Here is a 124,268-nt window from a genome sequence, read left to right as displayed (position 1 = left end):
TCTTTTTCTTAAAGATTTTATTTATGTATTTGTCAGAGAGAGAGAGAGAGAGAGCGTGCGCACAAGCAGGGGGAGTGGCAGGCACAGAGAGAAGCAGGCTCCTCACTGAGCCAGGAGCCTGATGGGGCACTTGATCCCAGGACCTCAAGATCATGACCCGAGCCGAAGGCAGACGCTTAAACGACTGAGCCACCCAAGCATCCCAAATAAATAAATCTTAAAAAAAAAAAAAAAAAAAAAAGAGCCAAGGGGCACCTGGGTGGCTCAGTTGTTAAGCATCTGCCTTTGGCTCGGGTCATGATCCCGGGGTCCTGGGATCGAGCCCCGCATCAGGCTCTCTGCTCAGCAGGAAGCCTGTTTCTCCCTCTCCCACTCTCCCTGCTTGTGTTCCCTCTCTCACTGTGTCTCTCTCTGCCAAATAAATAAATAAAATCTTCAAAAATAAATTAAATTAAAAAAAAAAAGCCAAGAGGTCAAGTTTTGGCAGACATGGCACTCCCTCCACTATGAGTCTGAGGACCCTGCTGAAGCCAAGCAAGCCCTCTCCACCCCACCAAGTTCCTGTACTTTAGGGGCCTCTCCCTTGCTGCCCAGGGGCAGCCTCAGGACCCAGAAGTTCCCATTTCTCAGCAGGTTCTCCATGTTCTCCAGCCACCTCTACAGCAGCCTGTACTCCTGCAGCAGGGTCCCCAGCACGGCCCACTTGCCCTCCAGCTGGTTCTTGAACTCCACAGCTGTCTTCTCGCAGTTGGGCGACTTCTCAGCTGTTTTTGTCCGCCTCTCCTAGCTCTGAGGTTGGCTGTCCTGGGACTCCATCATCTCCACAATCTGAATGGCGTCCAAGATGGCCAGAAGAGAGACCTCTGCAGACTGGATCTGAGCCTCTCATGGGAGGCCAGTCCCCATATGCCATTCCTGCAACTAGACACAAGGAGGTGAGTCAACCACCATGAAAGAGGTACAGAGCCATTCCCAGCTACAGGGTCTTTTAGAATGGGGGAAACTTGTTCTGCATGCCAGAAGACCTTACTGGTCAGACCCCCAAACAGACCCTTGCTGGCAGACTTTCAAAGACAGTGGACACTGGACACCACAGAGCCCCCAAGGGAAGAATCTTGAACCAAGACCCAGGGGCAATGGAAAATGAATAACAAAGCATTACCATCATGAATGGACAGAGTGTAATGGATTCAAATCATAGTTCTACCACATAATAGCGATATTAGCTTAGGCAATTACTTAACCAAACTTTTTTTCTGCATCTGGGAACATAGCCCAGCAGAAGTGAGGAAGTGAGTGGTCCAGAAAACTTCCCAGGAGACAAATGCACACTCAGAATGCCATTTCAGTTGTCGAGTATTCTAGAGCAAACCCACCCCATTACTCAGGACTCAGAGGTAAGGTTCTGTTGTTCTGGCTTTGGTATCTCTAAGGCCCTTCCACCCCAACATTCACTGGCATGTGACCTTCTGACCTATTAGGGCCTTGTGACCCAGGTGCCTTGTTTACCAGCCCCAGGGTGCCCTTCACACTAGGAGGCTAGGTCCTAGCTGCCAGGAAATGGAGCCAGAGAAAGTTGAAAGCCAGCACTTAAGAGTAGTCAGAACAAAGAAATATTTCAAAAAATATCCTGCCCCAGGACATGGAAAATTTATCATATATTACTAGAAGTAATAAAATAAGAAATTCAGGAATGCCTCCCCGGGGACAGCCGAGATATAATGGAAACATTGCTGGAAATGGAACTTAACTAGAACTTGACTCAATACCTCCCCTGCCATTTGAATCTTGCATGTTTTGGGGGTAGTTGTGAGGATGAAGTGAACTGAAGGTGTGGAAAAGCACTCAGTGTGTATTGCTGCCCTTGGCACATGTTATTATTACTAAAACAAACATAAAAGCTGAGGGCCAATAATCAGAATGTGTTATGAACCGAAGACCAATAGCCCAATTCTGTGCAACCGAGGTTCCCTCAATACCTCCTCCAAAAAGCGCTTCGCAAAATGTCCAACACATACTGGGTACTGGTCATCAAACACCTGTCCCTTCCTTTCTTCTCTTACAGGGCAATTGTTCCATCTCTGAGTCTGGCCTCTTATCAGTACGAGGTGTAGCCTGGAGGAGGAAGATCTGGTCTGCACAGATTAAGGATGAACATCTTCTAGTCCTGTAATGCCCTGTCACAAATCTGGCACTCAGGGATGTATCTAAAAGCATTTCAAAGCTATTTCTAGGGGCACCTGGGTGGCTCAATTCATTAAGCGACTGCCTTCGGTTCAGGTCATGATCCCAGGGTCCTGGGATCGAGCCCCGCATCAGGCTCCCTGCTCAAAGGGGAGCCTGCTTCTCCCTCTCCCTCTGCCTGCCTGTCTGCCTACTTGTGATCTCTCTCTGTCAAATAAATAAAATCTTAAAAAATAATAAAAATAAACTAAAAAAAAAAAGCTATTTCTACCAGTAGATGACACCTCTTCCCTTCGGAGATGTGGAAAAATCTCGTCTTGACAGTTCTTGTCATGCAGGCCAGGGACAGACTAAGTCAAATCTGAGCCTGAAGCACACATAACCGAAGGCCCTCTGTAACACAGACGCCCCCCTCCCAGCAGCAGTAGGGAGGACTTCTTGGGGAACTTGGGAAAAGAGCAAGCAGGCCCTCAAATGCATCCTGACTGAAATCAGAGTTCGTGCCTAGAAGAGTTTTAGGGGATCCTCACAGCCAGGTGCAAGACTGCTCCACAGGAGGAAGGCGAGGGCCTAGGTTGGCGGGAAAATAACCTCCCAAGACAACAGCAACTGGTCTCAGTATGGAAAAGGGGGTGACAATGGGATGATGGTCTCCTTAACTTGTCAGGGCAGGGGGCGGAGTGGGTGGGCTGAAGGACAGGTCCAAAAAAGGAAAGCCCTGAAGGGTCTCTGGAGTGAACACGCTGGCAGTCCATCCTCCCCCTCCCCCCGACCTCCCGCCCCCTCCCCCGCCCCCTCCCCCGCCCCCCAGAGCTGGCTCGGCCAATCGTCAGGGCTGGCGGGAACCTCGGAAATCTTTGGCTAAGTCCGCAGACTAGCAAACTGCAGCCAAGAAAGGAGAAGGTACTTTATCGTTGACTTCGGACAGCTCCCGGTGGCCGCTGTGGCCTCGAGCGTCCCGGTGGTCATCATCCCCCCAGCTCTAAAGCAGCCGTCGGCCTCGGCCGGCTTTAGCAGCGCTGGGCGGCGGAGACGCCGCAGGCGAACGTGGCGTCGGCGTCGCGGCAACCCCGGCAGGCGGCAGCCCTGCCCCGATGGGACCCGCCCCGCGCCCTGGAGCAGGCTCCTCATTGGCCAGCCCTGGAAGCTCCGCCCCCGGCCCGCGCGCGGCGCGTCCCGGCCGCCCGGAGCCGATTTCCCACTGGTCTGGCGAGGGGCCCCGCCCCGCAGCGGACGCCCAGAGGGGGCGGGGCCGGCGACTGAGGGCGCCTGGCGTGGGGGCTGCTCTCGCGCGCCGCCGCAGCCCGGGATCCCCGGCTTGTGCGGGGCCGCGGGCCCGCCTGCTGGACGGGCTCCCCTAGCGGACTGACTCCCGGAGAGCAGGAAGGTCATGCGCACACTCCTTCAGTTCAACATATTTATTGAGCACCGATGAAGGCAAAGGGCCGCCACCGTCACAGTTCTTAAGAGCCTTTAGCACCAGGACCCCACCCTTCCTTGTTTACAAATGAGGAAGCCAAGACGCAGAGCTAGGAGCCAGTCGAAGGCCAAACCAGGTTCTAGCCTCCAGGGTTCTGGAGCACCGCTCTGCTCCGGCACCACGATGCATGTGTGCCAGGTAGACTGACAAGGCCTAACCAGGAACCCGGTACACTGAGTGCTTTGGAAGAAATGGGAGGGCCTGTGTCCAGCGATCACTCCTGGCTTGTGCTATTGCTGGAGTACCTGTGTTTACACAGGACATTAAGCATTAGAAAGGTCTAGGAACTTTGAGCCTTGAGGCATCCCCAGGAAACACCTGAAACTAGCTCTTAAAGTGAAGGGGTAAGCTCAGAGCAGCTCCATTTGCACCATATCCTGTCTGAACACTTGCTGACAGCCCAGCTCTGACTGGTGGGGCCCCTGGTGAGGGTTGGGGATGCCGGAGCAGACAAGCAGAATGCACAGCAGGGGAAGGTGGTAGCTCTTCTTCCCAAGCCCAGGGGAACTTGGCTGGGCTCTCAACCGACTTGCATACTCACTCTTGCCCCAGAGATGATGGCAACGTTCCCATCTGCCCCTTTGGGATGTGGGGTGAGGGTCAGAGGGGCAACAAGAAGTGGCAGAGCCAGGGACCCAGGCACCTGGAAGCAGGTCTGAATGCTTGCCACTTCACATAGTGCCAAGGCAAATAAGACAACAATCAAAATAGCCGAGGACCCAGTTTTAAATCTCCCAAACCAAGGGTTGGTCTATAGGCAGTACCCAAAGTGGTGTGATTTAAGAGGCACAAGATGCTAGCTGCCATCAAGACTTCTCCAGGAGGCCTGATGCTATTGCCCGAACTTCTACGGTTTGAACCTCACTGCTTTGGTAAGAATTTGTTCCACTGAAATACAAAGGGCTCCTTGGGGATGTAGCCCAATGGGAAAGTCTCTCCTAACTCTGTACCCAAGGGACCTTCCACTCACTCTAGAAAAGAAAGGTCCTTCCTGAGGGATTCTGACTGGGGCAAAGGGCTGGAGATGAACATGGAAGAGAAAGGGGGGGGGGGGGCTGAACTAGAAAAGAAGGACAAAACCAGGCTTCCTGTTTGGCCCACTGCCTCTAAATCTTTTATGACCCTGAAAACCCTAAGGTGAGGTAGGATGTACTGGGGTCATTACCCCCTTTGACAGATGAGGAACATGAGGCTGGAGGTGGTTAAAAAAATCCTGGCCTAGCTCTGCTACCAGCCCCAAATTCTTGGAAACCAACTGCTCCTTTAATGTGACAATTCAGGCCTGGTAGCCCAGGAATCCAGCTTGGCTGACCAGCCTCACCCACATCAGGATCTTCCTCTCTGGGAGGAGCTTCCGGGGCTGGATCTGCATCTCCCCCATCCCTAAAGTGTTGTGCGGGGTCCAGTCCATGGAGTGTGCATACCCATAATACTGAGACCTTGGGGGAAGGGTCAGCCACTCCAGGCCTCAGTTTCCCCCTCTCAACTAATAACCAAAATCAGTCACGGATGTTGGGATATTGGAAATCATTCTGGGCCAAAGAACGCATACCCGGGAAGGCACCAGATGTCCAGGGCAGCAGCCAAGCATCCTCCCACACCCGGGCTGATCTGGACAGCCCCTCTACCATCCCCACACACAAGGAGGTGGCAGAATAATTCCTGACCCTCAGGGCTCCTGGTCCCCTTTGCAACCACACTTAACACTTACAAAAGCACTAGAAAAACTCCGTATGGAGGAAAAGAAAAAAAAAAAAGGTTTCAAAATAACACAGTAGGAAACTCAAATTTCCAGTGCCTACCCTTCAAACTGTCTGTCCATCTGCTGTGACCTCTGTGGGCAGTATCAAAACTGCAGGCCCTCCATGTCTCTATCGCCCCCTACTGGAAAGGCCTCTATCTCCACTCCTCTTGCTTTCGCCGAAGGTTGGCATCCTCTAAGCCTTAAGGGATCCTTTCTAAGTCAGGAATGTAGAAAAGGCGGCAAAAAGTGACAAACTTAGGAAACAGGAAATTGAGGCATCTGGTCACACACACACAGTCACCAAAAAGGCCGCTGCTTCCCATCTGAATGAAAAAAAGTTTTCTCCAAAGTTATTCTGGAACGAGGAACCAGCGTCAGGCACAAGGGGAAAGGCCTGAAGGTGGACAGAAGTCCTGCGGGGGGTGCCCCAGGAGAGCCGGAGGGTACCCCTGCAGGCTCCTGCCGACTCAGCCCTCCTGGCTGTGGCTGGGCCGGGGCAGCGGGGGGCTCCCAGGGAGGGCAGAGGAAGCAGGGAAGTGCGGGCCGGCCTGGCCTCGGGCGTGAGTCTGCATGTGCACAGCCAGGTGGTGGTTCCGATTGAAGGCCCGGCCGCACTGCGGGCACTGGTAGGGCCGCTCGCCAGTGTGGATGCGCTGGTGCCGGAAGAGGTCGGAGGGCCGGCGGAAGGCCTTGCCGCAGTAGGGACAGGCCGGCCAGCCCTGGCTGGTGCCGGTGTGCAGGCGCTGGTGCAGCAGCAGGCTCTTCCGCTGCTGGAAGAAGCGCAGGCACTCGCTGCAGTGGTACATCTTGTTGGTCGCCGGCCGCCGCCCCAGGCACGGCCTGCCTGCCAGGGAGCGGTGGCCTCCGGGCTCCTCGGGGAGCCAGCGGATGACAGGGCCCGGCACCACCACCTCCCCCGGCTCCAGAGCCGGGTGGGCCTCCCCCCAGCCCGGGGGCGGGCTCCCCGGCGTCTCCCTGTGCTCCTCCTCCACGTGGGTCCGCTGGTGAATGGTCAGGTTAATCTTCAAGCGGAAACTCTGCCCGCAGTCGGGGCAGGGGAAGGTCCGCTCTCGCCGGCGAGGAAGGATGCGGGGCGGCTCCCCCACGGCCCCTGGCGGCCGCGGGTCCCCCGCCCGCACCCGTGGCACTCCTGCGGCATGAAGCCGGCCAGGGCCCGGGGTCCTGCTCCTGGGCCCCTTGGGCATTCTACACACGGGCTGGCTACGGGACTCCCCCAGGAAGAGCTGCTCGGGCATCATCTCGTCCTCAGATTGTGCTTCTGTCTTAATGACCACACCACCACCACCTGGAGAAAGGACTCTCCATTGATTTCAAGTGGGCCACACTAGCCCTCACCCAGGCCACTCCCCCAGCCCTGGCCCCCAGGCACATCCCTAGCCACCTCTGCACCCATCCTGCTCCTCCTGCTTTCCTGGAGTCCTTTCTCCTGCACGTGCTCAGAGCACACATCAGGGAGCCTGTGCACTTGGCCCTACCGAGCAGGCACGGCCTCCCAACATCATCCAGTCTGTTTATGGTCGCGTGGCCCAGATGTTCCAGTGGCCCATTCCTGGGGGCCAAGCTTGGAGAGAGGAGACAAAGCCGCAAAACCAGGAGCCAGGGACCCGAGGAGGGGGAGGTCAGAGGCCAGATGGAGTGAAAGACAACAGGTGGAGGATGCAGTGGAGCCCCTGGACCCCGAGATACACTGGCCACACGGGATCCCCAAGAATTCTGATAACATTAGTTCCCACCGACGAAGGACAGTGAGCCCTGGGGCCACTGGACTAGGTAAGCAGCCTCAGGCCTGGAGGTGGCGGGTGTCTTAGCCATACTCCGAGCTACTCATCCACATAACAAATCAACACTGAGCATCCACTACCTGTCTGGCACCTGCTCTCAAGGGACAGGCCGGAGGCACGAGGACCTAGGCTTCCTGGCTGAACCTCAGTGTGAGTCACACTTGACTCTGAGGTGGGACTGAGGCGTAGGAGCTGCCAGGACATTGGAGGGGGGCTCTGAGGCAACACAGGGGTCCCTGATGCTGGGAAGGAAGGTCCCGGCCACAGACCCTACCTGGAACACTGTGCACTCTTCAAGATCCTTCAACTGTTATTCCCCTCTGGGCTTTCTGGAATCAGCCCCGACTACTGGCTTCTCTGACCTCCCCCAGTACCCAGCGGCTCAGCTGCTGCAGCCCAAGGTCTGCTCAAACGCTGACCGCGAACCTTACCCTCTATTAAAACAAAATCTTTAGTGCCTTACCAGCAATTTCCAAGGTCTAGGGCAAGAGCAATTTCTATTCTTGCCGAAGCATGAACTGAAATCCCACCCCAGGAGACTCTTGCTAACTGCTGAACCTTCTGGACCAGCACCTGGTGTCAAGACCTTGGGGTTCTTACTCAGTGCAGCTTCCCAGCAACCCTCACAAATAACTCCTGACAGAACTTTTATTCCTACGTTGGAAATGACCCAGTGGTTTGTAATTTAGTCCTCCAGCTACAGAATCGGTAAAGAGTCTGTAAGAATCATCTAAACTTTGCATCTAAACTGTTGCATTCAATGGGCTACGGTGGTATTCCTAAACTTAGGGATTAGTGTGGGTCTCAGGCCCTATTCCATGTGAAGGCCAAGGTTCCCAGACCTCTTCATTTGAAGCCCATCTCCAGCTTGGATTCCCACCATGCCACAACCCCAAGGTGGGCCCACATCTCACCTCTACCTCCCACCAAAGCTGGTACCAGGATGGAACCAGGTGAGAACTGGATCCCTTTCTATTAGGAGAGAAAACCACCCCAAAGTGAGAATGGGCAATAATTGCTTTCTTTTTTCCTGCTCATCAGGGTGTAAGCCCAGTTTTGTGGCCTCTAGGCGGGGGACCTAAATTTAAATTGTAGGCCACCATGTACAAACTGCAAGACACTGGAGGTTGTGCGCCTGAACCACTTCACAGGGTTGCCATGAGGCCTGTCACCAGACCACAAACCCGGTGCGTGCAGCTTGTGTTCACGCAGCATGCACCTTCCCACCAGGCCAAACATGATGGGGGAAAACCAGGACCTAGATGGTCTGGGTCGCCAAGAGCCCCAGGGCAACAGTACCTGGGGATGAGGAAGGGACCCCTCTGGAAGAAGCCCCTCACCAGGGCCCACTGTGCCACCTCCTACCCCACTCCCAAGGGCCCCCTCCCATCACTCACCTGGCCCTATGCCGGGCAGGCTGTCCCCAGGAGGGGAGGTTGGAGACTCCCCACCTGAAGATTCTTCCTCCCGTTTAACAGAGGCTGGAGGCCCTGTGAGAGAGACACTGTGAGGGCCTTTCCCGACACCGGGCTCGTGCAGGACGGCACGGGCATCTCTAAGCAGACCCCGGACATGCTCAAATGCCAGCCAGGAAGAGGGGGCCCCAGGGCTCTGTCCGGAGGACTGCCCACTCCACGGCGTCCACTTCAGAGGCGAGAGGACAGCGGTGAAGGCCACGCCTCCCGTTCCCATCTGGGCCAGTGCTGACAGCTCCATCACCCTGATGGGCCTCCGAAGGACAGCGGGTTTGGGGAGGCCCCTTGGGGCACAGTGCCAGGCTGCAGTGGAACAGGGACAATGAGAAGGTCCTCTCTCCTTACACACTGGCTGGGCAACAGGGATACCAGGGAGGGAGGGAGGATCACCTCCAGCCCCAGGGAGCTCATAGTCATTGGGGGAGAGTCACAGAAATAACTGGAGAGAAAGCAACCCAGACTGAAAAGTCAAGCCTGCCGGAAGGAGGAGGAAGGAGGGGGCATGGGAACAGGAGAAGCCAAGCTAGCAAGGTGCAGTCTGGAGACAGACAACAAGGCTCTGGATTATATGCCACGCGTTATGCCAAATGCCCTCTGAGTTATACTTCATTTTTGTAAAACGATGGACAGGAACTTCCTTTACACACAGGCAGAGATCCCTGGAAGGGGGGACTGAAGCCACAGAGCCCCTCACAGACAGAGGACATTTACTGAAGAAGGCACATGCCAGCACCATGCTAGGCATATAACATAGACTGTCAACGTGACCATGGAAGGAAGGCTGAGGAGGCCCAGGACCCACCTTTGTGTGTCCCTCCCCTCACTCCAGCCAGGCCAGAGGGCCTGGCCCCCAGCAGACCTCAGGGACCCACACTTTGGCTCAGACCATTTTCTCCTGCGGAAAATGCCCTTCGTTCCCAGCCCAAATCTACCCTTCCTCTAAGACCTGTCTCAGGGGTCCCCTTCCCAGGAAGCCTGTCCAGCTCAGCCAAGCCTGGTGCCCACCATCTGTCCCACCCTCACGCTTTAGCACTCGTTCTCAGTTGCACCTGTCTGGTCCTGTTGCTGAGATGCTGTTCACATGGCTGCCCGGCGGCCCTCACTCACCCGTGCTCACTCCAGGTACAGTTGCTCTTGCCTCTGAGTCTTGCTGGTGCTTGGGGACCTGCCCTTCTTTTGGCTCCTCCCGGGTAGGGCTGACGGGGCTGAGGATGTGCTCTGGGTGTGGAGGGAGGCCTGGAAAATGCAACTCAGTGACATCAAGGATAACACAGAGATCCCCCCCGGGGGCAGGAGCCTCTGAGGAAGGGCTGACTGTAGTCACTGGGACTGATGGAGGGCATCAGGCCAAACACAGGCTAGTGGACTTCACTGATCCTTAGAGGCTAAAAGAGAAGGAAAAGGTACAGCACAGGAACATCTGATCGTACCAGATAAGTCATGACACAGCAGAGCCAAGGGTGTGGCTTGTTAGGGCCTCCCAGCTCAGAACAACAACAGTGCCATCCAGTCCCAAGTCCTGTACCAGGCTGATGTATAAGGATCCCCTTGGAAGCACCCCAAGATTCTCATTAGTAGTTCTGGGTAGGCCTAGGAAGTATGCATTTTTTGAAAAAGATTTTATTGTATTTATTTATCTTTAGAGATTTTATTTATTTGAGAGAGAGAGCATGCACGCACACGTGCACACAGAAGCAAGAGGAAAGGCAGAGAAGGAGAAACACACTCCCTGCAGAGCAGGGAGCCTGACACAGGGCTCGATCCCAGGGCCCCGGGACCATGACCTGAGCTGAAGGCAGATGCTTAACTGACTGAGCCACCCAGGCGCCCCTGCAGTTTTTGGGTTTTTTTTTAAAGATTTTATTTATTTATTTATTTATTTGAGAGAATGAGAGAGAGAGAGAGAGCACAAGAGGGGAGAGGGCCAGAGGGAGAAGCAGACTCCCCGCTGAGCAGGGAGCCCGATGCGGGACTCGATCCCGGGACTCCGGGATCATGACCCAAGCCGAAGGCAGCCACCCAACCAACTGAGCCACCCAGGCGCCCTGCAGGTTTTTTTTTTTTTTTAAGATTTAATTTATTTGAGAGAGAGAGTGTGCAAGTGCAGGCACAAGTCAGGGGTTAGAGGGGCAGAGGAAGAGAGGGAGAGAGAAGCAGACTCCCTGCTGAGCACGGAGCCTGACACAGGACTCAATCCCAGGACCCTGAGATCACGACCTGAGCCAAAGTCAGACACTTAACCGACTGAGGCACCTGGGCATCCATTAGTATGCATTTTAAAAAAGCTCCCTAGGGCAAAAGAGATGAACAAAGAGTTCACAGAGTAAGAAATTTAAATGGCCCATAAACAAATAAAAAGATACTCAACCACACTCATATAAGAGAGGTACCATTAAAAATATACTCTTGGGGCACGTGGGTGGCTCAGTCGGTTGGGAGTCTGCCTTTGGCTCAGGTCATGATCCCGGAGTCCCAGGATCAAGTCCCACATCAGGCTCCCTGCTCAGCAGGGAGTGTGCTTCTCCCTCTGACCCTCCTCCCTCTCCTCCCCACTCTCTCTCAAATAAAAAAAAAAAGAAGGAAAAAAAAGAAAAGAAAAAAACCCCTGTTCCCAGGGTACCTGAGTGGCTCAGTCATTTAAGCCTCTGCCTTCAGCTCAGGTCATGATTCCAGGGATTGAGCCCCACTTGGGGCTCCTTGCTCAGTGGGGAGTCTGCTCCTCCCTATCCCTCTGCCACCCCACCCCCTCACGCTCTCTCTCTCTAATAAATAAAATCCTGAAGAAAAAAAAAAAAAGGATTAAACACCATGACCAAGTGGAGTGTATTCCTGGAATGCAAGGTTGGTTCAACATACGAAACTAGATCAATGGAATACACCATACTAACAGAATGAAGGGAGAACACCCCCATGATCATCTCAATTGATACAGAAAAAGCATCTGAGAAAATTCAACACCCTTTCACAATAAAACCATCCAACAGACTAGACATAGAAACTCTAAGATACCACTTCACACTCATTATGATGGCTAATATTAAAAAGAAACACCAGAAAATAGTGTTGACAAGAATGTGGAGAAACTGGAACCCCTGCACACTGTTGGTAAAAATATAAAATGGTACAGTCACTGTAGAAAACAGTTAACAGTCCTCAAAAAATTAAAAATAGAGGGTGCCTGGGTGGCTCAGTCAGTGAAGCGTCTGTCTTCAGCTCAGGTCATGATCCCAGGGTCCTGGGCTGGAGTCCTGCATTGGCTCTCCTGCTTCCCCCCTCTGCCCCCTGCTCTTGCTCTCTATCTCAAATAAATAAATAAAATCTTTTAAAAAAATTAAAAATAGAATTACCATATGACCCAGAAATTCCACTTCTAAGTATATACTGAAAAGAACTGAAGACAGAGTCTCCAAGAGGTATTTGTATATCCATGACCATAACAGCATTATTCACAATAGCTAAAACGTGGAAACCCAAGTGTCTGTCAACAGATGAATGGATAAGCAAAATGTGGTAGGCACAGACAACACGTTATTTAGACCAAAAATAGGAAAGAAATTCTGATACCTGCTACAATACAGATGAACCTTAAGGACATCATGCTACGTGAAATAAAACCAGTCATGAAACGACAAATGCTGTGTGATTCCACTTCTATGAGGTCCTTGGAGTAGACAAAGTCATAGAGACTGAAAGTAGTACTGTGGTTGCCAGGGGCTGGGGCAGGGGGCACAATGAGGGATTACTGTTCAATGAGTATGGAGTTTCAGCTTTACAGGGTGGAAAGAGTTCTGATGGGATTGTGTCACATTATAATGTATTTAATACCACCAAACAGTGCACCTAAAAATGGCTAAGATGGTAAATTTTATGTTATGTGTATTTGACCAGGATAAAAAAAAAAAAAACAGAAATGAAATATTGATACACAGTTCAACATGGATGAACCCTGAAAACACTATGCTAAGAAGCCAGAGTCGAAAGACCACGTATTGTAGGATTCCATTCATACGAGATGTCCAGGCTAGACAAATGTATATGGATAGCCAGGGAAACCTGTCATTGCTTAAGGCTGGGGGAGCTGGGAAGGGGCCTCTTTCACAACACTGAGGGAGACGCAAATGATAAAAACTCCATGGAGGGGTATTTGGTGAATAAATTCTTGAAAACTTATGTATTCATTTACCTCTGACCCAGCAGTGCAGCTTCTAGGAATCTGTGCCAAGGATACACTGGCAAAAATATGAGCTGCCTTATGCACAAAGTAGCCTCTACAGCATTATTTATATCAGCAAAATACTGGAAATACCTTAAGTGTCCGCCAGCAGGGATTGGTTAAACAAACTAGGCGATCTCATACCTTGGACCATTCCGCATCCACAAAAGTAAAGGAGGAAGGTCTGTATATATACATATGAAGTGATATCCAGGACAAATTGCGTAAGACAGGGATGGGGGAAAGCAAATACATGTTACTGATCTTTCTGAAAGGAAACACTGGAAGTATAAACAAGACACTAATAAAAATGGTTATCTGTAGGGACAAGGAGGGGACAAGAATGGAAATAAGATTTCCCTGAATGTATCCTGTTAAATCATTTTGACTTTGCAAACGTAACATGCCTTACGTATTCAAAACGTTAAATGAAAAGGTAAAAAGAACCATTTCTAAACATCTAAAAATAGGGGCGCCTGGGTGGCTAAGTCATTAAGCGTCTGCCTTCGGCTCAGTCATGATCCTGGGGTCCTGGGACTGAGCCCGATGTCGGGCTCCTTGCTCAGTGGGGAGTCTGCTTCTCCCTCCGCCTGCCCCTCTCCCTGTTTGTGCTCGCTCGCGCTCTCTCTCTGATATAAATAAAATCTTAAAAAAAAAAAAAGATAAATGATGTTAGAATGTCAACAAAGAAATGATACTAAAGAGGGGCAGGTGAGGATGGTCCATCAACTGAGGAGCGGAGCAACAGAATGTGGTAACACGGGTATCCACAGAGGTACCGACAGAGGCCACGAGGTGGGTAAGGCTGGAGCGCACACTCAGCGAAAGAAGGCAGTCACTAAAGGTCCCACACGGCACTCTATTTACGTGAAATGTCCAGAAGCAGCAAATCTAAGACACAGAGAGGAGACGAGAAGTTGCCTAGGGCTGGGGAGCAGGGGGAGGGAAACAGGAAATTAACGTCCACAAGTACAGGTTTCTCTTTGGTGGGCAAGGGAAGTTCAGATTGTGGTGATGGTCACAAAACCGTGAAGAGAGTGAAAACACCGAGCTGTATACTCTAATCCAGGAACTGGCTGGTAGTTAACTCTATCACAGTAAGGCTGTTAAATGCGGGGCGGGGGGAGGCTTTCACAGGATTTTTAACAGACTTTTTATAAATCAAATGCAACAGGTAGACATCAGTGTCCCAGCATTAGGGGACCCAACACCTATAGAAAACAGTTTTGAGATAATCGGGGAGGGGGGGAGAGAACATGGACTCGGGATGAGATGTTAATCTGCTGGGTGTGACACTGGTATTTCGGTTACGTTCAGAGAAAAGGAACAGACAGAGGAAGCCAACGTGGCAACTCCTGATCACTGTTCCATGTGTGTGACGGTCACTTGGAGGTTTGCTGGACTCTTCTCCCTACTTCCGCTTATTTTCTTAAATTTTATTTTTTAAAAAAGCCTCCCAGACGACTCTGATGTGCTGTCAACTCTGGAACCACTGTCCCTTACCACACCAGCTCCGGGGATGAAATCGGGGCCGCTCCTCCCAGACGGCCGTTTCCACAAAGGGAAGCCAGTTCACGACAGGCCCTATAGCCGCGGGTTCATGTCAGGGAGCAGAGGTGGGAGGGGCAAGCGAGAGAGGCAGCAATATGCTGCTGTGAGCAGGGTCACCCGCTTACACAACACTCAGCAAGTCCACGCTTGACGTCTGCTGTGTCCGGGAGTCCACACAACACCCAACCACACGACGCCAGTACCGCTGGCCCCCTCATTCAGAAGCAGAAACTGAGCAGCTCTAAGACAAAAGCTCTGCACCCGTCCCTGACTAGGCTGGCCTAGGACACAGTGGGCCCCACTTCGGGTTCAGGGCATGTGCCCCTTCCTGGCCTCACAGCACGTCTGGAAAGCCCAGGAGAGGAGTGTGCCCCACTCATTCCCCGTCTCGCTCCCACTCACCAGGACTTGGCCTCCTTGGGCGTGCTGCCTCCCTCTTACTTCCCTCCTCCTGGCCCCACGGGCCTTCAGGACAAGGCTCCTCTCCCCTCTCCATCCGGGTCAGGATGTCTGGTTTGGAGATGGCATAATCTGCACACAGAATGGAAGGAGAGCTGGGTCAAGACTGGACACCCGCCACCCAGCTGCCCACAGAGCTGGAGAGACACCGAGAAGAACAGAAGTCAAAGCAAAGACACAGACTGCTGAAGGCCAATCTGCGACACAGACCCAGATCCCCACCTAGGCAGCCTTACCCAGGGACACCAGCGTCTCGTAGTTGCCCCGCATCACGTGCTTGTAGAGCTCCTTCTGCCACTCGTCCAGCTTGCCCCACTCCGGCTCAGAGAAATACACGGCCACGTCATCAAAGGTCACGGGCACCTGGAACAGTGTCGCGCGCGCTCACCCACACACTCACAGGCACAGTCCCTCGGGCTGTCCCACCCCAGGTGCCCGAGGGATACCTTGGGGACCTCCCCCTTGCTGCCCGGGGGCAGGCGCAGGATCCAGAAATTTCGGTTCCTCAGCAGGTTCTCCATGTTCTCCAGCCGCCTCTGCAGCAGCCCGTACTCCTGCAGCAGGGTCCCCAGCACGGCCCACTTGCCCTCCAGCTGGTTCCCGAACTCCACGGCCGTCTTCTCGCAGTCCGCCAGCTTCTTCTCGGCCATCCCCGTCCGCCCTTCTAGCGAAAGCAGGCGGGCCAGGCAGGAGTCCACCTTCTTCTCCAAGGCCTGGATGGCGGCCACCACCGTCCACAGTGTAATCTCCGTGGAGTACAGGTAGGAGTTCTTCTCAGCAGCTGGTGGGGGTGACAAAGAAGGTGTCGAAGGGCTTTCGTCCTCTGTCTGCTTGTCCCTCTCTGGAGCCTGTCCACAAGAAGAAAAGGGGAGATGGTACCAGAATGACACCATCAAAATGCGTACTTCACAAAGCCTCACGGTGACACCTGCCCAGGGCAAGCCCCAGCCAGGATCCTACGGGCCAGTCAGGCAGGTGTGGGAGGGAGGCAGGGACATCAGTGAGGGACAGGAAACACTGGCTGGACCAAGGAATTAGCAAGTGGAAAACGGGAGGAAACACATGGCCAAAGACAGAAAGCATCTGTGCTTCTCAGGTGGCTTCCATCTTGGATCTTAGTCTCCTCCTCCTCTGCAAATGAAGGGACAGGCTTGAAAGCACAGAGAACGTGAGATCTGCTGCCAGAGAGCCCGGGTCCAAGCAGCAACCCCGCCACTCCCAAGCTGGCTGACTTTGGGCAAGGTTTTTCACACAGCTTTCAACTTCACTTCCACATCTAGAAAATGGTACTCACATGAGAAGATTGTGAGAATGAATGACACAATCTTTGTTGAAAGCACTGAGCACAATGTCTAGCATGTGGTAAATACTCAATGCACACAAGCCCCACGTTGATTCAGCTAAGATGATAATGATAAGGAAGTTGACGATGCTGCTGCTGATGGTTCAGGCTCAGGGACGCAGCAAGAAGTTTTTCTTCCCTTGGGTTCCCATGGGTTTTTCTCCACCTTTTTCATTCCATTGTCCTTTGGCACCTTGGAAAGAGCTTCTAGAGTGCCTCAACTCACCCTGGTGCCTGATGCATGAGCCGGAGCATGTGCACCCAGTACCTCGTGCTAAAAGCCTTGCTGGAGGGCGCCTGGGTGCCTCAGTTGGTTAAGCGTCTCCTTTGGCTCAGGTCATGATCCCAGAGTCCCGGGATGAAGCCCCGTGTCAGGCTCCCTACTCAGCTGGGGAGTCTGCTTTTCCCTCTCCTCCCTGCTTGTGCTCTTTCTTGCTATTTCTCTCTCTCTCTCTCAAAAAAATAAATAAAATCTTAAAATAAAAAAAAAAAAGAAGAAAAGAATCCAGGATGATTCCATGCATCTGCCTGGGTTTTGGTTTGTTTCCCCCAGAACGTAAGTTCCCCGAGGGTGTGTGTGATTCGCTGTTGTATTCCCAGCTTCTAAACCAGTGCCTCTCTCACTGCAGATGCTCAATGAATACCTACTGAATGAATGAATGACCACACAATTAAACAACATTCATTCAGTAACAACTACTGACCACCTGCCATTGTAAAGGTGCAATGGGGGAATGCAAAAAAAATTATGTGGTTCTTCCTTCTCCAGGAGAAAAATTCTGTATAGAAAGAGTTGGGGGCAAATCTGTCCTGTTTGACTCTCCGGTACTGTAAGATGGCAGAGGGAAAGGAGTGAGGGGATGGAAATGGTCAGAAAATGTTCTAAGGGAGTGGCCCCGGGTTCCGTGGGAGCTGGTGATTTCACCACTGCAGTTACAGAGATGCCTTGGAGGGTATTCCCCAGGGGACAGGGCCACAAACCACAGTATTCCCACCTCTTTTCTCTCTCTTGCACTCAGGGACTCCTGAGGGAAGCACCAAACTCATTAATGAAAGGAGAGGGAGGGGAAGCTCCTACTTTAAAAGGATCCACAAAAATCAAGGTTTCAGAAAACTTCATTAAGAGGTATTAATAATAGGAGAAGCCACTTACTGCGTTCTGTTTGCAAGAGATTTTCTGGTGTGTCAAAAATAGCCAAAGGATTCTTTTCTGCCAACTGGGCATACTGCACATTACCGGCCAACATTCCAAAATAATCCAAATAATCGAATCCAACATGCTAAACTAATCTTTAAAAAAAAAAAAATCTACCTACAATTCCTCTGGTAAACAGCATTCCATACCTTTCTCTTAGGTCAAAGTAGAACCCTGGGTACCTTCATGGGGGTGTAATTACAAAATTTTGGCCTAGACGTCGGACTAAGGCCTCGACTAGGTGAGTGACCTTGGGCCGGTCCCTTCCCTGAGCCTCAGACTCGGGTTGTCAGAACCGCACGGGCCTGGCGACCCTGTCCTCCCTGCGTGCCTCCAACCAGACAATGGACGGGGTGGAAACAGCCACTCCGTTTCAAGGCAAGGCCTGTCATCTGAAGTGTTGCTAGGAAGCCCGGCCTGTCCCCCGCCGTCGGGGCCGCCCCGCCGCCCCCGCCGCCCAGCCTGCCGTTTGGGCCGCCCGGTCTGCCGGCCCGAAAGCCCGGCCCAGACACGAGCCGGGGTGGCGGGGCGGACCGAGCTGGCACGACGCGGCAGGCGCCAGCCTGGGCGGAGGCGGCGGGCCGGGAGGCCGCTCCACGCCGGCGGGGAGGAGACCCTCGCGGGCCCTGGCGGCGGCGGCGGCGGCGGCGGCAGCGGCCCCGGCCCGTCTGGGCGTCCGCGGGCCGGGGCGCTTACCCGGGCGGGCGCCGCTTCGGCCATGGCTGCTCGCGTCCCTCTCTCGGCGGCTCTCCTCGGCCTGGCCTGTCGGGCCTGGCGCGGCGCGCAGGCGGCGGCGGAGGCGGAGCGGAGCCGCCCAGCCTCGGAGCTCCTGCCGGGCGGCCGCGAGCTGCGTCCGAGCCACGTGCCCCGTCGGCCCTTTAAACAAGAGCTGCGCTCGCGGCCGGGCCCGAGGGTGCGCACAGCGCCCCCTGCAGCCCGAAGGACCGCACGCCCGCGGCCCGCGGCCTTCCGCGCGCGCCCGCCCTCCCTGGCGGCCTCGGGGTCACCCGTGGGGAGGCCGGCCGCCCCCTCTGGCCTGGGCCGCGGGAGTGGACGCCAGCGGCGGGCTCCCCGCGGGCCCCGTGCAGTAGCAGGTTGCTGGGCCCAGCCCTGGCCCCTACCCCCGCCCCCCGACCCCGGGACGTTGGAGCCCCAGCGTCCCACTTGGGAGAATCGAGTCCGGGAGCTAATGAAGCAGTCGCGCAGGACACTAAGAAAATGTGGGAGTCCCCCTCCGTATGAGAGAAGCAAGGGCAGTCCTTGCCGGGGAATCTAAAGTATATGTAGATTTACCGGTTTAACGCCTCTAAAGGACCCAAAATGACAGTTTGGGCATACACGTTATGCCTGGCGGTGGGGTAGGATGGGACAGATAAAAGTTTTAAAACTACTTGTTGGGGCGCCTGGGTGGCTCAGTCGGTTAAGCGGCTGCCTTCGGCTCAGGTCATGATCTTAGGGTCCTGGTACCGAGCCCCACATGGGACTCCCTGTCTGCTTCTCCCTCTCCTCCCTGCTTGTGCTCTCTCGCTCGCTCTCTCTCAAATAAATAAAACCTTTTTTTTTTTAAAGATTTTATTTATTTACTTGAGAGAGAGAGCGCACATGAGAGGGGATAGGGTCAGAGGGAGAAGCAGACTCCCTGCCGAGCAGGGAGCCCGATGCGGGACTCGATCCCGGGACTCCAGGATCATGATCTGAGCCAAAGGCAGTCGCTTAACCAACTGAGCCACCCAGGCGCCCTAAATAAAAAATCTTCAAAAAGTAAATAAAACTACTTGTTTAGTTTTCCAGAACAAATACACCTCAGGAAAAATTTATTTCACTAAAAACAAAACAAAACAAAACAAAAAAACCCTCTCTCTCCCTTCCCCAAATCCTCTTTGGGAATCCTGGGTCTCCTCCTCCTTCCCCGGGGGATCTACTTCCCCAGCAGACACTCTGCTCAGGGATGCTTCGCAGAGTCCTCTGGAGCCTTCTATGCCACACCCAGTCTCCACTCGCCCACCAGCCACCAGGCAGGGACCTTCTGTAGCTTTGGCTCCAGGCTGGGAGTGCCTCAAGAGTAAATCCAACACTTAAAAATTCAGACCCTCACACATCTTGAATAAACCACTCAAGCTGGGACCCATCTTCCTCATCTGTAACCCAAGAGCCTTACTTAGGAAAACCAGAGTTAACCACTGAATATAAAGTAAAACGTGCTGAGTTTTATCTTCTATCTTTTCTGCATTTCCGTTCATCCTAGTCTTAAAGAGCCTAGAGCCTACAAACTCTTCCCAGGAGAAATTATTCTGCGGTTTCTCTTTTTTAGTATTTTCTCTTTTTGGAGGAAGGGAAGAAAATTATTAGCCCATATATTTGATGCAAGCAAAAGCGTGGTCAACTGACATATAATAAAGAAACTGATACCTTCTCCAAGTAAGGTGCACCCTAGTCTTTAGGGCAAGCTTAGGAAGTTTACTTTAAGAAATACAATCAATATATAGCATCATTCATTGTGGAGATCTTTGTTGAAAATAACCCAACCTAATAACTTGCAAATGTGTGCTGAAAGCATTAAGAGCATCCTTAGGATCTCGGGGGGGGGGGGGTCGATCAGGCCAAAATATTAAGGATGATAAAATACTGGTTAAGTTGTGAGCTTATAAGATTTAATGCCCAATGCAAAGAGTCTGGAAAATGGATTGGAGAGGAAGAAAACATTAGTATTTAACAAGCTCTATTCAGGGGAGCGTGCTCTAATTTTTGACAGCTGTCTTAGATTTTTTAGACAGTTTTTGTTAAGTCATTGGTACTCAGACTTCAGTGTGGTACTCAGACTTCATGCTCCCCTGGTGTGCTGGTTACAAGACTGCAGAGCACCTGTATCAGAGTGTCCAGGTCTGAGACTGGAGGGGGTGGCAGTGGCCAGAATTTGCATTTCTAACTAGTTCCCAGGTGATGCTGATTCTACCGGCATGGTTATCACACTGAGAAACACTGTGTTCATCAGCTTCCTACAGCTGCCTCCCATTCCCATGCTCTGATTTTCTATTTTAAACAAAAAGCACAAAACCTTTACACCACAATGTGGTTTGCTGAGCAGACCAGCCTGGTATATAAATATACTGCTCGAATATAAACTACCATTACCCGCATCCTTATGTATTAATGTTTCCTGTGTTTGCTCTTTTTCAGATAAGACCTCCTGAGCCTGAATACCTCCCGGTGAGCTGACACTGGATTTCCAAAGTGGAGGCGCAGACCCTGGAGGAACAGGAGTGACCCCACCAAGGTGCAGGTCACTGAAACAGCCCATCATCAAGCCTCTCCTGCAGAAGGTGGTATCATGAGAAGTTCAGGGCCAAAACACCACCTAGGGTCACTCAAGTGGGATCCAAATACTAAAGCACTAGTGTCCCCACCAGCACATTCTCAGCCAAGAGATAGGGGCAGCTCAGAGAAAGAATGCCTAGGACAAACCTCCAACCAATTTCCAGGCATGTAATTTAGATTAGAAAGTGGACCCACCGAGAATTATAAAGCATTAGGAAGGAAAGTCTTAGCAGAGGAAGACCAGAAGTATAACCAAGTCCCTCTTCCTCCATGGAGCTTTTCCTAGTTCAGACAATCCTGAGCTCCCTATTCTGTGAATACCCATTATATGTGTTCATTCAACAAATAAGGTGAGCATCTATGTGCAAAGCCCCAGTGCGCAGAGCTGTGGAGTCCGGTCCCTGTTGATTGCGCCTTGGCGGTCTCGTCCATCCATCCTTGTCTGTGGCTCTCTTCCCACTGCAGCTGCACACAATCCAGTACTCATTGGCTCTTGTTGGTCTCACCCAGAAACCTCCTAACATCCCCCATCCCAACCAAAAACAAACCAAAAAACCCACATGATCGAACACTCATTAGGTTACTATTCCCAAATCACAGCTAGAATCAGGTCACCCTTTCGCTCAAACTCTCAGCTCCCCATTACTAACTCAATAAAACCCAAACTCCTTGGCCTGATCCCAATCTATCTTTCCAACCACATCCCCCACTACTCCCCTTCTCGCATCCTATCCTCCAGCCAGATCACTTATTTATTTTTGCCCCATAATGTCTCCTCTCTTGCTCTTGTTGCTCCAACTACAATGTCCTTCTTCCCATCCTTCCCATCCTTAAAGGTCCAGTTCAGTCACCTCTCATAGTCTTCCCCAACACCTCACAATTAAATTTAATTGTTCTCTGAATTTCGACCTGTTTAGTCTCACTTGGGACATGTAATTTTCTAATTGTATTAGATTCCCTTAACAGCCTATACCCAAGAGCAAGATCTCGGATTTAACCATGTACTTGTCCGCTGACCTTGCACGTGGGGGCTACTCAAGATACTTGTGAGTGCACACACAAAAAGAATGGAATCTTGCGCTAGTCTGGGAAAGGGTTATGCAAACCTGCAGCACAGGGAAGAGACAGATTTTGGTAGAATATAAATTCAACTAGGGCAAAGATCTGTTTGTACACTTATGTATCCCAAGTATTTAAAACAGGGGCGCCTGGGTGGCTCAGTCGGTTAAGCGACTGCCTTCGGCTCAGGTCATGATCCTGGAGTCCCAGGATCGAGTCCCGTATCGGGCTCCCTGCTCAGCGGGGAGTCTGCTTCTCCCTCTGATCCTCCCCGCTCTCATGCTCTCTCTCTCATTCTCTCTCTCAAATAAATAAAATCTTAAAAAAAAAAAAGATAAACCTACAATTCCCACATTAAGTTCTTGCACAAACCATCTATCTATTCCTTAGCTCCAAACGAAGGTAAACATACAAAAAGAAATCAAATTCTAGCATTACAACCTGGAAACAAGAAACTATAATAAATAATCCCCTCACATGAACCCCATCTGGAGGTTCCAGATTTCCCCTCTAGATTTTGCCAGTAGCTATAACTGCTCCTGTTTTGGTGGGTTTTGTCATAAGGATTCCTCCCACACAAACAAGACACCCAAAAGTTAATACCCAGTTCTACATTTGAAATGCAGATTAGTATGTGACAACTTTTTCTACAGTTAACTTACAATATTTTATAAGAATAATGAAATAAGGGGCGCCTAGGTGGGTCAGTCGGTTAAGGGTCTGCCTTCAGCTCAGGTTATGATCCTAGGGTCCTAGGATTGAGTCCCACATCAAGCTCCTTGCTCATCAGCGAGTCTGCTTCTCGTTCTGTCTGCTGCTCTCCCTGCTTGTGCTCTCTCTCTCTCTCTGACAAATAAAATCTTAAAAAAAAAAGGCAAAGGGCAAGCTACATGACATACTAAAGTACTTTCTACCATGTATGCTTGGCAGGCATTACTGCTGAATAACATGCTGTTATTCTTGACAAAGGGAGAAAAATATCCAACATGAGTTTTTTTTTGCTAGTAGCAAGTTTTATTCTAAGCAACTGTAAATCATCAAAGGGGACCATTGACATAGGACCCGGAAGCCCACTCCCATCTCCCCAAACAACAGTGGGGCAGGCATTCAACACTCCTGAGAAGCAAAGCATTTTTGTGCTTTTTCTCCATCCCCTCTGGAACAGTCAATCCCAGAACTCATTTGAAAAATGTGTTATCTACACAATCTCAAGAAACCGGTGTAGTAAGAACAAACTCCAACACCCACTGAACAAGTCAGACAACCAGAAGTAACGAAGCAGTCTTCTACCCTGGGCAGCGGCGACACCCAGCGAGGACCACGTTGTAAGAGGGAGAGGATGGTGGTGAGAAACCTGGGTTCCCGAGCAGCAGCAACACGCTCTCGACTCCCACACAGCAGTCTTCGTTCTCAGCAGGGGTTCTGAGGTCTTCCCACTCTCCTCCTCTTGCTCCTCTGGACTCAGTTAGCCCCGTGTGAGCAAGAACCCCCACGAGCAGCTCATCAGCACTCTGCCCCCCCATCTCTGACCTAACTGTGGATGGGCTAAAAGAGCCCCATAAACAAATCCCTCGTAGAGGGTAGGCCCAGTCCCCATGTTAGGAACAACTTCTACAATGCTGGAAATTAAAAAAAACACAAGTGTCAGACTGTATTTTTTTAAGTCAACTAAAATCTAATTCCAAAAAAGTTTCCTCAGAACAGGGTAAGCAATCATTTAAATTATTTCTTCGACTTGTTTTTAACAGAGACTACAAAAGAGGAAAGAGCAGGTTATGAGTCCCAGAACTCCTCCACAGACCTGCTCACTCCCCTGGCCGGCCCAACCTCATGGGAAGACCTAAAATGCTGGGACAGGACCTGGAACCAGCCACCAGTCCCTGCAGGCTCAGAGAGCCAACCCCAGCCCATGAATATCAGCCCTGAGGGGAAAACCAGAGACTTGAAGGTGCCAGAAACAACAAGCTCCACAGCAGGGAGAGGAGTGGCCCCGGACTCCTCCTCTTCCATGGTTTTCACGGCCTCTGGGCTTGGCCCGGTGCTTGGCCAAGGGAAGGCAAATCAAAGCGACTCTCCTCAGGAAGAAGTCAGTCCCTGACTCTGCACAGTGTCTGTTCGGGGGGACCAATGCCAGCCCCTACTGCCCCCCCCAGACGGACAAGGGGCTGGCACCCTTAAAGCAGGCCATTGGGCCTTCCAGGCTCCAGGGCCAGGCCCCGCTCCCGCTGATGGATCTTCTGGTGCTGCAGAAGGTGCTGCTTCTGGACAAAGCTCTTCTCACACTCTGAGCAGCTGTAGGGCCGTTCGCCCGTGTGGATGCGCTGGTGCCGCACCAGATCAGATGGATGGCTGAAGCTCTTGCCACAGTAACCACAGATGAGGGAACTCCGGCTTTTCCTCCAAGGGATGTGGCCAGGCAGGGCAACCAGGCTGTTGGGCGAGAACCTCTCCTGGACACAGTGGCCAGCACTGGGCCCCTCCTGCAAGTGGCAGCGCTGGTGGGTTACCAGGCTCACCCTGCAGCTGAAGCTCCTCATGCACACATCACACTGATGCATCTTTGCCCTCTTGGACTGGGGCTTAAGTTGTGGCCTGGGTCTAAGGCTCTCCTCTGGCTCCGAGGCTGTGTAAGTCCCCCACCCTGAGTGGGTCTGCAGATGTGTAGCTAGCTGCTGCTTATAGTGGAAGCTGATCTCGCACTCGGAACATCCATAGGGGCCAGAAGAGTCCCTTTTCAGCTTTAGGCCCTGCCCGCATTCCTGACCCAGCTGCACCTGCCTACTAGGTTTCTGCTTTGGGGGGCAGCTCAGAGTTCTGCCGCTGCTAGGGTCTCTACTGCCCTCAATGGGATCCTCCAGATTAGTGTCCCCGGGGCCTGAATCCAAGAGGACAGCACCACCCTGACCATCCCAGAGTTCAGTATGCTCTGGGCTCAGGAAAGCCTGCTCTTCGGCAATGCCTGAGAACTCTCCAGGAAGATCTGCAGAGCCTTCCTGAGCGTACTGGATCTCCTGCTTGATCATAACCCCTTCTGCTGCCAAGAAAGAGAAGACCAAAAAAGATCACATTCTAGCACTTTTGGTTTCTTCAGAGCTAAACAAACATCTGTGAATTTCAGAAGAACTCAAATCAAAGCACCCCAGGATAAGGGCATTAGGACACTTTGGAGAAGGAGTCTGGGTTCTAAGACCTGAAAAACTAAACGCATATTCAGGCAGAGAAATCTATTATTTTTCTAGAACAATGTTATAAATGATAGTTCTCTAAGCTTGTCCATAAATTTGTATTCAATTCCTGTATAAAGTGGCAAATTGGAGCACCCGGGTGGCTCAGATGGTTGGGTGTCTGCCTTCGGCTCAGGTCATGATCCCAGGGTCCTGGGATCGAGCCCCGCATCGGCCTCCCTGCTCAGCGGGGAACCTGCTTCTCCCCCTCCCTCTGCTTCTCCCCCTGCTCATGCTCTCTCTCTGTATCTCTTTGTCTCGGATGAATAAATAAAAAAATCTTTAAAAAAATGGCAAATTATACTGTAACTAAAGAGTTTAAAATAATAAATGTGAACAATTAAAATAAGAAAAACCCAACCACCCTTAAGGCTAAAGCTTAAATATTCACGTATCCAGCCCCAGTCTTCCTGCACATTCCCCCCAAATACCTGGCTTATAAATGCTCTGCCTGCCTCTCACCCAGACAACTTCATTCCTAAGATGTGACCAAGCCTATCCTCAATCTCCAGCAGGTTTTCACTTGAGCTATTCTCCTCTGTACAGTAGCATAGACATGAAGTAGGATATGTCACAATACTTAAGGACTCCACAGTGGTAATAAATGAAGACACATATATGTTAGGTGAACTAATGAAAATCACAAAGAAATCTAAAATAAATAATACCAGATGAGGTTGCTGATAATCAATGTTTGGCAGTTTAGCAGTGGGAAAACTCACTATAGGCTGCAAGGAGTGGAGAGAGGGATGGAATATTCTGGATCCACTCACCTGGGTGGACATCACCAGGGCCTTCCTCCTCCAAGTCACCCAGCATCCCTGCACCCAATTCCGCTTCTCCTTCTGTCTGGCCAAGGACCTCTGGGTTGGAATACGCACAGTGTGAGCCCAGGAGATAGTAAAAGCTCACTGCGCACTGGTCAGTTGCCAATGAACAACGTGACCAATGTCAGAGGGTTGATATTAAAAGTTCCAAAGATTAAAAGGCTACTGTTCTTCCCATTTTCCCGCCAGTGGCAGCTTGGGACTAGACAATTAGAGCCAATTTGAAAAATCTACTCAGTCAGCTGCTGCCTTCAACGCTCCTTCATTAGTCACTGTGGCTCCAGCAGTCAGGCTCCTCAGCCCACTCCCCTTCCCCCACCACCCTGCCCTCACTTGTACATGGTCTCAAGTGCTGCTTCCTTTCAGCGTATCGAATTTAATCCACACTGACATGCTGCAAGGTGAGGAGGGCACCATTATCCCCAGCTGGGACAGAGAAGGAAACAGCCACTAGCAGAACACAGAACTCGGCTCAGGTCACACAACCCACCGACCCTTCTGCTATTTCCCTCTCTGCCCTAGTCACACTGGCCTTTTGGATACTTCTCCATGGACCTCAGTTTTAAAAGACTTTGTCAGGGGGCACCTGGGTGGCTCAGTCGTTAAGTGTCTGCCTTCGGCTCAGGTCATGGTCCCAGGGTCCTGGGATCGAGCCCCGCATCGGGCTCCCTGCTCAGTGGGGAGTCTGCTTCTCCCTCTCCCGCTCCCCCTGCTTGTGTTCCTTCTCTCACTGTGTCTCTCTCTGTCAAATAAATGAAATCTTTAAAAAAATAAAATAAAATAAATAAAAGACTTTGCCGGAGGCACCTGGGTGGCTCAGTCGGTTGAATGTCTGACTCTTGATTTTGGCTCAGGTCATGGTCTCAGGGTCGTGGGGTCAGGCCCCACGTCAGGCTCTGCGCAGTCTGCTTGTCCCTCTCCTCCTGTTCCTCCCCACGATCACTCTCTCCAATAAATAAATGAATAAAATCTTAAAAAAAATTTTGTCTACCAAAATCTACTTACTAATAGCTAATATTTTATATATAAAAATGTATATCTATTAAGCAGCACTTCTAATTAACACAAAATAGACACTGAGCTCAAAGGGACTGAATGTAACTCCAGCCAAGGCCAAGAAAAATTTTTTGGTTAACCTGTGCTACCTGCCCCATCTCAGGTAACCAAGAATTTCTTGTCAGTTTTTTTTTGTTGTTTTTTAAAGATTTTATTTATTTATTTGACAGAGTGAGAGACAGCGAGAGAGGGAACACAAGCAGGGGCAGTGGGGGAGGGAGAAGCAGGCTTCCCGCCGAGCAGGGAACCCGCTGTGGGGCTCGATCCCAGGGCCCTGAGATCATGACCTGAGCTGAAGGCAGTTGCTTAACGACTGAGCCACCCAGGCGCCCCTCTTGTCAAACAGTTTTAAGTATTAAAGACAGCATAAGGAACCCTGGTCACATTACACTACAATATACATTACACTACAATATACATTACACTATAATGATAACATCTTTTCTATTAGTAAATATTATCAAGAACTATGTGACCACAGAGAAAAAATACAAAACACACAACACCAAGACCTTTCCAAAAGTCTTCATGAATTGAGGACCTAAAGACTCCCATTTCTCTTATTTTTCAAATTTTTATTTAAATTCTAGTTAGTTCACATATACGGTAATATTTTCAGGAGTAGAATTTAGTGATTCATCACTTACATGTAACACCCACTGCTCATCCCAACAAGGGCCCTCCTTAATGCCCATCACACATCCAGCCCATACTCCCCACCCACCTCCCCCCATCAACCCTCAGTGTGTTCTCTATCATTAAGAGTCTCTTACGTTTTGTTTCCCTCTCTCTCTCTTTTTTTTGGAGACTCCCATTTCTCAACCCAGCCCAGACCAACAGAGGAGCCAAAGCCAAGTGTAGTCTGAGTCACATGCTACTTGGCCAGGGATGTAAAAATGTCTGAAAGAGAATTCTCGAGGGAAAAGTGCTACTTACTCAGAGAGACCAGAGTCTCATAGTTGCTCTTCATCACATTTCTGTAGAGCTCCTTTTGCCAGTCCTCCAGATTTTCCCACTCCTGCTCAGAGAAACAGACTCCATCATTTTCAAGTGACCTGGATACCTGAAATCACAAATATCATACAATGAGTGCCTCCCGTTATAGCCACAAAAGAAAAGCAACTTACAATTTTAAATAATAAAGGGAAGGGCTCCCCATTTAGGCTTTTTTTTTTCCTAAAGAGGTTGCTCACAGGTGACTTTTTTTTTTTTTTTAAAGATTTTATTTATTTATTGGACAGATAGAGAGACAGCACAAGCAGGCAGAGTGGCAGGCAGAGGGAGAGGGAGAAGCAGGCTCTCCGCCGAGCAGGGAGCCGGACGTGGGGCTCGATCCCAGGACCCTGGGATCATGACCTGAGCCGAAGGCAGCCGCTTAACCGAATGAGCCACCCAGGCGCCCTTAAAGACTTTTATTTTTTTGAGAGAGAGTGAGCAAGCGAGAGACAGCACAAGCAGGGTGAAGGGCAGAGAGAGAAGCAGACTCCCTGCTGAGCAGGGAGCCCAACGTGGGACTCAATCCCGGGATTCCGGGATCATAACCTGAGCTGAAGGCAAATGCTTAAATCAACTGAGCCACCCAGGCGCAGTAGGCTAACTCTTAATCCCCAAGGGGACTACCTTGGGAACCTCTCCATTGCTGCCTGGGGGCAGCCTCAGGACCCAGAAGTTGCTGTTTCTCAGCAGGTTCTCCATGTTCTCCAGTCGCCTCTGCAGCAGCCCGTACTCCTGCAGCAGGGTCCCCAGCACAGCCCACTTGCCCTCCAGCTGGTTCCCGAACTCCACGGCCGTCTTCTCATAGTCAGCCAGCTTCTTCTCGGCCGTCCCCGTCCGCCCCTCCAAGCTCTGTAGCCGGGCGGCCTGGGACTCCATCTTTTTCTCCACTGCCTGAATGGCAGCCACCACGGTCCAGAGTGAGAGCTCTGTGGTCTGCAAGTAAGAGCTTTTCTCTGTTGCTTGTGGGGGTGGTGTGGAGGAAGTCAAAGGTGTGGAGCGGCGTTTCCTCCTGTGCTGAATGAAGAATCAGACACAGGGTCAGTCGGTGTCATTTCCAAACATCAAGTAAAGAAAACAATGGGTCCAGGGGGTCCAAGTGTGCTTAGAACTACCTAGTTTCTACCTTTTTTTTTTTTTTAAAGCATGCTCTTTTATATTGATACTGCAAATTATACATACGTTGTAGTAAGAATGTACTGAAAAGTAGGAAGAAAAAGTTATGTAAAATACCACCATTCAGAAATAAGCTGTCAGAATTTTGATGTATTTATCTTAAGCTTTTTTTTTTGTCTTTTATCTGGTTTCCACAAAGTTGAAATCGTATTGTACATAATGTCTTATTACCTGCACTTCACACTTGACATATTCTCTAAGACGAACAAAGACACAATTCCTCAGCAGGACCTATAGGGTTCAACTCATTTATCTTTGCACCCAAGCAGCTAGTACAGTGATTAACACCAACTAAATCCTTTTTTTTTTTTTTTAAAGATTTTGTATTTGTCAGAGAGAGAAAGAGAGAGCACAAGCAGGGGGAGGGGCAGGCAGAGAGAGAAGCAGGCTCCCCACCAAGCAGGGAGCCTACACAGGACTCGATCCCAGAGCCCTGGGATCATGACCTGAGCTGAAGGCAGACACCTAAGCGACTGAGCCACTCAGGCGTCCCCAACTAAATCCTTCATAAATGTTTATTGACGTGATTTGACGAAGCCTGCTGACATTGTCCTTACACAGTTCATTTTTATGATCTGTGCCTAAGGAGGAAAATCACTACAGCTGAAGCACATTACTAAAGCCAACATGTGGGGAGTCTCCCCACCACTCCCTCTGGCCCCAATGTACCACTGTATGTTCATTTCAGTCCTCAAGCCCCAAAGCTTCATGTTCTTTTCTATGGCATACACTTTCTTCAAGGCTGCTTCTCTACCCACATGAACAGACACTGAGAGGAAACAGCTTTGAAAGAACCGCTAGGGCCAGGACTTAGTGTCTGGAGAAACAGGGGACAAAACGAACCCAACTGGCACAGAAATGAACACGTAAGCTTGGCCATGACCTACTCCAGTGACTCAACTCAGTTCATTATCGAACATGTGGTAAGTTTAAAGCTTACCTGTCCCCCCTAAGAAAGATTTAAATAAAAGTTTAATGTAAACTTAGCTTTTACATTAAAAATAAATACAAATGAAACAAAACAGAACGTCAGACTGTTGGACAGGCTCCTTTCATCCCATGTTCTGCTTTTCACTTTCAGTTGCTCATCTCTAGCTTTCTGGAGCCTCCTCCTGCCTTTCTGTGGCCCAGCATTTTGTTGCCTGCTTAGCAAAGGAAGGTGGGTCAGGATCTGAGCACTAAGCAAAAAGCAGAAAAGAGGTGTTAAATAAAGCTGCTTCTTCTGTTTTGAACTACCTAGTGAGATGGAAACAATTCAAATGTCCATCGACTGGTAAATCAATAAACAAACCATGGTCCAACCATCTGTTATGGGTTGAATTTTATTTCCCCAAAAAGATATGTTGAAGTCCCAAGTCCCAGTACCTCGGAATGTGATCTTATCTTGAGAGAAGAATCTTTACAGAGGTGATCAAGTTAAATGAGGTCATCAGATGGGCTCTAATCAAATATGATTTGATGTCCTTATAAAATAGGGGAGAGATCTGGACACAGACAGACGTGCACTTAGGGAAGATGATGTGAAGACACACACAGGGAGAAGACAACTACATGACAACAGGGGCAGAGGTCGGGGTTTTGTTGCCACAAGCCAAGAAAATGTGTGGGGCCATCAGAAGCTTTAAGAGAAGCCTGGAACAGATTCTCCGTCGTGGCCCTAAGAAGGCATCAAGTCTGTGGACACCTTGATTTCAGACTTCCAGCCTCTAGAACTGTAAGACAGTACACTTCTGGTGTGTAAGCCCCTCAATTTGCAGTATTTCGTTACAGCAGCCTTAGAGTACTAACACACGATACGATAATATACTGTTACATTATTAACGTATTAATAATTAATGTGTTAAGCACACATTAGCAATAAAAAGGGAACAAATTACTGATACACCTAACAATATAGATCTCAAAATGACTATGCTACATGAAAGAAGCCAGACAAAATGTCACCTACTCTATTCCATTTACATGACATTCAGGAAAGGCAAAACTATAGGGACAGCAAACAGATCAGGGGGGCGCCCGGGCAGCTCAGATGGTTAAGCGTCTGCCTTGGGCTCAGGTCATGATCCCAGGGTCCTGGGATCGAGCCCCATGTCGGGCTCCCAGCTCGGCTGGGAGTCTGTTTCTGCCTCTCCCCGTTTGTGCTCTCTCTCCCTCAAATGAATAAATAAAATCTTTAAAAAAAAAAAAAAACCAAACAGATCAGTGGTTACCAGGGGCTGGGGCTGGGGGAAGGAGAGTGAATGCAAAGGAACACTTACTGGGATGATGGAAATATTCTTTATTTTGGCATTCTGATGATGGCTGCACATTTATCAAAACTCACTCAACTGTATGCCTGAAGAGTGAATTTTACTGTATGTAAATTATCTCAGTAAGCACGACTTGGGAGTATCAAGATAGAAGAAAATGTTAGCTGCCATGAAAAATGCCATAAACTAAATGTATAAAAACAAACGGGGAGTGGATATTTATAAACAAAGTATGAAATGGAAAGAAAAAAATAACCCTAAAAAGAACTGCAAACTGTAAGTAATTATGAGAGCAGAAATGCAAGCGGTCAAGAAGCAGTTAGGAGTGCAAATACAACCCAGGAAAACCACTTCTCACCCACGAGGCTGACACACTTGAACAAGAGGGATTAGGAACTACATTCAGAGGTGAGGAGGATATAGAACTGGCACTTTCATTAACATTCCCAGAAGGAATGAAAAATATTACAAACTTTATGGAAGGAAATCTCATAAAAGTCACTAAAAATCCTTTCACCTAGCAATCCCACTTCCGGGAATCTATCTTATAAAAACAAATGGCATTGGGGGTGCCTGGGTGGCTCAGTCTTTGGGCATCTATCTGCCTTCGGCTTGGGTCATGGTACTGAGGTCCTAGGATCGAGCCCCGCACTGGGCTCCCCCCTGCTCAGTGGGGAGCCTGCTTCTCCCTCTCCTACTCCCCCTGCTTGTGTTCCCTCTCTCGCGATCTCTCTCTGTCAAATAAATAAATAAAATCTTTAAAAAAAAAATGGCATTGGGCGCCTGGGTGGCTCAGATGGTTAAGCGTCTGCCTTTGGCTCAGGTCATGATCCCTGGGTCCTGGGATCGAGTACCGCATCGGGCTCCCTGCTCCTTGGGACCCTGCTTCTCCCTCTGCCTGTCTCTCATGAATAAATAAATAAAATCTTAAAAAAAAATGACATTAGGGGCGCCTGGGTGGCTCAGCTGGTTAAGCCACTGCCTTCGGCTCAGGTCATGATCCCGGAGTTCCGGGATCGAGTCCCGCATCAGGCTCCCCCTTCTCTGTGGGGAGCCTGCTTCTCCCTCTGCCTCTGCCTGCCACTCCCCCTGCTTGTGCTCACTCTATGTCAAATAAATAAATAAAATATTTTTTAAAAATGACATTATTTACTGACATTCATACAAACATGATTACTGGTAATATTTTTTGGAAAAGTCAAAGCTTGGAAATAATCTCGAGGTCTACTCATAAAGGAATAAATTATGGCACAACCAAGAATGACACTATACTACCTTTAAAAATAACAACCTGTATGTATGGTTTGGAAGAGTTTCATCATACCATGTTGGTTAAAAATCCAACTTTTAGGGAAATATATTTATTATGATCCCACTTTCCTGAAGAAGAGAAAACATATGAGTATATGTTTGTTTCAGCCCACAGAAAGGTCTGGAAAGATATTCACCAAACTAAATTGTTAACATGACTTGCCTCAGGAAGATGAGAGAGAGAGATTTTAATCTTTCCTTGTAAACTATTGCTTGTTTGACTTCTTCAATAAACATGTATTTTTTTGTAATTTTTTTACATAAATCCCATATTTAAGAGTATCCCTGATGGCAGTGAGAAATACAAAAAGTACACTTACATTCCCCATACGTCTGGATTTTCTGGGGCAGTCCCGCTTGGATATTCTATCATACTGTCAGATCAAGTATCATACAATGGGCCTGTCACTATAGTCTGAAACCTGTCACCGTTAAGTATAAGGCATGGTCCCTGTTGCTAAGAAACCTTCAATCTGCTGAAGTAAAATACAAAATAAATAACATTATAAAGTGGTATCTAAGGTGGACTAGATAATATTTAAGGTCACTTCCAACTCTGAGATACCATGACTTTCTAATATTGAATAGTTAAAAAAAAACAAACTTAAACAATACATAAGATGTGTAAGGTAATGGCAACAAATCTCCCTTAACTACCACTCAGTTATACAAATATTGCCTCTGAAGTCCTCTGTACAACTCCCTAAAGTAACTACTATCCTGAATTTGATTTTTCACTAGTAACTGTCTTTTTCACATTTTCACCAAATGCTTTTTTCCCAAAACAATACGTGTTCTTCAGTTTTGCCTATCTTAGGACTTTATATAAATACAATCCTTATTACACAACTCCTGAGAATATCCTGCTGTTGCAGATGGCTATAATTAATTTTCGCTTCTGCATAATATTCTGCTGTGACAATACCACAATTTCCTTTTCCATTCCATTATTGCTGTCCCCATCTTTGTCATTACAAGTACTGCTACAACGAACAGGACTGGGCACAGCTCCTAGTACACATGGGCAAGTTTCCTGAGGGTACAGTCCTAGGAAGGAATTGTTGGCTAACGGTATATACACAACTTGAACTTCAGTAAATAATGCCAAATGTTTTCTCAGTGGTTGTACGAATTTCACTCCTATCAGAAGTATGTAAATATTCTGGATGTTTCCCAACTATGTCAATACTTGCTACTGTTAAGACTAAAATTTGGTCCCTCCAGGAGGTCTGAAATATGTCATCATGGTTTCCATCTACACTTTCCTTGATTACTGGTAAGGGTAAGCATCTTTTAAATATTTACTGGCCATTCAAATACCTTCAGTGAACTACCTGCTCAAGTCTTTTACCCGTTTATCTTTTGGGTTCTCGGACTTTCTTTCTATCTCAGAATTTCTCTGAAAATTCTGGATACTAATCTTTATCCATGCTATACGTGTTGCAAACATTTTCTCCTTATTTGTGCATTTTTGAAATTCACTTTATTATTTTTTAATAAAAAAATTAATGTAGTTGAGTTTCATCAGAATTCTTTTATGGTTTGAACTTCTGTGTCAGGTGAAAAAAAAATATTGATATCCTACAATACTGTCCTCTAAACACTCATAGTTTTGTTTTCACATCTGAGTAACTCAACTAGAATTGATATTTGTGTGTGGTGCAGGGCTCAATTTTCATACAGGAAATCAACAGATCTAATATTATATGATGAAAAATCCATCAATATACCCAAAGATTTGTAATACTATCTCTGTCATGAATCAAATTTTCATACATAGCAATCTGTCTCTGGCATCTCTAGTCTTGTTCTGTAGGGTATTTTTCATATTGACTTACCAATATTACAACTATAGCTTTTAAAAAAAATAATTACTGATATTTGGTAAGACAAGTCCCACTTCCTTGTTTTATAGGATCATCTTGACTATACTGGATGTTGATATTCTTTACACACTTGAAAGGTCTCCCAGGAGCACCTGGGTGGCTCTGTCTTTGGCTCAAGTCATGATCCCAGGGTCCTGGGATCAAGGCCCACTCAAGCTCCCTGCTCATCAGGGAAGCCTGCTTCTCCCTCCCCCTCTGCTCCTCCCCACCCCCCAAGTATGCATGTGTGCAGTCTCTCTCAAATAAATAAAACATCTTTAGAAGTCTCACAAAAATGTCTTTAGAGATTTTGTCTGTATCAAATCCATAGATAAATGTATCCATACACAGTTTGCCACTCCCTTTTCAAGGTATTTTTAATATCTTTCAATATTTTATTTATTTTTTTTAAAGATTTATTTATTTATTTGACAGAGAGAGATAGCGAGAGCAGGAACACAAGGAGGGGGAGGGAGAGGGAGAAGCAGGCCTCCCGCTGAGCAGGGAGCCCGATGTGGGGCTCGATCCCAGGACCTTGGGATCATGACCCGAGCCGAAGGCAGTCGCTTAACGGCTGAGCCACCCAGGTGCCCCTCTTTCAACATTTTAACATATTCCCTAGGTACTTGTTCCAACCACTGATCGCTACCCAACAAATAATTCCAATATTTAGTGGCTTAAGACAACAACATCTACTTTGCTCATGAATCTGCAATTCAAGAAGGGTTTGTCAGGAACAGTTTGTCTCTGCTCCATTCTATGTCGAGTGGAACAAATCACAGGCAGGCAGGCTCTGGAACACACCTGAAAAATCCCAAGCCACATGGAGAAAGCACGCAGAGATACTGAGTTTAACAGCCCTACCTACGGTCCCAGCCTACAGTCAACTGCCAGAACACACTTTCATTTCTAAAAGGGCTCTTTTGGGGGCGCCTGGGTGGCTGAGTCGTTAAGCGACTGCCTTATTAGGCTTGGGTCATGATGCCGGGGTCCTAGGACCAAGCCCCACATCGGGCTCCCTGCTCAGCGGGAAGCCTGCTTCTCCCTCTCCCACTGCTTGTGTTCCCTCTCTCTCTCTCTCGCTTTCTCTGTCAAATAAATAAATAAAATCTTTTAAAAAATCAATGAAAAAAATGAAAAAATAAAAGGCTCTTTTGTTCTCATTTTTTCTTCAGTAATCTCTCTATACAGGCATACCTCAGAAACACTGCAAATTTGGTTCCAGACCACATAAAGCAAGTATCATAAAGCAAGTATCATAATAAAGCATGTAAAATGAATTTTTTGGTTTCCCAGGGCATATAAATTTACTAGTTTATTAAGTGAGCAACAGCATAACTAAAAAAAAGTACATACTATAATTTAAAAATACTTTATTGCAAAAAAAGGCTAACCATCATCTGAGTTTTTAAGCAAGCATAATTACTGATCACAGAACACCATAACAAATATAATAATAATGAAAAAGTTTAAAATAGTGTGAGAATTACCAAATTGTGACAGAGACACAAAGTGAGCAAATGCTGTTAGAAAAATGGCAGCTGAGAGACTTGACACAGGGTTGCCACAAACCTTCAATTTGTGGGGGGAAAAAAAAGAAACCACAGCATCTGCAAAGTGCAATAAAGCAAAGCTCAATAAACTGAGGCATGCCTATACATTGATATTATGTTTGGACAAGATATATGGATTAATGAAATCTGTATCTGTGCTGTCCAAAAGCCACTAGAAACACATGGCTATTTAAATCTAAATTAATTAAAACTGAATTAAAAATTCAGTTCCTCAGCCATACTACCTACATTTCAAATACTTAACTGCCATGTATTTCTAGTGACTACATTGAACAGTGCAAAGCAGAATATTTCCATAATCTCAGAAAGTTCTACCGGACGCACTACACCCTAATTTTTTTTTCCTGCTTGATAAAAACTAAGGTTTTGTTACAGTCTTCTACCATGCCAGTTTTCCTTGTAGTTGTCAGTTTGTTTTATATATTTTGAGACTACATAATTACATGCAAAATATTAGAATATCAAGCTGATAAATTGAGTCTTACCATTACAAAAGTAGTAGTAGCCTCGATCTCTAGCAGTATTAATACAGTTGAACCAATTTTCTTCTGATTAGTCTGATATGTTCTCATATTCTTTTATGTTCAACCATTTCTGTAGTTTTGTCTTTTGTATCTCTCGCAAACCATCTGACAAATTTCTGCTTTTTAACTAGAACATTTACTCCTTTTACATTTATTATAACTGTTGATCTATTTTTATTGATTTTTTGCCTTTTTCGGTGCTCGTCTTTCTTGCCTTCCTTTAGGTGATTTTTTTCTTATTCTACTATTTCCTCTTCTAACTTGTAAGTTTTACAGCCCATTTCTAGTCTTTTAGCAAGTATCCTAGATATTACGGAAAGTATAAAGACCTTTAAACAAATGAATTCTGATCTCTTCCTAACCTTTACATCAATGCTGCCATGTATTTTAATTTGCCTTTGTTTTTAACCTCACAAAAGATCATTACTGTTTCATTCAGTCAATATTTGTTCAGATTTACCCATTTCCATGGATCATCATACCTTCTTACATTTTCAGACTTTACATTTGGGATAATTTTCCTTTTACCTGGTATATCCTTTACATTTTCCAGCTGCTAGGTGGCTCAGTTAAGCCATTGACTCTTGATTTCGGCTCTGGTCATGATCTCAGGGTCATGAGCTGGAGCCCGGCTTCCGGCTCCCAAATGGGCATGGAGCCTGCTTAAGATTTTCTCTCTCCCTCTGCCCCTCCCCCCACCCCACCCCCCCCGCTCTCTCTAAAAAAGAAAAGATCCTCTCTCCCTCTGCCCGCCCCCCCCCGCGAGCTCTTAAAAAATATTCTCTCCCCCACCGCTCCAGCTCTCTCTCAAAAAAAAAAATTCTCTCCCTCTGCCCCTCCGCCCCCCGCTCTCTTAAAAAAAAAAAAAATTCTCTCTGCCCCTCCCCCGCCCCGCGCTCGCTCTCTCCTCTCTCTGAAGAAAAATCTCTCCCTCTGCCCCTCCCCCAGCTCGTGCGCGCGCTCTCGCGCGCGCTCTCTCAAAAAAACAAAAATACTAAAAAAAAAAAACAAAAAAACACGAAACAAGCCTCGGAGAAGTTTCTCGGCAACGGTGTGTGGCGCTGGGGCTCCGGCCCGACCGGGAAGGAGCCGGAGAGGGAGAAGGCAGAGCCCTGGGGTCGTGGGAGGAGGCCGGTGTTCGCTAGGAGCAGCCCGGGGAGCCCCGGGACCCCCAGCCCCACCGGAGTCCGAACCTCGAAGCCCCGCCCCGGCCAGGAGCTCCGCCATCCCGAATGCGCCCGCGATCCGTGCCGGGAGCACCCTTACCCGAGCAGGCGCCGACTCCGCCATGGCCGCCAGTCGCCCCTCAACACCCGGGCCCCGCCTGATACCCCTCGTGCTGCGTGCCGGTCCGGTGGGCGCCCCCTGCCCCTCCTCAAAGCCGCCACCAGGGCCGTGTTGATACAAGATGCATTGTGGGAGTTCGGCCCTCCCGCGCCAAGAGCGGCTCCAGCGGCTCGACCTCACCGCGCGGGATTTCCAGGGCGCCGCCGTGCGGCAGGAGGATGAACAGCACCTCGGCGCTCGGGCCAGAGTGTGCGACCGCAGAAGGGCTTGCTCCCTCCAAGTCAAGCACAGATTGAAAATGTAAGGCAAACGCGGGCCTTGTGTGTCTTCTACGTGCCCAGCACTCGGCGAGGTGCTTTGAGGGATTCAAAATGTATAAAAATCAGACTTTGCTCTGAGGGAAGAATATGTAATTTAGTTGGGGAAAAAAGATACGGTGCCAAATGACACGTGGTTTTATTCCATTTGTTCATCTGTTATTTGGCTTTCTAGAAACTAGAAATACATGGGGTTCCTGGGTGGCTCAGTTGGTTAAGCTTCTGCCTTTGGCTCAGGTCATGATCTCAGGGTCCTGGGGTGGAACCCCACATTGGGCTTCCTGCTCTGTGGGGGGCCGGCTTCTCCCTCCCCCCACTCCCCGCCTCTGCCCTTCCCCCTGCTCATACTCTCTCACTCTCTCTTAAAATAAAGAAAGAAACTGGAAATACACTCTCTACATCAACAGTGTGGGGTCAAGGTGCCCAGGCCAACCCATTGTATCCTATTAATTATGGTAATCACATGCCTTGGAAAATCCAAGATAGCCCTGATTTCAAATGTTTAATCCAGTCCACATGTTACCGTTAAATGATGAGTTCGGAATTTTGATTTGGAAAGCATGGCTGCATCTCCATTTGATCACCCAATACAAAAGACTACTGCAACCATACCTGCCTAATTTGTACCACATGGTTTCTATAGAGACAGGCAATGAACTTCCACTTTGAATTATAGTCCCAAAGCACTTCCCCTGAGAACTAAACTCTTAAGATCAACAGACTGGCTCCTTCTTAGCATGCAGGGCTCAGTTCAGACTTTATCTCCTCAGAGAGACATTCCTTGTCCACTCTGCCTACAGCCCAACACCGTTCTCCATCCCAAAATTCAATCCTGATTCTCCGATCAAAAGTTTTCACAGCATTATCACTAACCAAAATAACTTATTTTTTTCATCAGTTTACAGGGGTGATAGTGATGTGTCCCTTTCACTAAAATGTCCCTCCACAGTATACACCATTTCTTGCACACAGAAGTGCTCAAAAATATCTTTGGATGATTGAATGGTGAACCAGAGAATAAGGGTAGGTAAAGTCACCTCCAGGAGAAGGCATAATGTCCACAGCAACCAGAACAACAGGAGACTGACCAGATTATTAATACATCTAAAGAAAAGATGGGTCAAGCTGAGGAAACCAGTCAGCCACTGAGATATGTCTAGGGTCTGACCTACTTTCTCAGACCAACAAAAACTTACTGTCAGACACAGAAGAAAATGTATCATATCTGTGGAGACAGACATATCAGGACATAGGATACTGGGTACTGGGGTCATTAGCAGTTCAGTTCTAGAACCCTCTATTCTGTTTCTGTGTTCACCAGGTAGTCTGATGATGCAGGTTCCCGTGTAGCTACTGGGAGACAAGATGCAGATCAGGCTGATACAAATGTCCAGTCCACCCCTGGAAATGATTAAACTGATGCTCTGGCTTATCCATCAGTCTATTGAGAGTCACCATGAATCAGCACCCCTGACTCTGAGCCTGGAACAGTGGGAACATATTTAGATCAAATTTCCAGTGTGCAAAGGAGGCAGCACCAGGCACTGGTCTGGATTTCATGGGCTTGCAGAGATGGTGTGCATGATGCTTTAGAAAGTGGAGCCAAGGATTGGTGAAACAGGTGAAGAGGATTAAGAACACACTTATCTTGGTAAGCCCTGAGTAATATAGGGAATTGCTGAATCACGAAAAAGAAAAGAAAGCATTTTTTCAAATTGCAAATGTTTTAAAACTTGGGGCAAAATAATAGTGTCTATATTGATATCGAGAGAGAGAGAGAGTGTGAGAGAGAAAGAAAGAAGGAAGGGAAAAGCGAGACCATTGGTCTGTCCCACTTACTAGATGTGGACAAGTCATTAACTTCATGGCATCTCCATTTCATTATTAGTGAGCAATAATAATAGCACATACCTCACAGAGTTGTTGTGCAGATTAAATGAGTTAGTTCAAGTGCTTAGAACAGTGCCTGTCAGGTGAAGGGTTCAAAAAGTGCTCCTGATCACTATTAATCTTTGTGTTCTGGCTCCTTCCCTCACGAAGTGGTGTGGTGTATGCTCCCTTGGCTTCAGTGTGTTCCCACTGAGAATACAAACATCACATCCTTGGGTTGTTGATGGGATTGAAAGAAATCACAAGTGTAAGTCAAGTGCTCGCATCACTGAAGGCCTGGCGTATAGCAAGCACTCAGTGACCAGCAATTTCTCATTTTGGTGTTTTTGTTGTGGCAAAGTCCAAGGCTTGAGCTGTAGTGAATTCACCAACATAAATGTTACCTTGTTGTGTCTCTTAGAAGCTTCCCATTTGTCCTTTCCCAATGACACTCAGATCTTGACATGGGCCTTTAGATAAACTTTTAAATAAGGCTCATAATTATTCCCATTGGTGGCAGTGGTATTAAAGGGCTCAAGAAAATGTACTTAGTACTTGTAACCTGTCATCTGTGTCTATAAAATATGAACGTAACATTCAGAGCTGAAACTGACCTTAGACATTATCTCACCCACATCCTCGTTTCTAGTGACAGGAGAAAGTATCCTTTGAATCACATATAATACAAATTAAGCTTAAAATAATGCTTTAAAAATATTTCTCTTGTCCTTTAAATGTTCTATTGTGCATATGATTTATAGCATACATATTTTTTCTATTTTTTATTTTTTAAAGGATTTTATTTATTCATTTGAGACACAGAGATACAGAGAGAGAGAGAAGAGAAAGCATGAGCAGGGAGAGAGGCAGAGGGAGAGGGAGAAGCAGGCTCCTTGCTGAGCCAGGAGCCCGATGCAGGGCTCGATCCCAGGACCCTGGGATCATGACCTGAGCCGAAGGCAGATGCTTAACCATCTGAGCCACCCAGGCGCCTATATAGCATACATATTAACATATATACGTACATATATGTATGCCCAAACTTTTTTTTACTCGAGAAAGTTTATGGACCATGGCTTTTTTCCACTTAGTTGAAACCCTTTCTATTCTGTTCCCCTTATTATCCCGCAAGTCTCTAGATGGCAGGGACCAGGTCTTTTGTGATCCTTCTGTCACATAAATAACCTCCTGGGGAGCGTGCCCCCCTGCAGGCCTCCAGGTCCGTGAGACTCCTAGAATGAATACATCTTGGTTCCAGCTGCACACCACCCCCGCCCCCCATATATGTGTGCATGGACACAGCAGACAGTTGACACACCCAGTGTGTCCACAGGCAGTGGGCATCTGTTAGCTTTGTCAACATAGCAATTTTCCCTTCTCCTGGGCATAGATGCACCTCTTTCTCTTTGGGGACAGTTCCTCCCTGGGCTCTAGCCAGGTACTTAGAATGGGTGCTGCTGTCTTGTTCCATGAAGGGTGGGCATCTGACTCAAGCCAGTCCAATCATAGCATCCTAGCCTCCTGGCCACGGTAATTGAGCCAGGGGTGCGCATATGACTTAAGCTGAACCAATCAGAGCTCTTCCCTGGGATCTAACCAGAGCTGATGGGACAGGTTAATTTCCTCTGTAGTGAAGCTATAAATGTGTGAGTCAGGAACAGTCTTGTCCCCATTTCTTGGAGTGTAAGTTGGTTTTAAAGAATGGTCCCAACATACAGAAAAGGAGCAGAGATGAGAGACACATTTTTGTCTAGAATTGGTTGTTCAACTGTTCCTTTGAATCTGTGAAGGATTCCAGCTTCCTTCCAGAAACTTCCACTTTCTCCATAGTTGACTAGTCAGCTTCAGGTAGAGGAACTGGGTGACTGGGTGACAAGGCGTTTGTTTTCTTCTGCACATCCTTTATCCATTTTGAATTTTGAATGTATTAATGTAAAATCTAGGGGCACTGAGTCGTTAAGCATCTGCCTTTGGCTCAGGTCATGATCCCAGGGTCCTGGGATCGAGCTCCACATCAGGCTCCCTGCTCAGCGGGAAGCCTGCTTCTCCCTTTCCCACTCCCCTCCTCACCCCCACATCCTTGAGATATGGGGCAGGGGCTGCTGATTGGGGACTCAAGTCATTTTATGCTTGAAGGATATTGGCCCTATAGGGATGGAAGTTGTGGGGACACCCAGGTAACCTACACTGCCTTTCACTTCTAAGACTGGATATGGGATCTCCCTTGAATCTTAAATGGGATACAAATCAAAGGCAGTTTTCTCTTATAACAGGAGAAAGGAAACCTACAGAAATTCCTATGCTGGGGGATGATGTTGGTTTAAAATACATCTCAAGACTTGATTTGAATAGAGGTGCTCAACCTTTAGGACACAGTGCCAACATCACACTAGAATTAAGACTCTTATGGAAGGGGACCTATGGGAACCTCACAGGATGGTGTGGGCCGGGAGAGGGGAGTGAGATTCTCACACCCAAGATCCCTCTTCTCAAGAATTACTCTTTTAGGGGAGCCTGGGTGGCTGTTGGTTAAGTGTCTGCCTTCATTGCAGGTCATGATCCCAGGGTCCTTGGATCCAGGCCTGTGTCGGGCTCCCTGCTCAGCAGGGGGCCTGCTTCTTCCTCTCCTCCCTGCTTATGCTCTCTCTCAAATAAATAAATAAAACCTTAAAAAAAGTTACTCTTTTAGAAACATCCCTCCACAATGGTTCCAAGTCAGTGGCAGATGGCATGCCAGCCATGGCATCCCCCAAATGGTCCTGTTCAGGGCCCCAGGCCGATAGGATGCTCTGTGGCATGTTTTTCTAACAATCAGATAAACTAATACCGTTAAATATATTCATAGGCTAGTTCATCTTGAGCCCAGTGTGAAGTTCCCTCCTTCCCTTCACTCTCCAACACCCAATATTCTGGGACCAGATCTGAGAGAGCCAGTTACGGTGGCCAAAACCTTGACTGTAAGAGAACTGTTCCCTTATCATTGTTCCTTGTCAGCGGTGTCTAGCTTAAACTTGCTGTCACATAATAACCTCCTGGAGAGCGTTAGAGACTAACATTTTCACTCCTGTGGCCTCTCAGAGCTATACACTCGGCATCTAAAGATTTTTTAGGGGCGTCTGCCTTCGGCTCAGATCACGGTCCCAGGGTCCTGGGATGGAGCCCCACGTTGGGCTCCCAGCTCAGTGGGGAGCCTGCTTCTCCCTCTCCCCGCTGCTCATGCTCTCTCTCTCTCTCAAATAAATAAAATCTTTAAAAAAAAAAAGTTTTTTTTTAAGTCATTTCTACACCCAACGTGGGGCTTGACCCTGCAATCAAGGGTCACATGCTCTACTGACAGAGCCAGCCGGGCACCCCTGGGCTTCTAAAGAGTTCCAAGGGGTCCATGAGGGATCTGTGGCACAGGAGATCCCAGGCTAATTGATAGCTTGTCTATGGGAGAGTCTTGGCATTCAAGGCTTTCCATGGCCTGGCCTTGACTTACCCTGAAACTGCATCACCTACAACTTCTTCACATCCTGAGTATGACCAGGCCAGTCTCCTGTCTTACAATCCCAATTACTGCCTCCCTGCCATGTCTCATCTTCACCCCACATTGTCTCCTGTCTCCTCTCCCTCTGCCCCATCCAACTCATCCTCCGAGCCTTGACTTCTCCAGTTCTGGAAGGACATATAAGAAGCTCTTAGCAGTGGGTATATCTCAACAGGGAGTCTGGTAGGAAAGAGTTTTACTCTTGTGTCTTTTTTTGTTTTTTTACCATTTAAATTTTTACTGCATGCATTTTTTAAATTAAAATAGTTAACTTTAATTAACACATTATCAGAAGGAAAATAAAAATCCACCTTCAAAGCAGGACCCTTGACCTTTGTCCTGCTTCAGTAAGGACCCCTGCTGCCTGGTAGAGGTCCACACCGAGTGTCACCACCTCTGATCAGCTCCAGGGGTGGAGCTCACTCTAGGACATACCCAAGGCCAGTGCCGGAGACTGGGGTGTCTCCCAGTATAGCTGAGGGACACTTGGTGTGGCAGCATCCGCCAGACCGGGATGTGGGAACCAGACGGCCCTGGCCCTCTCTCTGGCTCAGTCACTAACCCTCTTTGGGAATCAGCTCCTTGAGGTTAAAATAAAGGGAGGGACTCCAGCTATGTGTTCAGGTGTTCCAAACCCATGTCTCAAATGGAATTTCTCCCCCTTCACACTCTCAACAGCCACAAAAATAAATTAATTTAAAAAATTAAGAAAAAACTGTTGGTCTTATTCTCCGTGACTTAGATTATGAAAATATTGATTTCCTGCATATACTTTTTAAAGCAGAATACTGCCTCCTCCCAACCAAAACACTGGACTAGAGTGTTCCCTTCTGCTCTAAAAAAAAAAAAAACCCAACCAAACAAACAAAAAAACTCCACTGAATTTGTCTGTTTAGCTTCTCAGCTCCTCTTCTTAGAAAGCAGAAGGAAGGGGGAAAAAAAAATCCCAGTTAGTTGGATTCCAGCTCATTACGGAGCCACGCTGCAGAACCCCCTGGCCTTGTGAAAATGCAGTCTGCAATCTGGACACCGTTTATTTAATTTCGAGAATTCCCTTTGCATGGCAAAAAGGGGTCTGAGGAAAGCAGAGCGGCGCAGATGAGGGGAAGGGTGGAAGCAGAATGCTCACAAACGTGGTGCCGGGTGCCGGCTGCCCACTATGCTCCCTGAACTGGGAGAGAAGCAGGATCAATGGGAGGAGCAGGAAAAGTCATTCTTGACACAAACAAGGGTCTTGGGGCGCGCCACCCCATCCCAGTGCCTGGTCATGCAAGATGCAGAAATGGAGATCATGGCCCCTCAGGACCACGGAGCAGATGCACCAACTCAAGGGAGTCCTTTGGGCGCCTCCTGAGGCGCCTGCAGGGTCTGGGGCAGAGTAGGGTCTGTGTCCATGTCCTTGAGCATGGTCAGTTAAACAGATAGCACCAGTTGGGAGGCTCAGGGCAGGAGACTGAGGCTCTCAGACTCTAGCACCCACTTGCCCGGCCCTCCTGGGAAGAGACTCGCTTCCTTGACGGCTGCTCCGGCAGCAGGAGCCTCTCCTTCACCCCTTGGCCCTGGGGAAACTGGAATAAATCAACAAAGTGACGTCTGACCCAGGGCACCAGCTGCCCCAGGGGGCCGGGTCACTACTGGGCAGTGAAAAGATGCTGCACCAGATTGAAGGACTGGAGGTGGGAAGGACAGGCTGGGGGAGGGGACCTCCTGCCCAGGAATGCCTACACAAGAAGAGCCTTTCAGATGCACAACCCAGGGCATTGTGTAGCTGCTGATGGGTTCCCCAACCCCCAGAAACCCCAGGAGTTGGCCCCCTGCTGCTTCTGAGTTTTGGTGGCTCAGGGGGAGGAGACAGGAGAGAGAGACCAAGAGAGGCCAGGCCACAGAAGTCTCTCAGACATGGGAGGTAGGCAGTGTGTGTGGTGGGGGACACTGCACTGGGGTCAGGAGCCCTGGCCCCAGCCCTGCGGCTCTCTTCTTGTGTCGTCTTGGCAAACCATCCACCTGGGTCTCTTCTCAGTAGGGACAATCCTACCCCACGTACCTCTGAGGGAAAGGCTAGGGGTGAAAACGGATAACGGATAGAAAACACGTTTAAAAAAGTCTAAAGCGCTATTAGAACGCGAGGCAGTGCTGTCATCAGAGATGTTACCCCTTAGCTCATTCCTCATCTCCTCGTCACAGTTCTGCTTCCTTACTCCGCATCCCTTAACCTTAGGACCTCATTTATCTCAGAGGGCTTCTGAGACTCCCTAGTTGCTTCCCCCGATCACAAACCGGGACTCCAGTGGCCAAACGGGCACACTAGGTGTCTGAGGGGGATGCCCGAAGCCTCTCGCCCCCTCACTGTCCGTTCTGGCACCTTCCCTGAGGAAAGACGCTCAGCCGGCCCTTTGGTCCACCCTACGAGATGAGCTGGCCATCCATTTAGGCCAGACAGGTCTACGGGACCCCTGTCCGACCCCTGGGGGATCCTGTCTGGAGTGCAATTCCTCTTCCCAATTTCCAGCAGCTGGCAGATAGAGGGAGGGAAGGTGCGCCGAGAACCAGGGGCAGGATCAGGGGTGCTCCGGCCGCCCCCCAGGCCCGCCCACCCACCCCCCGCACCCCTGCTCCCGCCTCCGGGCCCTCCCCTCCCCCAGCCCAGCCCTAGTCGTGCTCAGGCGGCGCCTGGAGCGGCCGAGGGGCGCTGAGCCCGGGGCCGCCGCTGTGCACACGCAGGTGGTCCTTGAGCGACTCCTTGTAGCGGAAGCTCTTGCCGCACTCGCCGCACGTGTAGGGCCGCTCGCCCGTGTGGATGCGCTGGTGCTTGAGCAGGTTCTGCTTGCGGATGAAGCTCTTGCCGCAGAGCGCGCACTGGAAGGGCCGCTCGCCCGTGTGCAGCCGCTGGTGGTTCTGCAGGTGCTCCTTGCGGCTGTAGGTCTTCTCGCACTCGGAGCACTTGTAGGGCCGCTCGCCGCGGTGCGTCATCTGGTGGCGGATGAGGCCCGAGTGGCAGTTGAAGCTCTTCTCGCACTCGGCGCACTCGTACGGCCGCTCCTTGGTATGGCTGCGGTGGTGGATGATGAGGCTCTTGCGCACGCCGAAACTCTTGCCGCACTCGGGGCACGAGTAGGGCTTGCTGCGCGCGCCGTGCAGGAGCAGGCTCCGCCGCAGGCCGCCCGGGCAGCAGCTGCCGCAGCCGCCGCCCCCGCCGCCGCCCCCGGGGCCCCCGCCCGCGCCCCCGCCGCCCGCGCCCCCCGCCTGCGCCCCGCCCGCGCCCCGCTCGCGGGCCAGCGCGGGGAAGCCTTCGTCGGGGGGCCCGGCGCCCGCCGCGTTCGCGTTCTCGGCCGCCGGGAGCACCGGCAGGCTGGGCGGAGCCGGCGGCGGCGGCGGCGGCTGCGGGCCGGGGGGCGGGTTCTTCACCAGCAGCAGGCCGTCACCTGGGGAGGAGGACACGGCGGAGAAGTGACACGCTGACAGCGCTCGGTCCGGGCCCCGCACCCCCGCCGTCCCTGAGAGGGGCCCAGGTCCTTAACCGATTTTCCCGGCTCCGTGGGAGTCGCAGGCAACCTGGACCTCAGTTTCTCTGAAAAGTGAGGGGACTGAGCAAGACCAGCGGCCATGTTCCCTGGGGCTCTGGGGCTCCTGGACGCTCTGAGCTGCCCCAAGCCACCCGGCGTTGGGGGGGGGGGGGGGGAGAAGCACCGGGAGTGCGTGGAGCAGGCAGCACGCAGTTCGGAGAGGGAACAGCTCCAGAAAGCAGGGGCAGGGAGGCGGGGATGCGTGTGGGGATGGAGCTATTCGGAAGTCCCGTTGGAAGGGAACTGGCAGGAAATAATAAGACTTAATTGCATTCTGATGTTCAATGCTAATTTATCCAAGGAGAATCTCTCCACTGGGGGGGAAAAAATGTACCAGAACGTATCCAAGGTGAAAGCCAGACAGGAGGCCCACAGACCAACACCATGCTGCCATTTTCAGTCAGGTTTCCTCTAAGCAAGTGGCCTTCAGACCTGAACAGCAGCATGGTCCCGGGCCCACCCTGGAGTCTGACCCCATCTGCGCCCTGACCACACGGGACCGGGGCTCTCTCCACCCCGGTGTGGAGGCAGCTGCCCCGTCAGCCTCCCCAGAAAGCGCTGTTGTGGCGCACACACTGCGGCCTTTTCCTCGGACCCTCGGGTCGTCCGCTACCTTGGTGGTCGGCGGGGCACCCAGTCCAGGCTCTGAGCAGCAGAGCAGCGTGCCAGGCCCAGCCCTCCAGACTTCTGCTTGAAGAACTCCTTTGTGTGCCCACTGTATTTAGGGGTCTTCTTACTCCTTCACCCACCCACCCCCACCTCAGGTGCCCATTCACAGTCCTCTCTCCCTGGAGGAGACCCTCCTCCACTGAGGGGCAGCTGGTGGAAGAATCTTTGTTCCTACCCCTGTTGGCATCCTCGGCCCAGGTCCCTTCTGCTCCCTGGAGGCCATTTCTCAGGCCACATCTACCATGCTCCGACCCCCTCCTCCCCCATGCGCATCAGTGTCTGACTGAGGCCCCTCCTCCTTACGCGACACCCCTAAGCACAGGGGGCCCAGCCTGCCCTCTCCATCCCCATCAAAACTGAGCAGGCAGAGAGCCCCCTCCACAGGACAGGGGTCAGCAGCCGAGACTGAAGTAACTCTCCTGGCCTCGATCCCGAGTGCCAGGCCTTCAGTCCTGGGGGACTGACTGTGGGCCTTGTCTGTCCCTCCACACAATCTGCTACTCTCACTCCTTCATAGGTGTTATTCTCAAGAGGACCCCAAGGAAACCACAAACATAGCAGCCCCCATCTCAGGGGCTGTTTCCCGGGAAACCCAGCCTGAAACAGTCCTAATCCTACCCTGATAACTCTTCAGACTCCGTGTGCGCGTCAATCCGCTTTTCTCACCCTTTGATCTCCCCTCCTGACCCAGTGTGGCTCCCGTGGTCAGCACTGGGGTCACTTGCCATGAAACGCCCTTTATGCCTCTGTTCCTCTCCTCTGCCCTGCTTGCCTGGGGACCCCCAACCATGCTCAAGCAGCTGAAGACAGCTAGAAAAAATTGCACAAATCTCAAAAGCACCCCCTCCCCGCCAGTGAGGTACCCTACTACACTTCTCAGTGTGCCCTACTTTTCCATCCTTTGCAAGAATGTCGTCACACCTTCTCCTTCAGCCTCTAAAGTGAGCACTTTTACTCTGGACCTAACTGGCCGGGAACTGATTCAGACAGAAGCACAGGACCTCGTTCTGGCTGATGACATTGAGGAGGAGGCTTCTGGGAGCTTCCTCACTCCTTAGAGTGCAGGAAGGATGGCCCTTCCTTTCCCTCTGGTCTGGAGGTGATTGCTTAGAACGGCTGCCGCCATCTTGCTCCAGCCACACCAAGGAAGCGGAGCCGAGAGCTGGAGAGAACCTGGGTCCCGGATGATGTAGCCCCATCCTTGCATCAACTGAGGCTGAAACTGAACTGCCTCTTAGTTCCATAGGAGAAGACAGGTCTTTGTTCCTCAAGGCAGTGTGAATCAGGGTTCTAAAGCTAATGGGAGAGCAGCCTACTAGACAGAGGTCCAGTTATCCCCCAACTTAAAAAGAACACTCTCGCTGGACTCCATGTGCTCCCAGGCTCCAGCTAGAGTCTCACCTCATCTCTGTTCCTTTTCATACCAATATTCCTGATGAGTACTCTACCCTTGCTTTTACCGTTTGCTTTCAAACTCTGACAGTCAGGCATGTGTCCTAGCACACCACTGAAACAACTTTTGCCAACAACCTCCAACCTGCCAAATCAATCCACCTGCCTCTTCCCAATCCGGCATATTCAACCCCTCCTTGTGTTTGAGCTAGTTGACCCCTCCCTCTCTCTCGAGAGTCTCTTCTCTTAGCCTGGGTGATGCCCTTGCTCCTCTGGATTTCCTCCAGCCTCACACCTGGGCCTCTTTCATTCTTTGTCTACATTCTCCCTAGATCTCAGAGAAGCCCCAGCCTTAAAAGAGCCTCTGTGTAATTATTTAGCAGGCCTTTGTCCTTGGTTCCTAGGAGGTAGCCTCTAAATCCTTGGAATTTCCAGGGTGATAGGAGTGTCTTTGTTATTTGTGGTAGGCTCTGATGTTTTATGCTGACGGGGGTAATTCAGGGTAAGTGCCTCAACAGTTTAAGCTAACTAAACAGTTTAAGCTAACGGGGAGGACTCAGGATGGGGGCTGGGTATGCCAGAAAGACCATCCACAGACAGGATTAGAGGGTTGGGCCTTTGAGCCCAACCTCTGGAGAGGGGACAGGCTAGAGAATGAGTTCACCTCATGGCCAGTAAGTAGTTCAATCAATCATAAGTATATAAAGAAACTCCAGTACAAACTCTGGACACAGAAGCTTGGGTGCGCTTCTCTAATGGGCAATACTCTGTGTATTGTCACACATCACTGTGCTGGGACAGTGACACTCCTGATCCCACAGGGAACAGACAACAGAAGCTCTGTGTTTAGGACCCTTCTAGAATTGGTCCTATGGATCTTTCCCTTTGGCTAGCTCTGATTTGAATCCTTTTGCTCTAATAAAACTAATTCTAAGTATAGTAGCTTTCCTGAGCCCTGTGAGCTGTTCTAGTCAACTGCTGAACCTCAGGGGTTAATGAGAACCCCTGGATTTGTGGCCAGCCAGTTAGGAGTGAGTGGGCTGGGGACCCTCGAACTTGCAGCTGGGTGTAAATAAGAGCAGTCTTGTGGAGGAGGGCCCTTCACCTATAAAGTTTGGTCTAATTCCAGGTAGTTGCAATGAGAAGTCGTTGCAAGCTACAACCCCCAAATTCACGTATCCCCGAGCCCTTCCTTGAACTTCAGACCCTGCTACGTTCATCTGCCTACCTGATACCATCTCAGATCGAACAGGCCCAATGTAGAGCACTGGGTTTACACAGTAAACTGGCTCTTTCCCAGGACTCACCATTTCAGTAAAGGGCGCCGTTGCTCTCCTGGTTCTTCAGGGCCCAACCCTGGGTGTCACTCTTGACTGCTCGCCCACCACACACAATCCCTCAGCAACACGTCCAGAGTCTGTCCTGAATCCAGTCCACTTCTCTCCCTGCGCACTGACCCCATCCCAACTCTGACCAATGGTCATCTCTTCACCTGCTCTGTACCAACCACTTTAGCTTCCTAAAAGGCTTCCCTGCTTCTGGCTCATGGTTCCCCCTGCACTGCAGTCCGTTCCTGAACTTATCTTCTTAAAATGTAAACTAGGGGGCACCTGGGTGGCTCAGGTGGTTCAGCGTCTGACTCTTGATTTTGGATCAAGTCATGATCTCGGGGTCCTGGGATTGAGTCCCAGTCAGGCTCCCTGCTCAGTGGGGAGATTGCCTCTCCCTCTCCCTCTGCCCCTCCCCCCTGCTCTCTCTCTCTCTCTCTCTCTCTAATAAATAAATAAAATCTTAAAAAGAATACACATTCTTTAATATACAATTGAGGAATCCCTTTTACTAAAATATAACTTCCAATTAGGCTGAAGTCAATAGGACACCAGGTCTTTCTTGCATACCCCTGGGGCTGGGGAAAGGAGTCTGGCAGGGACAGATACCCTATAGTTCTGTTTTACTCTCTACACCCACTACCCTCTCTCCTTCCAGCTCCTCTCCAGAAGACATGATTCCATGTCTTTAAACTTCAAAGAAATCACAGGTGAGATCCTAATTTCAACATTAACAAGTGGAAGGCAGGCCCACTTCGGGAGAAAGTCAAGAGGCTCTGGTGACTGGGCCTGTAGGAAGAGCATTTCCAGATGCTTCTGTCACCCAAACTCTGGGCACTGCCTCCCCAATGCTAAGGTTCGAAGGCCTCCCAGAGATAAAACATGAAGCAAATCATTCTATGACTCGGTGTATCCAAATTGAGGAGGTAAAATGATCTGGTCACTTGCAAAGCCTTGCAACCTCTGCACGGACTTCCCTAGATCCGTCCCCACAACTGCACAGGTCTCCAGGAAAAGGCTCGTCCAGGGCCACGTACTCCTAGCCGACTTGGAAAAATCAGACGGTAGCATCGAGGGACAAAGGTTTGGGCAGAATTCCTGGCATGAGGTTGGATGAACTAGTACGTATGCCTTCAAGGCCAGAAATAGTGGCCTGAGCACCGTCAAGAAAGAAGTGGAAATTGCTGGCACTTCTTCCCGTCCTCACAGACAGTGGCCTGGCTTCCCCTGTCCCATCCCCACCCCAGCAGCAGGTCAGAAGAGGAACCACTTTAAGTTCTATTTGAAACAAGGGCATACTGCTCCTTGCCCACTCCGCCAGCCCCGGCCTGCCCTTCCAGACTGGACTAAATTTGTCTCAGACACTGGGATCCACTTACCTGACTTTTAAATGGCTTTCCAGATCAGAAATAATCTATGTCCTCAGCTCTGCCCTGGACTTTAAGCTCCCGGCGGGTGTCAGGAGTGTGCACAAGGACACACTGTGGGGTGCCCGCTCAGGGCTGGCTTGGGACTCCAGCCAGTGTTTTCTGGTACGTGAGCCGCTACCACCATTACCTCCTGCTCAGGTACCAGTGGGTCAGCCGCCTCCCAGCCCACCCTCCTTTCCCTCCTCTTAGGGGCTGAACGACGTCCCGTGGAAAGACATGTTGAAATCTAAACCCCCAGGACCGCAGAAAGTGACCTTATTTGGAAATGGGCTCTTCGCAGAGGTAATTAGTTAAGATGGGGTCAGACTGGAGGAGGGTAGGCCCTGAAGACAGCCAGGTGAAGACAAAGACACGCAGGCAGAATACCACGGGGGACAAAGGTAGAGACAGAGCGACGCACCTACAAGCCAAGGGAATGCTAACCCTTGCTACAAAGACCAGATGCTAGGGATAGGCAAGAAAGGGTTCCCCTATGGCTTTCAGAGAGGGCATGCCCCGGTTGACCCCTTGACTTTGGACTTCTGGGTCTCCAGAACCGGAAGAGACAACACATTTCTGTTGTTTTAAGCCACCCAGTTTGTGGTACTTTGTTAAGTCAGCCCTAGGACAGAAATACACCGGCCATCCTCCAAAAGGAAAGGGGACAGTGCTCTGATACAGACGGGCGAAAGGCTGGCATGACAGAACATAACCTATGGGGGGCGGCGGGAGGCGGAGGCAAGCAACCATCCCCATGGACGAAAGACCAGGGGCCCCAGGGGGGCGCGTTACTCACTGGGGCCAGAATCTAATCCGAGCTCTCCTTCCATTGAGTCGCGAGAGCCCCATGGGTACGGCTGTTCCTCCTGCTTGATCCATGACAGAATGTCGTGCGCTGAGATCAGAGACTCTGTTGATGGGAAGAAGGCAGTCTGAGATGCTGTTCACGTCCACTGAGCCTCCCATCAGAGGTTAGAGAACCATCACGTGCAGAGGTCCCTGCTGGCAGGGCACGTGGCGGTAGAGGTCTCAAGTTTCTCACTGGCCGTTCTCACCCTCCCTGCCCTCAGACGTGGTATCTTGCTTGTGCTACATCGGGAGCCGGCCAGGGAGGAGGCGGCCTGACCCAGTGTCTGTGCAGACACACAACCGAGATCGGAACCTGCGTCTCCCAGCTCTGTCCACGGAGCCCCAGAGCAAACTCTGGGGCCAGAACAGGCCAGAGGGCAGCCTGCTGTCTGACGGCCCGCAGGACCAAGGGCTGAGTGGTAGGACTTCAGAACCAGCCTCCAGAGAAGCAGTGAACAAAGGAATCGAGAGAGGTGTAGACTGCTGACTCTACCAGGAAGGGTTGGCTGCCCCTCCTGGCCTGGACCCCTTCAGTTTCTCCACTGTGAAGTTGCAGGGTTTAAACAACAAGGAATGCTAGATTTGATGTCTGATCTTCTCTTCCTGGTATGTGGGGGAGGATGTGACTATGGGTCATAACCAAACAAGAGGACACTGTACTTCCCCAGCTGTGCGAGCACACGCGTGCGTGCGTACACACACACACACGTGCACACACGCGCACACACATGTGTGTGCAGGCCCCAGACAGGTGGAGCTTCTTTAATGTTCTATATGCCTGGACCCTACCCAGAAGTTTCTTGGAAGACATTTAACTAGTGTTCACCCACGAAAACTTGCAGAAAATGTAAATTTCTTTCTTTCTGTCACAGAAATATACCCAACTTTTAAAAGCCTTTCTGGTTATACTTACTGTTCAAAAACTGTCGTTGCAGAAATAATTTTAGTATCAGTTACGTCGACACAATAAATTAACAATTTAATGATTCATTTAAAAAAGTCCTCTGTTGGGGCGCCTGGGTGGCTCAGTTGTTAAGCATCTGCCTTCGGCTCAGGTCATGGTCCCAGGGTCCTGGGATCGAGCCCCGCACTGGGCTCTTCCTGCTCAGGCAGGAAGCCTGCTTCTCCCTCTCCCACTCCCCCTGCTTGTGTTCCTGCTCTCACTATTTCTCTCTCTGTCAAATAAATAAAATTAAAAAAAAAAAAAAAGAAAAGTCCTCTGTACTTTACGAATGGTTATATTCTAAAATCCGTACGAAGGGGAGGAAGGAATAGTTAAAAACTGATATAAAAAAATCTAACTGAAGAACATGCTGTTTTGTTTTTTTTTTAAGATTTTATTTATTTATTTGACAGAGACACAGCGAGAGAGGCAACACAAGCAGGGGGAGCGGGAGAGGGAGAAGCAGGCTTCCCGCCGAGCAGGGAGCCCGATGCGGGGCTCGATCCCAGGACCCTGGGACCATGATCTGAGCCGAAGGCAGACGCTTAACGACTGCGCCACCCAGGCGCCCCGAACATGCTGTATTTTATTCTCTGAGCCTTTCATTGGCCTTTAACCAAAAGTGATCAGATTGATTTCCCTGCATACAAAGTTGAGTAAGAGTCTCCTTGTCTTTGATATTCATCCTGGTATCTTGCTCACCTGAATTGGGGTCCGTTGGAATATCTCTCTCTGCCAGATCCTGCTGATCCCATACGCATGGGTGCTCCTCCTGTTTAATCCGGGATAAGAGGTCCTGGGCAGAGGCCGGGGAGTCTGTGGGAAAAGAGCAACGGAGGCGTCAGGGGACATGAAATGCCTGCAAGTTTGTGTGCTGAGTAAATCTCTCATTTCCTGCAATTATTTCTTTTCCCTAAAATTCAGGCATAATTAAAGTATGCTAATTAATTAAAGGTTTAAGCAGGCTTGGCCTCAATTAATGGAGCTTTTCTGCAAATAAGGGTATACTATACGGGAGCGTCACTCACTGTGACTTCGAGAGAGTCTTTCTGTGCTTTGGGAACTTCAGTCCTTAGACTGAGACTCAGCTTGAGTACAGAGCACCACCATGGACAGAGGTATTCTTAAGGGGATTTTCCAGAACAGGCTGCCTTCCATGAAGCCGTTTAGATCTACCACTTTATTGGGATTTTTCTTTTTCTTTTCAGATTTATGTATTTATTTTAGGGAGACGGAGAGAGACAGACAGACAATGAGCACATGAGCAGGAGGGGGAGAGGGAGAGGGAGGGAATCTCAAGCAGACTCTGTGCTGAGCAGAGAGCCCCACGCGGGGCTCAATCTCACGACCCTCAGATCATGACCTGAGCCAAAACCAAGAGTTGGACGCTTAACTGACTGCACCACCCAGGCGCCCCTTATTGGGCTTTTTCTAAGGTGTATGCTACGTTTTTCCTCTGCGGTCTGTTAAAACTCATTTAACTTTATTGCCTTCTTTTTTTTTTTTAATATTTTATTCATGTATTTGACAGAGAGACACAGCGAGAGCAGGAACACAAGCAGGGGGAGAGGGAGAGGGAGAAGCAGGCTTCCCGCCGAGCAAGGAGCCCGATGCAGAGCTCGATCCCAGGACCCCGGGATCATGACCTGAGCCGGAGGCAGACGCTTAATGACTGAGCCATCCAGGTGCCCCAACTTTATTGCCTTCTTATCTCTTACAGATTTCTTTGAAGATATTAATACTAGCTTTGCACAGTGGCAGTATCGTAGCCAATGAGGTTTATCCGAGGCGTGATTATTGCTAATTGAAGATATTAATACTGTGCCGCCGTCCAGGAGCATGCTTGATGGAAAGGGACCAGCCTTTCCCCCACTCAGATGCTGCTATCACTTACCTGGGAGTGTGAGGCTCTGACTAAGGGGTGGCTAAGGTTTGTGGAGCTCTAACCTGTGGCTAAGTATGTTACTAGATCTTGTGATGGGTAATTCTGTGACAGCCAGGCCACAGTACACACATAGTTGGCCAGACATTATTCTATTTTTTTTTTTTAAGATTTTATTTATTTATTTGTCAGAAAGCGAGAGATCACAAGTGGGGAAAGCAGCAGGCAGAGGGAGAAGGAGAAGCAGGCTTCCTGCTGAGCAGGGATGTGCGGTTCGATCCCAGGACCCTGGGATCATGACCTGAGCTGAAGGCAGATGCTTAACCGACTGAGCCACCCAGGCGCCCCCACACATTATTCTAGATGTTTCTGTAAACGGATTTTATTTTTTGAGAAGATTTACATTTCAATCAGCAACCCCTGCCTTCCATAATGTGGGTGGGCCTCATTCCAACAGGTGAAGGCTTCCATAGAAAAAAACAGACCACCCCCAAGGAAGAGGGAATCCGGCCAGAAGACTGTGCTGGGTCTCCAGCCTGCAGATTCTGGACATGCCAGCCTCCACAATCACTGAAGGCAGTTCCTTAAAAATCTGTCTGTCTGTCTCTCTCTCCACACACAGATACATACCCACACACACCCTGTGGATCCTCTGGAACACCCTAATACACATATGCTCTCAGAGGCTTCTCACACAGAGTCCAGCTGTAACGTAACCTAAGAGGACCCCTGCCCCGCCCCCGACTACCCCATGGCACAGAGGTAATAACCCATAAATACTTGTTGAAAACAACGAAAGCTCTTCCCAGTCAGGAGCAGGTCCTATGGACTGATATATTCCCCAATCGCAGCACCTCATCATGAAGTTTCTTACACTTAGCACTTCTGCCTGATGCTCCTCTTCAAGGGGAGGAAGGAATAGTTAAAAACTGATATAAAAAGAGAGGTAACAGACAAGCTAAGCCCAGATGTGCTATGTTTGTGCCCTACGGGAAATCCTGTCTCTCTGCCCATTCCAGACCCAACTCTTACATTTCCAGCTCTGGCCTCTGGTCTGCCACACACGACGGATGATGCTGGGGGCCTGCAGACCATGCTGGCCCTTTCCGCTCCCTCCTTGGCTTAGGGCAGCTACTGGGCTCACTCACCAGTAATGGACTCCGTGGGGATGGTTCTTTCCTCCAGGCCCCGCTGACCCCGGACACATAGGGCTTCCTCCCTTTTGACCTGCGAGGATGAATCCTGTGCAGACACCAGGGGCTCTGCTCCTGAGGAGAGAGAAGGATGTCATTTGGTGTTTTTTTCTGAACAATCATCACCCAGATGTTCTTGGGGTCAGAAATGCAGCTGACTGCACCTATCAGCACGGGAGCCTCGGGCTCCTGTGGGCAACTGTGGGAAGCAGAAGGTTCTGGGAGCAGAAAAATAATCAGTATTCAGGACAAAGGGGTAGGCCAAACCGCGAGATGAGGTGTAATGAGGCCCGGAGAGAGTTCCAAAAAAACGGCCCAGCCTGGGTTTGGTGCTAATCAGGACAAGGCCAGAAGTTTGACCTCTGTGTACAAGATGTTCATTTTTCACCCCAGTCAGAGAGGTGGACACACACACACACACACACACACACACACACACCATTACCAGCCTTCCACCTGGCCCCATCCTGGATGGATAATGCAGCGTCCTCACACATACAGGACAATGATATATCCTCTCTGTAGACCCCAAGATGTGACAAACAGGGTGTATCCTTCTGATGTTCTGTAGTGTGACAATGATATATCCTCTCTGTAGACCCCAAGATGTGACAAACAGGGTGTATCCTTCTGATGTTCTGTAGTGTGACGTACTAGCCCTGAGAGCAGGCGGCTCAGGTGGCCGGGGGGGATCAGAGGAGGAACCGGAAGACTTGGCTCCTGGTTTCCACTGTGCCCCCAGCCCAGCAGGTGAGGCAGCTGACCTCTCTGGCTCTCGGCCTGCTCGCTCCACCCACAACACGGGCACAGTGGTCACTGTGCCAGTGCACGCACAGGGATGGATGACAACTAGGTGACACTGCTGAGGTCCAGGGCCGTAAGCGTGAAGGGCTGCCCCAGCTGCTGACCTCAGACCCTGCAGGGCTTGAAGAGGGGGAGCAGGCCGCCAGATGAACTGTCCACAAAGGGCAAATGCACAGAGACAGAGTTGATCAGTGCTGGCTGGGGGTCGGGGGCTGGGGGGTGTGGGAGTGACTGCTCAGGGGTCCGGGATTTCCCACGATGAAGACGTTCTGGAATTAGATCATGGTGATGGCTGCACAACTTTGTGAACCCCCGAATTATACACTTTAAAAGGGTGACTTTATTTATGGCATATGAATTATATTCCAATAAAGAGAACAAACTGGAAAGGAAGGGGCTGCCTCTGAGTGACCTTCTAAAGGAACTTCCAGAAGTAGGGTGCCTGGGTGGCTCAGTCGTTAAGCGTCTGCCTTTGGCTCAGGTCATGGTCCCAGGGTCCTGGGATCGAGCCCCGCATCTCCCTCTCACCCTCCCCCTGCTTGTGTTCCCTCTCTCGCTGTGTCTCTGTCAAATAAATAAAAAATAAAAAATCTTAAAAAAAAAAAAAAAAAGGAACTTCCTGAAGAAGGGCAGAGTTTGTATGATAAGGGAGAGAACACAGTTCAGGCTCGGCTGCACCAAGGGCAGCACCACTCAGGAGAGCTGAGGGCCTGACGAAAGGCCTCCGGGGCACAGCCAGGACTATAGCCCTGGAACCTTCCATCCCAGCGAGAGCTGACCAGGGGCAGCGCTGTCAGGAACTACATCTCCTCGGCTCCTCTCCTGCCCTGCCCTGGACCTGGGGCTCTTTTCAGCTACCATCACCTGTGTCTGGATCCATTAGGATTTCTCTCTCTTCTGGGTCACGCTGCTCCCACACGCAAGGCTCTTCCCTGGGCTCCACCTGGGATGGAGCATCTGGCTTGGGCACTGCACCCTCCGTGTCTGGAATGAGTTGAAGGGGAAGGAAGGACACACAATGAAGTTGACCAACGGATCCGGATCAAGGGCAGCCGCAGAAGTCTCCCCAACCCAAGACCCCCTCCCCAGCAGAGAGCCCCTCTCGGTGGTCGCTGATACCTATGTCAGCTCATCTCTTAGAAGGAACCCTGAAAACAAGCCAACAGATCCCCAATTTCCAGTGTAGAAATAGCAGGACTCCGAAAGCCAACAGCAGACAGACTGTGGCTCATCCATGGGGAGGTAGCATATAGCCACATGCCAATGATGCAGTCTGGCCGTATTCCGGAACAAAAGCGGTGCGGAGCTCAATGCTATAGTGACAGGCCCTGTCCGTTCCTGGCTTTCTAACTGTCATCTTGTTATACTCATTCTATCTTTATAGTGTTATGAGCAGATAGTTACTTGTGTTTCCATTAGGGATGAACACAAACACTTTGCCGGGGCTGATAAGCGTTTTACTGCCCTCTGCGCAGACTGCTTGCCCTGGAGGAGGGAAGGGGCTCTTACCCAGGGACATCAGGGTTTTATAGTTCTCCTTAACAAGGTTGTTGTAAAGCTCCTTCTGCCATTCGTCCAAGTTCTTCCACTCATCCTCAGAGAAGTAAACAGCGATGTCGACAAACGTCACGGGAACCTTGGCCAAGAAGAGTTTTAGTCTGACACCTGCTTGCTTCTCCCCACAGCCTCCCCTCCGTCGGCCACAGGGCCCCTTCTACCCTAGAGCCTGCTTCTGCTTGCCATGGCTCCCCATCCCCCAAATCCCAGCCCAGTCCACAGGAGTGGAGTCAGCCCACTCTATTCCTGATCTTCTCGGGCTCCCCAAACAAGGATGGTCAACACTAACTTTTTTTTTTTTTTTTAAACGCATTTAAGCATATCCTCTGTAATTCCATGTTTAGGGAACCTGGGTCCCTGAAGGTAAAGCCAATGTCAATGTGCTGCTTTCGGCACTCAGGGTGACAGAGGTGTGGAAGGTTCTCCAAGAGGGGATCAGTGAGCCGAGTACAGTAAAACCCTGTTACAAAACCTGTCTTTCCAGTCAGGTTACCTCCGTAAGGTACACAGTTACATTTCTGTCATTAAAACATGTAAATCTAAGGGCATGCGCTAGAGCTCCAGGGTCTTGATCTGTTTCGTTCAGTGCTATATCCCAAGCATCTAGAAGCACAGAGTCTGGAGCCAGTAAATATTTGTTGAATACGATGAGTGGCTGGCTGTTGCCAATACTAGAAAGTTCCACCGCAGCCTGAGTCATCCATCCCAGATGCCGGGCCCCTGTTATTCTAGGTGGTCTCGTCTGTTCTATAAAACTATTACTTCGGTTTGACAACGGTCCTCGTCTGGACTCATCTCGGATGCTCAGCAGCATGGCCTGGCCTTGGCCCACATCGTTCAGAACTGTTTCACTTCATGACTTTAACATCTGAACTTCCCTTCTCGGACACCCAGCCCTGCCCCCACCCACCCCCCACTCTCACACCCACGGGACCAGCCTTCCACTCGCACTCAGAAATCCAACCCCTTCCTTCTCCCCGGCCCTAATCTGAGTCCACTGCACACAGGGCCAAAGCCAGCCTATGTGGCACCTCCGTACCCATTAGGAAAGGACCAGCCCTCTGCACTCCAGGCTCACTGGTGTCCAGCTCGGTGAGTGCGCAGTGCCTTTACACAAATTAGAAATACCTGCTCTCACATCAGCTGCTCATAACCCTGCGGGTATCCTGTGCAGGTGTGGTGTGCGCAGCTGTATGTCACCCACTGACTGAGAGCTCACCCACCACTCATCTTTAGAGACAGAACAGAACTTTTAATTTCCTGGACCTTCCACCAGACTGGGGCATATCCCCAAGCCACGAAAACCGATACAGACCACCTTCTTCATTTTCATGTCCTGCTCCTGGACAAAAGTCACACAGTTCTGCAGGCGACACCCTCCCTACATTCATACCACTTGTCCCACCCAAGGCTGCTTTGGAAGCCTCTGGTGGATCTTGTGGCCCTCTCCTGTGCTCTCTGGGAGGCTTCTTCCAAACTCTCCCCTCTCCCCAGCCCCTCCCCAGTCTTCCCCATTTGTCCTGGATCCTGACTCCCTTGCCCTTCTCACCAAGCCAACCCCCCGCTAATGTGCCCCTCATTTCTCCTCCAGCCCCTGCCTGTGAAACTCAACTCAAACAAACTTTTCTCTTTGACATCTCAGGCTCTCCCTCTCCAGTGGCTTTCCTTGCGGGTCATCCAACCTAAGATGAACCGCCACTCAACTCTGTCATCTCAAGCGACTCTACCCTCCTTCTTCACTTGAAACACCCCAAGAGGCATGCTTTGTGTTTCCTTCTTCACGATCCATGCATCCTTTAACGCCTTAAAATCTGTCGATGAACCCCTCATGCTCTGAAACCACACCCTGGAAGGCCGTCAGCAGCCTCCTGTTAACCCTTACCCTTTCAGACCTCTTCGCAAGGGCAGTTCGCCTTTCTGGAATCTTCTCCTGCTTGTTTTCCACGACTCTGCTTCCTCCTGCCCACTCAGCTTACTGCCTTCTCTTCCTCCCCCAACCCCAAGGTTCTGCCCTTAGCTTTCCCTGTCCCTTCATTTTTCCCTCAGCAAGGTCATTCTTTGCACAACTTCAGTGGTTACCTCTTTGCGGACGATACTCTTCAGTTTTCCGTGTTCCCTTTAGAGTTCAGATTTCAACAGCCCTCTGAGGGGCTCCGTTTAATCACTTCTTAAGTACCTCAAACTAAATGTATCCAACACCAAGTTCATCATCTTTTCCAACATGCCAACTCCTCTGCCTCACCTCACCATTTTTATGAAGAGTCACAATTCTGGAATCATATTCTCACAGTTGGAAAGAGACATCACTACATAAAAACTTCCCTGTGCCAGGATACAGCAGAAGTCCGAGACTGGCCAGAGACGGCAGGGAGCCTACAGTCTAGCTGGACAGAAAAGACTGCCTGTGAATTATCTGTCAGCCAATTAACAGACACACTAGAATCCAGGAGGCACAAAGGATCTGATAGACAAGAGCCTTCCTTGAATCTGACAAAGAGAATGCACTTAGCATGGCCAACAGTACACAATGAATTATAACTATTAATAGCAACATTAATTAACTCTCTCATGGTGCTTTATGGGGGTGGGTTTTAAAATATGCCCACAAATTCTTTGGCAGTCCCTTCAAAAAGTAGAGCCTAATATTCCTCCCATTGAGCGTGGGCAGGATTTAGTGACTTGCTTCTAACAAACACATTAAGGAGTGATGTGTACAATTTCTGAGACTAGGTCATAAAAGACAGGACAGCTCCATCCGGGTCTCTCTCTTGGCTCACCCACTCTGGGGGGAGCCAGCTGCCATGTTGTGAGGACATTCAAGCAGCCATGTTGGGAGGTCCGCACAGTGAAGAACTGAGGCTCTGCCAACAGCCAAGTGAGTGGGCCGTCCTGGAGGCAGATCCTCAGGCCTCAGCCAGGTCTTCAGATCACCACCAACTCAGTCAATAGCTTGATTATAACTTCATGAGACTCTGAGCCAGAATCACTCAGCCAAGCTGCTCCCGAATTCCTAACACACAGAAACTGCAAGATGGCAAATAATTACTTTTTTTAGGCTGCTAAGTTTTGGGAGTAATTTGCTACACGGCAATAGAAAACTAAGATGACAGGTGCGCCTGGGTGGCTCAGTTGTTAAGCGTCTGCCTTCGGCTCAGGTCATGATCCCAGGGTCCTGGGATCGAGCCCCACATCGGGCTCCCTTGCTCCTTGGGAAGCCTGCTTCTCCCTCTCCCTCTGCCCCTCCACCCTGCTTGTGTTCCCTCTCTCGCTGTGTCTCTGTCAAATAAATAAAATCTTAAAAAAAAAAAAAAAAGAAAGAAAGAAAACTAAGACGACAGGGTACATAGTGTTGTCCATCCACAAAATCAGTGAATCCTCACAACCCGTGTCATAAATGTGTTATCATCTTCATCTTATAGATGAGAACACTGAAATTCAGGGTGACCAGCTGGGCATTTACTTACAAAATTATTTACTTATACTTTACTTCTTTCCAAAAGATAGTGAGACCTAGAAGACCCAGTCCCTCACATGAAAGTGGGAGCTCTCCAGCTGGACAGTCACTCAGCAAACACTTTCTGGATACTGACTGAAGCCGGTGCAGTTATAGGCAAGGAGACACAGCGGTGAACCAAGCAGAAATTGCATTCTGGCCAGGGAAGACCATCCAAGAAGACAAAAAAAGAAGTAAATATTTAAGGTGCCCGATGGTACAGTGCTTTGGAGAACATGGGAGCAGGGACGGGGAAAAGAGAGTGCTGGGACTGGGGGGGTGTGGTTCTTTGGTGTTGGGGGGCCATGGAAGGGCAGACCTTCCGTGGAAGCGATGGGGAGGGAGCTAGGCAGGGTCCCAAGGAGGGAGCTTTCCTGCGGAGGGAGGTCCCTGAGGTGAGACTGTGTGGCTGGAAAGGAGTGGACAAGATGGGTGGAGGGCAGATGAGGTCAGAAAGGTGGGGCCCGAGAGGGGGCCCCTGACAGAACGGGGGTTTTTATGCTGCATGAGGTAGTAAGCCAGTTGGGGGTTTTAAGCAGAGGTAACCGATTTATATTTTTAAAGGATCACTCTGGCTACTGTGCTGAGAACAGATCGTATAGGGTGAGGGACAAGGACAGAGACAAGAACACCAGGCAGGAGGCCACGGCAACTATCAGAGGTGAGGTGACGGAGTCTCTCACCAGACGATGGTGGGAGCAGTGGAGGTGGAAAGGAGTGGTCAGCCTGGGGACAGTATTTTGAAGAAAAGTCAGACGGCATTTACTAATATATCAGAAGGAGGGCTGAGAAAGAGAAGAAGCAAACATGACCCCAAAGTTTTTGGCTTGAGCCACTGGAAGGGTAGCGCTGTCTTCACGGAGACGAGGATGGGGTAGAACAGGTTTCAGGCGGAAGATGGGAGTTCGGTTTGGTCATGTTAAATCTAAGATATTTACCGAGTCCCGCTGCATTAGCAGGTAAGCATGTGAATCTGGCATTGAAGAAGTCTGGGCAAGAGACAGGGAGAGAGTGGGCGGGGGAGACTGCATTTGGAAGCTGACAGGACACAGGCTGCATTTAAAACCCCGAGACTTGAGTGCAATCATGAGGGAGGGAGTGTAGATAATAAGCCAAAGGTCATTACCCAGCCCTGGACCACTCCAAACATAAAAGGTCGGGAAAAGAAGGTGAAGCCCGTGAAGGAGACTGAGCAGGAGTCACTAGGAGATAGGAACAGAATCAGGGGAGGTCACCTGGAAGCCCCGTGAAAAGGTGTCTCAAGGAGGGGGTGGCCACCTGCATGCAATGCCACCTTCAGGGCAGAGAAGATGAAGGGAGAACTGAGTGTGGACATCATGAGGTCGTTGGCAAGACCAACAGGATGGAGAGGTGGGAGCAGAAGCCTGATTGGCAGAGACTCCAGAATGATCCAATCACCACCTTACTGGAATACTGAGAATAGAGGAACACGTTCAATGAGACCGTGGAGGACGCAGCAGCAGAATCCGGACAGTCAGAAACTCAAGAGGATGTGAGGCCTAGTTTCTTCTACAGATGGATTTCAAGGAAAAATGAGAGAGATGAAGGAGGAACTGACAGATTTAACAAGACTTCAAAGACATAGCCCCTTCTTAAGTTCTGATTCAGACAAACTAATAGAAAACAAATTAAACCATGTTTGGAAGACAAGAACATTTGAACACTGATTGGATACTTGAGTAGGCGGAGGCTTTTATGGCAGTGGTAGCAACACTGAGGTCGTATTTCAGAAAAAGAGTCTCTACCTTCCAGAGCTACACACTGAAATATTACCAGAAAAAAAAAAAAAAAAGAAAAAAGACTGACACCTGAGATTGGCTTCAAAATAAAACAGGAGGGGATATGGGTGGGGGCTTTAGAGGAAACAAGACTGGCCAAGAGCCACCAGCTGTGGAAGCTGGATGATGGGTCCATGATGGTTCCTCACACTATTCTATATACTTGTGTGGATGTCTGAGTTTTCTATAATAAAAAGGTTAAAAAGGACAGGGAGAGAAGGAACTGGACACAGCAAATACATGTTTAAGGAAGTCTGCTTAAAGAGGAGCGGAGAAATGAGGCACTAACTGCAGGGAGAGGTAGAGCCTAGGGAGATTTTCATCACAGAGATGGGTGATGTTCTAGGACGTCTAGAACGACCAGTAGGAGGAAGAGTTGATGACACAGAGGAGAATGGGGGGAAGGCAGGTGGGTGGGGGAGTCAGCACAGGGGGGAAGGGTGGGCCGGCGAGGCTGCGGGAACAGGGAAGGCAACAGGCTCGAGGCAGCATCGGGTGGATGAGGGTCATGGCTGAATGTGTGCCTCCTGTAGTGACTCCATGTTCTCGGTAGACCAGAAGGCTGGGTCATCGATTGACAGTACAATGTTGATGATCCAGTGCGTAGGAGGGTTGGGGTGGGTGCAGGAGGCGAGGGAATGGGAGGGGGGGAATGGAACATGAATTCTGAGCTGCAAGAAAGGCCGCAGAGGGGATGGTCACAACTTCCTAGCAATTCCAGTTTGCGTGGTTTGTCTCAGCCGCGTTCAAATGAGCATGTACAAAGATAACCAATGACAAATGGTCCTCTGTGGGTGCCAAGTGGAAAACCCAAGCATGACGAGTGGCAGGAGTCTGCAGACACCCAGATACCTCGGGGGTACTGGGAAAGGTGACAGGAAAGCCTGACAGACAGAAGCAGGCAGATTCTGTGGGGAATGGGTGGAGGGCAGCCTCATGGGGGTAGAACATTTATGACTCAGTTATTTAAGTGGAGGCAGGCTTTAAGAGACACTGAAATCAGGGGCACCTGGGGGGCTCAGTCAGTTGAGCGTCCAACTCTTGATTTTGGCTCAGGTCATGATCTTGGGGTCATAAGATCGAGCCCCACGTCCAGCTCCACGCTCAGGAGAGTCTGCTTTAGATTCTCTCCCTCTTCCTCTGCCCCTCCCTCCCTGCCCCCCCACCCGGGGACTCTCTCTCTCTCTCTCTCTCAAAAAACAAAAAGAGAGAGAGAGAAAGACACTGAAGTCATACAAGAGGGAGCCAGAAAATTTTGTGGGAAGGACCGGCCGAATGAAATTGAGAGTTTCGTTGACGTGTGCTGGTCCTCACTTCCATCCCTGTCCCTGGGGACCACCACGTACCTTGGGGACCTCCCCCTTGCTGCCCGGGGGCAGCCTCAGGACCCAGAAGTTCCTGTTCCTCAGCAGGTTCTCCATGTTCTCCAGCCGCCTCTGCAGCAGCCCGTACTCCTGCAGCAGGGTCCCCAGCACGGCCCACTTGCTCTCCATGTGGTTGCCGAACTCCACGGCCGTCTTCTCGCAGTCGGCCAGCTTCTTCTCGGCTGTCCCTGTCCGCCCCTCCAGATTTAGCAGCTGGCTGGCCTGGGCCTCCACCTTCCTTTCCACAGCCTGGATGGCGGCCACCACGGTCCAGAGTGAGATCTCCGCCGTGGGCAGCTGGGGCTCTCTCATCATGCGGTCAGGGAAGACAGGTGCCCTGTCTGGGAAGGGCGGGAACTGGAAAGGCATCGGTCGCCGGGCATCCATGTCCCACTCTTGAGCCTGTGTGCAGGGGGAGAAAGTGACAGTGGGAGGCTGAGAGCCTATGTGAGGCGGGGAGGGGGGCCGGGGAACAGAGAACAACTAATCAGACGCCGCAGACTCTCGCCCCTCCACCGTGCCCCCACCCCCCAGGCTATGGTGTTCATTCCTGGCCCCAGCACTAGCTCGAGGAGCCACCCGGCCAACCTTCCCATCAAGATTGGTCACTCGTTTACCCACCTGACCCTTCGTAAGTCAAGGCTGCAGACCCCCGCCTGCAATGTCACCTGCTGCTTTCACAGCGCAGGTGTCTCCTCGGGGGCTAGACCTAATGATGAACTCTCTCTCGAGTCACCTAGTGCCTTCTGATTCAAAGTAAGAATTCTTGCCTAAGTCACCTGACCCTAATCTCCCCTGCAATCTCCAAGCAGGTTAGGGCAAGAATGAGGATCTCTGCTTTAAAAATGATGGAATTGAGGCACAGAGATGTGGCCGGTCATTCCACGGCTCCTGGTGTCACTGCCCACGGGAGCAGAGCTAGGTGCTGCGGATAACAGAAGCACGGTTCAGGTAAGTGCTGCCCCCATACCTGGCAGCTGTGACCAAGGGAGACCCCAGAGAGCCCAAGTGAGTGAGCAGACGAGCAGCCTTTTTTCCATATCCAACTCCTGATTCATATTTTCTAAAATGAAAATAGGTTTGCCAAAAAACGTCATTCGCTAAAGAGGGGACATGCCTGAGAGAAGACTTTCCAGTCTGCTTCCTGCCCCTGGAAGGTGAGGCCCCATGGGTCCGCGTTGGGAGCTGAGCCCTATGACCAAGAGAGGGTGGTCCCAGTTCCCTGGTGACCGGGGAACTGGCCCCATACCGTATACCAGTACCCAGGGCTTCCTGGCCAACAGCAGGGCTGATAGCCCACTCTCCTTGCCATGTGGGATGGCAGGTGTCATTTTCTTTCCTCCCTGTCGCTGCTGATGAGGCCCTCAGGCTGGGCAAAGCGGAGGCCTGCTGCTGAGAGGCGACGTGGGCAGGCCAGGGACACGCATGCCAACTGCCCTAACTCAGAACAGCTGTGACAGCCGCAGAGGAACACCCCACTGCTTCCAGGGACTTGCTCCGAGATGTGGTCTAATGAGGAGCAGGGCCCTGGGTGTCAGGCCCCGCCAAGTAAGGAGGCCGGGCTTCCATCAAAGCCATCCATCTGAGCTCAGGCAGGCCTCGCTCCTGACAGCCCAGAGGAGACAAGGGCTGACGGTGGAAGTTCAGAGCGTCACCAGGCCCAAACGACTTTTGGAGGGTTTGGAGAGGTAAGGCCGAAAAAAGATCCCACACAGCAACTCCTGGCTAACTGGTCAGAGCCGGTGGAGACGCGGGCTACAAGCAGAGGGGCTTCTGCAGGGTCAGCCCAGGGTCAGTTCCCACACTCGCCCGGGGAACACGACTCAACTCTCGATCAACACCACCGCCTCACGTTGTACACAGTACACAACTCCAAAGCACTGACTCTCAAAACTCGGGCGCACACTGCGATCCTTATGAAGCTTCAAGAACTGACGGGTGTCTACTTTCCACCCAGAGACGCCGATTTCACTGGCTGGGGACGAAGTCTGGGCGTCAGGAGTCTTAAAAGCTGCTCAGGTGACTCCAGTGTGTAGCCAAGTTTGCCAACGGCAAAGTCACCTCTCAATGGCCCCCTTCCTCCGTCACACCCAATGCAAAAGAAAAGTGAATGACACGTTATACTTGGTGAGAGATGGCAATACAACATTAATACAAATCTTTTTGTCCAGGTGGCTAGGGTGTGAACCCGATGGGGCACTCCGGTGCGCACACAGCCGGGGCCCGGGCACAAGTGCGCGAAGAGGAGCCCGGGCCGGGGTGCGGGCCGCGGTCACGGCTCCGCTACGTCCCCGCCGCCTTCCCCGCGGGGCCTCCTCCGGGCGCGGGCACCGGGCCCGGGCAGCACGCGGCCTCGGGGCCTGCTGCTCGGCGGCGCGCGCGGGCCGGGCCTGCTCCGGCACCGGGGCCGGGCGCGGGACTCGGGGCCGGGCCTGCTGGGGGCCGCTGCGCCCCGCCTGCCGCGCGAGTCCGCCCGCGCCCCGGCCCACCCCGGGCCTCCGATTCGGCGCCCGCACACCGAGAGCCCTCCGGAGCCGACGCCCCCCCCCCCCGCCCCCAGGCGCCCGCAGCCCCGCGCCCGCACCCCCAGCCCCGCAGCCCCGCGCCCCGCCCCCACGGCCAGGCGGCGCGGCCATGGCGCTGGGCGGGGGTGCACCCACCTGCATGGGCGGCATTCCCTCGGCCATTTCCCCGCGCAGCGCCGGCTCCTGGTGGCAGACCTCCTCCGGGGGCAGAGCCTGGGCCCAGCTCCAGCTCCCGCTGTCCAGCCCCAGGCCCTGGATGCCCAGCTGCTGAGGCTGCGGCCGTGTTGACACAAACTGCATCCTGGGAGTGCTGTTCCCCGCTCGGGCCGGCCAGGGAGAAGAAGAACGTTTTCCAGGCGCCTTCCCCCTCGCCGGGGCCGGACAGCTCCATCTACAGCCCGTAGGAGCAAACAGTCCCCTTCGGCGGCGCTCCCCGCCCCTGCGCAGCCAGCTTGCCAGCCAATGGTCTCCGAGCTCCTGCCCGCCTGCGGGGACTGGCGGGGGCCACTTCGGGGCCCAGGCCACTCCCACCGCCGCCCCCAAAGTGGCCCTGTGAGGATATGCTCGTCAGAGCCCTCCGTGTGAGATGACCTGCCCCAAAGTCCCAAACAATGCCAGGTCCCGATTTCTGTTAATTCTGCAAATATGTATTGGGCTATCCCAAAGGAAAATGGTGCCTGTCCCTTTTGAAAAATTTTCTAGACTGTGTCTGCGGACTCTATTTCTGGCCTTTGCCCTTCCCTCACGCCTTTGCAGGCTTGACCTCCCACTCTCCCTACCCAGTCCAAATTTACCGGGACCAATTCCAGGCCTTCACATTGGTCTGGACGCTACAGAAGGGATCTGGGCTAATGTGTCAGAAGAGGGCCGAACTCTTCCTCCCAGGTAAGGCATACCACATTTCAAGAGCAGCCTCTTCCAAAACCTATAAATGTAGGTCAACATCACTTTGAAACATCAAGCCAAATCAGAGGAGGAACCAGGGGAAGGCCCGGGTAGGCTGATGCAGAAGATGGGGTGAGGGCGGGGAAATTCACTCATTCATTCCACAAATATTTACTGAGCAGCTACTATGTGCTAGGTACCACTTAGATGGTGGGCTTTGCATTTGCATATACCTGAATTTAAGTTCCAAAATCACAGCACTCTAGCTGTGACTGTGAGCAATTTAACTTCTGAGCTTTCCTCAGTCTCTCCAAATAGAAATGAAGCAAGTAATGTCTACTCCACAGTTGTACAATCAAATGAGATGAGATCAGTGCTTAGCACATAGCAGGCATCCAACAAAGGTAGTTACTTCCCAAAGATAAGTCTTACAATTATCCTTAAAATTGTATCTACTTTGTTTTCCTAAATGACTGGTTCCTATCTTAAGACAGAGATCTCCAGAGCTACTTACTGCCCTGTGTAGAGGAAGACCTGCCACACAATCACCCCAGATGGGTACCCTTTTTCCCACTGCACTTAGTAAAATAAAAGGCATTATCCCCCCAAGTGAGACATGTGCTTAGAGCAACATATTCAGAACAATTATCAAGTGCTTTCTCTGTTAGGCATCCTTCCTGGATACAGAATGAGTATCTTGTGAACCGTCTTATCCTCAAGGAGCTTACAGGCTGGTGAAGGTTATGTTCCCAGAAGCTAGTGATCTCCTTCCCTCCATTCCCTGGCCACAGGCTGTCCCTTATTTGTAAATATCATGTCCACTGTTGTTAGGGGAACCAGATAGGAAGTCTGTAAAGTTCCAGGTAAATTCATTTCCATGAGCGAGACACATCAGAGCACATATTCTGACCTACCAATCATCAATCATCCCGCTTTCCTAACGGTGGGAGAGGCTGGGTTAGCCCCAAAGGTTTAAGCCATCTCTTCAGTAAAAAGCAGTTAAAACTACTCCCCTTAAGCATTAAACTAGTTATAATACTAGTTATAATAACTGGCTTACACAATAAGTCACCATCATAGTATATCCGCTGCATGTTTCTCCCTTCACAGAGGGCGGATTTTCACAAAGCCAGTCACACTTGAAACCCCTGCAGCCAGAGTGGCAGCCCAGGGCCAGAGGCTCTGTTCACTGCCATGACATGCGCAAAGCAACTCAACTCAAACAGCATTTAAATGCACAGTTGCATTGTACTAGCATGGTTTTATAACTGCCATGCCTAGCAACCATAGGCCACAAAAGCGGGTTAGTGGCCGCAGCAGGGGGGATGTGAATGGGGGGATTAGGGGACAGCTCCCAGAAGGAAAACAAGAAGGGTGTGGGGAGGGGGTTGTTGTAGGTGCACTGGCCGTGGACCCTCTGATGGGTACTCCAGTGACCGATGGACTGGTGGGGCTGGGAGCTGTGCCAGGGAGGGAGAGAGCCCATCCTGGGAGAGCTGCCGGGTCACCAGGCTCGTTTCTCTGAATCACTGGGTAATTGTGAGGCAGTTATCTGAATTACTGAGGAGCAGAGTCAGCAGCTGGGGAATGTGGATTATAAGATGTCAAGGATCATTGTTAATAAACATCTCCTGAAAGGGAAGGACCCAGGACTGCCCCTCCATGCCTCAGGCGGGAGCTGCTTTTCATCTCCTCACCAGGGATTCAATAGCTACGGCTCTGGACAGGGTATTTGAAGTGATAGATGCTGAACCAGAGGATGTGAGAGAGGCCAAAGGAGAGGGGGATGCAGAAATGCCAGAACATTTAATGTGTCGTGGTTAATTTTATGCATCAATTTGACTGGGCCAAGGGATGACCAGTTGGCTGGTAGAACACTTTTCTGGGTGTGTCTGTGAGGGTGTTTCCTGAAGAAATTAGCATTTGAATCGGTAGGCTGGAGAAGGTGCCCTCACAAATGTGAGTGAGCATCATCCAGTCCCTTGAGGGCCTGAATAGAACAAAAAGGCCAAGGAGGGGCAGACTGGCTCCTCCCTGGAGCTGAGACATCTATCTCCTCCTGCCTTCGGATGCCGACGGTCCTGGTTCTTGGGCCTTTGGACTCCGAATCAATTACACCACTGGCTTTCCTGCTTCCCCAGCTTGCAAATGGCAGACCATGGAACTTCTTGACCTCCATAATTACATGAGCTAATTCCTAGAATAAATCTCCTTTCATATATCTCTGTATATCCTTTTAGTTGTTTCTCTGGAGAACCCCAATACATGTGTCCATCGTTTCTTAAGTCTTCCTGGTGCTCCCATGCACTCCATGCCCCACCAACTGTAAGCTTTATTTGAGAAAGGAAACCTCCAGATTCACTCAGCTGAGTGAACAGGGTAACCAGGTTAGCACTGCTATCTTGGTGTCTCCTATGCCTAATTTAACAAGCAGGCTTAATAAGGACAACAATGTAATCCATAGGAAGGACAAAGGAGAGCAGCTTCAGCTCCCCTCACCCACTGGCATGTCTGTGGTTCCAACTTCCTGTCTTCACTTGAGGATCTAAGTCATGTCAACCTCTAAAGGAAGGGTAACCTGTAGGTGGCCAAGTCACTGGAAACCTAAGTGTGACTACAAATCAGAGGCAGGGCTTATGGAGGAGGGAGAAAGTGTTGATGTGGGGATCACAGTACAGTATTTTGTATCACACAGTTTTTAGGTCAGTTTGCTCTTGCTAATGAGTTTTCAACATGCTTGCCTTTTCAGATCCACTTTTTGCCAACATTTTTATTCAAACTTAAGTGTGCATGTGCATGTACATACGCACCCGCACACGTACATTTTCCTTCTTTCCCACTAACTTCTGAAAATTCCTGCTTTTCAGAGAGTTTAGAGAAAATACTACTTTTTCCCTCCTGAGTTTATTCTCAGCCTACTTTAATAGGCATTTCATCACCTTTTTTACAAGTCTTGACACAGCAGACAAGTGAAGTTAGTTGGCTTTTCTTCAGTTCTTAATGACTGTGTGGTACTTTGCTCAATCTTAACAAACATGTAATTGCTTGAGTGACTAAGCGAGTTAGCTACTCAAGAGTTCTACCGCAATGGGTACCTGGGGCTTAGAAACCCTGTATGTGCAGACAGGTTTTGTGTTGGGAATTAACAATTGCACTATGATCCCTCAAATCTTCTCAATGGGTATCCCTTCGATTTTTAAGTGTGGATTTGATTACTAAAAATGGCCAAAATTCATTCAAAATGAAGTCCAGAGCGCATACAGAATAATACTGGTTTTTCTAAATGCAACAAATAGGGTGTGAAACCCCATGTTATTGTTAAATCCAAGCTGGTAATGACATCACCACGGTCCCTCTTCATTCTTCAGCAAACTGCTAGCGTCACTACAATAGAAGTCAGGGTACAGCACAGGCATCTGTACGGCTCCCGTCTGTGCGCATCCAGGATCCTGCCCGTGTTTCATGGACCAGGTCTCTGGACAGTGCCTGCAGTGGGCACAGCTGAACTGAATGCTGCTTTTCCCACAGCCTCTAGAGGTCCTAACTTAACTACGGAGATCAGTCAGAACTTTTTCAACAGCAATTCTCATAGCTTTATTTCCTACTAAATTATGACGTCCCATTGTGGATTCATCTGCCTTTTATTAATCTCCAGTCCACAGCCCCTTGCTCCAGTAAAGCAGGCTAACTGGTCACTTCCAGGCCAATAACTCACTTTCTCATTCTCTGATCTTCTAAACTTGCAGGCCCATTAGAATCACATGGGGGAACTTAAAAAAAACAAAATGCCCAGGCTCCGCCCCAGGCAAATTAGATCATGCCAGGGTGGGCCCTGGCATAAATACTTTTCTTTAAGTTCCCCAAGTGATTCTAATGTTCAGCCAAGAACCCTCCCCATGTGCTTGTCCCAGCCTCACGGGATCGCCATGCAGAAATGAACATCCTGAATAATTACTTAGTGGCTGTTAAATATAGGATTGATTTAATAATTGTGCATTGTTTTTATCTTGCTGTTTACTCAGTGAGGTTGGCTTGTAGATATTGTTTCTCTTACACAATTTTTTTAAAACTATAATTCAAAGCCAAGAACTGACATATATGTATATATATACACACACACACACTGCTTTCTGTACTTTCTACTTGCTTAACCCAATCTCTCCAGTAACATGCCTGCCTTCTTAACTTGTTATAATTCCGCAGGTACATAAAACTGGTTATCTTGCATAATAAGTTGTTGGTAGAAGACAACGCGTTAAATAGGTCGACCTGACACTTCCGGCAGCACTTTGTTTTCGATCTCCGCTCACACATACTGCTGTTTTCCTATCCCTCCCCAAATGGTAATCTAGGGCTAGCTTCTCCCCAGCCCAGGCAAGCAAACTAGAAGCGAAGGAAGGACCACTGCCCAGTCTTGAATGAAGAGAAGCACCAACAACATCCAGGAAATTGTTGAACCGGTCAACAATTCTGCGTTGACTATGTCAACACTTTCACAGGCCTGCGATACGTTTCAAAGCACTTCTGAAGACCTCTCCTCATTTGAGCGTCCCAATGCCTATGTAAAGTTGGTCAAGTGGGTATTATCCTCATGCTAGGAACGAGAAAATTGAAGCAAGATTAAAAAACTCTGGCCTCCTGAGTCCTTTCCAAGAACTTTTCCATTCCAATAATCCTTATTCTTATAAAGTATTATAAATGCTGTATATAAAATATTTTATATTATAAACACAAGGGAAAAATAACCACTGAATGACCCCAGTACCCTAGAACCATCATTATTATTTTGGTAGGTCTTTTTATTTTCCTATGCTTTAAAAAAATGCAATGAAATGCATAGTGCATATTTAAAACATTTTATAGTTTTGCTAAAACTCTGTCAGTTTGTGTGGCTTTGGAGTAACGATAATATGGTTAGGATGAGATTCTAAAAATGCATACCTCTCCAAGGTGTTTATTCTGCTGTGTCAAAGCAATCTCTCAATAGGGCAGAATGTGGGGAGAAACCAGGCAAGGAAAACAGGACCCAGACATAAATTCTTAAATTCCAGAATTTTAGAGCAGGAAGGGATTTGATATTACCATCGTGTTCTATCGGAATTAGGAAAATGAGATCTACACAAATTCAGTGGCTTGCTCCATATCAAGTAGGTAGACAGTGCGCGGCTAGGACCGGAATCCAGCTCTTCGCCCCTACTCCAGTGGTCTTCCCACTGTGCGATCATGCACTGAGCACCCACGTCCCTCCAGCACCGGGCCCATGAGGGATACAAAACAAGACATGGCCTCTGTTCTTGGGTAGCTTACTTTTTTGGACTGGTTTCAAGATTTTACAGTAAATACTGGCTTTGCTGATAAACACAAAGCCACACAGCTCAATGAGATTTTTATCAAATATTTTAAATGTACCTGGCAATGTTTGAGAGCGTGGCAGCACACTGCTTTTGAGGCTTCTCTGACTGGGCTGTATCGATCTGCCTTCTTCAGTGGTTGATTGGTCCTAGGGGTGAAATACTTTCTTGTTTTGAAGAGGCAACTTGACCAAGTTGACAAAAGTCATTGTGGATGTGGATGTGATTATGGCCAGAGTTACACGTTTAAAAAGAAACTAGAGAAGGGTCATAAAGGGAGGAGCTAGATCTTGCTAGAAAGTGAGAGATTGCTCCTTTTGCAAGATACATAAATAGTACCTTCCAGGTCCTTTATGCTAAGAACAATAATCTCTGGTCTATGATAGTCCTAATGAAGTAGAAGTCTTTGAAGGAACCCTGTCACAGGTGGGGAAACTGAGATTTTCGCCTAACCTACTGTACCAGAAGTGCAACCTGGGCTACCATTTGCCATTCCCAAGTGAATCTCCTGGGCCCACAGACCCTGTGTCAGGAACACAGGCCCTTTCCTCCCGACTACAGCTGACCCAAGATGAGCCTGTAACCCGAGGGTAGCCAATCCAAGGGTTGGCTGGAAACTTGTGTGACCTGGTACAGGAAGAGGAGCTGGGCCAGACCCCCTGCTTCAGAATCTGAAGAACAAAAGAATCAGAGCCACAAGAGCCATATGGTGTCATGGTACACAGAAACTGGTGGGAACCAGCAAGTACAGAAAAGACAGGGCACAAGAACAGGTTAAATGGAAGCAAAAGATGGCAGGCAAAAAGCTGAGACATCCAGCAATCATGCACTTCCACAGAGTAGCCCAGATGTGACCGTCTCTCTGGTCAGGCCCGGACACCTGTGGTGAGAGCTGTCGTAGTGATGCCTTCTGTGTCCGGCTCTGCGCTAAGGACGTCACACCAGCTTCCTTTCCCGCTGAGACACAGATCTCGTTCTCACTGCTTTACAGATAAGGAAACTAGGCTCCTGATGGTTAAGGAACATATGTTACATCTGATGATGCCAGGACCTGAATACAGGTCTGACTCAGAGTCTAGGCCCATGACGCTGTATTCACCCACGTGTGTCCTTAAGTTCAGGCTCTTTGCACTCCCCAATCCTCCGCCTCCACTGCCTAGCAGTTTGACCTCACTTGAGGTCCTTTTGCTGCTAAGAGCCTGACACCCAGTCTAAGACTGTCTTGTATATAGGCCCTGTGAGAAGTGAGTGCTTCCTTTGTAGGGTGAACAGAACAGGGTCGAGGCGTCCACTGAACACACAGAGAAAACAAATCTGATGACAAAGAGTTCCTCATCTGTAAGCCATCTGGGGAAAGAGTGGCTTTTACTCATTGCTGAGCAGCCCTCAGACAGCTCTTTGTTGTCTAGGAAACTGCGATATGGGGTGACAGGTGGGGAGGACTGGGGTATCCTGACTCTCCTCAGAGAAAACCGTGAGCAGAAACTGGGTGTTCCATCCCACTTGGAATGGATAAAGGAACTGAGACAGTGAACATCTGTTATTCCCCAATAAGCCGTAGGGTCTGATCCTGGTTGAGATAGGCATGGTCACCCAAGTCTCTCCAAAATGCTCCAAAAAGAAGCCCCGCAGAATCTCCCCCCACCGGAACTTTGCAGTCCTAATGATGAGAAAGTTACATAAAGCACCGCTCTAGCCAGAGCCCAGCTATTGGTGTTTCCAATATCGCATATCCAGCAAAAAGGATCAGAGACCTCTCACTTTCTAAACAAGCAATCAACTTCATTTATTTTCACATCTGTGGCTGAAACAGAGGCTCATCTAACGGTGACAATGAAAAACTTAGTAAGCAAAGAGTGATCTGGTTACAGTCCACATCTGGGTCTACTCCGATGAGACAGGCCTATTTGTGTGTGACAGACTTCTTAGCCCAGGGGGCAGACTGATGAAGGGCACATTCCTGGGTTCTCCTCTTTCCTGCCTTGTCCTGACAACCAATCCTCAGGTACCTCAACTGCAGTTAAATGCATGGTTTCTCTCAGGAGCCCTCGATGGACCAAGTTTCTCCACACACTGAAACCTTCCGGTTCGACTTAACTTTTCCACTGAGCGCGTTTTATGTAACCACCCTTGAATCTTAAGCAAACAAACTCTAGAGCTGGCCTGGAGTTCTACCTGGTAGAGGATGGGTGCCGGGAAAGGAGACCAGAATGCACAGCTGAAACCCCCTAGTGTGTATGGGGCTGAGGATTAGGAGAACACCTACTTCCATCTTTCTGGCATGGCCCTGCCCATTCCCTTTCACTGAGCTTCGTGGCTCTGGCCTCATTGGTATTTGAACTGTGTTCACAGCCTGCCAAAGTTTGGGTCCCTGCTGGCTACAGTTCCTTGCAGAAAGGACTGTGGGATCTATCTGCAGCATTTTAACCCACAGGTCTCTTTCATTAATAAGCTCTGTGTCCTCATTAAATCTTTGACTTAAAAAAAAAAAGAATGTCTGATATTATCTAGACCAACATCACACCTCATGTAGGAATCCCTTTCAAGCACACCCTGGCAAATGTTTAAATGCCTCCAGGAAAGGGAGCTCACCACCTAAAGATAGTACTTTGATACTTCTCCCTTTTAATTAGGAGACAAGGTGCAAACCAGAGCTGGGTCTCATACCAAGTTCCTAGTGGGTCAGCAGTGAAGCTGGAACCCTGGCTTTGAGAGCCCCAGAACCCCCACATTTACGCGTGGTACGGGTTCAGATTCTAGCTAGAAAGCTCTTAATCCCAACATGCCAGGGTTCTGTTCGTCAGTTGTCTTGGTTTGTTCTATACTGCGTTTTTTTCATCGCCTTCAGACTATAAATTACGGCAGCAGACTAGGTCTCACACCCATTTCTTAGGTCTCCCATGACCCCTGGTATTGTGAATGTCACAGAGCAGATGTTTCATAAATGCAATCATTCTGAAGAGCATGTTCAGACAGAGCCTTCCCAGGAGCAAAGCTAGCTGGGGTAACACTTTCCTAGTGTGTTTAGCCAGAGCTAGGCTGGGTGAAGGTTGGGCTAGGTGATAAGAAAAAAATGGGTCTCTCCCTTATCATTTCATCAAGAAAGTGTTAAGTACTTGCAGACCTTGTTTCTAGGCATCTTGGAAAGATTCAGGGGAAACAGAGTATAGGAATAAACAGCTTTACTGCCCAAGACTTAGGGCTGTCTTTGTTTCCCACCTCCGGCTCCCAGCAAGAGTAACACAAATCGAGTTCCGTCAAGTTTCAACAGGAAATGTCTCTGCTCTGATTTAGGGGTCTTATGTGGCTTTGCCTGGATAGAAGCCAGAGATAGAGAATTCTGGCAGAAGAAATGTGTCAATGTGTCACAAGTTTTATGATTTTTTAATTTCTAGAGGCTCACTTTTTTCCTTTCACCAGCCTCATTTTGCAGATGAAAATTTGCAATTTCTAAAGGGAAAGGGAGTTACGCCCACCTGTGAAGCCACTGAGGAGTAGGACCACGCTCAGACACTCTCCTCTGACCGAATGTCCCCCACAAAAGAACACATGGTAGCCAAGGTCCCTAAAAGCAGAACAAGCAGCAAGAGGCTGTCCTTGTCTGTATGTGGTGCTCAGGGATCTACAGAGTTCCTCAATCTGCCCATTGCCAATGGGGAGAGTCAGAAGGGGTGAACATACACTCTGATGGCTCAAAAAAGCTGCATTACAGCACCATCATCTCACAACTGAGGAAATGAAACCTGAGATCCACTGGCACTTTCTGAAGCTCCATAACGCTTCCGGAAAGCGCTGTGATCTTTTCTGCTGAGGACTGTCAAGAATACGAGACACCAGGAACGGAAAAATCAGCTTATTAGCTTGGAAATACAGAAAAATTTGACGTAAATGACTCCTTCTAAGAAACATGGTTCAGGCACAAATTTTAGGCTGTTCTGAAATTTCTCTGGGCTTTCTAGATTTTAAAGCTAGTGCTGAGAACACTGCTCCCACTTTTTTAACCAGGACCTCGGCAAACATTCCTAGCAGTTTAAATGCCAGTAAGAGCCTGAATTCTGCAAATCAAACTACTCAAGGAACTGTTCTCCTTAAGAAGCTTTTAAAGTCAAACTTCTTGCTCCCCCAATATTAAACAAAATGGATTAGAAGAATTAATCTAGGAAACCTAGGAAGGTAGTCTTGAGTTACCATTTCGGGAGAGGCAGTACATGAGCACAGGGGCAGACCTTAGCTCATGCCAGGGAGAAGCAGTACCATGACCGGAGGCTCCAGCACTCTCTTTTAACAACCATCTTACCATCAGGGAATTAATGAGGTTCAATTAAATATCCTCATGCCTCGTGATGGGCTTCGAGTTCTGGAGGCTCTCCCCATGCACCTGTCTCTACCTAGAGCCACAATCATTATCAACTTATCACCCTGGGATGGATTAATAGGGGCCAAATCTTGCTTTCCAACCTCTCTGCAACCTTCTTATATAACTTCTGCTCAGGTAAAACTTTTGTAAAGATCGGGATGCTGGGCTTCCTTCCAGGTCTCTCTGGGTTTCAAAATGTCGTGTTCTTGTGATGTTATGAAGTTCCAAAATTCCAGCAATGTCTCTAGTCAAGTGTCTAAGATCCCAAATTCATCGCCGGGCCACATAGCGATTACCGCAGGGGGGTGGAGGGGCTCGCGGGCATAGGTAACCAGAGAATGTAGATAACCATGAAAGGAGCGAGGTTTACAAAACCCCCCCTCCGCTCCCTTCCCCATACCACTGACTGGCCTCTAGCCCTTCGGTGTTAACGGCTAGGCCAGAGGTCTCGAGCCCAGGGAGGAGGGGCCCCGGGGGGTCAGGCGGCTGTCCGGATGGGTCACCGTCGCCCCCGCAGCCTCCACTGTGGCCCGACCGCAGGTGGTCCTTGAGCGTCTGCTTGTAGCGGAAGCTTCGGCCGCAGTAGGCGCAGGGGTAGGGCCGCTCGCCCGTGTGGATGCGCTGGTGCTTCATGAGGTGGTGCTTGCGGATGAAGCTCTTGCCGCAGTGAGCGCAGCTGAACGGCCGCTCGCCCGTGTGCAGCCGCCGGTGGTTGAGCAGGTGCTCCTTGCGCATGAAGCTCTTACTGCAGTCAGTGCACGGGTACGGGCGCTCGCCCGTGTGGATCATCTGGTGGCGAATCAGGGCCGAGTGGCCATTGAAGTCAATGCCGCACTGGGGGCAGGAGAAAGGCCGCTCCTGCGCGTGCCCCCGCTGGTGGAGCAGAAGGCTGATTTTCAGGCTGAAGCTGCGGCCGCACTGCGCGCAGCGGAAGGGCCTCTCGCTCGCGTGAGCCCGCCGGTGGCTGGTGAGTCGGGCCTGGTCGGCGAAGCGCTTGGGGCAGTCGGGGCAGGGGAAGGGGCGCTCGGTGCTGTTGTGGACCCGGAGGTGGTAGGTGAGTCTTGACGGGTGCGTGAAAGTTCTGGCGCAGTGTGGGCAGGTGGGGGGTGTCTCGCTAGCATGGGGCTGGGAGCTGCTGCTGAGGTCGGCCTGCTGGGGAAAGTGCTTCGGGCACTGGGCACAGGATAAGGGGGGCTCACCTGTGTGGCTACACTGGTGGGTCAGCAACATGTCCTGGCTGAGGCTCTTGCCACAGTGGTGGCATGAGAACATCTGCTCCCCGGCTGGAGGTGGCAGGGGGTAGCTACCCAACTGAGTAAAAGTCACTTGGCCCTCAGAGGCTTCGGCCAGGTCAGTGGCTGAACGTCCAAAAGGCGCCATGGATGCGGACGGCTGGCTTTTGAAAGCCACATCTGAAAAAGTATCCTTTGCCACAGGTGGTGGAGAAGAGAAGGTGACTGGAACCTCTGGGCACAAAGAGGCTCTGGCAAGGCTTTCGGCTTTGATGACAAGCTCTTCATCTGAAAGAAAGGACTCAGAGTCACACCTGTCAACAGCTGTCTCGTGGCAACTGCCGGTAATCCTACCCACCTCCAGCAGACTGCCCGGAGCTCTTAATTGGCTCAGATAGGAAGCTCAGTGGAGGTCTGAGATAATCATCAAGGCATGTATAGTCCCCGCGGCAAATCATCAGAGGGCTCGCCGCGCCTCTTCAATGCTCCCTGCTTGGAAAAGGAGAAACCCCGGCATCCACCTTTGCCAGCACGCCTTTCATTCGGTTTCTCCTCTGCTCCAGGACTTTGATTCTGTTGCCTTTTGTGACAAGGCCTAAAATTACCCATTCACCCACTCCTACTCCCCTTCAGTCTGCCAGATAAATCCTTCCTGTCAGCTCTCCCTACTCTCCCTGAAAATCGAGTCCATGTTTCTGCCTCTGCTCTCTGCTCAGTCTGCCCTCCCTTTTGTAGCCTGCATCCCTTTCTTCCCATCTTCCCAAAGTATGCCCAACCTTGTCACACCAATCTTGCAGGGCCCAATTCTGGCTTCACAGCCTGCTGTGGGCCTTATCTAGACACCCAAACTAAAACTGACATATGTTCTCCAAACGCCTCATTTCTTTTATAGAAGTCATCCGTCCCACTCACCCTGGAGACTTAACAGTAGGCACGCCCAGTACTGATGTGTGTGTGCCCGATATAAATATCCTGAGGAGCAGAAATGGCTATTTTTTATTTCTGTTTCCTAGAGTCTAAAAGAACATAGAGAATAGAAGATATTTAAAAATAGGTTGCATTAAAAGTCATATAAATGACTGGGTTCCTTCTGGCCTTGAGGTTCTCTTCTACAATTCAGATGGCAAAATATAGATGGTGCTAAGGATCTTGGAAAGAAGCTATTTGCTTCTTCCGCCACCACTGTTTGTCCTGAGGGAGAGTTCTTGGTCGACATTTGTGCCTCTCCAAGGACACTCTTGTTGCTACAGCTAGACTCCTCCCATTTTTGTTCTATCCTTTTCTAAATGATCCTCAAATATTCTTCTGTCTTTCCCCATCCTCATACCTTTGGTCCCTCTGTGTGCACTTGTTTTTCTTCCTCTAACAAATCTACTTTGTCTTTATACTTAAAAGTGTTTTCTCACTTAAAATATATCTTAGTTTGATTTCATTTTCATCTCTAACTTATGTGAGCCTGTCTTTTCCCCCCCTTTCCCCATCCTTCTTCCACTTCCTTGCCTCCATAACCCCCTCCTGTCCGCGGCTTCCTCGGTCGGTCCTGGCCTAAGCGGAGGCTGGGTGTGGGCATCTCTGATTCCTCACTCACCAGCATAGGCACCCTTGTGCATGTCGCTCTCCTTGGTCTCCTGTGGGGCCCCAACCTGGGGCTCTTCCTCTTGTTTGATCCAAGACAGAATATCTGATGTTGAAATTCCAGGCTCTATTTGGAGGAAAAAGAGAATGGCTTTCAGGGCTTGACTCAGAAAGAGAAAATGATCATATTGGCTTGTTGAACACTGTCTTGCCCAAATATTTACCTCTGATTACAAAACCAAAACTGAACCAGCCTTTAAAAAAAAGGCATACATCTGAGAAGCAGTTCAAAATGAAGCCAGATTTAATGTATTTTTACTTGATATACTCAACTTCAGTGACTGTTTTCATTTTAAAACAAATCACAGTTTTTATTTTGGAGAGGACGCCATGTCTAATTCTAGACATGCATCTAGAATTAGCGGTGCCTTTCATTTTCCTTTGGCTCAGGCCATGATCCTGGAGTCCCGGGATGGAGTCCCACATCGGGCTCCCTGCTCAGCAGGGAGTCTGCTTCTCCCTCTGACCCTCTTCCCTCTCGTGCTCTCTCTCATTCTCTCTCTCTCAAATAAATAAATAAAATCTTAAAAAAAAAAAGTCGTTCCTGAAATAATGAAGCTGGGACTCTTTTCTCCATTTCAGTAGAGAGGGACTATTTTCTCCATTTCAGAGGTTAAATACATTGTCAGTAAGGAAGTATTTATGATGAAACTCCATTATTATCAAAGGTCTGCTTTAAAATATAGCAGGAAAAAAGAAAAAACTAAGATTGACCAAAAAAATTTTTCTTAGATGTTAATTAAAAAACAAAGACATCCCCAGAATTACAAAGTCATGTCCGTTTAAACACAGATCTGACTCCTTAGAAACATACTTTTCAGGTTCCCAATTCTGGGCTCTAAAAGATCATATTAGTTCTGCTTATTAAATGATACAGCTCATTGTTTCCTGAACCCCCAGGAGAGGGGAGAACAGTCTTTGTGAGTCCCTCAGGCCTAGCGGCGGCGGGGTAAGGCGGAGTTCTTTTGGAAAGAAAAAAGAACAGCCTTTCAAGGCTTTGCACATAACATGGCTCATTTGGTCAGTGCAGAAACAGCTGTGCGAGCTATCCCAGCCAAGGCCTAGGTAGCCTTTTTTTGACCTAAAAGGACAAGCTGGTAAGCTGACAAGGTGCGGAGAGTAAATTCAAATTGTAGGCAGGTTCTGGTTTTATGGGTAGCAGATAGGCAGAACTCACTGTTTTTGCCCAATGCCTTTTAAATCAGGGAGAGACCACTGAAATCTAAAGGTGTGCCCAAAGCAGAAATATGAGGTTTGACAAGACTGAGGCCCGAAAGACTGGCAGGTTGTATAGGGAGACTGGGGAGACACAGGTTTTGGCACGCGCGGCAGGTTGCCTTACCGACTCCTGACTTTAAACTCCAGGATGAAATGTATTAAACACAGTCCAACCTTTTCTTTCTTTTCTCCCAGATTTTATACTCACACATATATAAAGAGAAAATATAAGGAGGGGACAGACTGGGTTTGAGGAAAAGGATCTTCTCGCAGATATCCAGAGGAGGAACTTTCTAGTCATTAAAACTATGAGACTTTTAAAATGCATAATTGATTCTCATTAATTTTCTGAATGAGTTAGTGCTCTAGAAACCTCCAAATGTCATTCAAATGACTTTTTTTTCTTTTGGTTTAGCATTATGAACTCATAGAATGTTATCTATCTGATGAGTTTCAGTCCATTGCTCAAACTGTCCCTTCTTTGGCCAGCAGGAGCCTCTTCAGAGCAGCTCTGTCTTTTCACATCATCAAATATGTAGTTTCCTTCATTTCTGGTGTGACAGACTATCCCAGGCGCATCCTGTACATTTCCTGCTCCATGCACACAATCACTGATCTGAGAAATGGAATTTAGGGAACGCAATCCGGATGATAAGGATGCTAACTGCTCATAGGTTGTTGTTGCTTCTAGCTCCTTTCCGTGAACAGAGCTATTAAAATACATATCTTTTAGAAAAAGTGTCATGAGTTTATATTAATATTTATGATTCATATTTAAGATTACAGGGTTTTAATTAAGTCCTTTGATTTTATACTTGTATCTTTTCTCCCTAACCCTGAAAATTTTGGTTCCTGATGACATTAACATAATCTTTGCTTTATCTGAATACTTGTGTCAAAATAATACCAATATTATAAACAAAAATATGAACTCAATTTAAGATTATTTTGTGTTTCAGTCTTCAGGATCTATCCCTCTAGGGATATATAGTTAAAATATTGTTTTAGTCAGTTGGAAGAAATCTATTCTACGTATTTATGTTACACATATATCATACAGTAATTATTTCAGCCTGTGCCTGATTTTTAAAAATTTTGGTTATTTTTTTTAAAGATTTTATTTGAGAGAGAAAGAATGAGAGACAGAGAGCATGAGAGGGAAGAGGGTCAGAGGGAGAAGCAGACCCTCCACTGAGCAGGGAGCCTGATGTGGGACTCGATCCCGGGACTCCAGGATCATGACCTGAGCCGAAGGCAGTCGCTTAACCAACTAAGCCACCCAGGCGCCCCTAAAAATTTTTGTTTTTTAAATTTTGTAAAATATTTATAAGGTTCCGAAATCAAAACTATAAAATAAGATACATTCAGAGAGGACTAGTTTCCATCTCAAATCTCTCTCTCCTTGTATAGGTAGCCACTCTTACTGGTTTTTGTTTTAATTTTCCATTGATCTTTGTAAAAATAGAAGCAAATATGTATATACATCTTCATGTTTTTCCTCTTTATACGGCATACTACTCAAACGATTCTGTATCCCAGTTTCTTACTTGACAATATATTCCAGGCATGCGTCTAGCAGCATAGCGATCTTTCTCATTCCTTTTTATAGCCGCACTATGTAGTGGTACCATTATTTATTCAAGAGTGCCCTATTGATGGGTATTTGGATTCTTTCCAATCTTTGTTACATTAGTCAGCAGCCAACCATAAAAGCTATGGAACAGTAAAAAAACAACCCAGTTCTCCAGAAATGTTAACGGCTGTTGTTATTAGAACCCACTGGCTAAGTATGACTTCACTGAACTTGGGAAATCCCAGGAAGCTAACCCTTCCTGTTGAATAATGATGCTAAAAGTTCCTCTGGTCATTTCACTACATCAGTACAGCTAAGGAAATATTGATTTGATTAAATAATTGGGGCTTGGCACTACGTCATAGAATGCACAGCATACTGCAGTGTCTGCTATAATTTGGTGGGAGTGGTGGGAAGATAGCCTGAGGACCTTTTGGAAGTGAAATGAAAGGAGCAGGAGAACTTGAATACTGTGATGGCCTGATACAGACACCTGCATGGTGACAGAAAATGGCAACTGCTGGTCAGGACACAACAGCTTTCAAAGCACATCCCTCACAGGCCTAAAGAACCCCAACAGTGGATACTCACAGAAACACAGAATGAAAGTAAAATCATGGGTTCCTACCAGTAGCAGGCTTTGGAAAAAGCCAGAGAATAGAAAAAAACTGAATACTAATCAGAGAGGAGGAAATGGAAAAATGCTGAGGTTCTAGATTTGAGAGGAAGTTAAAAATAGAAAAGCTGAGGGGTGCCTGGGTGGCTCAGTTGGTTGAGCTTCTGACTCGGTTTTGGCTCAGGTCATGACCTCAGGGTCATGAGATCAAGCCTTGCGTAGGGCTCTGCACTCAGCAGGAAGTCTGCTTGAGATTTTCTCCCTCTGCCCCTTCCCCTGCTCGAGCTTTCTCTCTAAAATAAATAAAAATCTTAAAAAAAAAATAGAAAAGCTGATCACAAGAAAATATAAAAATTTAATGTCTACACTGGTTGAATGTCATTTTAACTATGAGGAAATCTGATTTTGTGTGTGTGTGTCTGTGTATATTTTAAACAGGTAAGGACCCATGCTGTCTGAAAAGAAGCTGGAACCTTGAGGTTCTGGGATATGTACAAAGGTATAAACTGAGTTAAAATGGTGCTGAGATTGGACTTTTTAAGCAGACAACAAACAATACTTGACACATGGAACAACCATTGGTAAAAATATAAAAACTTTCTTTTGAAATTTTCTGTGAAACAGGTGTGGGACTAAAACATTGCCAGGTGAATCTGTTAAGTATTTGTGTAGTGAGTTAAAACCTCAAAGTTTTGTCATTCCCAGGATGATTCTTGTTTTCAAATAGGATAAGCTAAAATAAAAGGATTATCATATTGGGATATGCCTTAATTACTGGCTTTGTTTAGGAAAAGATGGCCTTGCTGGACCAGAGTGAACAGACGCAAATAAGGGATCATGGAAATGCACATGAAACAATGATCCCAAAGTCTCCCCACGACTGCAAGATTTAGAAATGAATTTGCTTTCCTGCCGGGTCATTCTACAATCTTGGCGTGAGTTTATGGCTTCTGAACCAGAAGAAAGACAAAGATAATGGGATTTCAGTAATTATTCCATTAGAACTTCCTGGGTCAAGTTTTTCTCCAAAGAATTCTAAAAACTTGGTAGTTCAATATTCAAACTATAAGCGATCAAACAGTGGCCCCACACACAGCTGGTCTGCATGAGGCCCTGGTGATACAGTTAAAGAAGAATTCCAGGGGTGCCTGGGTGGCTCAGTCGTTGGGTGTCTGCCTTTGGCTCAGGTCATGATCCCAGGGTCCTGGGATCGAGCCCTACATGGGGCTCCCTGCTCCGCAGGAGGCCTGCTTCTCCCTCTCCCACTCCCCTGCTTGTGTTCCCTCTCTTGCTGTGTCTCTCTCTGTCAAATAAATAAATAAAATCTTTAAAAAAAAGAATTCCAGAAAATCTCAAGATTATATTTTTTTGTGTTCTCCCATTCACTACTATTCTCCACTAATTGTATGCAATTTTATCTAAGACAGTAGGCATCAATGACTATTCCCTAGGGAGATATAATAATTTTTCTTTCCCTTCATCTGATTCAGATGATGGGGATAGAGACAGAATGTAAAATTAATTCCAAGATATTTGGACATAAAAGGAAAGGGTGTCACATGGTACCATTACTATGCTCAAATCCATTCTACCCATTCTACCTATATATTTAATTATAATGCACAGCTCTTCTAAAGCTCCAGAATGAAATATGAGAATAGATTATGGACTTTATAAGAAATATGGATAAAATCCAAATGTATTTTAAGAAAATTAAGGTTTCTAAAATTATATCAATATTCCAACATAAACACACCAGTCTAACAACAAATTACACAGTATGTGAAAATTGATTTTTTAAAACTATGATGTTTTAGAGAAGATGCTTGCTGAAAAGCAAAAAAAAAAAAATTGATTCTTTGCGTATAGAAACTACTTTTTAAAAAAATTTTGTCTTACCTTTTTTCTTTCCTATTATTATTTTTAAGATTCTATTTATCTATTTGACAGAGAGAGAGAGACAGTGAGAGAGGGAACACAAGCAGGAGAGCACAAGCTGGGGGAGCGGCAGGCAGAGGGAGAGGGAAAAGCAGACACCGCGCTGAGCAGGGAGCCCAACGTGGGGCTCAATTCCAGGACCCTGGGATCATGACCTGAGCCAAAGGTAGACACTTAACCGACTGAGCCACCCAGGTGCCCCTCCCCGACACATTCTTAAAAAATAATACGTGTCGGGGTGCTTCTCCCTCTCCCGCTCCCCCTGCTTGTGCTCTCTGTCAAATAAATAAATTTTAGGGTGCCTGGGTGGCTCAGTTGGTTAAGTGACTGCCTTCGGCTCAGATCATGATCCTGGAGTCCCGGGATCCAGTTCCACATCGGGCTCCCTGCTCAGCAGGGAGTCTGCTTCTCCCTCTGACCCTCTTCCCTCTCGTGCTCTCTATCTCTCATTCTCGCTCTCAAATAAATAAAATCTTTAAAAATAAATAAATTTTAAAAATCTTAAAAAAAAAAATGTGTGGCAGATACATGCATTCCTCCAAAGTCAGAGAATGTTAAGATCTGAAAGGTTCACTGTATGTAAAATTTACCTCAAAAAAAAAAAAAAACAGTGAACTCTAGGTTAATGATATTCATGCTGAACTATTAATGGGAAATGTATTAATATCTTTATTGCTTTGGAAATACAATGAAAAGAGGATGGATTGACAGGGATGCAGAGATGGATAAGTATGTGCTAACGGAGTAATATTAGTGGTAGAATCCAGGTAGCAGGTATCTAGGTGTTCACTGTAAAATTATTTCAACTTTTCTGTTTGGAAATTTTCATAATAAAATGTTAGAAAAAAAATAACAGTGTACAGGAGAGGAGGTAGGTTGTAAGAAAGGTTCATCTAATAGAGATGTCTGAAGGATGAACTTTTTGTGAGCTTTCTGTCCAGCAAAGAACAAAATGATGAGCTTTTTCTGAGAGTAGAGGTGGGACAGCAGAGAAAATACAACTGGACTTGGGTGAGCAGTCCTTCCCACACTATATGAAGCAGCTACCAACCAAATAAATGAGGGAGAGTTCATTAATGCTGGCTGGCTCCCAAACCAGGCAAAATCCACTTGGCCCAGGTGGACATCCTCGGGCTCTGCTGGTTCAGTGCATCTCTGAGGGACCGTGCGGACTCCCAGCCCACCCCCAGCATTTCTGAACAACCAGGTGTACACTCACTGAAGCCACTTCCCCTCATATGAGCATAATTGCTTCCCCTGCCATCTAAGGACATGTTCATTTTATTAAATAATTAAGTCTCATAACTTTGTCATGAAATACCATTAACAGCCCTCAAATTCGTGGTACTGACGGAAGAAGGCAAAGGACCAGCAATCTCTAAGTACTCTCTCCTAGCTGCTTTAGCATGGAGAGGCTCTGGAAGCCCCAAGCCCTGCTTACTCAGGTCTGAGCCACTGTCTCTGACCAGGAAAGGGAGACAAGGAGTGGATAATCTCTTCTGCTACTTACCTTCACTGGGGTCTGTGGGAATCTCACTTTCCTCTGGTCCTGCCTGCTCCTCTGTATTATGTTCTCCTTCCGGCTGAATCTGAGATAAGACATCAGGTTGATTCATGGCATAATCTAGGAGAGGAAGAAGGGAAAGAGGGGATGACCAAGAGATCAATGAGGATGACAATGAATTGCCATTAAGGCTTAGCTATAGGCTTTGAGGTCCACAGTCCCAAGGGGTTCTTTTCAGAATCTCTATCACTTGGGTCCATCCATTCACCTCCTGGATGGACGCTACCTCTTCGGAAAGCACCTGAGAGGTAACGTGTGGGAAGGCACACATGCCTCGTTAGCACTGCTCGCCTGCTATTTTCACCGAGGGACAGGGACAGTGTGCCTCAAGGTGGAGAACAAGGCCCTTTCAAGGTGAAGGACACCCATGGAAACCACCCTGCTGGCCCAGCCAGAACTCTGAGCTGCATTCTCTGTCCTGCATATTGGTAGAAGGAGAGATTATGATTTTTCCATTTAGCAAGGGTAAACTGGAAATCTTTGGTTTGGGATCAGAATGTGAAGTGTGTGAGGACAGAGTGAAAATGAGGACAGCTGGAGGACAAGGGCCTGTGCAAAGTCCCCTTAGTGCTGTGGTCACCTCATTCAAAAGGTGACAGCGTGGCCTCACCCATGGAGATGAGAGACTCGTAGTTGCCCTTCATGATATTCTTGTAAAGTTCCTTTTGCCATTCTTCTAATTTTTCCCACTCCGGAGTGGAAAAGTAGATGGAGATATCATCAAATGTCACAGGCACCTGAAATTATAATCACACTGGGGTTAGTCCCTCCTGCTGCAATTCAGCCATTCAGTTTATCTGAGTACCTACTTGTCACAAAAAACTGTGTGAGTTGCTAGAAGGACATAGGAAAAACTTAAGGCACAGATCCAACCTCCAGGAGTAGAAGATGTTTTCAGGGAGAATGGTAATAAACTTTAGGGCTCCGAGTTTTGGGAGATTGGAGGATATTACTTGTAAACAGTCCCTCATAGATAGGCACAAATGCAAAGCGGTATTTAATTCACATAATACAACATATTCTGACTATCCACTAAGTACAAGGCTTATGCAATTATCAAGATTATAAAAAAATGGTTTGTGCCCAAAATAAGCACATAATTATATTCAAATTAAAGACGTGGACCAGAAATTTTGGATACCAAGCTATAATGGGGCTGGGATGAGTCTAGAAGAGGTGGGTCTCTGGCTAGTCCTAAAAGACAGACAGGCTTGATGGGAACAGGAAAACATGTAAGCACAGAAGACTGGAGAGTACTTTCAGAGGAGAATTCTGAAGCCTGCCTAGTGGGAATTCAGGCTTCGTGTAGAGAATGGTCATATGCAGAACAGAAGACCCCGACCCTCCAGCATAGCTTTGTCTAAAGCTAGGTACTTTTCCCTGGGCAAAAACTAGAAGGTTCTTCTGTAAAGAAATACAAGAGTTGCCTCCCCAGGTACCTAGTATGGACACTATCACCTAGTATAACGCTCTCCTCATTCTGGTGTTTAGCTGCTCATCATCATAAGGCTAGCTCACCCTCCTATCACTGGACAGCTTTCTATAGTTAAACTCTTAAATAAGAGCTAAGCACTAAGTCTCAATGACCAGTTAAAAAAGACTGCCATATGAACAATAAAGACTGAAATGAGGGAGGAGGGATGCGTGGGTGGCTCAGTTGGTTAAACGTCTGCCTTCGGCTCAGGTCATGATCCCAGGGTCCTGGGATCAAGTCCTGCATCGGGCTCCTTGCTCAGCAGGAAGTCTGCTTCTCCCTCTGCCTACTGCTCCCCCTGCTTGTGCTCTCTCTCTCTCTGACAAATAAATAAAATATTTTTAAAAATAAATAAAATAAAATGAGGGAGGAAAATGTGTAAAGAACAAAAATACTGGGACGCCTGGGTGGCTCAGTTGGTTAAGCGACTGCCTTCGGCTCAGGTCATGATCCTGGAGTCCCGGGATCGAGTCCCGCATCAGGCTCCCTGCTCAGCAGGGAGTCTGCTTCTCCCTCGGACCCTCCCCCCTCTTATGCTCTCTTTCTCTATCTCATTCTCTCTCTCAGATAAATAAATAAAATCTTTAAAAAAAAAAAAGAACAAAAATACCCAGGCAACATAAAAAACAAAACCATACCACCACCACCTCCTAATTAGTATCCCCACAAAGATTTAAGAGATATAACACCACCCATAAAATAAAACTGGATGCTATGAAAAAAGAAAAATCAGAGAACAAGAAAGACTCTTGGTAACTACTATACACACACACACACTCTTTCTCCCAAAATTAAAAAATTCAATAAAAAGAATACATACTCGGGGCACCTGGGTGGCTCAGTCGGTTAAGTGTCTGCCCTTGGCTCAGGTCATGATCCCATCGAGTCCCACATCGGGCTCCCTGCTCATAGGGAGCCTGCTTCTCCCTCTCCCTATGCTGCTCCCCCTGCTTGTTCTCTCTCACTCTCTTAAATAAATAAAATCTTAAAAAAAAAAATACATACTCATCTTCATAAACTTAACATACCCATTAGGAAACAAAGGTCTATACAAGACTATGAGGTAACTGGCTTTATTTTCTAATTGTTTCATTTGTGGAATTTCTTTTGCCCCCAACTAGAAATTTTCTTAGGGACTAGAACTATAATTATTCACTTTACACTTTGCTCAGCATCTAAAGCCAGGGTGGGAACAAGTGTAGATACCCAATAGCATATTTTCTTTTCTTTTCTTTTTCAAAGATTTTATTTATTTGACAGAATGAGAGAGCAGGAGAGCACAAGCAGTGGAAGCGGCAGAGGGAGAGGGAGAAGCAGGCCCCCTGCCGAGCAGGGAGCCCGATGCGGGGTTTGATCCCAGGACCCTGGAATCATGACCTGAGCCAAAGGCAGTCACTTAACCAACTGAGCCACCCAGGCGCCCCTCAATAGCATATTTTCATCTAACATCATTACACAAGAGATTTGTGATATGTTACAAGAGAAACACATGTGATAAAATAATGATAAAAATAAAGGAGGATGGGCTTCTGGGCCAAGACTATGAACTAAGTATATATGTATTTCCTTTCCCTCCCAGAGTGCTACTGAAATGCCAGTAAATAAAATCAGCAGGGACTAAACCTAAAGCAGCGCCAAGAATGGGGAGCAGCCATCACTGGACCAGAGTTTTTGATGAGCTTCTCAGTGAGACACAGAGGGCCCAGGGTACATGAGGAAGCTGCAGCTCTGCGACCACGCACAGGAGGGCCTACAGTTGAGGAATCCAGAGAATTCCAAGCTCAAAGCTGGCAGAGACATGGAGTAGGAATAAAAGTGATTATAGACTGCAGTTTGAAGGTCTGTCTTCGGAACAGCAGGGATCCCTCCACACTCTTCTCAGCAGGCCTGGCCAAGCGACTAAGCAGCAGCATTGACCCCAAGGCCAACACTGCAGACGTCACCTCTAAGGAAATGGAACAGCCTCCCTGGAGACGGCATGCAGTCCCAGGGTGGGTGTTGACAACACAGCACTGCCTTACTCCTGGCCTCTGGGTGGCCCCTGCACTCCCTATTTGCGCCTTGCCACAGCACCTCAAAGTGAAGCCCACCTAGATCTAGCATCAGTGGAGACAGCTCTCTCCTATAAAGGAAAGATCTTTTGGCTAAACAGACTCACATGGGGGGCGCCTGGATGGCTCAGTCAGTTAAGCATCTGTCTTCGACTCAGGTCATGATCTCAGGGTCCTGGGATCAAGCCCCATGTTGGGCTCCTTGCTTAGCAGGGAGCCTGCTTCTCCCTCTCCCTCTGCCCCCCAACCCCCGCTCCTGCTCTCTCTCTCAAATAAATAAAATCTCTTTAAAAAATCGTGGTAAAATAAATACAACATAAAATTTACCATTTTAGCCATGTTTAATAATAGTTTAGCAGCATGAAGTCCATTCACATTACTGTGTGACCATCACCACTGTCCATCTCCAGAACATCCCAAACTGAAACTCTGTCCCCATGAAACATTCACCCCAGCCCTCTTGTCCCAGCCCCTGGCACCCACCATTCTGCTTTCTGTCTCTGTAAATTTGACTATTCTGGGGACCTCATATAAGTGAAATCTTTGTCCTTTCGTGACTGGCTTATTTCACTTAGCATAACACCCTTCCAGGTTCACCCATGTTAGAGTGTGTCAGCATTTCCTTTTTAAGGCTGAATAATATTCTGTTTCTCTCAGAACTTTAAGGGCATTCGTCCTTTGTCTCGTAACATCAAATGCCATTGATGAAAACCTTAGGGCCAACTCAATTCCAAATTAATATTTTGGTATTCCAAAGAAATACCAAATCCATTTGTAAGAAGTCTATTTTCTTCTCTCTAGAAGTTTTCATCTTCCATTTGTACTTGTTTTTCTAAAAGGTGTTGAGGTTGTTTCTGAGGTAGGTCTTTTAATATTTGTGTCAGATGCTTGGTATGAGCTTTCAGTCAGAAAATGGGTGTCTTTCCAGCTCTGGGACCTTTTCTTCCATAATTCTACTTTTACAATATTTCATCCCCATTTCTCCTTTTCTTGCTGGAAAGATGGATCATCATCTTTGTCTCTAACTTTCCCTTCTTGTTATTCACCTTTTTAGAGTTCCCTGACCTTTCTTTCCAGCCTTTCTCATTTTTATTTTAATAATTTAATTTTCAAGAATATTTATTTCTAGCTCTTTTGAAGCAGCCTGAATTTTTTCAAATGGATGCAATATCTGAATTTCTCTGGGAATATGTATTAGAGGTTTGTCTGTTAGTTCACTGTGTTTTTTTTCTTCTAGGATTGTAGTTTGTAGTAGTTTCTTCTAGTTTATAGTGTTTGTTCATCCTGGTGTTGTAATTTTTTTTAATACTGAGTAATGCTAGGTTATATATTCATAAGTGAAGGATTTGACTGATTAATAAGTTAATTTCAGGAAGCTGGCCTGTTTTCTCTGCCACCCTGTGCATCTATTTAAAAGGGTTTTTTAAAAAGATTTTATTTATTTGAGAGAGAGAGAGAGAGAGAGAGAGACAGAGCATGCATGAGTGGGGTTACGGACAGAGGAAGAGGGAGAAGCAGACACCCCACTAAGCAGGGAGCCTGATGTGGGACTCGATCCTAGACCCCAGGATCATGACCTGAGCCGAAGGCAGACGCTTAACCAACTGAGCCACCCCGGTGCCCCAATTTTACCACAATTTTAAAAACTGAAACTAGTAAGAAAACTGTGGGGAAATTATTCTCAACTTGGCCCTCAAAAGTAAGGACAGAATAAGAGCATTTTCAACAAAATCACAAATTTACTTCCCATATTTAAAGCTAGTATATCTTCAGTATATTCTAACTTCAAGAAGAAATCTTTAAGAAAAATCACATTATTTTATATATGATTTTGGAGTTTAAGAAGGAGAATTTACTTTTTTCTTTTTAAGAATTTATTTATTTGGGGAGGGAGGGGCAGAGGGACATTTAAACTCCTGGGGCGCCTGGGTGGTGCATGACCTGGGCCAAAACCAAGTCGTGTGCCACCCAGGCGCCCCAGGAGTTTAAATGCACCCCAAGAGTTTAAATGTTATCCATTTATCCAGGTAAGACAATGGATACACACTTTAATTTACCTTTTCTGCTAATCTTATGGCAAATACTAAGTCTAAATTATCCCACAGAACTCCAGGAGAGGCTGCAGACACACAAGTGAGACATACTGGGGAAGGTTCTCTGTCAGATGTGGACTAATGTCCCTCCCTGTGATCCTGGACAGAGATGTCGGTCATTGTTCTCTCTTCCCACTCACTCTTCAACCTGCCCCCTTTCAGATTTCTATCCCCCACCCCCACCCCCCGACACACATGCATGGGGCCAAGAGTACTCTTGGCAAGGTCACCGGCTAGGTCTGTGTTGCCAAATCATACTCTGTCCTCATCTTTCTAGATCTCTCAGTAACACGCAACCCAAACGACAACTCGCTCCTTCATTGCCTTTTCTCCTTGACCTCTGACCCCACATGCCTTCCCATCTTGTTCCCACCTCAATGGCCACTCCTTTTCAGCCTCCTTTGCTGGCCCTGCCTGCTCCTGGAGCATGATCCTTGGGCTCTTCCTCCTGTTTCTCCACTTTCTCTCCTGAGGCAATGACTTCCAGTCTCATGACTTAACAATATGATCTGTGCACCAGTGACTGCCAGATACTTCTCATCTTTGAGCTGCGGAGACCACTTAACATCTCTCCTAAATGTGTCACGGGCATCTCAAACCTAATACTGCCAAAAGAGAAGTCCTCATTCCTTCCCACTCCTCAAGACATTCCCTATCTCAGTAAATGCCACCACCATCCATCTGGTTCTTCAAGCCAAAAGCCTAACAGTCAGTAAACCTAAGGTGGGTAAGAGCATATGCTCTGGAGCCAACTGGGTTATGATACCACTCTATTATTTGTATTTCCAAACTATATGATCTTGAGCGAGTTAGGGTTCTTTTTTTTTTTAAGTTTATTTTATTTATTTATTTATTTATTTATTTATTTATTTGGGAGAGAGAGAGAGAGAGAACACAAGCAGGGGGAGTGGCAGGCAGAGGACAGGGAGAAGCAGCCCAATGTGGGGCTCGATCCCAGTCCCCTGGGATCATGACCTGAGCGGAAGGCAGCCGCTTAACTGACTAAGCCACCCTGGTGCCCTCAGGGTTCTTATGAAAATAACCAAAGCACTTAGAACAACAAGTTCTAAGTGAGTTATCACCCAGTAAATTTACAATGATCATTGTCTTCGTTCCTCATTCCCTAATTCCCATCAGTGACTCCTACCCATCAATTCCACCCAACGTCCTGAATCTGTCCACTGTCCGTCTCCTCCACTGCTACCCTCACCCAAGCCACTCTCACCCCTCCCGCTGTTACAGCTGCCTACTGGTTCTCTCTGCTTCTGTTCTTACCACCTGGACCCGTCCTCCACAAAGCAGCCAAAGTGACTCGTTCAAAATATAAACCAGATAGAACTCTGCTTAAAACCTTCCATTTCTTTCCATCACACCCAAGATAAAACCAATGCCTCACCTTGGTCTCCAGACCCCTATATCAATGACTCACAGCCCCAATTGCATATCAGACTCCACTATGGAGCTGTAAGAATTATTAATGTTGGGGCGCCTGGGTGGCTGTCAGTTAAGTGTCTGCCTTCAGCTCAGTTCATGATCCCAGAGTTCCGGGATCGAGCCCTGAATTGGGCTCCCTGCTCAGCGGGGAGTCTGCTTCTCCCTCACCCCTGCCACCCCCGCCTCATGCTTGCATGCTTTCTCTGAAATAAATAAAATCTTAAAAAAAAAAGAATTATTAATGTTTTGGCCCCGTCCAGGACCCACTAAGTCAGAATCTCTAGCTCTGATGTCCACCAAAATGTAAAAAGTCAGGGCTGAAAAACACTGCCCTGAATGACCTGTCTCCTACCCACTTCTCCAGGCATATGCCTATCTATTCACCGCACACCACTAATGGGCCTTTCCCCTTGCCCTGAGCGCTGCATGTTTGTTTGTGTCTTCAGGACTTTGCACTGGGCATTCTTCCGCCTAGAAAACTCTTCCTCAGATCTTCTCACAGCTGGGTCCTTCCTGTCATTCAATCTCAGCCTAAATATTAGCGCCTTTCTGATAGCTTCTCTGAAATCCCATCTAAAATAAATCACCAAATAGCACTTTTATTTTTATCTACGCACTTACATGAATTTACTTTGTATGTTTATATTTATTATCTTTCTTTCTCCACTAAAATTTAAGCTCCAGGGAAGCCTGTATGAATTGTTCAATGCTGTGCCTTCAGGATATAGATATGGAGCAAACAGTATGTGCCCAAGGAAACTAGCTGCCTCAAGGCTGTACTCCAGCGCTTAAAAAGGATGTTTATCTTCTTTTAGTTCATGGGCTACTCCCTCCAGCAGAGCCGGTCCCTAGCACCACAGCACACTTCTATAAAGGATGCTGAGGGACAGGAACATGTCAATCCTGGATCTACAGAGCCCCAAACCCTTCTATTAACCCTTTACTCTATGGCTCTTCCCTTGTCCTCCTCTTTTTCACCAGAACTACCAAAAGATTCAAATAGGCTGATTTAAATGATATTTAATTTAGTTTCCACACGAAGATTGAAGCAAGCAGGTTAACAAAGAAAAAAGTGACTTGGAGGCAAAGGGTAGGAAAAAGCGTAAGAGAAAAAAATCTATCTGCCAGGTAGTCAACTTTGAACTGGAGTTTTCCAATCTTAAGTTTGACACTTCAGTATATGTGCTGCCGAAGCGAGCACTTAAGTTTGACACTTCAAATCATCACTAAATTGAACATGAAATGCTTCCCAAATGGAGAAACAAAAAAATACCTTCATCTTTCCTTTAGCCTGATTGGCCAACACCATCCCTTCCTCCTCGTCTAAGGACTAGTGGCACCACTTTCCAGCCAGAAGGGAGGGCATTACCTTTGGGAGATCTCCTTTAATGCCCGGGGGCAGCCGCAGGATCCAGAAGTTCCTGTTCCTCAGCAGGTTCTCCAAGTTCTCCAGTCGCCTCTGCAGCAGCCCGTACTCCTGCAGCAGGGTCCCCAGCACGGCCCACTTGCCCTCCAGCTGGTTCCCAAGATCAGCCACTGTCTTTTCACAGCTGGCTAGCTTCTTCTCTGCTGTCCCCGTCCGTCCTTCTAGGTGTAGGAGTCGCCGGCTGTGGACCTCCACCTTCCTCTCTATCGCCTGCACGGCTGCCACCACGGTCCACAAGGAGATGGCTGCAGTCTGCAGGTGCGCCTCATTTGCTGCTGGCGGCGTGGGAAGAGGAAGGGGCTGCAGGGATGTAAGGCATTCAGAGTCCCATTCAGAAGTCTATATGCAGTGGAGAGATGAGACAAGACATTGAGTGTTGGAAGGAGCCCTAATCCAAACTAAAATCAAAGCAGGACTGGTTAACTGGTTAACCAGCTGAGATGACTCTAAATATAGTTTTCATACTGCCTGCATAAGCTTCATCTTTGTGGAGCTCATCCGCCTCAAAAGCCAAGAGAATTGCTTTGGTGGTTCAGAGATGAATTAAGTAAGACAGTGAATGAGTGAAACTGGATAGAGAACCAACCTGGCATATTCCCTGGGATGCTAGGTCCTAGAGCCAACTGTCCAGGGGCTCAGGTTGCTGCTGTACCCTCTATTTCTGGAAAAGGCCTAAAGTGCATCACATCTTTCCAGGTTTCACTGAACTCGCTGCCCTCTGATAAACCCTTTAATGACATATGCTCTGGCCCTGTCCACCACCCTGCTTACAAACCACAACCACACCACTCAGTAATAGTTAATTAAAGCTGAGAATATTGAGTATGGAGAAAACATGATGGCTATTGTCAAATATTTGATGGCTATAAAACAGAAGGCAGAACAGACTTGTTCCATATTATACTGCGTTTACTCCAGAGGGCAGAACTAGAACCAACATGGAATTTTCAGGCAGGCAAACCCTGGCCTATATAAATAATTTTTGAAACTAGATCTCTCCAAGAAAATAGCAGGTTGCCTCGTCACTGAAAATGCTGTGAAACAAAAAGTGTATTAAAAAAAATTCTGACAACAAATAGGAGGTTGGACCAGAATGACCTCTACAAAGCCTTCCAACTCCATGAATCTGATAATGCCCTCCCTGGCCACAACCTCTCAACTCTCCAGCTCACCCGCTATACTTGCTCTTCAATCCTACTAAACCCCTGACCATGCCGACCATGCCTTTTGCTCTTGGCTCATTAGCCTGTTCCAGGCTTTGTTTTCTTCCTCAGTTGATCATTTCAACCACCTTCAACCCCTTTCTGTCTCTCTGCCTCACCGGCTCCAGCTTTGAATCTGTCTAATTGTTCTTTCTCTCTTCCTATAAGCAAGCTGGTAAACCCTACTAAAGGAAGTCACACAACAGGGAAAACTGGTGTCACCACACACCAATGGTTTCTAAGCAAAGCAGGAACTCAGTGCTGCCTGGTGCCCCCCCACCCCAACAGTGCTTCTCTTCCCATTCCATAAAGTGGCCACTACAAATCCTCAGCACACTCCTTAAACTTTTAGTACAGCGCTTCTCAAACTAATGTGCATAAGAATCATCTGGAGATCTTGTTAAAATGCAGACTTTGATTCAGTAGGTCTGGGAGGAAAACTGTGATTCTCCATTTTGATGCTGATGTTGCTGGTGCTGGCGCAGGGAGCTGCGTGGGGCACTAAGATTCTTGTCCACTGCAGGCCCCCTCAATCTCAGGGGACAACGTGGCCTCCTACTTTGAGGGAAAAAATTAGAGTAATGAGACTGAAACTCTCTCAACTTTCTTTTTTTCCACACCCCTTCCCACTTCAAACTCGTCAGTAGCTTAACCCATGCTTTCTCCCTTCCCACAGGAAAAAGTTTGATCCTATTTAAAACTAATCTCTCCACTTAGGCTCTGAATGTCAACTCCTTCCACATTTTTAGGCACATTGTTCTTTTCTCTTTTTGATGGTCAGTATTTCAATCTCTCCTGATTCTTCTCTGTAAGAAAGACCTGCACTATTCAATATGGTAGCCACATATGGCTACTGAGCACTTGAAATGTGGTTATTTTGATTGGGATGTGCCATAAGTATAAAATACACACCAGATTGTGCACACTCAGTATGGGGAAAAAAATGTACAATTTCATTAAGTTCTTAATATTGGTTATGCACTAAAATATTTCGTACGCATTGAGTTAAATAAAATATATTAAAATTAATTCCATCGATTTGTTACTTTTTGAATGTGACTACTAGAAAATTTAAAGTTAAATGTGTAGTTTCCATCATATTTCTTAGACAGCATTGGCATTAAAGACAGGATCATCTCTACCGCATTAAAAAAAAAAAAAAAGACTCGGAAAAAGGAAAATAGGTCCCAGGACAGAGACTGCATTCCCCTCTGCCCTACTCCCCACCCCACTGCTACCGTTCCCTCTCTTCCTTCCCTTCTCACTTTCCAGGCCCTCCTCAATTGCCCATTCTGGCCCCCGACCCATAAAACGGCTCTCCTTGGCGTGACCAAAGGCTTCTTCGCTGACAAACCCAAAGCATGTTTCAGTCCTATGTCACTGGCCTACGTGGCTCTCGTGCGCAGGGGCTCTCTTGGTCATCCCTGCAGCTATAGCAACTGGGAGAGGGCTTGGCGCGCGGCGGGCCTGCGGTGAGCACCCGCGGAAGGAAGAAACACATGGAAGCTTATCCCGTCCTCGGAACCCGCCCCAGTCCGTCGTGCGGCAGTCCTGACCGAGGGCCTCCGGCGTGGCGGGCGCTGTCAGATACCGGGCACCGGGGAACCCTGGGCTCACGCAGTCCCTCCTCCCGCCTCGCCGTTACCGTCACCGCCGCCTCTGCGGCTGGGCGAGGCTCAGGTGGACTGCACCGAAGGGGATTTTGCGCGGACGGCTCCCGGAGCTGAGAACCGCTGATGCAAAACCCAAACCGAGCGGGCTGCCCTAAGTCTGGCGGGTTGTAGGGGGCTGACACCAAGCGGGAGGAGCCCCCCTCTTCACTCACTCCTCTCTCATTAGCGGAAGAGGCGCTCTCCGCCACAAACGTCCAAATGGGAAGGGGGAGCCCTGGGCCTCGCACCCGAGGCGCGGGGACTTCGCGATGGGGGAGGGGACGCGCCCTCCCAGCCCCGAGCTCGGCGTCGGCGTCCTGCCCGGCGCCTCAGGCCCCTCCCCGCCAGCGGGACCCCGGGAGCGCCCGACGCCTGACAGGCCGGGCGTCCCGTCCTGCTCCCCTCCCTCGGGTCCGCGGCGCAGAGCCCTAGGTGCCCACACCGTCCCGGGCTCGCAGCGCTCGGCGCGCGGGCCGCCCTTACCGGAGCCGGGGCCGCCTCGGCCATGGCCCTGCGCTGTGTCCGGCCCGGCCCGGAGTCGCCGGAGTCGCTGCCGCCGCCGCCGCGCGGTCCCACGCAGGCCGGCCCCTGGCCTCTCCGCAGGCGGCGCCCGCCCGGCCCTGCCTTCCCTGCCCGGGCGCGCTTGGGGCGCGGGGACTCAGCAGAGGCACGGCGGCCGGCGGGTGAAGCTGGGTGGCGGGCAGGCTCAGCGGCGCTCGGCCCGCAGCGACCCCTCAGCTGGCGCTTTGTGGGCACCGAGCGCACCCTGGGAACGGCTCCGGCCTAGACGCGCCGCACGCCCGCGCCGCACGCGCAGCGCGCCCCCTGGCGGCCCCGGCGGCCACTTCCGCCCCGGCGGTGGCGGTGCGGCGCCCGAGGGTTGTTTTCTCCTTACCCCCAGAGGCTTTAACGGAGAAGAGCTCAGGGCCCAGCCCCGAACCAGGGCTCTTCCTGGGGAGCGCTTTCTTCCTGAAGGCCCGGTGAGCAGGCACCGCCCGAAGGGAGGCGCTCCGGCGGGAGGGCAGCCCAACTTGGAAAGGCGGCAATGGGCGGGGTGCGAGCGGGCTGGTGCGTTACAACGAGGGGCACAAATCTGTGATGGAGAGACCTTCGTCATTTGCAGAAATAGCAAATGTGGCGAACAAGATGAAGCGGCTCGCGTCTCACGTGGCCCGTGTTAGCACCAAAACTGAAATCTATAGTCGTCTTTACCTCTCGGATTATCGAGGTTGTAGTTTACTGGGTCTATACTAATGGACAGGGGAGAGCCAAGCGATATCTATGGAGCTTGTGTGTTTCGGGTTGACAAGAGTGTGTGTTACGGTTACGATAACCTCATGACCCCGAGTTTCTAGCTCAGTCCTCCTTTCAAACATGCTCAGCATGAATGAAAATCCTCCCAAACCTGTATTTCTACAAATGAATCAAATCAATGTCCATAACCGTCAAAGTAACAAATCACCAAAGTGTGAGAACCATACTGTTGGGGCACCCGCTCTGGAGCGCACAAGCTGTTTTTAGACTAGCTATACCTGTAGTTTGAAGTCGCCGGGAAATATATTTTGGTCAAATGGTGAATGTTTGATAGTGAAAAATTGCTATTCTCTAAATGAGAATGTCACCATAACAGAGTGAACTTGTAGAAAGAGAAGAAAAAACACGAACTTTCTTGGAAAGGAAATTCATTTTTATGATTTTATCATTAAAAACGTAGTAGTTAAAATGTTAATGTTTGACCTTATAAGGCAAGAACAGTAATTTCTCAGCTCTGGCGACTGCTGGATGCTCTTATGGCCAATAAATAGGTACATTTACATTACTTAATACTTTCAACTGAGCTTCATGGAGTAGCAAGGCTACTTCTGTCAGCATAATATGGTAATACTGCCACCAATTTATTGTGTTTCTTCCTCTAATAGGCAATTATTATGGTAAAGACTGTTCCTTTTTGATTCTTGACCCTGATAATTTCTTGGGCGATGACAGGATTCCAGTGAAACAATTTCACCGACTGAAGTTTTCTGTACTTTCAAGAAGATGCATATTTTCAGAAGCAGATTTAAGATGGTTGTATTCATATTTTTAATTTCTAATATTCTTGTCTGTTCTTGCCACTATACACAATCACTAGAGAAAAATTTGTCCTTAAAGTTTGGATTTAGAACTATGACAATGAAGCAATTTAATTACTTTTCAAGTTAAGAAAATAAAGTTTCCATCTGTAGTAGCTTTCCTTGTATGCACACCAATTTCAGCTTCTTCCCCAGAGAAGAATCAAAGGAAGATCTTTTCAGCAGGAAATACACTCTTAAGGCACATTAATTTATTCAGCATGTTCCAATAAACAAACTGCTTTCTATAAAATCCAACCATTGGTTATTAGTAAGTTTTGCTACTTTGGTAATGTTCTCTGGGAAATACAAAATTAAGGCATTATTGATCAGCCTTTGGAAGACATAATAGCTTGTTTAAATATCTTGTATATATATGTGACAAGACAATTTCACAATCTCTTGTGTATTGTATAATTTGTTATTGGCTGAAGAAAAATTATGGAAGGGATCTACAATCGTTCTGCTTGCAGCCAGTCATTTCTTATTACATCTTTTTTTCCTTTTCTTTCTTTCTTTTTTTTTTTGGTGGGCAGCAAAGCAAGGTTTATTGAGCGATAGCAAAGTGATAGTACAAAGCTCCCAAGGAGGGAGGGGACCCGAAGGGGTTGCCCTTTTATTACATCTTTTATTTTATTTTTTTTAAAGATTTTTATTTATTCATTGAGAGAGAGAGAGAATGGTAGAGAGAGGGCATGAGAGGGAGGAAGGTCAGAGGGAGAAGCAGACTCCCTGCTGAGCAGGGAGCCCGACGTGGGACTCGATCCCGGGACTCCAGGATCATGACCTGAGCCGAAGGCTGTCGCTTAACCAACTGAGCCACCCAGGCACCCTTATTACATCTTTTAAAGCTATAACCATTTTCTGAATATAAAACTGAACAGTGCAAACAAATTACAGTATGTTTGTGCTCACGGCATTTACCATATTTGTTGTATAGTCAATGATAATTTTGTGCATTTGTCTTTACTGATTTTATATTCCATAAATATTTCTCAAAGTCAGATTCACTGTGTGAGACACAAGAATCTTTCTTTTTTTTAATTTTATTTATTTATTTGACAGAGAGGGAGAGAGAGAGCACAAGCAGGGGGAGAGGCAGGCAGAGGGAGAGGGAGAAGCAGACTCCCTGCTGAGCAGAGAGCCTGATGTGGGGCTCCATCCCAGGATCCTGGGATCATGACCTGAGCTGGAAGCAGATACTTAACTGACTGAGCCATCCAGGTGCCCCAAGAAACTTTCATCAAGTAAGGAAAGTAACCCTTTATGTTGTCAAACCTAAAAACTTAAGGTTGATTCTTCCAACCTTGTGTCCAAACGTCACACCATATACTTTGGGAGCACATTTAACATTCTCATTAAACTTTTTGTGTATAAGAAAATATAAACCAGAAGAAAGTTTTTAGGAATGTTTTCTAGGGGCGCCTGGATGGCTCAGTCAGTTAAGCTGTTGCCTTCAGCTCAGGTCATGATCCTAGGGGCCTGGGATGGAGCCCTGCGTCGGGCTCCTTGCTCAACAGGGAACCTGCTTCACCTTTTCCTTCTTGTGCTCTCTGGCTCTATCTCCCTGTCAAATAAATAAGTAAAATCTTAAAAAAAAAAAAAAAAGGAATGTTTTCTAAAATAAAGCAACATTTAGAATCCATAGCTTTGGCAAATCTCAAAAATTCTTTCTCTTCCACTGCTGAAATGGTATAATTAATCTATTGCAATTATTTCTACAAGCTTTAAAAAGCATTTGTCTTCACAGATACTAAACCATGAGGTATTGCCTTATTAAAAGCATTCTTGAAAAGTTCATTGTTTAGAGAGACAAATGTATTTTGGGCATCTCATTTTATCTAAATGTTCTTTTTTTTAATGCTGTCTCTATAAAGTATAGAGTACATGACTCAAAGATGATTTATCATATGTGTTATACATGAGGTTTTTTTGTCTTTGTGAAATTTTGAGGTAGCTGTGTTGACATTCTGCTTTTAATTTATCCTCCTATGTGAAAAATTACAAAATAGGGCTTTTTAAGATTCACAGACTAAATGGAATTAAGTAATTAAACACTAGTTTCTCTATATATTTTTTATAAAGTATTTTATTTTATTTTTTTTTAAGTAAGCTGTATGCCCAACGTAAGGCTTGAACTCATGACTCTGAGATCAAGAGTCACATGCTCTGCCTACCAAGCCAGCCAGGTGCCCCTCTACAGATTTTATCTAGTGTTATGAATGCAATTGCATCAAAGATTTCTACAGTAATTAGAATTAGGATATAATCTAAACTTTACTCTTTTGCCCTATGGTAGTATTTATATGTTTATAAATACCTGTAGGCTCAAAAAGGATATAATATTCTTCCTAAAGTTATCTGGATAGCATTCTTTCAATATTCACATTAACTGTTAACATATTTATTTAACTACTTGAAAGTTTTTTTATTACATAGAACCAACATCTTCCATAATCCTCAATAATTATTGCAGCATTTTACTTTTGCAATATTAAAAATACAATCATATATACTTCAACTGATTGTTAGCAGGTCAACATATAAAGCACATCATCAAATTTAGCATTTCAAGTTACCAAGTTATCTAGAATTTAGAATACCTACATCTGAAAGTAGATATTCAGATATTAACAATAAATATGAATGAGATGCCATGTTTATGTTATTGAAGATTGATGCACCGATGGGACAGGACAGAAATCTACCCAATCGCACAGCTATTACTCTTGAATAGGTTTAAGAACACCAGCAACGACACTGAGTAAGCATTCAGCTATTCTACTTTGCAATGGTCAGGGCTGGATGGTAGAATTTGGACAAACTGAGTCTGAAGCCAAAGGTCAGAGCACCCCCAGTACACGTGCATGTAGCTTTCATCTAGGCACACGTGAAAGATCTGGCAACTGTGCAGTGATCAGATTACTGTGGTTGTAGATGAAAATTTCCATAATTCCACCCACAACAGATACAAACATGAAATGAAAGTAGCTGTCATAAGAAGACATAGGAAAGAAAACATTTCTGTGTCTTGGGAGTTTCAGGGAAGGCTTCCTGGAGCACGTGACATGGTAGCTGAACCTTGAAGGAAAAATAGAAGTTATCAGACATCCTGAGAATGGAGCACGGTCATTCCAATCATAGTCAACAGCAATGCAAACTCCTAGAGGTGTGGTCAGCACGGGATATTCAGAGAACTCTAAGTGGGGCCGTGCTGCTAGATCTTAAAATGTGGAAACGTGGGGAGGAGAGCACCAGTGCACGGGATTAGAGAGGTTGGCAAGCTAAATGAATTCGTAGAAGGTTGACAAAAGTGGTTTTGAAAGAATTAAAAACAACAAATACCAGTCAGGTAATAAACTAACATTGAACTGGTGATTAGCATTTACTGAGCACTTTACACAATCATCTAATTGAATCCCTATATCAACTACCTGAGGTAGATGTTGCCAGTTTTTTTTACACCTCAGTTTATGTGAAATGTTGCTGGGCAATTCTCCACGGCGTTTCTACATGTGTTGTGACAGCTTTTATCCTGGACAAGCTTTCCAAGGATATTTGTTTGGCAAACAGCCTGGGAAAACAGAGGTAGTGTCTCCCTCTGGGGGAGAAGGCAGATTTGTTTCTTCACCAGGATAATAAAGATACCGTCTTCCTCCAGGTCAGAGGTTGCACACGTATGCTAGCATCACCCTAATAAGATTAGGATAGGACCGCCAGGTGAAATATTGGATACCCAGTTAAATTTGAATTTCAGATAAACAACAAGTGTGCCCTACACAAACTTTTTAAAAAATTTTTATTTATTTATTTGAGAGAGAGAACGAGCAAACACAAGCAGGGGGAGTGGCAGAGGGAGAGGGAGAAGCAGGCTTCCTGTGGAGCAGGGAGTCCGATGAGGACTCGATCCCAGGACCCTGAGATCATGACCTGAGCTGAAGGCAGCGGCTTAACCGACTGAGCCACCCAGGCGCCCCTGCCCTATACAATACTTAACACTAAAAATCATTTCTTGTTTATCTGAAATTCATATTTAACTGGACATCTGTATTTTTACTTGCTAATCTGTCAACTCCATGTTGGGAGTTTCCTAAGCTTGCTGTCCCTCTGCTGGGACACAGATCCACTGTGTGTGAAACGGACACCTGGGCCATAATACATTGTCCTTATGGGCAAATTGATGGAACATGAAGTTCATGCTGCCTGCTGCTCTGGGAGTAATAAAGTCCTTTGTCTCTGACCCAGGAGTCTCCTGCCTTCTCCAGCATCTCTGGAAACTATGGCAGGCTAACTAGTGAATGTTTAAGTACAGTAAAACTTCAGAGCCCATAGTTCCCTACTTGGCACTAATCCCTTACAGAGGAACACTGAGATTGTTTCTAATCTACTTAGACACTATTACTATTATAAGCAATATTGTCACAAATATCCTGGAACATACTTCTCTGTGCACAGGTACAAAAACATCTGTTGGAAAATTTCCTGGAAGTGGAAATGTTGGGTCAAAAGGTATGTACACTTAAACGTTGAAGTATATCAATAAATTGTTCTTCGTAGAGGCCGTATCCATAAACCCTCACTAAAGATGTATAAGACTATCAGTTTCATTCCCCACTTGAGCCGACTATATTCTGAAGTTTTTTGATCTTTGCCAACCTAATAAGTAAAAAGTGGGATCTCATTTAGTATTACTTTGTATTTCTCTTATGAGTAAAGCTGAACATCTTAAGCTTAAAAGCCTTGTGAATTTCCTTTTCTGTGAACTGTTCACATTTTAAGCATTTTTCTGATGAGTTGTTGATATTTTCTTTTTTTCTTAAGCTTTTATTTATTTATTTATTTATTTATTTATTTATTTATTTATTTATGGGGGGGCACCTGGGTGTCTCAGTTGGTTAAGCGACTGCCTTCGGCTCAGACCATGATCTCAGGGTCCTGGGATTGACCCCCCACATCTGGCTCCTTGCTCAGTGGGGAGCCTTCATCTCCCTCTCCCTCTACCTGCTACTCCGCCAGCTTATGCTCTCTCTCTCTCTGTCAAATAAATAAAAATTCTTTAAAAAATAAGTTTTTATTTTAATCACCCAGTGCTCATCATGACAAGTGCCCTCCTTAATCCCCATCACCTATTTTACCCACCCCCCCTCGTAACTCCCATCAGGTAACCATTAGTTTGTTTTCTATAGTTAAGACTCTGTTTCTTGGTTTATATATCTCTCCCTCTTCCCTCCCGCCCCCACTTTGCTTGATTGTTTTGTTTCTTCAATTCCACGAGTGGAAAAAAGAAAAAACACAAGAAACAACAGGTATTGGCAAAGGTATGGAGAAAGGGGAACCCTCCTGCACTGTTGGTGGGAATGCAAACTGGTGCAGCCACTCTGGAGAACAGTATGGAGGTTCCTCAATAAGTTGAAAATTGCATTGTATTGCTATAAATTTCCCTCTTAGAACTGCTTTTGGTGCATCCCACAGGTTTTGAACCATTATGTTTTATTTTCATTTGTTTCCATGTACTTTTTAAATTTCTTCTTTTATTTCCTGCTGGACCCATTCATTAATAGCATGTTATTTAACCTCCATGTATTTGTGGTCTTTCAGATTTTTTCTTGCAGTTGATTTCTAGGTTCATCGCATTGTGGTCAGAAAAGATGCACGGTATGACTTTGATCTTTTTTGAGTTTGTTGAGGCATGGTTTGTGGCCTAATATGTGATCTATTCAGGAGAATGTTCCATGTGCACCTGAAAAGAATATGTATTCTGTTATAGGATGGAATGTTCTGAATACATCTGTTTAAAACATCTGTTCCAATGTGTCATTCAAAGCCATTGTTTCCTTGTTGATTTTCTGTTTAGATCATCTGTCCATTGCTTTAAGTTGGGTGTTAAAGTCCCCTACTACTGTATTATTTTTGATTAGTTCCTTATGTTTATTAACTTTTATGTATTTTGGTGCTCCCAAGTTGGGTGCATAAATATTTAGAATTGTTTTATCTTCTTATTGGATTTTCCCCTTCATTATTGTATAGTGTCCTTTTTTTATCTCTTGTTATAGTTTTTTTTTTTTTTTTAAGTAGGGTCCATGCCCAGTGTGGATCCCAACACAGGGCTCGAACTCACAACTGTGAGATCAAGACCTGAGCTGATACCAAGAGTTGGACACTTAACTTAACTGACTCAGTCACCCAGGCACCCATATAGTCTTCATTTTAAACTCTATTTCATTCAATAAAAGTATGGCTACTCCAGCTTTCTTTTGACCTCCACTTGCATGATAACTATTTCTTCATCCCCTCACTTTCAATCTGCAGGTATCTTTAGGTCTAAAATGATCTCTTGTAGGCAGCATATAGATGGATTTTTATTTTTTTTCTTTTCCATTCTGTCATCCTATGTCTCTTGATTGGAACATTTAGTCAATTTATATTCAAAATAATTATTGATAAATATGTATTTATTGCCATTTTATTACTTGTTTTGTGGTTGTTTTTGAAGATTTTCTCTGATCCTTTCTTGTCTAGTCTCTCATGGTTTGCTGGTTTTTTTTAGTGATATATTTGGATTTCTTTCTCTTTATTCTTTGCACATTTATTAGTGGTTTTTGACTTGTGGTTACCATTAGGCTTGTATATAACATCTTCTGCATATAGCAGTCTGTATTAAATTGATGGTCATTTAAGTTTGAACCCATTCTTTTTTTTTTAAGATTTTATTTATTTATTTGACAGAGAGAGACACAGCGAGAGAGGGAACACAAGCGGGGGTGGGTGGGAGAGGGAGAAGCAGGCCCCTCACCCAGGGGGGAGCCCGATGTGGGGCTCGATCCCAGGACCCTGGGATCATGACCTGAGCTGAAGGCAGACGCCCAACGACTGAGCCACCAAGGTGCCCCAGTTTGAACCCATTCTTTACTCCTCTTCTCCCCACGTTTTAGGTATATGGTGTCATATATTATATCCTTTTTTATATTGTGAGTTCCTGACTGATTTTTTACAGAAATATTCATTTTTACTGCTTTTGTGTTTCCTACCTTCATTCCTATCATTTTTGGTCTTTTTCTTTCCACTCAAAGAGACCCCTTTAATGTTTCTTGCAGGGCTGGTTTAGTGGTCATGAACTCCTTTAGTTTTTGTTTGTCTGGGAAGCCCTTTATCTGTCCATCTATTCTTAATGATAGCCTTGCTAGATAGAGTATTGTTTGCTGTAGATTTTTCTTATTCAGCACTTTGAATATATCATGCCACTCCTTTCTGGCTTGGAAAGATTCTGCTGAAAAATCTGCTGAGAGTCTTACATGGTTTCCTTTTATGTAACTGTCTTTTGTCTTGCTGCTTTTAAGATTTTTTCTTAATTGGGCGCCTAGGTGGCTCAGTCGTTAAGTGTCTGCCTTCAGCTCAGGTCATGGTCTCAGGGTCCTGGGATCGAGCTCCGCATCCGGCTCCCTGCTCGACGGGAAGCCTGCTTCTCCCTCTCCCACTCCCCCTGCTTGTGTTCCCTCTCTCGCTGTCTTTCTCTCTGTCAAATAAATAAATGAAATCTTTAAAAAAAAAAGATTTTTTTCTTTATCACTATATTTTGCCATTTTAATTACAATATGTTTTGGTGCGGATCTGCCTTTGTTTGATTTTTGTTGGAGGTTCTCTGTGCCTCATGAATCTGGATATCTGTCTCCTTCCCCAGATTAGGGAAATTTTCAGCTATTATTTCTTCAGATAAATTCTCTGCTCCGTTTTCTCTCTCTTCTTCTTCTGGGACTCCTATAATACGAATATTTTTACATTCGATGGACTCACTGAATTCCCTAAGTCTATTCCCATTTTACATAATTCTTTTCTCTGTCTTTTGTTCAGCTTGATTACTTTCCATTACTCTGTCTTCTAGGTCATTAATTCATTCCTCTGCTTCCTCCAGCTTGCTATTCATTCCATCAAGTGTGTTTCTTATTTTGTTTATTGAGCCCTTTATCTCTATGTTATTCCTTATCTCTGTGTTAATGGCCTTGCTGATGTTCTCCACTCTTTTCTCAAGTCCAGTGATCAGGCATGTTACTTATATCTGTTTTGCTTAGATTTCCTGCCATGGCCTTGTCTTATTCTTTCACTTGGGACAAATTCCTCTGTCTTCTTATTTTGTCTAAGTCTTTGTGCCTGCTTCTCTGGGTTAGGAAACTCAGCTATGTCTTCTGTTCTTAAGGATAATTGCTTTATGAAGAAGAGGTCCTATAATGCCCTGCTATGTAGTGTCCTCTGTTCCCCGGGGCCTGGCACTTCTGGGAGTATCTCCAATGTGTGCTGTGTGTGCTCTGCTGTTGTGTCCTGGCTGCTTTATCCTTCAGGCCAGTCATCTGCAGAGGCTCTCTTTGCCTGTGGTGGGCAGTATTTGGTCCTTGGCCTGAATGTGGCATATTTTGCACTAGGTGTGCTTGTGAAATGAGACTTGTTGCCACCGCCACCAGAACCAAGGCCTTGCAAAACTCCCAGGTTGGGAGACACAGTGTTGGCAGGGGTTTGGGCTGGTCTTCTGAGGAAGAGGGCCCACTGCACTGGGACTGGGAAGGGTGGTTCCACCAGAGCATGGGGGGCGGGGTTTGGTATAAGCAAGTTAAGTAGTGAGTGTTGGCCCTGTGCCCTGTGTTTATAATGAGGACCAGGGGAGGGAAATGGCTCCTGACAGTTTCTTTGTTCCTGGAGGGGGTCTCATGAACGCTGCCTCTTTGAGGCATGCTCTGAGATGAGCAACTAACCTCCCCACTGTGTGCCCCATGTGCTCTTCAGATTGCTGTTTTCATACTGTATGTCTGTGGGCTGTTTGCCCTGCCTTCTCTCCAAAAGCAGCCTCAATGTCTTCCAAACTCTCCCACAGCCAAGCAGGCTGACCTTTAAAACTCCCGGCTCTAAGCCCCTCTCACTTTCCAAGCCAATTGCTATAGGGATTCATTTTCCCCATGTGCTCCCCTGTGTGCTAGTCTGTCTCTTGTGCTTCCTTCTCTAAGACTGCAGCTCCCTCCTCACTGCAGCAACCAGGACCCATTTCTTTCCCAAATTACATCTCTGTATTTCCTACCTTCTTCTATGTGCCTCTTGTCTACCTTCAGTTGTGGAGTTTGTTCTGACAGTCTTCAGATCAATTCCTGGGGCATTTGGGATGATTTTATAGTTATCTAGTTGTAATGGTAAGACAAGGTGAGCCTAGGGTTCTCCTACTCCTCCACCTCTTCCCCTCCACTATGAGTTGTTGATATTTTTGAGTTGCATGACCTCTTTATATAGTACATAAATTAAACACTTGTTTTTCACATTATATATACTTTACCTAGTAAAGACATCTGCCATTTGGCATCGTGCCAAATAGAAATTTAAAATTTTTATGTGAACATTTTCAATGTTTTATGACTTTTGGTTTTGGTGCCTTGCTTAGAAAGGCCCTCCCCTCTCTCAGTTTTTTGGTTTTGTTTTTTTAATCCTTCACATTTTTTGAAGAAGTCTTCATGAAAGAAACAATGACTCAAAACTTCAGCCTGGCTTTGGAAGCATTGTATATCTTCTAAGATACTTTTGGTTCACTGGCATTTTCACAGCACAAAGTACTTAGTAAATTGGGGGACCCCTGGGTGGCTCAGTCGGTTAAGCGTCTGCCTTCGGCTCAGATCATGATCCCAGGGTCCTGGGATCGAGTCCCGCATCAGGCTCCCTGCTTGACGGGGAGCCTGCTTCTCCCTCTGCCTCCGCCTCTCTCTCTCTCTCTCTCTCTCTGTCTCTCATGAATAAATAAATAAATAAGAATCTTAAAAAAAAAAAACAAAGTACTTAGTAAATTGGCACACTTGTGGGACCTCAGCATTGGCAAAGCAGAGGCTATTTTGAGATTCATCAGAGGAAACTCTTGACCATACCTGGGGTGCTGCAAGTCCCAAGGAAACACTCTCCGTTACTTCCAAAATGAGACTTTGACACTGGATTTCTCCAAGTTTCACTATCCAAGAAATAGAAATTTTCATACCACAAAAGCAAAATATAGCCAGAACAACAGAATGTCATTTAATTCAATAAGATGATGAAGGAACAACAGGGTCCCAAGGCTTCCAATGACCAGTTTCTCCAAATCCACATCTTATAAATTCATATATGCCTCTGGGGGTGTTATTTTAGAAACTCCCTAATCTGTTATTATTGTTACATTTTCTCCAACAGTTACAGGCAGAAAACTTTAAATTAACGTACCGTTTCCTTACATTCACTATAACTGGAAAAGCTTCCTCGATGTAAGATTAGGAGTGCCAGATCTTTAGAAAGGGAAGGGTAATTTGACTACCAAGTGATGCATTTTTGCCTGTTACGGCACGTAGGGATGGCTAATATGGTTTCCAAACAAAACGCTATGACGGGGTTCTGTTAATGTGTGAGTGGGGGTAATGCCTGGGTGGTTCAGTTAGTTAAGCGTCTGCCTTCGGCCTGGGTCATTGGGATCGAGTCCCGCATCGGGCTCCCTGCTCACCGGGGAGTCTGCCTCTCCCTCTGCCTATAGTTCCCCCCTGTTTGTGTGCGCGCGCGCGCGCTCTCTCTCTGACGAATAAATAAATAAAATCTTGTATTTTATTTATTTTTTTTTAAGATTTTATTTATTTATTTGACAGAGAGAGACAGTGAGAGCAGGAACACAGGCAGGGGGAGTGGGAGAGGGAGAAGCAGGCTTCCCGCTGAGCGGGGAGCCCCGATGCGGGATCAATCCCAGGACCCTGGGATCATGACCTGAGCCGAAAGCAGACGCTTAACAACTGAGCCACCCAGGCGCCCAATAAATAAAATCTTTTTAAAAAAAAACAGACTCTGCTTACTCTCCTGTGGGAGAGTCTTCATTTAAAAAAAAAATGTGCAACTGGGGACAAGACTGCCACATTCTCCCCAAATTCCTGCATTCAATACAGACACCTCCATTCATTCCTGTTTGGAAAACAAGATTTTGCTTCCTGCTTTTTAAGGAGAAAACATCAACGTTTGCCTATAAATAGTGATTCAAATCAGACCTCAAACTTGACAAATACAACCATTACAGTCTTAGCTGTAGTTTAGAGTGTGTTTTCTCTTTGGGCGTTAATGTACACCTACCTCCTCATTTCTAGCACCTACTGGAAATAAGAACAGTGAAAAGTGAATCCTAGTAACTTAAACAGATCCTGGCTTAGTAAGCCCCTGAAAAGAAAAAGTAGAAATAAAACTTTACAGAGTACTATAGGTAATTCTAGGTAAGATTCTTCCTCCTCATATGAGTGTATGTGTGATTTTTCAGAATCTCGGGTTTCTCTTAACCACATATTTAAAAAAGACTAGTCATGTATTTTCTTTTAAGTGTATATGATGCTTCTCAGTGAAATGAGAAAGGCAGTTTTCCATCTGGTTCGGTTATTTTAGATCCTTTAACTGCTCCTTTTCAAGAAGATAATAAAAACAATTGGTCTTATGTTAAATGCTTACTACATGCCAAGCACTGTGTGAATAAGCATAAACACTGTAGCTTTTATTCCTCATAGTGCCCCCATGTGATAGATTCTTAAGTTACATCCTGCGTGTTTAGTGGAGTAATCCTCTCACTAAAGAAGTCTATTGACTACATTAAGGTTATATAGGTTTAATATTAATGTGGAATGGAGTAAGTCCAATAGGCAAGCAGCAACACTTTCGATTTCTCCATTTGTTGCTTCACTACCTCCAGAGATCTGAATGGTTTGAATGCATAAACATCTATCAATGGACTTTCATTTTCTTCCTTCCTTTGATCTAAGCGAGTGGTTCTGAAACATTGATGTATGTAAGAATTGCTGTACAGAGTTGCACAAAACCATTTTTACTGAACCTTATACTTTAGGAGCAATTTAAGAGATGTTCAAGGTGATTTTAACGATATATGATTTTTGCCTAATATGTTGGCTTTATGCTGAATCATCTGCAGGGAAATGACTCATGACCAAGAGAGAAAAGAAGACTTGAGAGAAGAGCACCAAGGAGACTTCTAGGTAGGGTGAAAGAGTGCCTATCAGAATACTGGACAATCTGAGGTAGAGGGAGGTGGGAAGGAAGCAAGGCCAGGAGGAATGAATGCCAGATACTGTGGTGAAAGTGCTTTATCTGTGTTATCTCAATTATTATAGTAACCCTACGGATATGGAAACTAAAGTTATGGGTGTTCAAATGACTTGCCTGGTGTCACAAAGATGGCAGATGGTTGAGTCAACATCCAAACCCAGGTCTTTCTCACTCTAAAATTCAAGGTCTTCCTACCATAGCTGGCTTCCTTATGGGTTAGGACTTCCTGAAGTCAGCCAGAAAGAACTCTGGGGAATAGAGATGTGTTGGCTTGGGATGACCTAAAGCTTGGGGCAAGATTCTTGTGAGGCCATGTAGGGAAATATTTTCATTCCTCATGGAGAACAGACAGGCTGACCTGGTACGGATAGTTTAGAAAACTAAGCAGAATTTTACAAAAATAGCTGCATCCTTGCCTATTCATGATTTGTTTCCTTCTGAAAACATGGAAGGGACATCAAGACACTGGGCTTTCATGTACACAGCAAGTGTGTAACATGTGGTGATTTATTTCAGGTGATCACTTCTCTGGTCCCCTGGGAATATAATTTGAGCATCCCAGTAAAAGACATTAATTAGGCTGAAACTGTAATCACTCTAGAAAAAATCATGCCCCCAACTTTGAGGACCTGCTAGCAGCTTTAGAAGAAATAGCCACGGGCTACAATGACAACAGTGAAGATGTGTAGCTAACCCTGTGGTGCTCGTTGGCAGGGGAGAAGGCAGAACACTGGAGACATGTAAGAACCACCAAGGAAGTCAGGGAGTGCCTCAGACACTCATAAAGAAGAAAGGGCTCTATTGACTTTGAAGGCTCATGAACACTACTAGTTAAGGGTATAAAGTGAATTTCACTATAATAGAACAAAGGCTGTCCATGTAGTAAAACTGGATATTAGAATAAATAAGAACTAGTTTACATTCACAACTAACACCATATACTGTTATAATTATATATAGCCAATGGTTTTACTCAAAGAAAATAAATGTGATGTGATAGGAAATTTATATAAATATGTAAGATCATTTTCTAGGATCCACTAGAGAATTATCAAATAGGAAATGAAGAAACAGTTTACAGAGGAGGAAAAAGGAATTAAGGCATAGACAAGTCTATAGCCTCATAAAACTAAACACACACACGAGTACTAGTATTTCTGTATTATTTCTTATAACTCCATGTGAATCTACAATTATATGGATAAATTTTTCTATTTAGAAAAGTCTACAGCCCGGGGCACCTGGGTGGCTCAGTCATTAAGCATCTGCCTTTGGCTGAGGTCATGATCCCAGGGTCCCAGGATTGAGCCTGGGTCTGGCTCCCTGCTCAGTGGGAAGTTGGCTTCTCCTCTCCCACTGTCCCTGCTTGTGTTCCCTCTCTTGATGTCTTTCTCTGTCAAATAAATAAATAAAATCTTAAAAAAAAAAAAGAAAAGAAAAGTCTACAGCCTCAATAGTAATTAAATGAATGCAAATCAAAACAAAATTAAGTTCTGGTTACATAACATGGATGCCAGAGCAAATGAAAAATGTTGGTAGGGGCTCCTGGCTGGCTCTTGATCTTGCTGTTGTGAGTTCAAGCCCCATGCTGAGTGTACAGATTACTTAAAAATAAAATATTTTTTTTAAATGTTGCAAAAACGATGGGAAACATGTTACACTCTTACATTGTTAATAACATTGCAAGTCAGTTCAATCAGTTCTGAAACAATCAGAGTTTTGAATTTTCTTCAGTTAGAATTTTATATAGGTCATTGTGCAGTTCTTTTTCCTTGGATTTTTTAATTTTGAAAATCCTGCATGCTTCTTTTAATATGGGAAAGAAAGGGAAGATGAGGGAGTAATGAGAACTATCCGTACTTAACACTCATTTTTCTGTAAATTTAAAACTGATCAAAATAAGTCTATTAATTTAAAAAGAAAGAGGAATGCCTGGGTGGCTCAGTCGGTTGAGTGTCTGCCTCAGCTCAGGTCATGATCCCAGAGTTCTGGGATGGAGTCCTGCATGGGGCTCCTTGCTCAGCAGGAACCTGCTTTTCCCTCTGCCTGCCACTCCCCCTGCTTGTGCTCTCTGTCTCTCTGACAAATAAATAAATAAAATCTTAAAAAAAATAAAAATAAAAGAAAGAAAAAAGGAAGAAGCTATGAGTACACGAAAAGTCATTGAACTGTATGGTTTAAATTGGGGAACTTTGTGGTATATTAATTACATCCCAATAAAGCTGCTTTCTTTAAAAAGTAAAAGAACATGAAATGTGTATTTTGTAGTTCCTAAAGCAACCACAAAAGAAAATACAAAAAGATACAGTGAAAATTATATCAAGTAAATTAAAATGCAATACTAAAACAGGTTCAAATAACCCAGAAGAGGAAACAGAGAAATGAAAAACAGGAAAAGCAGAAGACTAATAATAAAATGATAGATGTAAATCCAAATATATCAACATTTATTGTAAATGGCCTAAATACAAAACAGAAGAGAGATTATCAGAGTAGTTGAGCAAATTGCTGGCAGCTCTACTGTAGAGTGGGAATTCCAAGGTTTGGGTTCCTCATCTGTGACACAAACCCATCATAGGTGCAACATGCATCTGGGTCACCCTATATCATTCCCACGGGACTTGGGGGCAAGCAAACGAAGTGAACATAAAGCTCATGCTGCCTATGACCCATGAGCCTTGTGTTTTGCCAACATGAATGAAACTATGGCAGGTGGATCTGTTAGCTTGTTAAAGGAGTGGCATTTCAGACCCTCCACAGTTTATTACTGTGAGGTTTACGGCAGGAATGCAAGGCTGGTTCAATGTTCAGAAATCAATCCATCTAATCAACCATATCAATTGCTTAAGGGAGAAAAACTACACAATAATAGAAATCCATGAAGAAAAAGCACTGGACAAAACAAAGCACCCACTCATAAAACACACTCTCAGCAAACTAGGACGATACATGTCCTCACTTGAGACGATGTATCTACAAAAACCTACAGTTAAATTTATCAGCTCGGCCTGTGTCCAAGTAGACCAGAAGTGATCTTACTGAAGAAGGGCAGGATTTGGTGGATGAATTCCAGCCTCCTGGCCCCTGGTCCGTGGCGGGAGGATTCTGAGCGGGTCTGCACACTCTCCGAGTGCCCGGGACCACAGACTCCCCATTGCCCACGGCGGGGACCTGCTCCTTGACCCCCTTGGCCGGCTCACCTCCCTCGCTCCGTTCCCGGGATGGCCTCACAGCTGATCCTACCCCTCGCCTGGGGTCCGCTTCGGGGAGGAACCAATCCCCGCACCCCCTTTCCGTCCAGGGCTCAGTGAAGAGTGAGTCTCCTCCCTCCGTGCAGCTCACTCCACGTCCACCTCTCCGTCTCCCTCGCTCCAATGCCTTCCAGCGCGTCTGGGTCTCGCTCTTCCTCGTTTGGAGACTCCGGCAGAGCCAGACGACCCGTCACCGACAGCGCTGCGGCCAGCGGCTCAGCCCTGCAAAGGCGTCTGCCGCGGCCGTCGCTAGCTCCTCCGGGCCGCAGGGGGCGCTGTGGAGCGGGGGCAGGCTCGAGTCCCAGCGTACACCGCGTGGGGGCTGGGCCGGTGGGGTGGGCGGGGCGGGAGGCCGCGCGCCGAGGGAGGTGCCGCGGGGTCGTCCGGGCGCTCGGCCGCTCTGGGGCAGTTACCCGGCCCGCGACAGGTGCCGGGCGGGAGCGCGAAGGGCCATGGCGGAGCCGGCTCCGGTAAGAGGGACCTTGGAGGTTGCGGGCTGTGTAGAAATTCGTCCCTGTCGCGGTCTGGAGTGGGGTCCCGAGTCGGGGAGTGAGGCGGCGGGGGACTGTCGGCGACCCATGACTGAGCTCCGAGCTCCTGGCCGGTGAAGGCGCCGTGTAGGTGCTCGAGTTGTTCCGCAGTTGAGCCGGAAGAAAGGGGCCAAGTGGAGAAATCCAGGGTCTTTACCGGTCGTCCCCTCAGGTCACCCGCTTTTTCCCGCCCTGTGTCGGGGCTCTTCGAACGTCGTGGTTTCTCTTGGGCTCTCGTTCTGTGCCCTGCCGGTGAATGTGGCCTCAGCGAACGTCATCTGTATAAACGGATGAAAAAAGTCACGGGAAGGGAGAGTGGGCATGAGAGGACCCGGAGACTGCTGCCTCTGGGAAATGAGAGAAAATGTGAAACCAGTTGGGGTTGTTAATGGAAAATGTGAACACCGGTTTTAGACTTTAAAACGCATATCCTGAACTTAATCCAGGAAACTGTTAAATTCAATTAAGTATAATCTCCTTACCTATGCAAGTTTTTCTTCTACCCTTTCTGAAATTTCATATCTAATAATCTTACTAAAGTTATGCATTTGCCCTTCTGCTTCTCACCCCCTCCCGAAACAGGTACAGGGTACAGGGAACCTTTCTGGCCTATACACTCTTTGCAACTTCCTATGAGTCTGCAATTATTTCAGAATAAAAAGTTTTTTTAAAAGTCTTGCATAGCAATAACTGCTGCTAAGTAAAGGATCCCTCTCTAGATGGTACATGTGCTCAAAGGTCTGCTAGTCATTCATTCACTGTGTGGGTCCAATAGACTTCTGTGACCCCTTTATTACATTGTTCACGGCACCATCCAGAGAGAAGGAGACTTTAGTATGGTTTCTTCTTGTCTCTTAAAGACATGGACGTTGGAAGACAGTAGCTTGAAAGTGAAAATGTACGTATGTACTGTTTTGTGATTCTAGGTAAGGATGACGTTTGATGATGTGGCCTTATATTTTTCGGAGCAAGAGTGGGAGATCCTAGAGAAGTGGCAGAAGGAAATGTATCAGCAAGTGATGAAGACCAATTATGAGACTCTTGATTCCCTGGGTAAGCTGGGCTTCAAAGGAATCATTTTGGGGGAACCTGCCTAATACCAATAGGATTTCTGCTCTGTATTAGCTATTAGCTGGTTGAATATAATTCTGTGCTTAATGTACACTCAGAATATGTCCTTAACTTCCTATTACAGCGTGGGGATATTTAACTTGTCCCTTTTTATCTAGTGGTATCTGCACCCCTCAGTCTTATCAATTCTACAGTCTCTTTCACACAAACCCTCCCTTGCTTCTCCCACAGTTAAAAATTGTTAAATAATCAATTTGTCTCTCTTTTTTTTAAGTGTACCCTTTTATTTTTTTAAGTGATACTTTGATGCCTGCTTATATTGCCTAAATAGGATGAATTTTCTATCCTCATAAGATCTGGGAAAACAGTTCACTGGTAGAGGGAGAAAGAGCAGTGGGGATAGGACTTTTAGGTATCCCTAGAGAAATATTCAGGGAGGAGATTTGAAGAGAAATTTGTGGAGATTATACCTTGCTGTTTATCCAACTTGCTTGAATTCATTCTTGTATCATTAAAACCATTTCTTCTGTTTTCACTTTAATAGCTGATCTTAGTATAACTTGTGGCATTCTCTCCTTCCTTTGGGGTTTATAATCTCTTCCATCGGAGATACAAAGGACAAGATGAGTCTATTGTGTGAAATCAGGGGGAAGAGAATTCTGAGCAGAGGAAGGACTAGTGCAGAAGTTCAGGGGTTGGAATGTATGTGCTCAGTGCGTGCTGGGAGCCACGGGGAGGCTGCTGGAGCACATGTGCAGAAGGCTAGGAGAAGGGGACAGTGGTATACCAAATGAGAAAAGGGCCTCTAGGATTTTATTCTAGACAAAGGGAAGATAAGATGATGAGAGGATTTACATGGGAGTAATATGTCAAAATTTGTTTTAACAATTAATTACTTGAATTGCTATGTGGAGAATGAACGGCAGTGCACAGCAAGGAAAAGAAGGACACCAGCCAAGAATCTCAGCAGGGGGGCGCCTGGGTGGCTCAGTCTGTTAAACGTCTGCCTTCGGCTCGGGTCATGATCCCGGGGTCCTGGGGTGGGCTTTCTGCTCAGCGGGAAGCCTGCTTCTCCCTCTCCCACTCCCCCTGCTTGTATTCCCACTCTCGCTGTGTCTCTCTCTGTCAAATAAATAAATAAAATCTTAAAAAAAGAAAAAAAAAGAATCTCAGCAGGGCAGGTGAGGCTTTATGGCAGCTGAACCAGGTAGTTAGTAATGCAAAGAGAAGTAAGATGGGCTCTGGATATCTTTTGGAGGTAGCATTCGAGAGTCTGCTCGTGGATTGGATATGGAGCGTCAGGGTGAAAGAACTATCAACTAGATTTTTGGCTCAAGTATGTTGAAGGCAATGGCTTTATTCACTGACAGGACGAAACTTGGGGAGAGAACCTTAAGTTTGAGATGCTTATTAGATATTTATATGGAAATATATATAATTGGGTATGCGAGACCAGAATTTCAAGTGAAGATCAGGACTGGATTCACAAATCTGGTGTTTTAAACCTGAGGGCTACGTGGGATCATCTAGGGAGAAATGTAGATAGGACAGAGCACCAGGACACCTCAACTTTTGGAGTTCAGGCTAAGCAGTCTGAGGCCAGTAAGGTACAAGAAACTAGAGCCATGTGCTAATCCAGTGTTGAGTTTGGAGTTATCATAACTAGTGTCCGTGGGCTTGAAAATCCAGTCTGATTTTCCCACATTTTAAAACCCAAAGGGCATTATTTACAAATTCTTTTCTTTTTTTAAGATTTTATTTATTTATTTGAGGGGGGGCAAAGAGAGCACAAGCAGAGGGTAGGGGCAGAGGGAGAGGGAGAAGCAGACTCCCCACTGAGTGGGGAGCCCAATGCGGGACTCAGTCCTGGACCCTGGGATCATGACCTGAGCTGAAGGCAGACGTTTAACAGACTGAGCCACCCAGGCGCGCTACAAATGATTTTCTTTACAGGACGTCCAGATATCAGCCCCAGAGATTAGAATTCAGCAGGTCCAGCCTCAGGCCCAGGAATCTACATTTTTAACAAGCACTTCAGGTGCTGCTAAATGCTGGTGGTACCCAGTTCGCTTTGAGAAACACTGACCCGAGGGATGACCACTAGGTGACGCTACTACATAGTATCCGTTGCATCTTCTAAAATCTCTCCATTGCTTTATAACTACCCTTCTTCCCTTCATGCTTATGTCATTAGACACATTACTCTCTCCCCCTTCATAAGTGCTGTCATTGAACAACTTCCTGGTTCCTTCACTGTACCTCAGTAGTTAATTTCCTTGGATGTCTAGTCAGAGGTGTTTAGTGATTGGGCTCCCTCCTTGACCCCCTGTGATTTTGCTTTTTATTGTTCTCATAATGATCATTTGTTAATGCTTTCTGCCCAGATCTGTTGTTAAAAATCATCGCCCTTAACTTCTGTTTCCTTTAATTTTGTGAAATACTGCAGAGGACATTTAAGCTAAACAGTTTTGGTTAGGTTATATTTTATTGTCATTCATGTAATTTCAAGGGTTTCAATTTTTTTGACCTAACTTTGATGATGTATCTTCAGGAATCAAAGTTAACTGTGAAAATCACGTTTAGTGAAGTACTCAGGTAAACCCAGACTGAGTCTATGTGGTCTCTCTTTGCAGGTGGCGTTTTTTCCAAGCCAGATTTGATTTCCTGGATAGAACAAGGGAAAATGCTGTTAATCAGAGACCAGGGACCCTTGGAGAAAAACATAACACTTAGCCCTTCTACTGATGAGCAGTGGGACTTGCAGAAGACTGGAAAGTTGCCGTATTTTGGTGAGTATGATGGATTTAGGGTCAGGACTCATTTCGTTTTCCTGAATCTTTCTGGATAGGCAGCTGGACATAGTGAATAAGAAACAATTGTTTTGATGGAGAATGTTAGGTTTTTTTATTCAAGTGGGAAACAAATATAAGAATGTATTACTTTTTATAAAGAGGGAAGTTGTGTATGTTTTATTAAAAAAAAAAAAATTATGACCCTGGAAAGAAGTACCTGTAAAAGAGCAAGTAAAGGACCCTCTTGTCAAGTCCTGAGGAACAACCACCTTCTCCATCATACCATTGTGTCCATTTGAGTATAGAGCAGTGGAAAACTATCCAGTTATTTTTTATTGTACAGATTTTTAGATTTGGGCTTTTTTTTAAGTTCCTTTTAAAGGATTCCTTTTTGAATTCCTTTTATCATAAGAAAAACATTGGAAACACTTTATAACACTTTAAATACTTAAAGGAATAGGTCATTTTTTAGACTATGCTAATGTTTTATTAAATGGAGATCTTCTAAGTCCCTGGAAGTCAAAGGATTCTCCTGAAGAGGAGGGGATTTGAACCCAGGGATGTATGGTTAGGTCCATCAAAAGAATAAAAGAATTCCCAAGGACTTTATTTCATTGCCACCGTCTCTTATTTCATTCATCTAATGAGTATTGAGTCCCTACCATGTTCATAGGACTGTCAGTTATTACTTAGGCTGGGGGTGGGATGGAGAGTTCTATATACCTATATGTATGTCCTCCTATAGGAGTTTATTGTCTTACCTGACATGGCAGTTAAGTTAGTCGATTGTACCGAACTGTTGGCCTAGTCATCTATAAAATGGGACTGTATACAGTTTAATAAAATAGGTGGCAGTGGTAGCAGTGCTACAGGGATTTAGAGGAGAATGAGTGGAGTAGAGATAGCAGTTTCCCAGGAGGACTTCTAAGGAATTAGGGTTTAAATAGCAAAGAATGGGCAGATTTGGTTAGAGAAGATCAGCAGGGGTCACACATGACCTGAGGCTCAGAGGTGGGAACAAGCCCATTGTATTTAGAAAATGTATAGCTGAATGTTATTCTTGGGATGGGATGGGAGATGGAGAAGGGGAAACATAAATTAATGCCAGTTTATCTGAGGCTAGGAATGCCAAGGTGGAAGTTTGACTTCATCCTATAGAAAGGGAGGACCTAGAAAGGTTTCTGAGTAACAAAGAATGGACAACTTTAGTTGTCCCTAGAAAGTAATGTTCCCTTCTTGCCAGGTGGCACTCACCCCATAGTCACAGCTGCTTCTCTGCCTGGCATAAATAGTAAGTGATAAGAAATAGGATTCAAGGAGACAGGTAAGTATGATCTAGACATTAGCTGTGGAGCGCTAACTTACTAAATGACATCACCCAGATGGAAACATAACCTATGTTGTTGTTAAGATGACCACAGAGCATAATCAGAGTCCTTCTCTGGGGACAGGCCTACCCTTCCTGACAGGTGAATTTTCCTCCTGTGTTAAGAGACTTAAAAAAGGAGAACCCGAGGACCCAGTTCAACAGGTGGGAGAAAAAGCAGTTCTGAAATATAGGGGCTCCAGTGAGCATCTGAAATTGTTCTTTCCAGTTTTTGTGGGTGAGAATAAGGTGCTAACTCAGCTCCCCGTTTCCTGTCCTCATGGCTTTTACTTTGGGAACAGCACTGACTGTGCTTACATTAATACGTTTCTTATAATGCAGAGTTCTTGGAAAAGGGAATTATCTCCATAGTGTTCTTTGTGAATTTAGTCAATTGCCATTTGACATTCCCAAGAAAAATACCTATTAGCATTTCTTCCAGAAAGCTTTTCCTGAAATTTGGGGGCAAGAATATGACCCAAAGCCTTATTTAACAGATTTAAGGAAATAGAATGGTCATATTCTCAGACTAACTCATCTTTATTTTCTTTCAACTTCTGCTTACCCTCTGAGGGTCATCCATAAGTTCACAAGATATATTTGCCTGCAATTTTTTTCCCCCATACTAAGCCATTTCTTAACACATACCGGAAGGATTTACATATCAAAGTTAAACTTAAATATAATTTACCTGTGGCAGGCAGATGCACAGAGTCATCAAAATCATTGAGATTCCTTAGAAATGTGAACACAGTTCTTGACCCCACCATAGCACAGACACATTACTGGTAAGGGTGGGTCTTCTTTTTTTCTCTCCAGGTGACCAAGGAACTCTCAGGGCAAAAGAGAAGGAAGGCCATTTAAATGGTCTCCTAAAGCAGGGTTCATGTGCTACCTTACCAGGGGAGGAAAGAAAGATCTTATCAGATGAAAGAGCAACCTTACAGCATCCAAGTCTCCAAGAAATAGGGATTGTAC

General features: G+C 47.5%; 5 protein-coding genes and 1 pseudogene across 15 annotated transcripts in view; 2 read left to right on the top strand and 4 right to left on the bottom strand.

The window, feature by feature from the left end:
• Nucleotides 1-3,595: 3,595 nt before the first annotated feature.
• Nucleotides 3,596-18,293, bottom strand: ZNF783 (zinc finger family member 783). Of its 6 annotated transcripts, none has more exons than XM_027575037.2 (7): nt 18,142-18,293; nt 15,355-15,756; nt 15,145-15,271; nt 14,852-14,980; nt 9,793-9,921; nt 8,608-8,988; nt 3,596-6,714 (listed from the first exon to the last, which is right to left on the bottom strand). In XM_027575037.2, exons 1-7 carry the CDS (start codon nt 18,163-18,165, stop codon nt 5,876-5,878), a joined length of 2,031 nt encoding a protein of 676 aa, XP_027430838.1. In that variant the 5' UTR covers nt 18,166-18,293; the 3' UTR covers nt 3,596-5,875. The 6 variants fall into 6 exon arrangements, with proteins under 6 accessions (XP_027430838.1, XP_027430841.1, XP_027430837.1 ...); XM_027575040.1 differs by having other exon boundaries at nt 8,608-8,700; XM_027575036.2 differs by lacking the exon at nt 18,142-18,293 and adding an exon at nt 17,404-17,904.
• A 5,180-nt stretch (nt 18,294-23,473) lies between these two features.
• On the bottom strand, nt 23,474-38,503 carry ZNF212 (zinc finger protein 212). 4 transcript variants are annotated; one of them, XM_027575045.2, is made up of 5 exons: nt 37,885-38,501; nt 28,547-28,936; nt 27,863-27,989; nt 25,817-25,906; nt 23,474-24,853 (listed from the first exon to the last, which is right to left on the bottom strand). In XM_027575045.2, the coding sequence occupies exons 1-5, from the start codon at nt 37,906-37,908 to the stop codon at nt 23,994-23,996; spliced, it is 1,491 nt and encodes a 496-aa protein (XP_027430846.1). In that variant the 5' UTR covers nt 37,909-38,501; the 3' UTR covers nt 23,474-23,993. The 4 variants fall into 4 exon arrangements, with proteins under 4 accessions (XP_027430846.1, XP_027430847.1, XP_027430850.1 ...); XM_027575046.2 differs by having other exon boundaries at nt 23,474-24,850; nt 37,885-38,500; XM_027575049.1 differs by lacking the exon at nt 37,885-38,501 and adding an exon at nt 37,147-37,293.
• Nucleotides 38,504-46,232: 7,729 nt separating this feature from the next.
• ZNF282 (zinc finger protein 282) lies at nt 46,233-68,900 on the bottom strand. The gene is made up of 8 exons (XM_027575044.1): nt 68,526-68,900; nt 65,848-66,267; nt 59,162-59,288; nt 58,517-58,636; nt 56,804-56,923; nt 54,476-54,589; nt 52,778-52,891; nt 46,233-47,042 (listed from the first exon to the last, which is right to left on the bottom strand). Exons 1-8 carry the CDS (start codon nt 68,688-68,690, stop codon nt 46,270-46,272), a joined length of 1,953 nt encoding a protein of 650 aa, XP_027430845.1. The 5' UTR covers nt 68,691-68,900; the 3' UTR covers nt 46,233-46,269.
• Nucleotides 55,517-55,642, top strand: LOC113912134 (annotated as a pseudogene).
• Nucleotides 68,901-71,960: 3,060 nt separating the features above from the next.
• Nucleotides 71,961-100,841, bottom strand: ZNF398 (zinc finger protein 398). Of its 3 annotated transcripts, XR_003516663.2 has the most exons (8): nt 100,575-100,841; nt 97,181-97,576; nt 89,370-89,496; nt 88,706-88,819; nt 81,804-81,917; nt 79,085-80,503; nt 74,685-74,775; nt 71,961-73,869 (listed from the first exon to the last, which is right to left on the bottom strand). XR_003516663.2 is itself a non-coding variant. In XM_027575041.1 (6 exons), the coding sequence occupies exons 1-6, from the start codon at nt 100,596-100,598 to the stop codon at nt 79,350-79,352; spliced, it is 1,929 nt and encodes a 642-aa protein (XP_027430842.1). In that variant the 5' UTR covers nt 100,599-100,841; the 3' UTR covers nt 76,384-79,349. The 3 variants fall into 3 exon arrangements, 1 of the variants encoding a protein (XP_027430842.1); XR_003516662.2 differs by having other exon boundaries at nt 71,961-74,775; XM_027575041.1 differs by lacking the exons at nt 71,961-73,869; nt 74,685-74,775 and having other exon boundaries at nt 76,384-80,503.
• Nucleotides 100,842-116,747: 15,906 nt separating this feature from the next.
• ZNF425 (zinc finger protein 425) overlaps nt 116,748-124,268 on the top strand; it is an 11,400-nt gene continuing 3,879 nt past the window's right edge. The window contains exons 1-4 of the mRNA XM_027575034.2: nt 116,748-118,001; nt 118,988-119,114; nt 121,766-121,921; nt 124,110-124,268. The exon at nt 124,110-124,268 is cut by the window's right edge and continues 3,879 nt beyond it. Coding sequence (XP_027430835.1) covers nt 117,984-118,001; nt 118,988-119,114; nt 121,766-121,921; nt 124,110-124,268 — 460 coding nt within the window. The 5' untranslated portion in view covers nt 116,748-117,983. The remainder of the gene's footprint in view (nt 118,002-118,987; nt 119,115-121,765; nt 121,922-124,109) is intronic.

Source organism: Zalophus californianus, chromosome 12 (genome assembly GCF_009762305.2).
Source record: "Zalophus californianus isolate mZalCal1 chromosome 12, mZalCal1.pri.v2, whole genome shotgun sequence".
In the NCBI taxonomy this organism is placed as follows: Eukaryota; Metazoa; Chordata; class Mammalia; order Carnivora; family Otariidae; genus Zalophus; species Zalophus californianus.
This window is presented reverse-complemented; position numbering and strand designations above follow the sequence as displayed.

Excerpts from the sequence above, each read along its gene's own strand:
- ZNF783 (XM_027575036.2), bottom strand. The coding sequence starts at position 17,529 with ATGTTGGATTCGATTATTTGGATTATTTTGGAATGTTGGCCGGTAATG. Across the intron at positions 15,272-15,354 it reads GCAAGGGGGAGGTCCCCAAG|GTGCCCGTGACCTTTGATGA; the intron begins GTATCCCTCGGG and ends ACACTGTTCCAG. Across the intron at positions 8,989-9,792 it reads TGTACCTGGAGTGAGCACGG|CCTGGCACTGTGCCCCAAGG; the intron begins GTGAGTGAGGGC and ends GTTCCACTGCAG.
- ZNF212 (XM_027575045.2), bottom strand. The coding sequence starts at position 37,908 with ATGGCGGAGTCGGCGCCTGCTCGG. Across the intron at positions 27,990-28,546 it reads GCAATGGAGAGGTTCCCAAG|GTATCCAGGTCACTTGAAAA; the intron begins GTAGTCCCCTTG and ends TTGTGATTTCAG. Across the intron at positions 24,854-25,816 it reads CCCTGGTGATGTCCACCCAG|CAGAAGGGGTTATGATCAAG; the intron begins GTGAGTGGATCC and ends CTTTCTTGGCAG.
- ZNF282 (XM_027575044.1), bottom strand. The coding sequence starts at position 68,690 with ATGCAGTTTGTGTCAACACGGCCGCAGCCTCAGCAGCTGGGCATCCAG. Across the intron at positions 59,289-65,847 it reads GCAAGGGGGAGGTCCCCAAG|GTTCCCGTGACGTTTGTCGA; the intron begins GTACGTGGTGGT and ends TTCTTGGCCAAG. Across the intron at positions 54,590-56,803 it reads CCCCACGGAGTCCATTACTG|ACTCCCCGGCCTCTGCCCAG; the intron begins GTGAGTGAGCCC and ends CTTTTCCCACAG.
- ZNF398 (XM_027575041.1), bottom strand. The coding sequence starts at position 100,598 with ATGGCCGAGGCGGCCCCGGCTCCG. Across the intron at positions 97,577-100,574 it reads CCGAGGCGGCCCCGGCTCCG|ACTTCTGAATGGGACTCTGA; the intron begins GTAAGGGCGGCC and ends CACTGCATATAG. Across the intron at positions 88,820-89,369 it reads CGAGTCTCTCATCTCCATGG|ATTATGCCATGAATCAACCT; the intron begins GTGAGGCCACGC and ends TTCCTCTCCTAG.